The 104,501-nt window shown below is 38.7% G+C and overlaps 1 protein-coding gene and 1 long non-coding RNA gene across 9 annotated transcripts; one reads left to right on the top strand and one right to left on the bottom strand.

The window, feature by feature from the left end:
• The first annotated feature begins 3,586 nt into the window (after positions 1 to 3,586).
• LOC133636346 (liprin-alpha-1-like) lies at positions 3,587 to 98,792 on the top strand. 8 transcript variants are annotated; one of them, XM_062030333.1, is made up of 31 exons: positions 3,587 to 4,571; positions 12,256 to 12,525; positions 46,874 to 46,975; positions 47,312 to 47,476; positions 52,223 to 52,297; positions 52,908 to 53,009; positions 55,886 to 56,119; positions 58,714 to 58,860; positions 59,231 to 59,365; positions 61,844 to 61,927; positions 62,017 to 62,148; positions 70,729 to 70,791; positions 70,898 to 70,977; positions 71,412 to 71,562; positions 73,075 to 73,298; positions 73,384 to 73,615; positions 79,362 to 79,391; positions 81,091 to 81,215; positions 81,332 to 81,504; positions 83,035 to 83,128; positions 84,311 to 84,392; positions 84,490 to 84,690; positions 84,912 to 84,974; positions 85,361 to 85,387; positions 87,216 to 87,391; positions 87,513 to 87,610; positions 87,732 to 87,907; positions 91,378 to 91,446; positions 96,815 to 96,983; positions 97,169 to 97,242; positions 97,486 to 98,792. In XM_062030333.1, the coding sequence occupies exons 2-30, from the start codon at positions 12,256 to 12,258 to the stop codon at positions 97,222 to 97,224; spliced, it is 3,735 nt and encodes a 1,244-aa protein (XP_061886317.1). In that variant the 5' UTR covers positions 3,587 to 4,571; the 3' UTR covers positions 97,225 to 97,242; positions 97,486 to 98,792. The 8 variants fall into 8 exon arrangements, with proteins under 8 accessions (XP_061886317.1, XP_061886311.1, XP_061886303.1 ...); XM_062030327.1 differs by having other exon boundaries at positions 97,464 to 98,792; XM_062030319.1 differs by lacking the exon at positions 97,169 to 97,242.
• Positions 65,687 to 67,410, bottom strand: LOC133663806 (uncharacterized). The gene is made up of 3 exons (XR_009828413.1): positions 67,126 to 67,410; positions 65,851 to 65,928; positions 65,687 to 65,761 (listed from the first exon to the last, which is right to left on the bottom strand). It is a non-coding gene; the product is annotated as an uncharacterized LOC133663806 (long non-coding RNA).
• Positions 98,793 to 104,501: the final 5,709 nt, after the last annotated feature.

The following is a 104,501-nucleotide window of genomic DNA, read 5'->3' as shown; positions in this document are numbered from 1 at the left end:
TTGTTTTGGTATTGTCATATTGTGTCTTCGTTTTGGGTGGAAGTTGAAGAAATGTGTTTAAAGATTGGTTTGTTTATGAAGCTTGATGTGGTTTCTGTTATTTTAGGAGAGTTCATTGACAGTCATGATTTAGTTAATTTAATTATAGTACTCGGTAAAAGGTTTATTTTTAAGGCCAAAAACAGATATTCACTTAGTATTTCTTTCTTTAAAACATTTATTCAGTATTTTTTAACTTTAGAAAGTTACATGGTTGAAAACGACAATGATGCCAAAAAACATAAACAAAGATGGGAAATCCTAAAAGGCTTATTTTGAAAATTTAATTTTGTTTATATATGATATGCAATCTGTTGTTGTATTCCCTATTTTAAGTGTACAAAAATGAAGGTGTGAGTTGCTGAGTCCGACTTGGATGTGATCTGGACTGTACATGGGTGCTTAATTTGAAAATGTATTTTTGTTTGTGGATTGTATGCAACCTGTTGTGTTCCCTGGTTTTCAGTGTACATGGGTGAAGGTGTGTGTTGCTGAGCCCGATCTGGACATAATCTCAACTGGACCTAGTCTTAAGAACCCTTTTGAACAATCTGATTTCATGGACAACCTGATACGGTCCTTTATTTTATTTATTTTTATTTATTTTTATTTTTTAATTTTTTAAATTTTAGATAGAATAGAATAAGATAAATACATTTAAAAAAAATACTTTTTCTTGAATAAAAAAGAAAGTAAAACAATATAAAAACAATTACATAAAAAATATTAATTAATGAAATGTTAGTGGACCAGCAGCACACACAATCAGGTGTACTTTAAGGACTGTAACCCTTGCAGACTATATTATTCTATATTGTAGGAACCAGAAGTTTTTAATAACGGAAAGAGACAACCCTTTTTGTGTAAATGAGTGTGGATGAGTGTGGATGGGGGGAGGGAGCTGTTTTGGGTTGATGCACTAATGGTAAGTGTATATTGTGTTTTTTATGTTGATTAAAATAAATAAAAATTTTAAAAAAGAACAAATACTTTTAGCAAGAAAGATGCTTTACTGATGCACATTATTTCCAGGCTGTCACGGGCCATATGAAATTATGTGGCAGGCCATATCTGGGCCCGGGCCTTGAGTGTGAGTGCTATAATGGGAGAAATGTGCATTTTGAAAATAGTTATTTCCAACTATATTGTGAGGCCTCGTCGGTCTGCTTTACGTGTGGAACGAAATAGCAAACTACAACACAATTTAACATTGAACAGACTGAGGTATTTCCAAGCAAGCGATTATGATCTTCAAAAAAGTAGTTATTTATTTTAAAGGAACGCCCCACATCACAGAGCCGCTGAGTCTTTACGTCTTTATTCGGGCCATGCGGGCATGAACAAAATGATTGGCTGACTCTGTCAATGTGGGCTTATGGGACCTTCCATTTCCGGTTTATGAAAGTGTAATGTTTCGTCATTTGTTAATTTGTTTAAAAAATAAAAGTTGTTTCGTTTTTTGTTATTGTGTTTTCTGAAATTGTAAACTATTTTGTCTTTAATTAATGTGTTTTCTGAAATTGTAAACTGTTTGGTCTTTAATTAATGTGTTTTCTGAAATTGTAAGTTATTTCGGCTTTTGTTGTATTTTCTGTAATTGTAAAATGTTTCATTAAATTATAGTGTTTTGTACTACCGGGCGACCGTATAAAACAGAGCAAAGTGCATGTAAATATTTTAAAAGACACTTTTCTGCATTATTTCAAATTGTAATAGTCTATTTTATAGTGGTAATATTTATATTTGTATCGTGTTGAATTTGTGCACAAACCATGCAGTTTCAATGCAATCTTGAACTGTTGAATCGTAGTTACAATTACATTAAGATCACACAAGATGGCGCTGTTGTTTTATCAGTCAATGAAACACCGACTAGGCCACACATACAAATATATTTTCTATTTTTTATTTAAATCAGTGTTCCAACCATCCATCCATTTACTACCGCTTTCCCTTTTGGGGTCGGGGGGTGCTGGAGCCTATCTCAGCTGCATTCGGGCGGAAGGCAGGGTACACCCTGGACAAGTCGCCACCTCATCGCAGGGCCAACACAGATAGACAGACAACATTCACACTCACATTCACACACTAGGGCAGGGGTCACCAACCTTTTTGAAACCAAGAGCTACTTCTTGGGTACTGATTAATGCGAAGGGCTACCAGTTTGATACACACTTAAATAAATTGCCAGAAATAAGCCAATTTGCTCAATTCACCTTTAACTCTATGTTATTATTAATAATTAATGATATTTACACTTAATTGAACGGTTTAAAAGAGGAGAAAACACGAAAAAAAATGACAATTAAATTTTGAAACATAGTTTATCTTCAATTTCGACTCTTTAAAATTCAAAATTCAACCGAAAAAAAGAAGAGAAAAACTAGCTAATTCGAATCTTTTTGAAAAAATTCCAAAAATAATTTATGGAACATCATTAGTAATTTTTCCTGATTAAGATGAATGTTAGAATTTTGATGACATGTTTTAAATAGGTTAAAATCCAATCTGCACTTTTTTAGAATATATAACAAATTGGATCAAGCTATATTTCTAACAAAGACAAATCATTATTTCTTCTAGATTTTCCAGAACAAAAAAAAGACTTTGAAATAAGATTTAAATTTGATTCTACAGATTTTCTAGATTTGCCAGAATAATGTTTTTGAATTTTAATCATAATAAGTTTGAAGAAATATTTCAGAAATATTCTTTATCGAAAAAACAGAAGCTAAAATGAAGAATTAAATTATAATACATTTATTATTCTTTACAATAAAAAAAAATAATACTTGAACATTGATTTAAATTGTCAAGAAAGAAGAGGAAGGAATTTAAAAGGTAAAAAGGTATATGTGTTTAAAAATCCTAAAATCATTTTTAAGGTTGTATTTTTTCTCTAAAATTGTCTTTCTAAAAGCAAAGTAAAAAAATAAATGAATTTATTTAAACAAGTGAAGACCAAGTCTTTAAAATATTTTCTTGGATTTTCAAATTCTATTTGAGTTTTGTCTCTCTTAGAATTAAAAATGTCGAGCAAAGCGAGACCAGCTTGCTAGTAAATAAATACAATTTAAAAAATAGAGGCAGCTCACTGGTAAGTGCTGCTATTTGAGCTATTTTTAGAACAGGCCAGCGGGCTACTCATCTGGTCCTTACGGGCTACCTGGTGCCCGCGGGCACCGCGTTGGTGACCCCTGCACTAGGGCCAATTTAGTTAATACCAATAAAAGTTTTTTCAGTGTCAATTTACGAATTGATGTACTGTACATCACGTCGGGTAATAATGTCAAAATCAAAATCAGTACATTTGTTGACATTGCATGATGTAATGTTTTAAGATCGGTTACTGGCATATTGTCGACTTAAATCTGGCACAATTAAATAATAATACATTTTTTTAAACTTGGGTAGCCGCTGCATTGTGCAAACATGTACTTGTGTCACATTTAAAAATGCTGACATTTTAGTTATGGAAGTACCATAGAGCAGTCAGATTATTTCTAACTCCTCTTGTCAAGCTTTCCCGCAGAGGACTGTCCTTCAGCAGAGTACCAGGCTAATGAAACGAGCTAGCGACCGGAGCAAACCATTGGCTCTCCCGACTGCCCAAGCTGGCAGGCTGTGGCGTCAGGGAAAGACCGGACTAGCGGACCTTAAATGTGGAAATACCGAAAGATCAAAAGCTAAAAGACAGGAAATTCGACGAATGTGGTATATTCCACAACTGGATTGTCCAACTCGACGAAAACCTAACTAACGGGCAACGCTGTCGGGGAGTAAAAGAGTTGAGCTAGGATGTGGTGACGCGACTCCTCCGAATCGACCGCAAGCTAATGTTAGCTAATGCGCTAACGTTACTTGACAGACTCATCGTTTTGGTCAAGCTTCAAAGTCTTACTTTTAACTTGTGTCTTTTTTTATTTGTTTTCACTTTGGAAAATGTCTGGCAGATGGACTTAAGGCATTTTGACATTTTGTCCACTTTTATACAAAGTGCAGTTCGAGCTAAGTCAACTCGGTGTCGTTAGCAAATTAGCAAGCGTTAGCCACCTAGCTGCTGGCTAGTAGCTAACGCCGGCTAACTGTTGACTCCAAACCGATTTAAAGCAAAAGACTTTTGCTTTAAATTAGCCAAAGGCTAGCAGTCTTATCGCTGTTTCCACGTCGCCGTATCATAGCTAACTACTTATTTTAAGCAATTTAGCCTTTAGAAATATATGTATTCTAAAAGTAGCTGATTTTCTATGAAGTAAAGAAAACACTTTGAAGTCCAGATATGCAACCATCGAATCACAAGTTCACTTGCCTAATGCTAGCTAGCTATCGCTGAGTTAGCCGGCCGAAGCTGGAATCGGTTTACTTTAAGGCCTTGTCTGCAGTTGAATATACATCAAAAGCCTTAATATATTACACTGTCTTAGGGAACTGTAGAGTTGAATGTCTCCGTATATGTGATAATCTGTCGGTGCTCTTATTGGAGAACCTGGACTTCGTTGACCAGCCTGTGGAGAGATAGAAGATTTGTCAAGGTATTTGGAATTACTTCATTATTTACATATACTCCTGTACATAATTGCCACTAAAACAGTAGTTGGCTTCAATAATGTGCCACTAACAATGTATGATAAGTGTGGTTGGCTTGTTACTACATGGGTAAAAAATCCAACATCTATGTCGCTAAATGATGCAGATTTTAAAATATAAATTGTTGCTTTTTGCATTTTAGTCTGCTCGGTGTATAAAAGTTAAGCACTGGTGTTATATTGTTTCCAGTAAATCAAGTTTAGTTTGCTTGTCTGCCTGTTGTGTTTTGATACATGTTAATTGTAGTAAAAATCTGTTTTGTTATGTTTATTTACTTGTCATCCAAAATTACCAGAATATATAGTTAAAGGGGATCTACACTATTTTTTTAAAATGTTGCCTACCATTCACGATACTTAAGTAATACAAGCACACACATGTTTTTTATGCTCTCTAACTATTATAAACTCAAGAAAAATACAGCTTACAATGGAGCCTATGGGAGTCGCTCCTTTCTGCCTATAATGCGCTTCAAATACATCCAAACACTTCCATCAACGTTTTATATACATGCTGTAGGTATATATGTATAGCTTGAGCTACTCAGAAATGTAGTAACCTAAGCTACTAGTTACCCTTAATTAAATGTAGTTAAACTCCATGGGAAGCTGTCCCCAGAGAATTGGAGCAAGCTACATGGCAAAAGTAGCTTGCTACAGATATATATATATATATATATATATATATATATATATATATATATATATATATATATATATATATATATATAATTTCCCCGCGACCCAGAGAAGGACAAGCAACAGAAGATGGATGGATAACTTAAAGGCCTACTGAAATGATTTTTTTTTATTTAAACGGGGATAGCAGATCTATTCTATGTGTCATACTTGATCATTTCGCGATATTGCCATATTTTTGCTGAAAGGATTTAGTATAGAACAACGACGATAAAGATTGCAACTTTTGGTATCTGATAAAAAAAAGGCTTGCACCTACCGGAAGTAGCGTGACGTAGTCAGTTGAACATATACGCAAAGTTCCCTATTGTTTACAATGATGGCCGCATGAAGTGAGAGAGATTCGGACCGAGAAAGCGACAATTTCCCCATTAATTTGAGCGAGGATGAAAGATTGTGGATGAGTAAAGTGCAAGTGAAGGACTAGTGGGGAGTTGAAGCTATTCAGATAGGGAAGATGCTGTGAGAGCCGGGGGTGACCTGATATTCAGCTGGGAATGACTACAACAGTAAATAAACACAAGACATATATATACTCTATTAGCCACAACACAACCAGGCTTATATTTAATATGCCACAAATTAATCCTGCATAAAAACACCTGCGTGTTTGTTATGCTAGCTCCTAGCTCCTCTGCTAGCTCCTAGCTCCATAGAACACGCCAATACAATTCAAATACCTGATCAACACACACAATCACTCAGCCCAAAAGACCGTTTACCTAACCCAAGGTTCATAAAGCTTATATATTTTTAAAAAGTTACGTACGTGACGCGCACATACGGTCAAGTTATCGAATGTTTAGCAGCCAAGGCTGCATACTCACGGTACCTGATATTCAGCTGGGAATGACTACAACAGTAAATAAACACAAGACATATATATACTCTATTAGCCACAACACAACCAGGCTTATATTTAATATGCCACAAATTAATCCTGCATAATAACACCTGCGTGTTTGTTATGCTAGCTCCTAGCTCCTCTGCTAGCTCCTAGCTCCATAGAACACGCCAATACAATTCAAACACCCGATCAACACACACAATCACTCAGCCCAAAAGACCGTTCACCTAACCCAAGGTTCATAAAGCTTATATATTTTTAAAAAGTTACGTACGTGACGCGCACGTACGGTACGGTACGTGTTATGCTAGCTCCTAGCTCCTCTGCTAGCTCCTAGCTCCATAGAACACGCCAATACAATTCAAACACATGATCAACACACACAATCACTCAGCCCAAAAGACCGTTCACCTAACCCAAGGTTCATAAAGCTTATATATTTAAAAAAAGTTACGTACATACGCAAAAAAAAGCCAAAGCTGCATACTCACAGTAGCACGTCTGCGTCTTTGTCATCCAAATCAAAGTAATCCTGGTAAGAGTCTGTGTTGTCCCAGTTCTCTACAGGCGTCTGTGTATCCAAATCAAAAGTCCTCCTGGTTAGAGTCTCTGTTATCCGAGTTCTTCCATCTTGACTGCATCTTTCGGGAATGTAAACAAAGAAGCGCCGGCTGTGTACTGTTGTGGCTGACTACGTTCGAAAAATACGTCCATTTCGCACCGACAACTTTCTTCTTTGCTTGCTCGGCTTCCTTCTCCATAATGCAATGAACATGATTGAAACAGATTCACGAACACAGATGTCCAGAATACTGTGGAATTATGAAATGAAAACAGAGCTTTTTCGTATCGGCTTCAATGTGGAAGGCATACCCGTGTTCGTCGGGCTACGTCACACGCATACGTCATCCTCAGAGGCGTTTCGAACCGGAAGTTTAGCGGCAAATTTAAAATGTCACTTTATAAGTTAACCCGGCCGTATTGGCATGTGTTATAATGTTAAGATTTCATCATTGATATATAAACTATCAGACTGCGTGGTCGGTAGTAGTGGGTTTCAGTAGGCCTTTAAAGGGTCTGTTTGCAACATTTACACAGATGTTTTGAGGGTGTTAACTCTCCAATGTAATATCCCGCCCTCTTACGCCTTCTCGTACATAATGACGTTATTACGTATGTGCGTAAGACATGCACACGCATTAGCTTAAGGTGTTGTTCGCTAATAATAGCAATTTGATAGCTAATGTTAGCTGTCATTTAATGTATATTCTATCATAACAGCATGACTGAAAAATTGTTAGTTGCTTCTCTTGGACTGTTTTTGTATGTGTGTACACGCTCACTGCGCATACGTGTTGACAAGACTAGGTGAGTGACCGCCGTAAACACCAATCATTTTATTCGGGCCGGTAAACATTTTATTACATGAACTTTGTAATTGTGAAAAATATAGACAATTGTCATACACTTGTTCCATTAAACCACTCATGGTGTAAGCTAGCAGGTGGTGTTCTTATATTTCTTATATGTATATTGTATTTTTTGCCTTAGAAAAATGTTACTGCAAGGAAGTTGCAAACAGCACCTTTAATGTACAACTTTCCACCAAACAAGAGAAAAAATGCTCAGTTTATTGTTTATTATAATAAACAAAAACAAGAAACATACCCTCTGTCTGTCTTTTTAACATTTTAACATTTCTTTTAAGTAGAGTACCATGTTCAAAATGAGCGGGAAAACGCAGGAAACAAATAAAAGGCAGTGAAACAATAATAATGATAAAAAAAACATCTTAAAATATATTCAAATGAATACTTTTCAACACAGGATAAATTACTGTTTCAACAGAAACTGCATTGGCAAGATGACAACAACCTGGCCAAAGGAAAAGTGCAAAACATTTCTCTCACAAAAGATAAATTACAAACTACATCTTTACATAAACAAAAATCAATAAAACTAAACATAAAGTAAACATATTTTCCTGACTGTGGGACAGAGTCTTAACAAAATGAAATTCCTCCCCAACTCCTACATTTCAAATTATTATTAAAGGTAATAATGTGAATGTAACTGAGAGTGTACATATTCAGAATCAGAAATAATCAGAATCAGAAATACTTTATTAATCCCCGAGGGGAAATTACAATTTTCAGCACGATCCCATTCAAGATCAGACAAACATTACAGGGAGACAGAAAAGGATCGCTGACAGGTCTGCCAACTTCCGGCGGCCCTTACAAAAAAGGTGAGATACAGGTAAAAAATCGGTCTAAACCTGGGCCCCTGGAGAGGGGGTCCAGACTAAAGGCCAAGGGAAAAAACAACTTATAGCCATAGCACACATCCCTCTTACATGTGGGAAACATCAAAGAACTCAAAGGACATTCAGTGTCCAGTCCGCATGGATGGCAAGGATGCGTCTAAGGAGACTGAGGTGTCCGATACCTGCTCATTCAGCCAAGACACTGTGAAGCCTGTCCATCCCGGCGCTCAGTGCTTCATCTGCATCTTCTCCAGTCTCTCCAAACGGACTCTGGTGTGGCAGAGACCCAGCAGCTGGTCTCCATGGCCAAAAGGCTCCCGGGAGGCAGATCCAGAAGTCCACAAAAAAGCACAGCAGAAGTCACAAAAGTGCCACCCCTTGTCACACAGTCCCAAAGTGTCCCGAACCAAAAGGCAAAACTATATATACCTGTGTGTGTGTATATATATATATATATATATATATATATATATATATATATATATATATATATATATATATATATATATATATATATATATATATATATATATATATATATATATATATATATATATATATATAATAACACATGAAAACAAGAGGGAAACACAAAAAGATGACACAAGAGCACAGAGCTCCTGACAACTACAGCGGCGCCGTCTTGAAAAAAAATATTGAACTAAATGGCCCCAATAAGAGTCAATTACTATTAAAAATATGCCATTTAACTGGGGACACTCTTCAACTCTCTCTGGGGGTCCCCACAACCCACCATATGTATTTATTTTATTTTTCCTTTTCTTTGGCCCACCCCTATAATGGTATTCATTTTCTCTGCCTACTGTAAATAAAAACATCTATCTAGATCTTGACATAAAAAACAATGAATTGTGTGTTGTTTGGGAACAGTTGATAAGTTAATGTGCAGTAAAACTTTTCATGAACTCATCTCACCTTTAACGTGGGTTCTTAAATTAGTATTCGATGTCGAGAGCATTTTTGATTTGGGCTTACAAATAAACACAACTAAAATTAATGTTTTGGGCCTTGCTTTATCCAAAGGGAGATGCATTGTGAGTTTCCTGAATGTTGTCTTCATCATTGAAAGAAACATCATTTTCAATTGTCCGCTTGAACACGGTTCGTGTGTTGTGATTTTCCTTCCTGGTTCAATGACCTGCCCCATCTTGCCTATGAATTGGCCTGTCCGTAATGTTTTGCCCGAACCTCAACCAATATTTTCTCCATATTTTTTATCACTCCCCCCCCCCCCCCCCCCCCAGATTAGCGGTACATTTCTCGCTTTGTAGTAGCTTGTAGCTTTGATGTAAGCTACCTCGCTACATGGGTCTAAAAATAGCTAAGCTACAGGAATCGGTACTCGTTCAAAAAGTAAATAGATAGTTAGTACTTTATTGATTTCTTCAGGAGAGTTCCCTCAGGAAAATAGCCAAGCTACTGGGGAATGCAGTTAAGCTTCATAGCTTGGCTACTGCCCACCACTGGTAATGTAGTAACCGGCACATTTATAAGATTTAATGTTTACAGTATTTTACTAATTTTAAAGGAGCTGTTTGCAACTTGCTCACAATTAAATTTTTCAAAGCAAATAATGTTACAAGAACACCATTTATGTTATCAATAGTGGTTTAGCAAAACATATGTGTTAAAACTGTCTATTTTTCACAATTACTAAGTTTGTGTAAAAAAAAAATTTTTTACCGGCCAAGTAAAATGATTTGTGTTTACGGCAGTCACCCTGTTTGGTCAGCATTTTTGCGCATAGAGCGTGTGCACACATACAAAAAAAGTCTAAGAGAAGTTGCTGTTATGATAGAGTATACATTTTAACCCTAGCTATCAAAATCGCTATCATTAGCTTACAACACCCAAAGCTAATGCGCATGCATGTGTTACGTACGTACTTTTTCCGGAAGAGAAGCCAAAAGAGGTCGGGATATACCGCTTAAAATACACTGGAAAGTTAGCGCCCTCCTGGTATCTGTGTAAATGTTGTAACCAGCCCCTTTAACATACGGCGGTGTGTTAATTTCACAAATGTAACGCTCACTTTTTTCTTCAACTACAACACTGACTACAACTCATTGCAGACATACTGAGAACCAACAAATATAATCAAACATCACTTACTGTACAATGTCTGCTCTCACTGGGATACCCCAACTGTTAGGTTGTTGATATCTTACCGTTTAGCTGAAGAATTAATTTATAATCTTTGCCAAGACAAAAAAAAGGGGGCGGGTAGGAGAAGCGTCTTCGGGGCTTTTTTGCCATTTTGGGGTTTAAGTTGGATGTCCAACTCCAGTTTATGTCCACATCATTTTACTATCAAGGTGAGAGGCATTATTTATCATTGAGAATTAACTTTCACAAGCTCAAAGGCAAGGAAGCAACTCACCAGCTTAAGATGTCAATACAACAGCATAAGGAAGTTACCTCTCTCCAATCAATGCGTTGCTAAATATTAGCGCTTATAATAACACTATCACAAATACTTGGTTAATATTCAGGTCACAAAATGTAAATGGAGTATTGTTGGTGCTTTTATGTGTCTATTCAGACCATAAAACCCAATAGGGTTTATGGTCTGAATAGACACAATGATATAATGGCTCCTGTTGGCTCCATTGTAAGTGGACTTTTATTTACAAAATTTACAAGTTAAAATGCATTAACATCTGTCACAAAATACATTTGTTCTTGTCTCTCATAAGGATTGTGAAATTTAGGCAATATTTCTTAAAGAAAGGTGCAGTTCCCCTTTCAGGGTCTGTTCAAACAACTAACTAAAGCATTCTGTTAATATGTCTGGCAATATAGAACTGACAGTTTTCCTGTTGCCACCTACTTGTTCCTGGTTTAAGTTATCCTAGCAGTTATGCAAAATCCAATTCACATGATTACAGACTTTTGTTGAGCATTCCGTTTGAAGGACCAAGTTGTAGATACAGAGTCCTAGCAACTCTTTTGAATGTCCTTCCTCTGTTGATGGGCTACTTTTTTGAATAAATCTACTAATGTAGCAGGGTTTTACATCGTGTAACTGAGAGATACATTATTTTTTGTACATAACTAAAGCAGACCTGTTTTAGCTGGGCAATGTTTTTTTCTGTAGCATTCACCAGTGAGTAGTTTCAGCTGATATGGCTGTGTTTTGTCAATAGGCTGTTGCAATACTTATTGTTTTGTTGACCTTAGGCTGTGTTGATTAGATCACCTAGCAAATGCATTTTTAACCTTTTAAACTTCTACTGTCACATCTGTCCAGTGATTTTAGAACATGAACAATTGTCAGGATTAATTGTCTAGTTAGCCTTATAATAAAATAATTTGTCTCTAGTTAAAATGCTCACTGATGCAAAATATACTTTGCTTTTATGCTTCTACTTGCATTATTGATTTTCTGCCATACTTTTTCTTAGGAGTGGGAATCTTTTTATAAATTATCTGATCCTCTTTCCTATTAACTTTTTCTGTGGCTGCAGAAAAAAACTAGAGGCGAGAGTCAACTTAATTGTCATTGTGCCAAGTACAGGTTCACAGCATAATATTTGTGGGATGGCAGGAAACGGCTGTAGGAGTATATTGTATTGCCTCATCACATGTGCACTGCAATATGTGTCTATGATTTTACAATGAGGCTTTCTAGTAACCAGCCTGTTATATTCCCCTTGCATTTTAAAAAGCATTTGCTTACACTGGGCATTTCACATATTTAGTATGTTGCCATTAACATTTGAAAGGGAAATAATAAAGCTTATTTTATTGTTTTGCATTTATATTAAAATGTTTGTTCATCCAATCAATGATTCTAGATGATGTGTGAAGTGATGCCCACGATCAGTGAGACAGAAGGGCCGAGTGGGGGAGGTGGCGCTGGCCGTCAAGCCTCCGGCTCCCCACTACAGTCAGACTCTGAAGGTCATTTTGAGTCTCTGATGGTGTCCATGTTGGAGGAGAGGGATCGTCTTCTGGAGACTCTGAGAGAAACTCAAGAAACTCTGGGCTTGGCTCAGGGTAAACTGCATGAAGTCAGTCATGAAAGGGACTCTCTTCAGAGACAACTCAACTCTGCTTTACCTCAAGTAAGTGAAAGTGTAACTGTGTATGTTTACACACAAACACAGTGATGATAATTCAACTTACGAGTAGGCTACTTTAAAAGGGGACTGCACTTTATATGGAATTTTTCCTATCGTTCACAATCATTATAAAGGACATGACGATGGATGTATTTTTTTGCGTTCTAACTATTAGATAAATGCGATCAAAAGTTCGCTTACAATGGAGCCTATTGGAGCCGCTCTATTCTGCCTATAAGCCCTTAAAAACATCCAAACACTTCTATTAAGGTTTTAATATACACGTGCAGTGACGTGCGGTGAGGTTCATGGCTGGTGAGGCACTGACTTCATCACAGTCAGATTTACAAACATGTGAACCCTAAAGAGTATCTTATTCACCATTTGATTGGCAGCAGTTAACGGGTTATGTTTAAAAGCTCATACCAGCATTCTTCCCTGCTTGGCACTCAACATCAAAGGTTGGAATTGGGGGTTAAATCACCAAAAAGGATTCCCGGGCGCGGCGCCGCTGCTGCCCACTGCTCCCCACTGCTCCCCACTGCTCCCCTCACCTCCCAGGGGGTGAGCAAGGGGATGGGTCAAAGGCAGAGGACAAATTTCACCACACCTAGTGTGTGTGACAATCATTGGTACTTTAACTTAACTTTAACTTTACACATACAAACTGTAGCACACAAAAAAGCACATTTAATAAAAAAAACATTATTGTCTTACCTTTACTTATAAATGAAGTCCATGCGCCGCTCCTTTTGAACAAAAGCATCGATAACTTGTTTATAGAAGTCTTCCTTATCTTTCTTCAGTTTTAAAAGTCTCTCTGTCTCGATGGAGATCTTCCTTTAATTATTACCTCCTGCTTCGATTGAAAGTCCCGTTTAGAAAATTGTTTTATTTTAGATATGTAATCCTCAATGTTAAAAGTTCAGACGAGAGGAAAAAAATAAACGACCGCTGCTAACTGTTGCTGCTTTTTGTCACTTCTTCTGCAGCCGAGTAGTCGCAAGAATGATCTCTGGGATCACTACCGCCCTCTACCACCAGGAGGCGGGATTACTGCGAGCCTCACCCAGTGCGTCTTTGCAGCCGTTTTATGATTGCTCAGCACAAGAAATACGTTACACACATACAGTTGTTGACAAAATACACTGTACATTATATACCTCAGCTAACTAAACTATGGAAATGTATAATATAATTCATATAGCAATACGGTCTCAATGCACAGCAGGCCAGCAGTTAGCCGAGTCATTGCGCAATCCATGGTGAGGCTCAACTGGCTGGTGACTCACCGCAAGTCTCTTCTCAGTATTTGAACGGAAAATGTGAAAATTCAGCGATTTTGAATAAAAATAATCAAAAACTGGTGAAGTTAAATGGAAAATAACTTTATAGTATAATCACTGGATACATACAACAATTTAATTAATTTTTTTTCTTTTTACATTTTTTTTCTTTCCATGATGGCACGTGAGGCCCCGCCTCACCTGTCTCCCCTGACTGCACGTCACTGTACACAAGTAATGTCTTAAAGGGCACATTTATAGGTTGATTGGCAACACTAAATTGGCCCTAGTGTGTGAATGTTGACTATCTGTGTTGGCCCTGCGATGAGGTGGCGACTTGTCCAGGGTGTACCCCGCCTTCCGCCCCGCGACCCCGAAAGGGACAAGCAGTAGAAAATGGATGGATAAATCACGACATTCGCATTTTTTTCTTCATCACTGATTATTACTCACTGCAGACTTTATGAGAGTCAACAAACATAACAAAACCTAATTTACTGTAGTCAATATTGTCTGTTGTCATTAAGATGCCAACTGCTATGATTGTCATATAGTCCCATTTAGATAAGGAATGACTCATAATCATCGCAAGGAAACGGGGGGAGGTGAGGGAGGTGACCAAGCATCTTTTCGTGTCGTTCTCGCCATTCCTGAGTCTAAATTGGATGTCAAAGTGTACCGACTCGTCAGAATACACCCTCAATCTTCTTCTGTCCAGTTGAGAGAGATAATTTATGATAGGGCTGGACGATTATGTCAAAAATAATATCCATGATTATTTTGATTGATATTGTAATCACAATTAATTACACAATATTCATTACTTTGAAAACAAGAGTATTAGATAGGCTACAGCACCTCTGCGAACCCGAACGGGACAAGCGGTAGAAAATGGATGGATGGAGTATTTATTATACTAGGAAATTTCAACTTTAATTGTAATTAAAAAAAACCTGGATATAATTTAGTAACAAATAAACCACAAGTTAAGTAATATTTATAATCATAGCAATAATAGTTAAAGCTGCGAGCAGTGTTGAAAGGGCCCTCGTCCCCTTGCACCGCGGGCTTGGCGCAAGTCTGCAGGCACGCATGACGCATGTGGTCACATCCTTCCCGATGCCCAATGAAAACTTTCATCATACACAACAAATATAATCAATGTCAGACGTTGTGGAGCTGAGTTAATCAAGTTTTGTGTTGTTGGGCAAGTCTTAAATGCTCCACCCACATGGCGCCATTGGATGTGATATCAACATGTAGCCATGATCAAACATCAACATTTTTAAGTAAGTAAAGAAAGATAGCTGATCACCTGAAGTAAAGTATTGACAGTTTGATGGCTGATGGGGTGGAACAGTTTTCATCGCTAGGCTCTGCCCACTACGAATAGTGCACTTCACTACCAGTTAGGATCAAGATCTGAGTTTGTGGAGCTGAGTTTTTAACATTTCGTGTAAGGTGGCCAAAAGCCATCAGCGCAATGTTTGGTGCCATGCCACGCCCACATCTTTTGGTATAGGCGCCGTAGGCAAAATGTGTTTTGCAACTTGTCATCCTCTCTTTGTTTGGTATCTGTCATTTTAACGACGACTCATTTGGCCCAAGTCCCAAGGAGGAGTTTGTTCAAGTACGACCCCTTTTTTTCATCGAAAACAGGCCAAAAGATAAAGTTGCTTAGTTCGGTGCCATGCCACACCCACATCTTATGGCATAAAACAAATTAGTTCGCAATTTATCATCAAGTCCATCAGTTTAAGTATCTGTCTTTGATGACCTAAAGTGCAGAAATGACCATTGGTGGTGGCGTGGGGCAGATTCTGCCGCCAGGACCAGCCCACTATGAATAGATATGTAAAGGTACTTACTCATCGGGGACTTCAGGGTGTCGGCATCATCATTTCTACCAGTTAGGATCAAGATCTGAGTTTGTGAAGCTGAGTTTTTAACATTTTGTCTAAAATAGCCAGAAGCCATTGCAGCAAAGTTTGGCGCCAGGCTACGGCCACATTTTATGGCGTAGGCAAAATCTGTTCGCAATTTATCATCATAGCTATGTGTATTGTCTTTAATTCTAACCGCGACTTATTTGATCAAAGTCCTTAGAAGGAGTTTGTTAAAATATGACCCCTTTGTGTTGCCGAAAAATGGCGGACGGAAATCATGATGGCCGACTTCCTGTTTGTTTTCAGACATGGGTTCTTGAGACTTTTACGTGCGTCCTGTCATGAAGGACGTCTTCAGCAATTTTTGTGATTATACTTTATTCTAGGACGAGCTGCTAAATTTTTCCAACTTAAAAGGAGGTGCTATTGGGCCGAATTTTGCAGTTCAGTTTCAAGACCTCTAAAATATCCGATTAGACCCCTACCGGTCTCATCTGTGTAAAATTTGGGGAGTTTTCATGTATGCTGAGGGCCTCAGAAATGCGCCCAAAGTAAGAGAACAATAATAACAATTAAAGCTGCGAGCAGCGTTAAACGGGCCCTCGCCCCCTGTGAACCGTAGTGTTCACACGAGTCGGCCGGCACGCACGATGCTTGCGTGCCACCCGACGCCCCGACCCGCCAACAATACTTTCAGGAAGATCTGATTATGTTTTCATGCAAGGACTGTATTCACTGCTGGACTCTGGAATGAGGTTCCGCAGCCTCTGTAGCAGAACCTCCATGTTCTGTAACAGTTTCTTCTCTCAGGCCATAAGACTCTTGAACGCATCATAATAATCCCCTCAATTCCCCACAAAAACAGATTAACTCGCTGGACAATAAAGACAATATAACATACATTCGTAAACGTAAATGCATATGCAAAAGTGCAATATATTTATCTGTACAGTAAATCTATTTACAAACCCAGTTTCCATATAAGTTGGGAAATTGTGTTGCATGTAAATATAAACATAATACAATGATTTTCAAATCCTTTTTAACCCATATTCAATTGAATGCACTACAAAGACAAGATATTTGATGTTCAAACTCATAAACTTTATTTTCTTTGCAAATAATAATTAACTTAGAATTTCATGGCTGCAACATGTGCCAAAGTAGTTGGGAAAGGGCATGTTCACCACTGTGTTACATGGCCTTTCCTTTTAACAACACTCAGTAAACGTTTGGGAACTGAGGAGACACATTTTTTAAAGGCCTACTGAAAGCCACTACTACCGACCACGCAGTCTGATAGTTTATATATCAATGATGAAATCTTAACATTGCAACACATGCCAATACGGCCGGGTTAACTTATAAAGTGACATTTTAAAGTTCCCGGGAAATATCCGGCTGAAACATCGCGGTATGATGACGTATGCGCGTGACGAAGTCCGAGTAACGGAAGTTATGGTACCCCGTAGAATCCTATACAAAAAGCTCTGTTTTCATTTCATAATTCCACAGTATTCTGGACATCTTTTGCAATTTTTTTAATGAACAATGAAGGCTGCAAAGAAGACAGTTGTAGGTGGGATCAGTGTATTAGCAGCGGACTACAGCAACACAACCAGGAGGACTTTGTTGGAGCGCTAGCCGCGCTAGCCGCGCTAGCCGCGCTAGCCGCCGACTTCACCTTGACTTCCTACGTCTCCGGGCCGCCAAACGCATCGGGTGAAGTCCTTCGTCCTTCTGCCGATCGCTGGAACGCAGGTGAGCACGGGTGTTGATGAGCAAATGAGGGCTGGCTGGCGTAGGTGGAGAGCTAATGTTTTTAGCATAGCTCTGTGCAGTCTGGTTGCTAAGTTAGCTTCAATGGCGTCGTTAGCACAGCATTGTTAACCTTCGCCAGCCTGGAAAGCATTAACCGTGTATTTACATGTCCACGGTTTAATAGTATTGTTGATTTTCTATCTATACTTCCCGTCAGGGGTTTATTTCTTTTGTTTCTATATGCAGTTAAAGCAAGATGCTATCACGTTAGCTCGTAGCTAAAGCATTTCGCCGATGTATTGTCGTGGAGATAAAAGGCACTGAATGTCCATTTCGCGTTCTCGACTCATTTTCAAGAGGATATAGTATCCGAGGTGGTTTAAAATACAAATCTGTGATCTACAATAGAAAAAGGAGAGTGTGGAATCCAATGAGCCAGCTTGTACCTAAGTTACGGTCAGAGCGAAAAAAGATACGTCCATCGCTGCCTCTCAAGTCATTCACTCTAACGTTCCTCATCCACGAATCTTTCATCCTCACTCAAATTAATGGGGTAATCGTCGCTTTCTCGGTCCGAATCTCTCTCGCTCCATTGTAAACAACGGGGAATTGTGAGGAATCCTAGCTCCTGTGACGTCACGCTACTTCCGGTACAGGCAAGGCTTTTTTTTATCAGCGAGCAAAAGTTGCGAACTTTATCGTCGATTTTCTCTACTAAATCCTTTCAGCAAAAATATGGCAATATCGCGAAATGATCAAGTATGACACATAGAATGGATCTGCTATTCCCGTTTAAATAAAAAAAAATCATTTCAGTAGGCCTTTAAGCTTCTCAGGTGGAATTCTTTCCCATTCTTGCTTGATGTACAGCTTAAGTTGTTCAACAGTCCACAGTCCGGGGGTCTCCGTTATGGTATTTTAGGCTTCATAATGCGCCACACATTTTCAATGGGAGACGGGTCTGGACTACAGGCAGGCCAGTCTAGTACCCGCACTCTTTTACTATGAAGCCACGTTGATGTAACACGTGGCTTGGCATTGTCTTGCTGAAATAAGCAGGGGCGTCCATGGTAACGTTGCTTGAATGGCAACATATGTTGCTCCAAAACCTGTATGTACCTTTTAGCATTAATGGCGCCTTCACAGATGTGTAAGTTACCCATGTCTTGGGCACTAATACACCCCCATACCATCACAGATGCTGGCTTTTCAACTTTGCGCCTATAACAATCCGTATGTCTTTTTTCCTCTTTAGTCCAGAGGACACGACGTCCACTGTTTTCAAAAACAATTGGAAATGTGGACTCGTCAGACCACAGAACACTTTTTAACTTTGTATCAGTCCATCTTAGATGAGCTCCGGCCCAGCAAAGCCGACGGCGTTTCTGGGTGTTGTTGATAAACGGTTTTCGCCTTGCATAGGAGAGTTTTAACTTGCACTTACAGATGTAGTGACCAACTGTAGTTACTGACAGTGGGTTTCTGAAGTGTTCCTGAGCCCATGTGGTGATATCCTTTACACACTGATGTCACTTGTTAATGCCGTACAGCCTGAGGGATCGAAGGTCACGGGCTTAGCTGCTTACGTGCGGTAATTTCTCCAGATTCTCTGAACCCTTTGATGATATTACGGAGCGTAGATGGTGAAATCCCTAAATTCCTTGCAATAGCTGGTTGAGAAAGGTTTTTCTTAAAATGTTCAACAATTTGCTCACGCATTTGTTGACAAAGTGGTGACCCTCGCCCCATCCTTGTTTGACTGGACTGAGCATTTCATGGAATCTACTTTTATACCCAATCATGGCACCCACCTGTTCCCAATTTGCCTGTTCACCTGTGGGATGTTCCAAATAAGTGTTTGATGAGCATTCCTCAACTTTATCAGTATTTATTGCCACCTTTCCCAACTTCTTTGTCACGTGTTGCTGGCATCAAATTCTAAAGTTAATGATTATTTGCAAAAAAAAAATGTTTATCAGTTTGAACATCAAATATATTGTCTTTGTAGCATATTCAACTGAATATGGGTTGAAAATTATTTGCAAATCATTGTATTCCGTTTATATTTACATCTAACACAATTTCCCAACTCATATGGAAACAGGGTTTGTATATCTGCACCTTCTTTTGTAAATGCAAACACTCTGCACCTTATTGCTCTTTTATCCTGCACTAAAATGTGCTAATGCAACAAAATGTCGTTATCATTTATTCTTATCTGTACTGTTAAATTCAAATTTGAATGACAATAAAGGAAGTCTAAGTCTAATGTGTAAGGAGGTAATGGCAGTTATTTTTGACCACTAGGGCACAAAATATGCGCTGCAGTATACATAACGTTAGGTCTCACCCAACACCCTGACCAACCATAAAACATTTCGTGAAGATTGGAGCATGTTCACGGAAGTTATGAGAGTTTTGATGTTTCATCACTAGGGGGCGTTAAAAGTGGCGTAGTGGTTATGCGGTTACTTCCACCTAACACGCTCACCCACCATTAACAAGTTCTGGAAAAATGGAGCATGTGGACGGAAGTTATGAGAGTTACAATTTTTTACCACTAAGAGGCGATGAACGCGCTTCAGTAATTAGGCAGTTTCTTCCCACCCAACACGCCAACCCACTTAAACAAATTCAGGAAGATTGGAGCATGTGGAAGGAAGTTGTGACAGTTATACTTTTTCACCTCAAGGGGGCAATAAAGGTGCTGCAGTATTCATGCCATGAGGTCCGACCCAACACCCCGACCCACCATAACAATTTCCAGGAAGATTGGAGCATGTGGACGGAACTTAAGCCTTTTATAGTACTTCACCACCAGGGGGCGTTAATAGCACCACAGTTGTCATGCAGTTAAGTTACCCTACACCAGTGGTCCCCAACCAGCGGGCCGCGGCCCGGTACCGGTCCGTGGATCGCCGCACAAGAAATTAAATCAACATAAAAAACACAAGATACACTTACAATTAGTGCACCAACCCAAAAAAAACTCCCTCCCCCATTTACTCATTCGCACAAAAGAGTTGTTTCTTTCCGTTATTTATATTTATGGTTCCTACATTATATATCAATATAGATCAATACAGTCTGCAGGGATACAGTCCGTAAGCACACATGATTGTATTTTTTTATGACAAAAAAAAAATAAAAAAATACCCCCCTCCCGTCCGTGGGACAAATTTTCAAGCGGTCAGCAGTTACAAAAAGGTTGGGGACCACTGCCCTACACCACAACCCACCATCAGAAAGTTCAGGAAAATCAGATGATGTTGAAGGAAGTTATGGCTTTCATAATTTTCCACCACAAGGGGGGATATTGGCACCACTGCAATAATACAGTTGCAACCCACCCATTACCGTGATCCACCATAAAAAATTCCAGGAAGATCGGCGCAGTTAAGACTGTTATGGTATTTCACCAGAAAGAAGCGATAACTGCTCCACATTTGTCATGCAGTAAAGTTGTACCCTAACCCACAACCCACCATCAAAAATTTCAGGAAAATCGGATCATGTTGGAAGAAGTTATGGCTGTTATAATTTTCCATCACAAGGGGGCGATATTGGCACCACTTTAGTAGTGCAATTGCAACCCACCATTACCGTAATCCACCATCAAAAATTTCGGGAAGATTGGAGCATATGGAAGGAAGTTAAGTTATAGTTTTTCACCAAAAGGGGGCGATGGTAGGGTCGATATTAAAATCTAGGAATGGCTGGACCCAGACCTTAAAGCCTCATGTCAGTTCGGAGGGAGATCTGACCATCTAAAGTGAAGTAATGACACTTTGATTGGTAATGGTGTGGGGTAGGTTTCGCACTCCGGCTCTGCCCATTTTGAATAGCTATGAACAAGCACTGACCCATCGGGCACTTCTGGGTACCATCAACATCTTTTCTACCAGTTATGACGAAGATCTAATCTTGTGGAGCCAAGTTATTAATGTTTCGTGTTTTATGGCGAGCCATCTGATCAAAGTTTGGCGCCATGCCACACCCACATTTTGTCATGAGCAAAAGTAAACTGCAACAATTTACAATCACCCATCAGTTTAGTATCGGTCTTAAATCACCCAATGTGCAGAAATGACAGATTGGTGATGGCATGGGGCAGTTTTTTCCGCCAGGCCCCGCCCACTACGAATAGATTTCAACAGGTACTGACCCATTGGGCACTTCAGGGTGTCAACATCATCATTTCTACCAATAAGGATCAAGGTCTGAGTTTGTGGAGCTTTGTATTTAACCACATGTTTTAGTACACACACACCTATAGTAAATCAGGACCTACAGTATTTGTCCAACTCCAAACTGGAGAAGAGGATTGCATTTGTCTGGCCTCTACCTTTACACCTGTACAACTTGAGTGTTCCACCTGAAGACTAAGCTCCTGCTAGTCGCTCTTAACCACGACAAGGTGGCAATCTTTCAAGGGGGTAAACTAAAAAATATAAGTAAATAAAGTATCCTTCATCCACATTTTATTAGCTATCACAATATTTATCTTAACTTGAAGGCCTGATTCTTAAACTAAATTTAACCTTAAGTAAGACTTCACACACAGTAGTCAATATTTACAAAACTGAAAAGTACAGTAGTCATATGAATAATACAAAAACATTCTTAAACTAGTCTATCGTCAGGTCAGCCGAATTATGCCTCAAAAGTTTCGGTATTCTCCACTCATTTAGACTGAGAAAAATAACAGCCCTTTTTTTCCAAGTTGTATTTTATTGTACCAATGAGTCATCGGTTCACCCTGTTCCTTTAATTATATTTGTTTAATGTGTTCTCTGACCAGTAATCATGTAAACACTTGCAGTGTGAGGAAGTTCCCATTGTATATTAACGGACAGCAAGCAAAGCATGTTAACACTTGCAGTGTGAGGAAGTTCCCATTGTATATTAATGGACAGCAAGCAAAGCATTTAGACTCTTGCAGCACATTGACGCAAATACTGGTAGTCTACATATTCGTGTTCATCCTGGTTTAAACAAGAATGGCAACTTACAGCTCTTTTTGACAGAACACCAGCAGCAAACACACACAGCTTTAAGTTACAGTCTGTAGATGTCCCGATCGATGACTCGCCTGCTAATGGCATCTTATAGCGTTAAAAATAAAATGTGTCCTCTTCACTTTCTCCCAGGTGTTCATACAGTATATTACAATGTAGAATGTGTCAAATCATCGTTTTGTTTTAGGGCCGACGGTGAGAATTTCATCTACCTCATCTAGCATGTGATTGGCCCACCTTCGCCGCTAACCCCCACCTTCTGTCATATTGTACGCTATCAGTCAGTTAGCATGAAGATTATTTCAAATATGCATACTATACATTTACAATGTAATGCATCACGTATTTCCAGCTGTTTCATTACAGCATGTCCAAAAAGTAGTAGGAAGAAGCACAGCTCATTTAATCCTACCCCTGTTCATATCATAGCAGTTTTATCCCATTTCTCTGTTCTCTGTAACAGAACGGTGAATAAATCGGTAGGTTCGCCGAGTCATACCAAAGACAATAAAAATGGGACCCATTACCTCCCTGCTTGGCACTCAGAATCAAGGGTTGGAATTGGGGGTTGAATCTCCAAAAATGATTCCCGGGCGTGGCCACCGCTGCTGCCCGCTGCTCCCCTCACCTCCCAGGGGGTGATCAAGGGTGATGGGTCAAATGTAGAGAATCATTTCGCCACACCTCGTGTGTGTGTGACAATCATTGGTACTTTAACTTTTAACTTAACTTAATAAAATAGTAATAAATTAATAAACAATAAGTAATTAAACAGATATTAAATACATTAATAAATATTAAACATATACACAGTTTTCATAAATAAATAGTTAAGATGAATGAGATTCTTATTTTTTTGAAAGGTTCAAGATGTTTATCATAATTTTTCTTCTTTGTACTTTGTGAACACTTGTAGTTTGAACAGTCTCTTAAACTGAATCATATTAGTGCTTTGTTTTATTTCCTTGCTTAATCCATTCCATAATTTAAGGCCACATACTGATATACTAAAGGTCTGAACGAATTGTGATTGTATATATCCCGAAACTGTTCCACCCATTTACAAGACAATATTAAATATGATTGGATTTTGGTTCTGACAAGTTTTCGTCTCGTTTTTAATTTGTCGACACTGGTTTGCTGAGGGGAGGGGTGCATATGTCTGTGTGCGCGCGTGGAGCCTGACACAGGTGATGGACAGAAAAGAGGGAAGATGACATCATACAAGTGTTGCAGCGTGTCCCCTTTTCATCTGATTTCTCTGCTATCGCGGGTAATTTTGTCAACTTGTAATATATACATTTTGTGGGTATATTAAAATGTACTTTCTTAACATGAAACATTTTGATTTGAGGAGTCAAGACGATGTGGCTGTCTATAACCTTGCATTTTCAATTTAGTTTTTCTTTGTCTTATATTTGAAAAACTGTTGAGGCTGCTTGGAATTAGAGCCATTGTGTTTATTTATTTTTTTGCTAGGATAGCAGACGCTCTTTGCAGAATGTCTTGTGTAAGTACATTTTAAGGTTTTAAGACCGCTAAAGTCATTATCAAGGAGTTAGTAATGGACTCTGATCTAATAGCACAGTCCGACTGTAATTTCAGAAAAAATATTAATGTTTAAGACTATTTAGCAAGATGAACATTTTGGTTGAATTTACATATTGTGCACTGCACATTGTGTATGTATGCAGTGCCCTTTACACTCATTAAGCAACCATTTTGCAACTATTATATTTTGCAACTATTATATTTTAAGCTTGTTGTGTAGTTTCAGTAAGGTCACTGGCTATCAATCATAACTTGAGCCTTGATTCCACCAAGCAGTATGGTCTCAGTGTTTTCCACAAGACCGAAATGTATCTGTGGCGTTGGGTTGCAGGATGTGGGAGGTTTATGGGGATGGGGTTCATCACTTGGCCAATTTGTGTAATTGCCCATGATGCAGTGTCAATGTGTGGGCAGGTAAAACAGAGATTTTTGGTTTGTGTCATAAAAAATGTGTGACATTATCTTGTGCTTTAAATCCCTATTTAACAACATTACAAAGTTGTTGAATTGCGGGTCTTGAAAGAACATTCATAATGATATATAACTGTATTGATGAACAGATACGTTATGATGCCCGACCAAGTCTTTTGTGTTATGTGCTGTAGAGGGCTCCACGGCAGGTCGGCTTTGGTGTAGGTGCTTTAAAAATCAGTTCTATAATGCAATCTACTGTACAGAGTAGGAATGACACGTTACACAGACAGTCACATTATAATGCCGAATCTTAAACTAAAAAAAAACTAAAACTATCCGCCCAATTGTGTGGCGGTCCACTACAAGTAAAATAATGAATGGAAAACACTGGGTTTGGTTTAAAGCAGGGCTATTTAACTACATAATGAAGAGGGCCGCAGTTTTAAGAGCCCAATGGCTTGGGGGCCAGACATCAAAATGTAGATGTTTCATCAGAAAATGCCTCCGCAGGTTATATTTATTTCTTTGAGACTGCGTTTACTTAATTGCAAAGTAAACACATCAGCTTTCACACTGCACTGTCAATAAATTCATTATTCTGCCCCTGCTATTTAATTCCAGTGTATGCAGCTAGTTAACAGTATGAAGAAAAATAAGCTCCAGTTTCTGTTGAGGATCGATGTTCCTTCTTTTGAATTATTTTCCTTTCTTAGTTTTATTGCTGTGCACTTCATTTAGGTTTGTAAGACTGAAAATATAAACATAAAATACACATAACAAAAGTATAACAACATCTGTTGTGTATTTTACATACATAATGTCCATTGTATATTTTACATATAAAATAGAAGGTTTAGTGTTAGGAAGGGGAAGCAGTGCACTGTCAACACCGTGTATGGTGAGGATGGTGTTCTGCTGACCTCAACTGCGGATGTTGTGGATCGCTGGAGGCAATACTTCGAAGACCTCCTCAATCCTACCAACACGTCTTCCTATGAGGAAGCAGTGCCTGGGAATTCTGTGGTGGGCTGTTTCCGGGGCTGAGGTTGCTGAGGTAGTTAAAAAGCTCCTCGGTGGCAAGGCCCCAGGGGTGGATGAGTTCCTTAAGGCTCTGGATGCTGTGGGGCTGTCTTGGTTGACAAGACTCTGCAACATCGCGTGGACATCGGGGGCGGTACCTCTGGATTGCCAGGCGGTGCTGCGCAAGATGGCCCTCAACAGGATCAAATACCCCCGCCAGCAAAGTGCACGGCTCGGCCAAGAAGTACACGGAATATGACGACTGAACTTCTGTGCACTGATGCTTCTAGAAAGTCAGACTTTGGTGGTGCGGTGGTCGTCTTATATTCAGCTGCTCATGTTTTTTTTTAACTTTTCAGTTTAACCACCGGGGTGGTGGGTCCTCTCTTTTAAGAAGGGGAACCAGAGGGTGTGCTCCAACTATCGTGGGATCACACTTCTCAGTCTTCCCGGTAAGGTCTATTCAGGTGTACTGGAGAGGAGGCTACGCCGGATAGTCGAACCTCGGATACAGGAGGAACAGTGTGGTTTTCGTCCTGGTCGTGGAACTGTGGACCAGATCTATACTCTCGGCAGGGTCTTTGAGGATGCATGGGAGTTTGCCCAGCCAGTCTACATGTGCTTTGTGGACTTGGAGAAGGCATTCGACCATGTCCCCCGGGAAGTCCTGTGGAGAGTGCTCAGAGAGTATGGGGTATCGGTCTGATTGTGGCGGTCCGCTCCCTGTATGATCATTGTCAGAGCTTGGTCCGCATTGCCGGCAGTAAGTCGGACCCGTTTCCAGTGAGGGTTGGACTCCGCCAAGGCTGCCCTTTGTCACAGATTATGTTCATAACTTTTATGGACAGAATTTCTAGGCGCAGTCAGGGCGTGGAAGGGATCTGGTTTGGTGGCTGCAAGATTAGGTCTCTGCTTTTTGCAGATGGCCAGGATCTTAAGCTCTCACTGTATTAGGACTGGGCGATGAGGCCTTTTTTTAATATCGCGATATTTTAAGGCCATATTGCGATACACGATATATACAGTATCTCGATATTTTGCCTTAGCCTTGAACACTTGATGTATATAATCACAGCAGTATGATGATTCTATGTGTCTACATTAAAACATTCTTCTTCATACTGCATTAATATATGCTACTTTAAAACTTGCATGCAGAGAAGGAAATCACAACTAAAAAAATCACTTTTTTTCATACGGTGTTGATCTGGAAATGTTTGCCTCTGCATTTTGATGGTGTGGGCGTGTGGCACCAAACGGAGATGTTGACATGTTGAGTAAGCACTCTTCATTCTCTAGCAGGTGACTTTTCAAATAATGCTACATATTAGCAGTAATGCTACTTTTTATAGCAACGCTTTTGCCCCACACTTGACAAATTACGGTTGTCTGTTCGACATATTCCCACTTGAAGCCAAACCACCGCCAGACGATGGACCCCCTGCTGTTTTTGGGGGAGTGAATTATTCCTTCATTTGTTACCAGAGTCGCACCTTCTCTCTCTCGTATTACCACTCGCATGGCTGCGCTAGCATCACAGCTAACGTTACCCATTCTGCTACCTCTTTGCTGCGCGAGGCCGTATACGTATGTGACGTATGTCGTGACTGTATGTGACGTGTGTAAGAAGGTGCGCTTGTCTGTCTGTGAGAAGGAGACACGGGAAAGAGTGAGGAGAGCCTGTAGTGCAGGGGTCACCAACGCGGTGCCCACGGGCACCAGGTCGCCCGTAAGGACCAGATGAGTCGCCCGCTGGCCTGTTATAAAAATCGTATCTTTTATTTTATTTTTATTTTTATTTTTATTTTTATTTATTTGTTTTAATTTTTTTTTTTAAATCAACATAGAAAAAACACAAGATACACTTTCAATCAGTGCATCAACCCAAAAAACCTCCCCCCCATTCACACTCATCCGCACCCACTCACACAAAAGGGGTTATTTCTTTCTGCTACCAATATTCTGGTTCCCACAACATGGACAACACTTCTACAAGGGATACAGTCCCTGAAGCACACATGATTGTATGTGCTGCTGGTCCACTAACATTTTCATTAATTACTATTTTTTATGTACATATTTTTATATTGTTTTACTTAATTTTTTATCCAAGAAAATGTTTTTTATTTATTTATTTTTTTATTTTTTTAAATGACCTTATCTTCACCAGACCAGGTTTTCAATGAAATTAGATTTGTTTAAAGGGTTTTTAAAACCAGGTCCAGTCCAGATAATGTCCAAGTCGGACTCAGCAACACACACCTTCATTCATGTACACAGAAAAAAATTAGGGAACACAACAGATTGCATATAAATTATAAACAAAATTACATTTTCAAAATAAGCATTTATGTACAGTCCAGATTATGTCCAGGTCACTCAAATTAGGGAACAAAACAACAGATAGCATATAATCTATAAACATAATTATACTTTCAAAATAAGCCTTTGAGGACTTCCCATCTTTTTTTGTTTTTTGGCATCATTATCGTTTTCAACCATGTAACTTTCTGAAGTTTAAAAATACTGAATAAATGTTTTAAAGAAAGTAATATTTAGTGAATATCTGTTTTTGGCCTTAAAAATAAACCTTTTACAGAGTACTATAATTAAATTGACTATATCATGATTGTCAATGAACTCCTAAAATAACAGAAACCACATCAAGCTTCATAAACAAACCAATCCTTAAACACATTTTTTCAACTTCCACCCAAAACGAAGACACAATATGACAATACCAAAACAAATGCAGGGTGGATTTAGACTCCTGACAACAAAATCGGCAATCATCTGACTCTGTCATATTCCATAATTTTAACATTTTCCCCGTGGGTTAGAAGTTATAAATAATTTTAATTGGAAAATAACGATTTTGCACATCGATAGTAGTTTTTTAGATTAGTTTGAATATGGCATCCCACGGCAACGGGCAGTCAAAAAAGTCCACCCATTTTCCATATGTGTTATATGGGGCAGCCTTCAAAGATTTCTTTATTAAATAAAAATTATATATTTTTCTATTTATTTTAGTTCCTTTTTGCCAACTACAATTTCTTATTAGAGGTTTACAAACTAATAATTTAGTAGTTCCATAATTAATTATTTGTTTCCATCTTTTCCCAATTACTCCAGTTAGTTGATTGAATGAAAAGCTTGAGCAAGCATCACCATACATGGTTCTAAATTCATCATACTTCATAATTTTACTCATTGATAATATCATTGACAAAAATGATTCCTCTTTCAAACATATTTTTCCAAAAGAAAGGCTTTCCATCTATTACAATATTAGAGTTCATCCATATTATCTGCTGCAAAATATCGTCTCTTTTTTCTGGCACATAAAATTGAAAACACCACCATGAGTGGATTGTTTCCTTTATGAACCCCGCCATGTTTCCCAGCAGACTCTCTACATAAGAAAGATGGGAGGGGATCACTTGTAAAAAAGGATACAATTTCTTTTGATACAGTACATGTTTTTTGTCCAACAGGACACTTGTGTACCACTCAGTGTTTAAATACATCTTTTGAACAATTGATGCTTTTAAAGACAGACACATAGCTTCAAGGTTGAGAAGTTTCAGGCCTCCATTTTCATACTCATTGTACACAACCTTTCTTTTAATCTTTTCTGGTGTGCCGTCCCAGACAAAATCGAAGACCCTCCGCTCATAAATCTTAAAAAAGTTTTGTGATGGAGCTGGTAATGACAAAAACAAATAAATAAATTGAGGAATAATTAACGAGTTGACAATAGATATTTTACCATACAAGGTTAAGGATTTCCCTTTCCATAATTGCATAATTTTGTCCAGCTTTCTTAGTCGATTATCATAATTTACTGAGCCTAGATCTTCCAGATTCTCTGGGACAACAACACCAAGTATGTTAACTGGTCCATCTGTCCACAACACAGGCACTTTGCATTCCATTCAAAAGGACGTTCCCTTGAGATTTCCGATCCTTAACATTTTACATTTATCATAATTAAGCTTAAGGCCAGATTGCTGTGAAAATATGTCCAAAAGATTAAGAAGGTTCCGCAAACAATGAGGAAAAATCTTATCTTTGTGAATCAGCCTTTTCTGACATGAACTTCATCAAGAACAAACACAGAACACGCCTCACTGATGCACATCTGCAAGACTCACTCAGAGTTGCAGTGTCAAGTTACACACCAGAGTACAACACACTAGTTAACAGCACGCAATGCCAGGCTTCCCACTAACTGACAAAGAAACAGATAACGGATTTGGTGTCCAGTTCAAAGTGTGACATGATTTGTTTAAAAAATTTGAGAGTTTACTTTTGTATTTTACATGAGTTATTTGTACAAACATGGTGCAAAGTAATTCATGATTTGTTAAAAAAAAATGTTAGTGGCTATCTAGTTAAAATTGGATATTGTGATTTCACAAGACTGACTTAGAAGTGATCATTTGAAAATGTTCAATTTGAAAAATGTGCACTTACAGAAAATATAAAAATCAAGTGTTGCATATTGATATTTATCTGTTTCTATATATATTTATTGTGAGAAATCATTAAGATGATCAGTGTTTCCACAAAGATAAATATAATTAATTATTAATAATAACATAGAGTTAAAGGTAAATTGAGCAAATTGGCTATTTCTGGCAATTTATTTAAGTGTGTATCAAACTGGTAGCCCTTTGCATTAATCAGTACCCAAGAAGTAGCTCTTGGTTTCAAAAAGGTTGGTGACCCCTGCTGTAGTGTAATGCCCGCAGCTAAAAGCAACTGCGTGAGAACGTATACTCGAATATCACAATATAGTAATTTTCTATATCGCACAGAGACAAACCCGCGATATATCGCCCAGCCCTACACTGTATCGGTTGGCAGCTGAGTGTGAAGCAACTGGGATGGTAATCAGCACCTCCAAGTCCGAGTCCATGGTTCTCGCCCGGAAAAGGGTGGAGTGCCATCTCTGGGTTGGGGAGGAGATCTTGCCCAAAGTGGCGGAGTTCAAGTACCTCGGAGTCTTGTTCACGAGTGAGGGAAGAGTGGATCTTGAGATCGACAGGCGGATCGGTGCGGCGTCTTCAGTAATGCGGACGCTGTATCGATCCGTTGTGGTGAAGAAGGAGCTGAGCCGGAAGGCAAAGCTCTCAATTTACCAATCGATCTACGTTCCCTTCCTCATCTATGGTCATAAGATTTGGGTTATGACCGAAAGGACAAGATCACGGGTACAAGCGGCCAAAATGAGTTTCCTCCGCCGGGTGGCGGGGCTCTCCATTAGAGATAGGGTGAGAATCTCTGTCATTCGGTAGGAGGTCAAAGTAAAGCCGCTGCTCCTCCACATCGAGAGGAGCCTGGTTCGGGCATCTGGTCAGGATGCCACCCAAACGCCTCCCTAGGGAGCTGTTTAGGGCACGTCCAACCGGTAGGAGGCCACGGGGAAGACCCAGGACACGTTGGGAAGAAGATGTCTCCCGGCTGGCCTGGGAATGCCTCAGGATCCCCCGGGAAGAGCTGGACAAAGTGGCTGGGGAGAGAGTGGTTTCCCTGCGACCCGACCTCGGATAAGCTAAAGAAGAAGAAGATGGATGGATGGAGGTTTAATGTTAATATATCCACACAGTAAACAACAAATGTTTACTCTTATAGAAATTACACAACATTCACGCACCAAACATTGTGACATGACTAATAGTGTTGTCGCCCTCTACTGGTAAAATTTAGCACAGCATGTATTAAACTAGGTTTGATCGTTACTCTCAGACAAAAAAACAACACGACCACGAACACAAAAGACATCACAAAGTTAGCAATTTCAATACAAAACATACTAAATATCTTCATGCACAAATTATATCTACTTACAGTTGTTTGACCAAGTTTCGTGATGAAGCTTACACGTTGGGATTTCTACCATTGTTGCTGCTTGTCTGGATCAATGTGTCCGTAAACATTCATTTGAAGTTGGAAGTGCTTTGGAAACGGAAATAAATGCGCCAAGGAATTAGTCCCTCAATGCTTAAAATGACCGAAAATACAGTAATTATAATACATATTACTTATTGATATGAACTTGTCTGTTACTACATTATGTATACACTTGCAGTTGGTATATACAACATTGATGGAGTGTTTTGAAGTTGTTTTAGAGCAGGAGTGCCCATTAGGTCGATCGCGAGCTACCAGTCGATTGCGGAGGGTGTGTCAGCCAGGCATTAAAAAAATAGACCTAAATTTTAGCAATCATCAATCTTCACTATGACGTCACTTGATTGACATTGATGGCATCCGAGGATCTTGTGAAATGACGCTGGTAGCTGCAAACTCGGTATTAAGACAAAAAACTGACCGTCAGGAAGGCGAGAATCACTTTTTATTTCAACCGACTCTCGCAACATACCTGCTGTCAAAAGCTTAAATACCGACCGCCCAGTTCCTGGTTTTACAATAAAAGTACTGCTCCATCCTGCCTGCGCTAACAAAATAAGAGTGTCAGAAACCTAACGCACACAAGCTAGCAAGCTACAGTTTGCCGTCAATGTATTTCTTGTAAAGGGTATAAAACGAGGATGGAATTTGGACGAATAAGACGCCAAAAACCAACCACTTTCATGTGGCATTGGACCGAATGGGGTACTTGTTTTCTCCTCCACAATGTAAATTTGAAAATGTGGAACATATTAACACTACTGTGAAACCTGTCTGATTTCAATCAATGCAAGTCATCAGAATCAGGTAATACACCAACATATATTTTTGTTTTCTTGAAAGAGAGGAATCTGAATGTGTTAAACATGCTTTCATTTTTATTAAACACCTTTAACATGGTAACAAAAAACGTCTGTTCCATAAAAAATGAATAGAAATTATATATAAATACAGTATATGTATATATATATATTTATAAATATGTGTGTGTGTGTGTGTATATGTATGCATATATATATATGTGTGTGTGTGTGTGTATATATATATATATAGATACATACTGTATATATCGTGGTCAAACGTTTACATACACTTGTGAAGGAATAATGTCATGGCTGTCTTGAGTTTCAGATAATTTCTACAACTCTTATTTTTTTGTGATAGAGTGATTGGAGCACATACTTGTTTGTCACAAAAAACATTCATGAAGTTTGGTTCTTTTATGAATTTATTATGGGTCTACTGAAAATGTGCCCAAATCTGCTGGGTCAAAAGTATACATACAGCAACATACATTATCAATTTTGGTGATGTAGAAAAGTTACAATCAAATCAAATTAGCGTCATGGTATGGCCTCTTAACTTCATGTGAGTGATTATGATTGACGGCACCTGTTGACTTCGCTGTGCCCATTTAAATAGGGCTCATGTGATGCAGACATTAGACTCGGTTACAAACGCGACAACGGGAAAGTCAAAGGAAATCAGCACAAATCTGAAAAAACTAATTATTGACTTGAACAAGTCAGGAAAGTCACTTGGAGCCATTTCAAAGCAGCTTAAGGTCCCAAGAGCAACTGTACAGACAATTGTTCGTAAGTATAAAGTGCATGGCACAGTTTTGTCACTGCCACGATCAGGAAGAAAATGCAAGCTACCACCTGCTGCTGAGAGAAAATTGGTCAGGATGATCAAGAGTCAGCCGAGAACCACCAAAAAGATGGTCTGCAATGAATTGGAAGCTGCTGGAACACAGGTGTCAGTGTCCACAGTCAAGCGTGTTTTGCATCGCCATGGACTGAGAGGAGAGGCTACCATGCAAGAAAGAAGCCCTTGCTCCAGAAGCGACACATTAATGCTCGTCTAAAGTTTGCTGCTGATCACATGGACAAAGATAAGACCTTCTGGAGGAAAGTTCTGTGGTCAGATGAAACAAAAACTGAGCTGTTTGGCCACAATACCCAGCAATATGTTTGGAGGAGAAAAGGTGAGGCCTTTAATCCCTGGAACACTATGCCTACCGTCAAGCCTGGTGGTGGCTCTATTATGCTCTGGGCCTGTTTTGCTGCCAATGGAACTGGTGCTTTACAGAGAGTAAATGGGACAATGAAAAAGGAGGATTACCTCCAAATTCTTCAGAACAACCTAAAATCATCAGCCCGAATGTTGGGTCTTGGGCGCAGTTGGGTGTTTCAACCGGACAATGACCCCAAACACACGTCAAAAGTGGTAAAGGATTGGCTAAATCAGGCATAGAATTAAGGTTTTAAAATGGCCTTCCCAAAGTCCTGACTTAAACCCCATTGAGAACATGTGGACAATGCTAAAGAAACAAGTCCATGTCTGAAAACCAACAACTTTAGCTGAATTGCACCAATTTTGTCAAGAGGAGTGTATACTTTTGACCCAGCAGATTTGGTCCCATTTTCAGTAGATCCATAATAAATTTATAAAAGAAACAAACTTCATGAATGTTTTTTGTGACAAACAAGTAAGTGCTCCAATCACTCTATGACAAAAAAATAAGAGTTGTAGAAATGATTGGAAACTCAATACAGCCATGACATTATGTTCTTTACAAGTGTATGTAAACTTTTGACCACAACTGTATCTATATACAGTCGTGCTCATAAGTTTACATACCCTGGGAGAATGTATGATTTCTTGGCCATTCTTTAGAGAATATGAATGATAACACAAAAACCTTTCGTCCACGCATGCTTAATGTTTGTGTGAAGCTATTTATTGGCAAACAACTGTTTACTCTTTTTAAATCAAAATGACAAAAGAAAGTACCCAAATGACCCTCATCAAAAGTTTACATACCCCAGTGACTTTGATCTGATAACATGCACAAAAGTTGACACAAACAGGTTTGAATGGTTAATCAAGGTTTCAATCATCACCTGTGACCTGTTTGTTTGTAATTAATGTGTGTGTATAAAAGGTCAATGAGTTTCTGGGCTTCTGACAGACCATTGCATCTTTCATCCAGTGCTGCACAGATGTTTCTGGATTCTGAGTCATGGGGAAGGCAAAAGAATTGTCAAAAGATCTGCGAGAAAAGGTAATTGAACTGCATAAAACAGGAAAGGGGTATAAAAAGATGTCCAAGGAATTGAGAATGCCAATCAGCAGTGTTCAAACGCTGATTAAGAAGTGGAAAATGAAGGATTCAGGTAGAACAGCAAATATTTCAGCCACAACTGCCAGGAAAATTGTTCGAGATGCAAAGAAAAATCCACAAATACCTTCAGCTGAAATACAGGACTCTCTGAAAAATTGTGGTGTAGCTGTTTCAAGATGCACAATAAGGAGGCACTTGAAGAGAAATGGGCTGCATGGTCGAGTGGCCAGGAGAAAGCTATTTCTGTGCAAATGTCACAAAGTATCCCGCTTACATTACGCCAAACAGCACAGAGACAAGCCACAAAACTTCTGGAACAAAGTAATTTGGAGTGATGGCATTCTTCTGGTGACTCGACCATGCAGCCCATTTCTTTTCTAATGCCTCTTTATTGTTCATCTTGAAACAGCTACACCACAATTTTTCAGATAGTCCTGTATTTCAGCTGAAGTTACTTGTGGATTTTTCTTTGCATCTCGAACAATTTTCCTGGCAGTTGTGGCTGAAATCTTTGCTGGTCTACCTGAATCCCTCATTTTCCACTTCTTAATCAACGTTTGAACACTGCTGATTGGCATTCTCAATTCCTTGGATACCTTTTTATACCCCTTTCCTATTTTATGCAGTTCAAATACCTTTTCTCGCAGATCTTTTGACAATTATTTTGCCTTCCCCATGACTCAGAATCCAGAAACCTCTGTGCAGCACTGGATGAAAGATGCAATGGTCTGTCAGAAGCCCAGAAACTCACTGACCTTTTATACACACACATTAATTACAAACAAACATGTCACAGGTGCGGATTGGAACCTTGATTAGCCATTCAAACCTGTTTGTGTCAACTTTTGTGCATGTTATCAGATCAAAGTCACTGGGGTATGTAAACTTTTGATCAGGGTACTTTGGGTACTTTCTTTTGTCATTTTGATTTAAAAAGAGTAAACACAGTTGTTTGCCAACAAATAGCCTCACACAACCATTAAGCATGAGTGGAAGAAAGGTTTTTGTGTTATCATTCATATTCTCTGAAGAATGGCCAAGAAATCATACATTTTCCAAGGGTATGTAAACTTATGAACACGACTGTGTGTGTGTGTATATATATATATATATATATATATATATATATATATATATATATATATATATATATATATATATATATATGGCCGATAAATGCTTTAAAATGTAATATCGGAAATGATCGGTATCGTTTTTTTTATTATCGGTATCGTTTTTTTGTTTGTTTGTTTGTTTTCAATTCAATTAACATAAAAAACACAAGATACACTTACAATTAGTGCACGAATCCAAAAAACCTCCCTCCCCCATTCACACTCATTCACACAAAAGGGTTGTTTCTTTTTGTTATTAATATTCTGGTTCCTACATTATATATCTATATATATCAATACAGTCTGCAAGGGATACAGTTCGTAAGCACACGTGCTGCTGGTCCACTAATAGTACTAACCTTTAACAGTTAATTTTACTCATTTTCATTAATTACTAGTTTCTATGTAACTGTTTTTATATTGTTTTACTTTCTTTTTTATTCAATAATTTTTTTTAAATTAATTTCTTATTTTATAAAAATTTTTAAAAAGGACCTTATCCTCACCATACCTGGTTGTCCAAATTAGGCATAATAATGTGTTAATTCCACGACTGTATATATCGGTATCGGTTGATATCGGTAATTAAGAGTTGGACAATATCGGATATCTGCAAAAAGCCATTATCGGACATCCCTAATATATATATATATATATATATATATATATATATATATATATATATATATATATATATATATATATATACACTACTGTTCAAAAGTTTGGGGTCACCCAAACAATTTTGTGGAATAGCCTTCATTTCTAAGAACAAGAATAGACTGTCGAGTTTCAGATGAAAGTTCTCTTTTTCTGGCCATTTTGAGCGTTTAATTGACCCCACAAATGTGATGCTCCAGAAACTCAATCTGCTCAAAGGAAGGTCAGTTTTGTAGCTTCTGTAACGAGCTAAACTGTTTTCAGATGTGTGAACATGATTGCACAAGGGTTTTCTAATCATCAATTAGCCTTCTGAGCCAATGAGCAAACACATTGTACCATTAGAACACTGGAGTGATAGTTGCTGGAAATGGGCCTCTATACACCGATTGTAGATCCAAAGCACCAAAAACCAGACATTTGCAGCTAGAATAGTCATTTACCACATTAGCAATGTACAGAGTGTATTTCTTTAAAGTTAAGACTAGTTTAAAGTTATCTTCATTGAAAAGTACAGTGCTTTTCCTTCAAAAATAAGGACATTTCAATGTGACCCCAAACTTTTGAACGGTAGTGTATATATATATATATATATATATATATATATATATATATATATATATATATATACACACAAACCCCGTTTCCATATGAGTTGGGAATTTGTGTTAGATGTAAATATAAACTGAATACAATGATTTGCAAATCCTTTTCAACCCATATTCAATTGAATGCACTACAAAGACAAGATATTTGATGTTCAAACTCATAACATTTTTTTTTTTTGCAAATAATCATTAACTTAGAATTTCATGGCTGCAACGCGTGCCAAAGTAGTTGGGAAAGGGCATGTTCACCACTGTGTTACATGGCCTTTCCTTCTAACAACACTCGGTAAACGTTTGGGAACTGAGGAGACACATTTTTTAAGCTTCTCAGGTGGAATTCTTTCCCATTCTTGCTTGATGTACAGCTTAAGTTGTTCAACAGTCCGGGGGTCTCCGTTTTGGTATTTTAGGCTTCATATTGCGCCACACATTTTCAATGGGAGACAGGTCTGAACTACAGGCAGGCCAGTCTAGTACCCGCACTCTTTTACTATGAAGCCACGTTGATGTAACACGTGGCTTGGCATTGTCTTGCTGAAATAAGCAGGGGCGTCCATGGTAACGTTGCTTGAATGGCAACATATGTTGCTTCAAAACCTGTATGTACCTTTCAGCATTAATGGCGCCTTCACAGATGTGTAAGTTACCCATGTCTTGGGCACTAATACACCCCATACCATCACAGATGCTGGCTTTTCAACTTTGCGCCTATAACAATCCGGATGGTTCTTTTCCTCTTTGGTCCGGAGGACACACAACCACAGTTTACAAAAACAATTTAAAATGTTGACTCGTCAGACCGCAGAACACTTTTCCACTTTGTATCAGTCCATCTTAGATGAGCTCAGGCCCAGCGAAGCCGACGGCGTTTCTGGGTGTTGTTGATAAACGGTTTTCGCCTTGCATAGGAGAGTTTTAACTTGCACTTACAGATGTAGCGACCAACTGTAGTTACTGACAGTGGGTTTCTGAAGTGTTCCTGAGCCCATGTGGTGATATCCTTTACACACTGATGTCGTTTGTTGATGCAGTACAGCCTGAGGGATAGAAGGTCACGGGCTTAGCTGCTTATGTGCAGTGATTTCTCCAGATTCTCTGAACCCTTTGATGATACGGAGCGTAGATGGTGAAATCCCTAAATTCCTTGCAATAGCTGGTTGAGAAAGGTTTTTCTTAAACTGTTCAACAATTTGCTCACGCATTTGTTGACAAAGTGGTGACCCTCGCCCCATCCTTGTTTGTGAATGACTGAGCATTTCATGGAATCTACTTTTATACCCAATCATGGCACCCACCTGTTCCCAATTTGCCTGTTCACCTGTGGGATGTTCCAAATAAGTGTTTGATGAGCATTCCTCAACTTTATCAGTATTTATTGCCACCTTTCCCAACTTCTTTGTCACGTGTTGCTGGCATCAAATTCTAAAGTTAAAGGCCTACTGAAATGAATTTTTATTTATTTAAACGGGGATAGCAGATCTATTCTAGGTGTCATACTTGATCATTTCGCGATATTGCCATATTTTTGCTGAAAGGATTTAGTATAGAACGACGATAAAGATCGCAACTTTTGGTATCTGATAAAAAAAAAAAAGGCTTGCCCCTACCGGAAGTAGCGTGACGTAGTCAATTGAACATATACGCTAAGTTCCCTATTGTTTACAATGATGGCCGCCAGAAGTGAGAGAGATTCGGACCGAGAAAGCGACGATTTCCCCATTAATTTGAGCGAGGATGAAAGATTTGTAGATGAGGAAAGTGCAAGTGAAGGACTAGTGGGGAGTGGAAGCGATTCAGATAGGGAAGATGGTGTGAGAGCTGGGGGTTACCTGATATTCAGCTGAGAATGACTAAAACAGTAAATAAACACAAGACATATATATACTCTATTAGCCACAACACAACCAGGCTTATATTTAATATGCCACAAATTAATCCCGCATAAAAACACCTAGGTGTTTGTTATGCTAGCTCCTAGCTACTATCTCGAGCTAGTTATAGCAAGCGATCAAATGTTTGGAAGCGTACTCACGGTATCGCGTCTGCGTCTGTTAACGAAGTCAAAGTCCTCCTGGTAAGAGTCTCTGTTGTCCGAGTTCTTCGATCTTGACTGCATCTTTCGGGAATGTAAACAATGAAACACCGACTGTGTTGTGTTGCTGACTTCCCTCGCAAAATACTCCGCTTCGCACCGACTTTCTTCTTTGCTTGCTCAGCTTCTTTCTCCAAAATGCAATGAACAAATTGCAACAGATTCACCAACACAGATGTCCAGAATACTGTGGAATAATGAGATGAAAACAGAACTATTTCGTATTGGCTTCAATAGGGAAGCCATACCTCTGTTAAACTGGCTACGTCACGCGCATACGTCATCCTCCAAAGGCGTTTTGAACCGGAAGTTCCCCGGGAAATTTAAAATTGCACTTTATAAGTTAACCCGGCCGTATTGGCATGTGTTGCAATGTTAAGATTTCATCATTGATATATAAACTATCAGACTGCGTGGTCGGTAGTAGTGGGTTTCAGTAGGCCTTCAATGATTATTTGCAACAAAAAAAAAATGTTTATCAGTTTGAACATCAAATATGTTGTCTTTGTAGCATAATCAACAGAATATGGGCTGAAAATTATTTGCAAATCCTTGTATTCCGTTTATATTTACATCTAACACAATTCCCAACTCATATGGAAACGGGGTTTGTATATATATATATATATATATATATATATATATATATATATATATATATATATATATATATATATATATATACCGTATTTTCCGCACTATAAAGCGCAACGGATTATACGGCGCACCTTCAATGAATGGCATATTTCAAAACTTTGTTCATATGTAAGGCGCACCTATGCATCCATTAGAAGGAGCTGCGCTAAAGGGAATGTCATCAAAACAGTCAGATAGGTCAGTCAAACTTTAACTCTGTTCACTCCCAAAATGAATAAACAGCTGTTTTATTATTTTCCCCGAGGTAAAGTCAGTGACTTGGTGTTTTGTTTATCTTTTAACAACAGCAAGGTATAACAGTAGTGCAACATTTATATCACATAGTGGAGGGGAACTTTTCCCTGATTCAATAAACACGTAAAAAACAGTGATACTGTCACGGTAAATTAAACGTTAGTGCAATCACAATATAGTAACACTCAAAATAGTGCAGAGCAATAACAATATATCAATAACTCAACGTTGCTCAAACGTTAATGTCACACAACACACAAAATAAACATGTAAGCTCACTTTATGAAGTTAATCCTCATCCACGAATACCTCGAATTCTTCTTCTTCAGTGTCCGAATTAAACAGTTGGGCGGATACGGCATCCAACATGCCCGGCTCCGTCTCGTCGAAGTCGTCATTAATCGAGTCGGTGTCGCTGCTGCTCTATTCCGTGTTCTACTGCGTGACTGATCATCTTAAGTTTAAACTACGTCGTAAGCGTGTCTCTTAATAGGAGCCATTTTGGGGTCTGTACATAAAAAAACAAATGGAAATCAAAACGGCACGCCTCGCGCAGTCAAATATCTCAGCATGCACCGCGCGCTTCTTCTTCTTCTACGGGGGCGGCTGCTTACTGTAGAAGAAGAACTTCTTCTACGAGGGAAAATGAAGTTGGCGGCTGCTTACCATAGAAGAAGAAGCGCTTCTTCTTCTACGGGGGAAAAATAAGTTGGCGGCTGCTTACCGTAGTTGCGAGACCTAAACTTTATGAAAATGAAGTTTAGGTTTGTTGTGGCTCAATATTGGTCCATATATAAGGCTCACCGGATTATAAGGCGCACTGTCAGCATTTGACAAAATTGGAGGTTTTTAGGTGCGCCTTATAGTGCGGAAAATACGGTGTATATATATATATATATATATATATATATATTATATATATATGTACACACACAGTACAGGCCAAAAGTTTGGACACATCTTCTCATTCAATGGGATTTCTTTATTTTCATGACTATTGTCACTGAAGGCATCAAAACTATGAATGAACACATGTGGAGTTATGTACTTAACAAAACAAGCTGAAATAACTGGAAACATGTTTTATGTTCTAGTTTCTTCAAAACAGCCACCGTTGCTCTTATTACTGTTTTGCACATTTTTGGCATTCTCTCGATGAGCTTCAAAAGGTAGTCACCTGAAAGGGCTTTCACTTCACAGGTGTCATAGTTTTGGTCCCTTCAGTGACAATCTTCAATCTTCAAATAGTCATGAAAATAAACAAAACACATTGAAATGAGAAGGTGTGTCCAAACTTTTGCCCTGTACCCAAACAATTTTGTGGAATAGCCTTAATTTCTAAGAACAAGAATAGACTGTCGAGTTTCAGAGGAAAGTTCTCTTTTTCTGGCCATTTTGAGCGTTTAATTGACCCCACAAATGTGATGCTCCAGAAACTCAATCTGCTCAAAGGGAGGTCAGTTTTGTAGCTTCTGTAACGAGCTAAACTGTTTTCAGATGTGTGAACATGATTGCACAAGGGTTTTCTAATCATCAATTAGCCTTCTGAGCCAATGAGCAAACACATTGTACCATTAGAAAACTGGAGTGATAGTTGCTGGAAATGGGCCTCTATACACCTATGTAGATATTGCACCAAAAACCAGACATTTGCAGCTAGAATAGTCATTTACCACATTAGCAATGTATAGTGTATTTCTTTAAAGTTAAGACTAGTTTAAAGTTATCTTCATTGAAAAGTACAGTGCTTTTCCTTCAAAAATAAGGACATTTTAATGTGACCCCAAACTTTTGAACGGTAATATATATATATATATATATATATATATATATATATATATATATATATATATATATATATATATATATATATATATATATATATATACACGCCCATTTTAGAGAATGCTACAATGGTGACTCTTATTAGCCCCATCTTCCAAATGTTTTTTTATCATCTTTAAAATCTTAAAAACAAAAAAAGACGTTTGTTATTGTCTCTCATAAAGATTGTGAACATTAGGCAACAATTTTAAACAAGTGCTGTTTCCCTTAAAGCTCCAGACTTCTTCTGTTTGTTTGACATTATCATCACTACCACAAGTGCGGGTAATGTATTTTGCAACTGAGTAACCGCTGCGGCCCTTAAAAACACAGCTGAAAAACATATTTTTTGACAGCCCCTCTATATTGCTTTCACAGCTTTATGGTTAAGAAACACTGATATATTATATATGTATATTATACAATATATGCTGCACTTTTAAAGGCCTACTGAAATGATTTTTTTTTATTTAAACGGGAATAGCAGATCCATTCTATGTGTCATACTTGATCATTTCGCGATATTGCCATATTTTTGCTGAAAGGATTTAGTAGAGAAAATCGACGATAAATTTCGCAACTTTTGCTCGCTGATAAAAAAAAGACTTGCCTGTACCGGAAGTAGCGTGACGTCACAGGAGCTAGTATTCCTCACAATTCCCCGTTGTTTACAATGGAGCGAGAGATTCGGAGCGACAAAGCGACCATTACCCCATTAATTTGAGCGAGGATGAAAGATTCGTAGATGAGGAACGTCACAGCGAAGCACTAGAGAGGCAGTGATGGACGTATCTTTTTTCGCTCTGACCGTAACTTAGGTACAAGCTGGCTCATTGGATTCCACACTCTCCTTTTTCTATTGTGGATCACGGATTTGTATTTTAAACCACCTCGGATACTATATCCTCTTGAAAATGAGAGTCGAGCACGCGAAATGGACATTTAAAGTGACTTTTATCTCCACGACAATACATCGGTGACACACTTAGCTACTGAGCTAACGTGATAGCATCGTTCTCAAATGAAGATAGAAACAAAAAAAATAAACCCCTGACTGGAAGGATAGACAGAAGATCAACAATACTATTAAACCATGTACATGTAACTACACGGTTAAAAATTCTCAGCCTGGTAAGGCTTAACAATGCTGTTGCTAACGACGCTAAGGCTAAGTTAGCAACTTAGCAACCGGACCTCACAGAACTATGATAAAAACATTAGCGCTCCACCTACGCCAGCCAGCCCTCATCTTCCCATCAACAGCCGTGCTCACCTGCGTTCCAGCAATCGACGGCGCGACGAAGGACTTCATCCGTGGGTTTGGCGGCAAGCATCGGCTAGGCATAGTAAGTAGTCCTTGTTGTGTTGCTGTAAGTATTGTACTTAGCCGCTAATACACTGATCGATCCCACCTACAACGTTCTTCTTTGCAGCCTCCATTGTTCATTAAACAAAGTGCAAAAGATTCACCAACACAGATGTCCAGAATACTGTGGAATTTTGTCGAAGAAAACAAGAGGTTTTTATATCTGGTCAAATGGGGTACAACCACTTCCGTGGATTTTGTGACGTCACACGCACAAATCATATCCAAAGGAGTTTTTCAACCGGAAGTGTGGCGGGAATTTTAAAATTGCACTTTATAAGTTAACCCGGCCGTATTGGCATGTGTTTCAATGTTAAGATTTCATCATTGATGTATAAACTATCAGACTACGTGTGTCGGTAGTAGTGGGTTTCAGTAGGCCTTTAACATTACATACAACTTTTGTTATTATCTAAACAGTGATTTGTTCTTTCCATTATGCATTCACACATGATTGTTGTCATTGTTAATTTCTCACATCTAAACAGTTTACAAAATGATCAACTACAAAGTATAAAATAATTTAAATCTCAGTCACATATATTAAGCTAAAAATGACTACCAAAGTAATCGAAGTCAAGTCTTCACGTTTTCCTTGTGACATTTCTGTATTATTTTATAATCTTTCAGGGATTATTTTTTCTTTCTTCAGGGTCAGAGCCCTGTCTGTCTTGACTATTATTCGATACAGTTGTTAATGTTTCTGGTACAATTTTTTACACATTCTACCTACATTTGGCAATAGTTTTATTTGGAATATGAGTTTTGTTGTATGACTGGTTCTGGTCACAAATCTTTTATTTCTTTTTGAATGTTTTGCTTTTTTCCCCTCATTAGCCAAGATGGAATGTTCTTAATTGTTCCATACTTTTTGGTTACATGTACATATGAGTTACCTTGAAAGGATAAGGTTGATGGTAGACTGTTAACTGGTTGAAAATAAGAGGCAAGCATAGATAGTTCAGAAGGGAGCTGTACTACCCAGCTTCTGTTCTGGAATGTAGGAAGTAAGCTACTCTGTAATTACTCAAAGGCCTGCCTTCTTTGGCATGTTATTGGTCAGTACAGGGTAGTCCGTGATCATAGCCAATAGTAGTTGCACACTCCGAGTGAATGAGAATTTGGGCCAGATCCTAGTGAGGCACAGTGGTAAGAGTGAAGGCAAAAAGACTACTTATGCTGATTAAAAAAAAAGTATCTTGCATATATATCCACCACACTAAGAAATCTAACAAAAAGCAAGTACATCAACTCATGTCTGCATATGTGGTACAAGGCCAAAAATCAGGATGGCACATTCTCTCAAACCAACAATGCATTTAATCCTGTGGTGTGTGTGTATATGCAAGTATGAGTTTGTGAGGGAGTGTGTGTGAGACAGATGGGGAAAAATGTGCCTGTACGACTTTGTTCATACTTGTATTTCAGCACTCTGTTCTGGACAATAGTAAATAAGAAAAAATGGTACATAATGCACATTTTTTATTGATTCGTTAACGTTCACTTTAAGATGTTTTATCTTTTGATCAAAAGATTTCCAGCAAAAAACGTGAAAACAGTCCGGTCCTGATTAGACCCCAATTGTGGTGCAGTGTGTGGCAGAACTCACATACTGTATTTCAAACAAATAGGCTGTCTGCTGGTTTAAATATGTTCATCCAACCATTTATTTTCTACCGCTTGTCCATTTCGGGGTCGGGCTGCACTCAGGCGGAAGGCAGTGTACACCCTGAACATGCATGCAGCAAGGTAGACAAATTGTAACTAAACAGTCTTTACTCTTATACTTAAAAATATATATATATATATTCATGTTGTTTTATTGCTGGTCTGTATTGTCTGCCTTTGGAGCATTCACACTTCAACTCAAAAAGTCTTTATCTATACATTCAATATGTAAATTTCAGTGATGTTATGGGTCACCACCTTTTTTATTGATTGATTGAAACTTTTATTAGTATATTGCACAGTACAGTACATATTCCGTACAATTGACCACTAAATGGTAACACCCGAATAAGCTTTTCAACTTGTTTAAGTCGGGGTCCACGTTAATCAATTCATGGTAATTCACATACAATTTGAAAGTTGCAGGGGCATGGCACATGTATTCAGATCTGAGTCATTTTTTATTAATTTGATGAGTAGTTTGCTGTAAAATCATAAGTCAAGCAGATATTTAAGTATTTATTTTTATCTAGACAAAAACAATTTTAAAAATATGATCATATACTGTAATATTTGTTGCAATAATGGATACAATTAAAGTTTAAAAGGCATGCAATTTCAAGGAGTTTATATATTTTTTTCTGTCAAAATGAAAAAAATCCATTACATCGAGTGAGAAAATATTAAGTACATTATTGACACATATTTCCTGGTGTTTGCGGGCCAGATAAAATGATGTCGCAGGCAAGAACTGGCCTTGAGTTTGAAACCTGTGGCCTAAGCGCTTGCATAAGAGAATGATGGGCTCATAGCTTGTGTGGGTGGGCCACTTTTGAGTTTGAGTTTATTTCGAACATGCAAGCTTACAACATGATACATCACAATTTCCAGTTTCTCTTTTCAAGTTGAGTTTATTTCGAACATGCAAGCTTACAACATGATACATCACAATTTCCAGTTTCTCTTTCTTTAGCTTGAGACACTCATAGATGATTTTGAAGCAGCCTTAAAGCGCTCTGTGGACAAAAATGTCCACATGTTGTCACCACCATGAATCATTACATTTTAACTGCCTGTTAAGTTAATTTCTCTGCTCTGTTTCACCTGGACTCTTGACTTTCCTCCTCGCGAGATCACGTTTTAAAGTAGTGGCTGATTTTGCCTGCCATATCTGTAATGCTAAAAACATAAACGTTACTCTGACACGAAGGAAACTTTTTTGTGAATAAACACGACATGCTTGTAATGTTTTCTTGGGGTAACTCCTTTTAGTTGACCTTGTACCAGTCAATCTGTACCGTCATAAAACTACCTGATCCTATGCAAACTTGTAATAAATTCTTCAATCAATCGATCTATTATAATTAGTCAGAAAAGGTTGGAAACCAAGCTAACACTACTAGCTGTGTTCACTTACCAGAGAGAGAATGTTCACAGCACAGTCTGGCGTGTTCTGGAGGAGTCCAGTGATCCCTCCGTATCATGCTCTGTATGGCAGAAATCCACTTGTTACGGCAGTCAACGCTATGCACCAAGTTTCGGGAAAAAACATGATTGGATCTGTTTCTTCTTCGGTAGTTGCTTCAGATCTTTCCTGTGCATTGCTGTTGATATAGCACCTCAAAAGTGGCGCAACGCTGCAACTGCAGTTAAAATACATAGCTGCCGCAGAGGGACATCAATCGCTCAATCAACACAGCCGGAGCTTTACGCCGTGTTGAGCGATATCAATCTCTCTGGCTGGGGCCGACACAAAATGAGCTAGAGGCGCCCGCTACGCAATTTTGAATGCAGGAAAAACCCTGTAGTCATAAAAAAGTGTTTTCTTCTGTAAGAATGTTGTTTAAGACCCTTAGGTAAGTAAACTTCCCCATGCCACTGATTTAAAAAAAAAAAAAATGTTTTACTGTTTGTAAGTATCAAACTTGGTATTTGTAAAAGCATCAAGTTTAAGAACTAAATTACACTACCTTTTTTTGCTGACTGCACATATTTATCTTTTTTGTCCATATCTTAAATGTGATTGTACATTTGGTAGTGTGGGACAGTGAGCACAATTTTAAAAGCTTGCACCTAATTCATGATTGGCTTAAAAATAAAGTTTATGTTAAGAAGTTTTGACATTGCTGCATTTTTTTGTCCTAGGAGTTTGCAGCGCTGACAAAGGAGGTGAACATGTGCCGCGAACAACTTCTGGAAAAGGAGGAGGAGATTGCAGAACTTAAAGCGGAGAGAAACAACACACGGGTTAGTTGCAATTCAGTGATGTTTAAGAACACGTGTTATTGAAATTACAACAAATAAGAGATAGTATTTTATTGTCTGCCGCAGTTAAGTTTGTTTGGCTGGTCAATCTCTATTTGGGTAATGTCTTGATGTGTAGTTGTCAATGAAATAACTGTCTTTGCCCTCTGTGTCAAGGACTACAGCTTCATCAAGACTTTATGTAACCATATGCATTAGTTTATTGTCTGCCAACGATGGAAAATAAATGGTTAATTATAGTTTGTAGTTAATCTCAGTGGCAATTTTGTAGCAACAATAACAATTGATTTTTTTTTACATTATTTGTGGTTTGTCTAGCTCCTCTTGGAGCACTTGGAGTGCCTGGTTTCTCGTCATGAGCGTAGTCTGAGGATGACTGTAGTAAAACGACAAGCTCAGTCTCCAGCAGGGGTCTCAAGTGAAGTGGAAGTCCTCAAAGCCCTTAAGTCACTTTTTGAACACCACAAAGCCCTTGATGAGAAGGTACGAATTGTTCAGTATTTACGAGGGGTGTGACAAGATCTCGCGAGATTAAAAAGTGACAATATTTCTATTTTAAGAGCAATCGTGTCGAACACCGTGGCAAACATACATGGTTTCCCCTACATACCATTGATCATGGCGCACCGCCACGGAAAATAAAAACGTACCACACCTTTTTTTTTTTACATTAAAACCCTTTTTTTTTTGCATATTGTATGAATGAATGTAATGTATCTCGTCTTTGATTAGTTTGAAAATATCATAACTGAACTGAACTGCCTCTCAGCTGAGCTACAGCTGGTTGCGCACCTGAACGGAATTGACACTCGACAAAAGTAAGGAGAGAAAGTTCAAAAGAAAGGTATTTCAAGTTATTCAAGGCATTTCTACCTTCATTTTGACATTACTGCCAACAATAACATCTAACTTTACGTGTCTTACAACCTCCATTTGGACATCTGGTGTGCAGAATGTGCATGTTCTCCCGTGTGTGTGGGGTTATCTCCAAGTACTCTGGCTTCCTCCCACATTTTAAAAATATGCATGTTACTAACATGTTGCCTAACAACCTTTGTTACCTATGGAACAATTATTGTAGCAAAATTATTTGCAAAAGCGTATCTCAATCTGTACGTCTAATCCAATTCATGTGTCTGTGAATTAATGTGTGTCTATCTTAGTCTTTGTGTGCGTAATCAGAACCCCACATGTTTTAAGTTGTCTGTCTGTTATATAAGTGTGGGTAACAAAAATAATCTGTATTTTCTCAATTGGCTGTCTTTTTGCACGTGACTTTTTGCTACGTTTCTGCCGTTAAAGAGTTGTCCGTTTTCAAAGATGTGTATGTGTAAAGCAGTCTGTGTCCAAGATTTGTATGTGTGTAAAAAAATTTGCGTGTCTGTACTTAAATTTGTGTGAAGCACGAACCCCTTATGTGCATACAACTCGTAGACACAGATTGCTTTACACATACATTCCTCTGAATACGGACACACAACTTTTTAACAGCAGAAACATATCAAAAGTCAAGTGTAAAAATTGAGGAATTACGGACAGACAGATTATACATACAGTACATAATACAGACAGGCAACATAAAAATACGCACACGCGGCTCACACACATTGAGATACAGACACACACATTTAGGGATGATACTCGAAACCGGTTTTCCCGGTTGTTCGATAAGAAAAGAACCGAGTCCTCAGACTCGCATCCCTTATCGAGACCACTATAGTAAAGAAAAAGAGTTGGTTCTTTATTCGAATCCCTCGGAACGAATCCCGTCCCGTGACGGGACGTCACGTAGCTCAGTCATTAGGTGCAGATCGGGAAAGCATGTATATATGACATCTCCCTTTTTTAACTTTTGTTTTTCTTTCCTTGTAAACAAAACAAAATCACACTTATGTGTTGTCTGTCTAATTATAAATAATGCAGACGAGGCATGTTGGCTGATTTCTTGACGTTTACTTTCACAGCGTGCTCATAACCTCATTCTCAGCTGCCGGTGGTGACATGCAACAACACTTTTCGGGGCTACCGCGCATGCTCGTCACTCCCGTTGCATGCTGGGTAGTGTAGTTGTTATTTTCCCTAGCTCATAACATCACATCTTTTCCCCTATAAAGAAAGATTTTAACTCAATAAAGTGTATTTCTTTTTTTAGCTTGAACTTTTCATTTTTTAGCATTGTAACCACATTTGCAAACAACTTTTCTCTTCATAGAATTTTCTTTCAATAAAGAAATAAAGTGCAAAAATTTCAAAGCATCATAGCAAACAGTTATGTCAAATAGCAGCAGAAGTGCACTTTTTGGAGAGCTTTATTATTTTAAGTTTTGTGCCCAAGGGACTGATTTTATTTAACACTCTATTATTATTTATACACCTATAGTGATCAAAGAGACAGGTTGTTTTTGTGTTAATGTATATATTTGTTTTTCTGAAAAATCCCACTTAATATACTTTGGGTTACAACAGTCAATATTTATTTATTTTATTTTATTTTTTTAGGGGGGTAACAGTCAATATTTATTTATTTATTAGATTTTATTTTTTTCTTATACAATAAAAGTGAGCTTTTGTTAAACCAAATATTGTGTTTTTTTCCATATACAACAACCTATCTGGACTCGATAAGAGAATCGATAAGGAATCGGTTCGATAAGAGGATTCGATAATAGGCTCGAACTCGATAATTTCTTATCAAACATCATCCCTACACACATTAGTTCACAGGCACGTGAATTGGATTACAGACGCCCAGATTGAGATACGCTTTTGCAAATAATTTTGCTACATTAATACTTCCATCGTAACTTAACATTGTTAGGTTCACTGGAGACTCTCAATTATCCATAGGTATGAATGTGAGTGTCAATGATAGTTTTCCCATGTATGTGCCCTGCGATTGGCCATGCTAATTTTGGTTAGCCTGTCAATGAGCTGCTCCATTGTACGTTAGAATTAAGCTAGCACCATTATAGCCAACCTTCATCCTGTATAATATTATTGCTTTTTTCAGTTTATTCCAAACCATATTATAAATGTATCTTGATTCTTACATGTATTTGCACTTATTGTGTATATATAATGTACTTTCCTTAGTGTGCTTAGTTTTACAGTGACTTCCTTGTGACAAACAGCAATAAACCACCTCAAGTTATTTTTTTCACCTCTAATTCAAGACTGTTTACATATTTGGCAAACCAAATTCCAACTTTCAGCGAGGGCAGACTATAGTATAGCCCAGGAGTGCTCATTACGTCGATCGCGATCTACCGGTCGATCGCGATCTACCGGTCGATCGCGGAGGGTGTGTCAGTCGTTCGCCAGCCAGGCATTAAAAAAATAGTCCTAAAAATGAGCGATCATAAATCTTCACTATGACGTCACTTTCGTCACTTGATTGACATTCACGGCACCCGAGGGTCTTCTGAGATGACGCTGGCTGCTGCCAGCTCATTATTAAGAAAAAAATCACCGACAGGAAGGCGAGAAACACTTTTTATTTCAACAGACTCTGGCGCCGTACCTGTCGTCAAAACTCCAAAGACCGAATGCACAGTTTCTGCCTTAACAATAAAAGCTCTGCTTCATCCTGCCTGCGCTAAGAGTCTCAGAAAGCTGGCGTGTACAAGCTAGCAAGCTATGGAGTTTGCCGCCAATGTATTTCTTGTAAAGTGTATACAAAGGAGTATTGAAGCTGGACAAATAAGATGACAAAAACCAACCACTTTCATGTAGTATAGGACAGAAAGGAGGACTTTTTTTCTCCTCCATTTGAAAATGCGGACGTTATCAGCACCACTGTCTGATTCCAATCAAAGCAAGTCATCAGAATCAGGTAATACACCAACTTATATTCTTGTCTTCATGAAAGAAAGGAATCTCTATGTGTTAAACATGCATGTATTATCATTAAACACCTTTAACTTGTTAACAATATTAACTATGTGTTAAACATGCTTGCATTATCTTTAAACACCTTTAACTTGTTAACAATATTAACTATATGTGTTAAACATGCTTGTATTATCTTTAAACACCTTTAACATGTTAACAATATTAACTATATGTATTAAACATTCTTGCATTATCATTAAACACCTTTTAACATGTTAACAATATTAACTATATGTATTAAACATTCTTGTATTATCATTAAACACCTTTAATTTATTAACTATATGTGTTAAACATGCTTGCATTATCATTAAACACCTTAAACTTGTTAACAAAACATATATTTCATAAATAAGTAAATATAAGTTATATACATGAATGAGGTAGATCCCCACGACTTGATCAATTGAAAAGTAGCTCGCCTGCAGAAAAAGTGTGAGCACCCCTGGTATAGCCTGTGTTACCTTTTATAACAAGCAGCAACAATTGGAAAAGTAGAGAAGAACAATATAATATGTTTTTTTTATTTCTAGTAAGTATAAGACAGTTTGTTTTTAAATATACATAAAACATTTGTTTAGTCTTTTTAAAGTAAATATATTCATCATTGCCAATCAAAATGATAATGACGCCATATAATCTTGGGGGAAACACTGATATAGCTGTGTTTTTCAAGCAGTTGTCACTGACTGGTAGCTGAAAAGACCATTGCATTGCTATTGTGACTGATAATACACATAATGACAAGTGGCCATTAGTTAGGCAAGATAGGAACTGCACACACTATAACCTTTAAAAAAAATCACTCATCTGCTCAGGCCCGATAGACGTGTGTCTTTTTTTCATCAGAGTTAAACAGCTACTGCGGTGATAATGTCCAAGCAGAAGCTGCTGCCGTCACACAAGCTAGTCATGTTACCAGCACAGGGATAAAACACCTGAATCATTGATACAGTTGACAGCTGCGATATAAGAGATGCCGAAGACCTTCTGAAGCTGCATCCTTTAAGACAACCACCACAGTGTTGTGTAAGGAGAGAAGTCCCATAAGGTCCTCATTGTGCCACTGAAGAACATGATTCAACAAAGAAAATTAGTTCAGCAGTTTATCAAGATCATCCTTAGGTAATTCATGCAAAGTAATTGTGGGACTTAGTTATATAACAAAAGTCATATATTTTGCCTTATTATTGTCTCCTTGTGAGCTGAGTGTATCGTCACACCCCTAATGTTTACTATAAATTATTAATGTGCTTAAAGTTCAAACTGATTGTGAAGAATAAAATTCCTTCATAACTTTCAACTGTATGGTGGATGTCTATTTTATATGTCTTGTAGGTAAGGGAGAGACTGCGCGTTGCTTTGGAAAGATGCAGTGCTTTGGAGGAACAGCTTACAATGTCGCACAAAGAAGTGAGAGAAGTTTTGTTTTCCTTCAATACGATGTTCACATGGAAGGATATTTTGTTAAAATGTTTACACTCATTTATCAGTTCAATCAACCATTTTTTTTAAAAATATTGCCTTTTCATCTTTAATGTGCACTGTATTCTGCATTCACACATTTGTGACAATGTACAATATATACCCTACGTCTGGATTGTGAAATATTGTTGTACTTTTGTACTATTGTTTGCTTTATCCTGAATCTGAGAAACAAATTTGGTTACTATCGTTGCTCTTCTATATGGGTGTACATCCTTTTAAAGGACAGACCAGTCTTGAATCTTCCCTGTCTTTAATGGGATTAAAATTGACAAAACCCCCAGAGGATGTTGAACTGTTCTAGATTTTTGCTATGCCTCATGATGAAGCACTTAATGCTGCAGTCATCTTTTGTTCATGTATGCCCCAAACAAAGTCTAAGCCCAGGGCGTACACATTTGAGCCTGTAGCTGAAAAGAATTTTTTTTTAAATAATACATGTCAAATTATGAAAATAGATTTAAGTTATTCAGTGTTTATTGATTTCAAATAAATAACTTACTGTACGGTTCTTATGTGTGAAAACCTATCTCTGTAGTTGGCTTACCTCAGGGAGCAGAGCTTCCATAAGAGAGGATTGGCAGATGGAACCAGTGAGGTCAACCACAACTCTGAAAATGCACCAAGCACGAATGGAAAGGTGAGGCTACTCATACCATACGTGAAATAGCATATGGTTGAAATCCGAGATTGAGACAAAACCACATTTGATAGATAATGTCTGACCATCTGTTTTGTTAATTTGATTAAGTTGTTTCGTGTTTAATTATCACAGCACATGTGAGAAAACAGGCAGCACGGTGGCAGAGGGGTTAGTGCGTCTGCCTCACAATACGAAGGTCCTGAGTAGTCGTGGGTTCAATCCCGGCCTCGGGATCTTTCTGTGTGGAGTTTGCATGTTCTCCCCGTGACTGCGTGGGTTCCCTCCGGGTACTCCGGCTTCCTCCCACCTCCAAAAACATGCACCTGGGGATAGGTTGATTGGCAACACTAAAAAAATTGGCCCTAGTGTGTGAATGTGAGTGTGAATGTTGTCTGTCTATCTGTGTTGGCCCTGCGATGAGGTGGCGACTTGTCCAGGGTGTACCCCGCCTTCCGCCCGATTGTAGCTGAGATAGGCTCCAGCGCCCCCGCGACCCCGAAGGGAATAAGCGGTAGAAAATGGATGGATGGATGGATGTGAGAAAACAATCATACGTGATACAGGTGTTTAGATACAGCTAGGACAAGGGTCGGCAACCTTTACCACTCAAAGAGCCATTTTGGCAAGTTTCACAAATTAAAGAAAATAATGGGAGCCACAAAAAAAAAATTTTTTATTTAAAATGAAAAACACCGCATACAAAGTTTAAATGCTTTGTGCTATGTTACCCAGGGGTCTCCGACACACGCACCGGCACGCACTTTAATGTGGAAATTTGATGTTAGTGCGGCCCGCGAGTTTTGAATGAATGGCGCTTGATAGCGTCATACTTGCCAACCCTCTCATTTTTACCGGGAGACTCCCGAATATCAGGGCGAGATGACACTGCTTTTGGCGCCCTCTACAGCCTGCCCAAACAGTGTACCTGCTCGACCACATGTAGAATGCAGTTTCAGCTTGCTCACGTAAGTGACAGCAAGGCGTACTACCTCAGCAGCCACACATCTTACACTGACGGTACCAATACCCAGAATCCCATGCAGCCCTAACTCTTCCGCTCAACCAACGCACGGAGAGGGGGGGGTTGATGTGTGGGTGGATTTGGTGGTAGCCGGGGTGTATAATGTAGACCGGAAGAGTTAGGGCTGCATGGGATTCTGGCAGTGGCGTGCCGTCACTAGAGGCAGGAGAGGCACGGCCTCACCTGCCATCATGGAAAGAAAAAAAAAAGGAAAAAGAAAAAAAAATGAATTACTAATTAATTCCACCTGAGAAGATTAAAAAATGTGTCTCCTCAGTTCCAAAATGTTTACTGAGTGTTGTTAAAAGGAAAGGCCATGTTACACAGTGGTGAACATGCCCTTTCCCAACTACTTTGGCACGTGTTGCAGCCATGGAATTCTAAGTTAATTATTATTTGCAACAACAAAAAAAAAGTTTATGAGTTTGAACATCACATATCTTGTCTTTGTAGTGCATTCAATTGAATATGGGTTAAAGGATTTGCAAATCATTGTATTCCGTTTATATTTACATCTAACACAATTTCCCAACTCATATGGAAACGGGGTTTGTATATATATATATATATATATATATATATTACTGTATGTATATATATGTGTGTGTGTGTGTGTATATATATATATATATATATGTATATATATTAGGGCTGGGCAACTTAATGCGTTAATTTCTATCAATCTATTAACGCCGAATATTATTTTATCGCGCATTTGTGTATGTTGTTTACTTGCTTTTATTTTGTTAACGCCTATTGCTGGCTCCTGCGGAAAAGGAAGGAGAACGCGGAAGAAAACAAAACAAGCATGGAGTAGAAGGGTAACTCAACAGAACTTTTACAGGGTCATTTTCATTATAAAGTACTTCCAGGTGGCGGATTTGACAGAAGCAAAGTCGTTTGTAGCCACTGCCAAGCTGAATTTTCTTATCACAGGAGTACTTCCAGTCTAAAATATCACCTTAACGCGAAGCACACTGTTGATGCGAGCAAACCATTCAACAAAGCAGAAAGTGGAGCCAAGCTTCGGCAGACAACGTTACATGCAGCGTGCGGGAGAAGTATAGATAAACGAGAGCAAGAGAAGCTAACAAATGCCATAGCGAAGTGGATAGTTACAGACTGTAGGCCCATTAGTGTTGTGGAAGACGCCGGCCTGAGAAACATTGTGCGAATTGCAACAAGTGACAGCACGTATGAGCCGCCATCAAGACGCACCATCGCACAAAGAATACACCAGTTGTACGAAAAGGAGAGGACTGTAAAAGTGACAACTTTACAAAGTGCAGCTGTAGTTGCTCTCAGTGGGGGACTACTGGACATCAATCGGTAACCATAATTTCTCCCTGATAAAAGAAAATGTTTCTGCTTTTACTTCAGAAATTGCCTGTTCGGATGTTATGATTGTGGCTCAGGGATTTGTATGTAGCTTATATTTATTTTCCATAACAAACAGGATAACTTAGATACCCTGGCAGTGTCAATAAGCTTGAATGTTTGTATTTACATTTTTGAGTTGATTTTCATAAAATATGCTATTTAACTGCTACTGTTTAACAAGTACTGATTTAAATTGTGTTTGCACAACAAATGTTTTGGCGCTTTTGTTCATATGGGAGAAAATTCCAATAAAGGTGCACTACACACTACTTTTGGATTCAGTATTGGGTTTTGCGTATACAATGCAGTTAATCGTAATTAATCGGAGAAATAGTGCGATTAATTCTGATTGAAATTTGTAATCGTTGCCCAGCCCTATATAGATATATATATATATGTATATATATATATATATATATGTGTATATACATGTGTGTGTGTGTATATATGTATATCATATTTTTACCTACAGCGATCATCAGATGGCTCTCTTAGTCAGGAGGATGAATTGGGCCTTGGTTTCGGCAAGGTTGGGGAACTCCAAGAGGTGGTGGACCGTCAGACAGCTGACCTGGGCCAGATGAAAGAACGCATGGCTTCAATGGCATCCCGAATCAATGAGCTGGAGGAAGATCTGGACACTGCCAGAAAAGACCTCATCAAGTCTGAAGACATGAACACACGACTACAAAGAGACCTAAGAGAAGTAAGAATAATATGAATAGTGTTTATTTTGGACTTGATTAACTCCCGAAGTGGAGGTTTGTTTAGATTAATATTGTTACATTCGTTACACACTCATCACAGTAGACGAGATTTTAACGTTCATTTCCAAGCAAGAGCGCATGGGATGGTAGAGTGGGGATGAAGCCAAAGGCCCCCGATAACTGGCCGGTGTTGTGTGGGGGGGGGAATTCCTGATAGCGCCTCTGCTTGTAGGAAACTTAATCTTACTAAGTGTTTGGCTGGACAAGTAAGCATTTTTATTAATTTGGCTGCATGGACCACAAAACAATACAGGTGCACTTTCAAGTCTCTTATAACTTTGCCTGCATGACCTATGCATGAGCTTTTAACTTTTAAACTTCCATCCATCCATTTTCTACCGCTTGTCCCTTTTGGGGTCCCGGGAGGAGCTGGAGCCTATCTCAGCTGCATTCGGGCGGAAGGCGGGGTACACCCTGGACAAGTCGCCACCTCATCGCAGGGCCAACACAGATAGACAGACAACATTCACACTCACATTCACACACCAGGGCCAATTTAGTGTTGCCAATCAACCCAAGTGCATGTCTTTTGTTTCCACAAAAAAAATCTAACATTCTACAAGTTAAAATTAAGTAAATATAAATAAATAAGTCCTCTGCATCATTGATATTGCAGCTGTCAAGTGAAGCGATGATTTGAATGTATTATAAACCCCGTTTCCATATGAGTTGGGGAATTGTGTTAGATGTAAATATAAACGGAATACAATTATTTGCAAATCCTTTTCCTCCCATATTCAATTGAATGCACTACAAAGACAAGATATTTGATGTTCAAACTCATAAACTTTATTTTTTTTTTGCAAATAATTAACTTAGAATTTCATGGCTGCAACACGTGCCAAAGTAGTTGGGAAAGGGCATGTTCACCACTTTGTTACATGGCCTTTCCTTTTAACAACACTCAGTAAACTCTTGGGAACTGAGGAGACACATTTTTTAAGCTTCTCAGGTGGAATTCTTTCCCATTCTTGCTTGATGTACAGCTTAAGTTGTTCAACAGTCCGGGGGTCTCCGTTGTGGTATTTTAGGCTTCATAATGCGCCACATATTTTCAATGGGAGACAGGTCTGGACTACAGGCAGGCCAGTCTAGTACCCGCACTCTTTTACTATGAAGCCACGTTGATGTAACACGTGGCTTGGCATTGTCTTGCTGAAATAAGCAGGGGCGTCCATGGTAACGTTGCTTGGATGGCAACATATGTTGCTCCAAAACCTGTATGTACCTTTCAGCATTAATGGCGCCTTCACATATGTGTAAGTTACCCATGTCTTGGGCACTAATACACCCCCATACCATCACAGATGCTGGCTTTTCAACTTTGCGCCTTTAACAATCCGTATGGTTCTTTTCCTCTTTGGTCCGAAGGACATGACGTCCACAGTTTCCAAAAACAATTTGAAATGTGGACTCGTCAGACCACAGAACACTTTTCCACTTTGTATCAGTCCATCTTAGATGAGCTCAGGCCCAGCGAAGCCGACGGCGTTTCTGGGTGTTGTTGATAAACGGTTTTTGCCTTGCATAGGAGAGTTTTAACTTGCACTTACAGATGTAGCGACCAACTGTAGTTACTGACAGTGGGTTTCTGAAGTGTTCCTGAGCCCATGTGGTGATATCCTTTACACACTGATGTCGTTTGTTGATGCAGTACAGCCTGAGGGATAGAAGGTCACGGGCTTAGCTGCTTACGTGCAGTGATTTCTCCAGATTCTCTGAACCCTTTGATGATATTACGGACTGTAGATGGTGAAATCCCTAAATTCCTTGCAATAGCTGGTTGGGAAATGTTTTTCTTAAACTGTTCAACAATTTGCTCACGCATTTGTTGACAAAGTGGTGACCCTCGCCCCATCCTTGTTTGTGAATGACTGAGCATTTCATGGAATCTACTTTTATACCCAATCATGGCACCCACCTGTTCCCAATTTGCCTGTTCACCTGTGGGATGTTCCAAATAAGTGTTTGATGAGCATTCCTCAACTTTATCAGTATTTATTGCCACCTTTCCCAACTTCTTTGTCACGTGTTGCTGGCATCAAATTCTAAAGTTAATGATTATTTGCACAAAAAAAAAAAAAGTTTATCAGTTTGAACATCAAATATGTTGTCTTTGTAGCAAATGCAACTGAATATGGGTTGAAAATGATTTGCAAATCGTTGTATTCCGTTTATATTTACATCTAACACAATTTCCCAACTCATATGGAAAAAGGGTTTGTATTTTATGTCTGGTCTGCTTGCAGTCAGGAGTAAGATTCTGTGTTGCATCTTGGCGTCCATGATTAACAGTTAAGCCTGTTTCTGCTTGTGGCTGTGGAACTCAGTGGTACTTCGGTTTTTGTCAATAATCCATTCCAAAAGTTAAAGTAAAGGCTTAATTGTACGAAAACTGAATACAATTTTCTTATAACGCAACTTATAATTGATTACTTGCAGACACCCACAAGAATGAACAAAAACACATTTAATCAGGAATTATTATAGTTTTACCAGACATTTTTAACCAGACATTTTTGTGCTTGTGTAGTCATTGGCTCAGAAGGAGGATATGGAAGAGAGGATCACTACTCTAGAGAAGCGCTACCTGGCAGCTCAGCGGGAGGCTACCTCTGTTCACGACTTGAATGACAAGCTGGAGAATGAAGTAGCTAACAAAGAGTCCCTCTTTAGACAAGTAAGTTAGCTAAGGACACTCATGTATGATATAACACTTTAATGAGTAGGCTTTGTTGGCCTACTTTTTATATAAAATTTTACTTTGTTGGCCTCACAAATTCTCAGAGGACACCGAATATGAATGTTGAAGTTGTTTTCAAACTGTAATCACTTGCTCTCCCAAATGAGCTAATGAAATACATTACTATTGTGCAAGTTATTGCTGTTTTTATAAAAAGGAAATAACACAAATTATGTATTTTTTTGTTATTTGGACAGATTAATGTTTTTATCCTTTTTTGACTTGGTTGATTCAATATGTAGCTAGTAGCCAACATAACATCTAGCACTGAAGTGTCCTCGACGTTATCCTTTTTGTTCCTCTGCAGACTGAAGACCGAAACCGGCAGATGCAAGAGAAACTAGAGCTAGCTGAGCAAAAGCTGCAGCAGACTATCCGCAAAGCAGAGACGCTGCCTGAGGTGGAGGCTGAGCTAGCACAAAGGGTATCTGCCCTCACGAAGGTATTAGCACCGGGTCATTTTCCAAATAAAAATTTTTTCCCTAAGAGTTGTTATACCAACTGTCTTTTGTTATTGTACATCTATGATGGAACAAACATCGGAATAAGTGAGTATAACGAGGAACATATTTTGTAACGTGATGGTGGAGCCACTATTTGTTACTCTAAATATTGGACATATTTTTCTTGGCATTTTTTCCTCCATTAATAGTTACAAAAATGTTTGCATACACGACTGGCATCTTACACGTTAAGTAACTGTTTTGTGGCACAAGTATGTCGCAAGTATTAGTTAAAAAAAATTGCTGTGTAAATGCTACAAAAAAATAATACTGTTATTTATGCTTTATAGTTTTAGTTTATAGACACACCACTTGAGTTTGTGTTTAAAGTGGACCTATCATGCAAAACCAACTTTTTTTACCTATTTGTACCTGGTCTTTACCTATTTGGGATCTGCATAAATCCTGAAAATTTAAAAATCAAACAATGGAGGCGTTGCGGGGATATTTGTGAACGATCTTGCTTTACTTCATATTTTTTCCTCAACGAGCCGTTTGGAAATGTAACAACTTGTGTTTTTTGAACATGTGACTTCAGTGGCGGATATCTCCGTATATGGTAGAGGTTTTCCCAAAGTGCTTTGCGCAAGTCCAACATTATAGTCAGCAAGTTCTTTATTTTTCTCTATCCTCTTGTTGTGGTGCAGACTGGCTCGTACATGCACATGCATCCTACGCTTTTGCTTTTGCTATTACAAATTAGTGTATAGTTGGAACTTATACCTGTCAGTAGACTCAATATGGAAGCACAGAAACCTACAACATGACTAACGGGGAGAAGATGCAGTCAAAGTGGAAGCATGTAAATAAGACTGCCCACAACACGGCGTATCTTGAAAGGATGGTCAGAAAGCGGTTTGAAGATGGTCTGTAAAAAAATATTTATGCAACATTTTGACCAAAACAATCATAATATGATCCCTGCTTGTGCGTAGCCGTACTGTTGCCCTAAACATGAGTTCGGTTTTGCAAAATTTACATGTCACCGACCTTGCTTACTTTTTTATTTTCATTTAAATGTTGCTACACTTTATAGAGTGTTTGGTCTATTTTTCATATTTGGTAACTCCACTTCCCGCTCCTGACTCATCATTTGTCTTGCCCTCACACAATTTCTGCAGTAAAGCCTGGCATTTACTTCCCAGAAGTTCCGGTAGGTTAGCAGTACAACAAAAATTAACTGCACATCAAAATTTTATTAAGTGATGTGTCGACAATAAAAAATATCTTTTGACACTTTGCTACTATTGATTATGTCGACTAATCGTTGCAACGCAAATACATATTTTATTTTCAATAGTTTTATTCTTCCTGTCTCATTTGACTTTGTAATGCTGTTTTATGTGTGGTCTTCATGCTACCTTTTATCACTTCCTTCTCATACCCTTAGTGTGTTCCTTGTGGCTCCAAAGGCACTAAGACTCAAAAGGTAGACCAACTTTTCGCAAAGTAGAAAGTGTTTCAAGTCCTCCTTGGTCCAGGAATCTTATTTTTTTCTGTTACTTAATTTAACCAGGCCAGCATATTGTTTTTATTAAATACCCCTAAAATGTCCTTATTTAAATTTTTAAGTTTTAGTTGCTTTATTTAAATGAAAAGTGCTTGGTTATGTGAGGTACCAGATGAAATGTTATATTGTTATTCTTATTTAGCCTAAGCGCTAACCTTGACTTACTCTCTCTTCGTCTGTAGTTGTGGGTATTTATGTGCTATGTGGCTGGTATCACTGCTTGTTTTCCTCAAACACAGCAACCCTGCTAACACAAACAGGAAGTGCCAGCTGCTTTGCTCAAAGACTTGAAACCACACTCTCAACTGAAATACAGGGAACTTAATAATTAAGTTATAATTTAAAAAATGGTTGGTATTTCCTAAAATAGACAAGAAGATTTACTATGAAGTACTTTCATGATTGCCATCTCATATTACTGTTTGTTTTCGCTTTAGTTGTTGTAGTTTTGCTTTACATGGTTTCCCTAAGTTGGTGCCTCTATACCAGTGGTCCCCAACCACCGGGACCGATTGGTACCGGGCCGCACAAGAAATAAAAATAATAATAATAATATATATATATATATATATTTTTTAAATTAAATCAACATAAAAAACACAATATATACATTATACATCAATACAGATCAATACAGTCTGCAGGGATACAGTCTGTAAGCACACATGATTGTATTTCTTTATGGAAAAAAAAAAGATAAAAATACCACCCAGCCAACACCCCCCTGCTCTATACTGCTTGTGAAAGTTGTCCTGTAGACACATCTGCTAAAGTACTATAAATGGCTCCTTCCTTTATAAAATAGTGAAGCGTTGTCCATGCATCATTCTGATACCGAAAGTCTATACAAGAAAGACCAAAACAGCTTTGAAATAATTTATTCACTTTTTTCTTCCTTTATGCTCAGGCAGAGGAACGTCATGGCAATGTGGAGGAAAGACTGAAGCAGTTAGAGGCCCAGTTGGAGGAGAAAAACCAAGAACTTCTCAGGGTGAAAAAGAGTTGGAAGAAATTGGGCATATCCTTAACACTCAATCAACATTTGCACAACTTAATTAAGTGTCTTTATTTTTCTTTCAGGCGAGGCAGAGGGAGAAGATGAATGAGGAGCACAACAAGCGTCTCTCTGAAACAGTGGACAAGCTCCTGTCTGAGTCTAACGAAAGACTCCAGCTTCATCTCAAAGAGAGGATGTCTGCTCTGGAGGATAAGGTAGTTGTAATGGAACCTCCATAGATTAATATTTTGTTAAACCAACACATTTCAGGGGATATTTTTTGTAATTATGGTTGCTCGTTTAAAAAACTTCTCAACTTGGGCTGAGAATCTCAGGTACCTTACGAAATGATACAAATATTGTTGCAAAAGAAATACAGATCTACAGGTCGGATGTGTTGTTAAATCGTATCGTCAGGTTAAATATCTTGATACCCACACAGCAAAAACACTCCGCGGCGGATCCCCCGCGCAGGTATCGCGCTTTCCGGAACGGAACCGCGAAACGGACCAGCATCGGCGTCCATTTGCACTCAGGAACGTATCCGCCACGGCGGCAGGTAGCGGATCCGCCGTGGCGGCGCGCTGAATGCGCTCCGCACCCATGATCAAAGCCTTATTTCCGCGGCGGGTGCGCCGTGACGGCGCGCTGCATCCACTCCGCACCCAAGATCAAAGCCTAACCTCCCGCCGCGGACCAGCAACGGACTCATAAAAACCCTGGCTCATCTGGCTGTTTTGGACACCTTTATCTTATTTTCAAAATCCCTTCTGTTCTTGCTGTAGGATAAAATAGGAAACTAAAAAATTCACTAAGCCCTACTACAGCAATATAGGCTTACATATGCATTGCCTTGTATTTTTAAACTAACAATATTGTCAATAGGCAGAAACAGAAAATGGTCAATTCACTCTATAAAGTAAATATATATAATATATATTTAAAAAGTAAATATACATATTTAATCTATTAGGCTACAACTTCAAGGAAACGCTGCTCCATGCACAGCTAACATATCAGAAAATGAATAACTGGTGAATGACAAGAAGTCCAATAAAAGGTTGTTTATTTATACATATACATCTTTATTCCTCCTGAGGAGGTGGAAGCGGGACTCGTCTCCTCGTTGCCCGATCCCCCGCCAAGTTGAACCACCAGATGGCGTGTTTGGTGACCTCAGCGTCCGTGGCTGACCTTGTCAACACATTTTTACTCACAGCACCTGTAATCAAACAAGATTACAAGACAGATACGTTTATGTTTATGGTAGGAAGCATCCAAAGCCAAGTATGCTTACACAATACAAAATATGTGATAGGTATTAAGGAGATTACATTTGAAAAAAAAAACATGACTTAAAGTTACTGGAGGTGGTTAAAATAAGGTGCGTAAACTATGAATTTGTGATCAGGGTATAGGTGTGCAAGACATCCAAAATGTTTAAACAGTATCGTTATTTGGTTCCTTGATCAGAGTACTTGTTTGGCTCTGTTGGATGACGGCGGCGGGGGGTTGGGGTTTGGGGGCATAAATAAATATCCATAACCCAACTTTGGGAGGTTGACATTGTTTTCTTATTATATTTGTACTATCATTCTATGTTTGTATTTGTGTAGGCCAGGGGTGTCCAAAGTGCGGCCCGGGGGCCATTTGCGGCCTGCAGGTCATTTTTTAACGGCCCCAGGGCACATTTTTAAAAAATAGGATCGAAATAAATAAAAAACATTAAAAGTGGTATTTAAAGAGCAAACAGGTGAAATGTAACAAGAAAATGTAGCAATGTTTACTCTAATCACACAAAGCTGCCATGTAGGCTGTTTCTTTCTTTAAAAAATAATAATGAATCAAAATCAATGTCATTATGAAATATTGACCTATTCGCTTAAGAAGTTTACCTTCGCAATCAGCTGGTCTTGGTTGTGCTTAATAGTTTCCAGCAGGCTAAGGATGTGGATTACCTCAGGCGCTGTTGACAAACAGCAGTATAAAATTAACATGTTTCAGTGTTTATCCTCATTACTCATAATCCTGACATTAGCTATTGACCTTAGTTAATGACAAAAGTTATTGACAAAGTTTGAAGAAAATATGTGATTGCTTGTGAATTTGAATTTTTTCCAAAATTTGTGGCACAGAATGACCATCCGGTATTTGTCAGTTATTGCTCACCAGAGCAGGAAATGTTGTCGGCCATTCTTCCCCCTCGCCATGTTGGCCTGTAGGCCAGGCTGGATCCAGGCTCCTCTGTCTGCCACATGTTGAGGGCTGCTGGTGAGGGGGGTGGAGGGAGTCGAGGAGGGACTGCCGTTCCTAGTGAGGTGGGCATTGTGAGAGAGCCATCAGTTAACCATGACTGGTAATACCCAAGAACCTATCTATACACTAATATTTCAGAGATCAGTCCCTACCTTGTGTAACTCTCTGCATGTTTAATGCAGGTGCTGGTGAAGGCATATGAATGCGTCCTTCCCCATGGTGAGGTGCTAAGGGAGATAAATTGGTATTAAATGGTTGTGATCTGTTAACCATGGTTACTGGATGCTGAGATATTATTTCAGAGATCAATCTTTACCTATAAAGTTATCTCCAGTTGAGGAGTCGAGTTGACAAGTACTCATGACTCTTGCTGGCACTCGGCGAGACGGTGGAGCTGGGAGAAGGGATACAAGGAGAGGGGAATATCTTTAGCACTAAGAATGTTAACCATATCTTTTGGTGGTTTTGTTGTTTTGGATGTTAAGAGATTATTCCTTACTCTGCCTGTGCAATTGGCTTGCCAACCCCTGAGATGTGAGGTCACTATTTCCCGGGTCTTCTTCGCTATCATCTGAGTCCCCGAGACGATGGCTGTTGGGTAACCATATCATTAGGATTATTGCAATACCAAAATTGCCAAATATACATATAGTACAAGCATCTCTGGTCTATTTTTGAATGCTACCGGAAATAACCTTCCTATTACTATAGAAACATGACAAAAACAAGACGGAACACACTTACACTGGCTTCCTGTTCCTTTTTTCTGACAGCTCCTCGTTCTCTGCCTCAGATTGCAGGTCTGAAGTGTCGCAGCCCTTTCCATATTGTTGCATTATTTTTAATGCGTCTTTGTAGTTGTCTAAAATTGAATATGTTAAAATGAACATGAGTTTCAAATTAGCTGTAGAGCTGAACAGAATATTATTATTATTGATGATGATAAATCAGGTCTCTCTCTTACAAGAGACCTGGTCAGAACATAGACACAATAGGTTATTCCAAGCATAAAGAGAAGCAACTATGACGTTATTTTTAAACAAGAAGATTATGAATTTGCATACCACAAGTTCGGACAACAGAAACGTCAAATCTTGGCCAGTTTGGCTCATGCTGCTCCTCATTTAAAGCTGCCCTTTCAATTCTGTCGGTGTTTTTATAGCTGGGCCAGAAAATCATCCTATCATCATACCATCCACTTGGGACAACCGCAATGTCCCTGTTCATTATAAATTTAATCAGATGAAAAGGCACCCTTAATGTAGAAAGAAAGAAAAGGGGTATTTATTCATCGTCAAAGGAACAACGTGGTCAAAAGCATGCACAGGTGTTAGTGTATACAAATAAGATGAGCTGAGATTTTACCTGAATGGTGGCCCAAGGTGGTAAGAACTATAAGAAAGGTAAAAGTACAGGTCATAATAGTCAGAACTTACGCTCATTCGTAAAGTAGGGTTTGAAATTATGGGTGTAGTGTATACAGAGATCAGTCCCTACCTTGTGTAACTCTCTGCATGTTTAATGCAGGTGCTGGTGAAGGCATATGAATACATCCTTCCCCATGGTGAGGTGCTAAGGGAGATAAATTGGTATTAAATGGTTGTGATCTGTTAACCATGGTTACTGGATGCTGAGATATTATTTTGGAGATCAGTCTTTACCTAGAAAGTTATCTCCAGTTGAGGAGTCGAGTTGACAAGTACTCATGACTCTTGCTGGCACTCGGCGAGACGGTGGAGCTGGGAGAAGGGATACAAGGAGAGGGGAATATCTTTAGCACTAAGAATGTTAACCATATCTTTAATATTAATGTGGTGGTTTCGTCTACAACGCTAAATATATCCTGTGGTGTACCTCAGGGATCAATATAGGACCTAAATTATTCAATGTCTAGATAAATGACATTTGTAAAGTTACAAAATATTTAAAGTTAGTATTATTTGCGGATGATACAACAGCGTTTTGTTCAGGAGAGAACACACAGAAGATAATACAAATAATAACAGAAGAAATTAACAAATTAAAAAGATGGTTTGACAAAAACAGACTATCTTTGAATCTCAGTAAAACTAAAATAATGCTATTTGGTAACAGTAGAAGAGAAAGTCAAACACAAATACAAATAGACGGAATAGAAATTGAAAGTAAATGAAACCAAATTTCTAGGTATAATGATTGATGATAAATTGAACTGGAAATCTCAAGTAAAAAATATACAACATAAAGTAGCAAGAAACACGTCAATAATGAATAAAGCAAAACATGTTCTAGACAAAAAATCACTTCATATTCTCTACTGTTCACTAGTGTTACATATCTGAGTTATTGTGTAGAAATATGGGGAAATAATTACAAAAGTACACTTCATTCATTAACGGTGTTACAAAAAAGATCAGTTAGAATAATATATAATGTTGGATATAGAGAACACACAAATCCTTTATTTATTGAATCAAAGATACTGAAATTCCACAACATAGTGAATTTGCAAACAGCTAAAATTATAAACAAAGCAAACTATAACCTGCTACCCAAGAATATACAGCAATTCTTCTCAAAAAAAAGAGGAGAAAAATCATCTTAGAGAGAAATGTAATTTAAAACATTTGTACGCACGTACAACACTTAAGACCTTCAGTATATCAGTATGTGGAATTAAACTATGGAATGCATTAAGCAAAGCAATCAAACAATGTACTAATATGATCAATTATTTATGCTTACATGTGGAAATAATAATAGTAAATAAAGCATAAAATAGTCTCTAATAAATTAATTAAATAAAAAACAGCATATAAAATATATACATCAGCAAATAACAAAAATATAGATCAAGAAAAAGGATCCTTAATATGTGCAGCAATTTTTCCCACTCACATCACCTCATTTTATATTTTTTTCTACAATTAACTATGCCAAAAAACACATAGACATACCTTTTTTTTTGTAATGGAAACAAAAACAACATGGCGTCACACACAGCTAGTCCACAGTAAACAGGATCTCGAGCTCCACTAAAGAACAAAGAAAGAAATAATACACACTCATATTAATAGCAAAGAACGGCTGTTTCCACTCTGTTAACGTTACGTTGTTATAACGAAGTAATAGCGACCTGGGTCTAAACAACACTGACAATAAAGTAATACGCTTTCGTTTCAACCAGTTGGAAATATGTGGAATATCGTAGCATGTAACCTACACACATTCACAGCGTCTAACAAAAGATAGCCTAAGTTAACTGTATTGAACGTTACTCACCGGCTTCACAAAACACAGATAAAAGACAATTTTACAATAGCACGGCGAAAAAATGACCGTCGTTGTGTGGGTGTTTTGACGAATAACACTCTTTTCCACTTTTCTTCGCTCGGGCCTCACCTCCCGCGTGCAGCCATTTCGAATTTTCTGAATACGTGACGTCAGACGCACGTCCCCATGCAAAGCATTCTGGGAGTCGGCGCTGGAAATAAAAGCCTTTTTTTTTTACAGAATATAAAGTTTTACTGCTAGTCCTAATATCAAACAACGTCATTACAATCATACATAAATGATGATGGAAACACAAAGGCCGATCTTTACTGCGAATGTAGCAATACATCAATAAATCTATACTTGCGTTCGTGTTCTAGCAAAGAAAGTCCAGAGATCTTGGCTCATGCGCGTACACGCTAGTAGGCGCGTCCATGTCTGCGGGTGCAGACATTGGTCGGCTCAGCGCGCGTAGGCGGAGCCTATAACTCTAGGCGGCGCGCGCCGGTTTAGTTTGTCGCGTCCGCGTATGCGAATCAGACACGAGTCCGCTCAGGATCAGCTGTCTGACCGTACAATTTTCAGAGGCAGAGCTGTATCCTCTAGGCGGAGCCAAAACGAATGTGACAGTAACGCGGGTTGGGCGACTTGAAGGCGGATCCGTATAGCAGTCTTCTGCTGTGTGGGTAGGTTGATATATACACACACTTACATGTGGGAATCTTTGGGCACCTTGCGATTTGATTACGATTCAGGAGCTACGGTTCGATTAAAAATCGATTATTGATGGATCTATAATTTATATACCGGTATATTGATGCAGTTTTACATTTCTTTTCGTTTCCCCAAATAAGCGTTTATCACTTGCAACTTAAAAAAAACAGTGCATTTGTAATAAGAAACAGTTCAATTATTTCACACATTTACTAAATTAATGGAAATGGACCATAAGTGCCCTAAAATAAAGGAGCTAGTCGGATCTCTCGGTCAGGTGGCTTGCTGCAGTCAGCCACATTTTAGAACTGTCTGCATTACTTTATTTACAATAAATGAATCGAATATTGATTATTAACATTTACTAATCGATTTTATAATTGTTCATGTCCGAAATTGCGATGCATATAAAAATCGCTTATTTTCCCCACCTATAGTTGCATGGCTAGTGCCAACCACAATTTTGTTTATTTTTAAGCCTTCTAGATAGGGCAAGGGCAAAAATCGAACCTACAATTAATGGAACCTTCATCTTTGAATTCGGCTAATGCCTGATTATCTATCTGTCCATTTTCTACCGCTTGTCCCTTATTCCACACTGAAATCATGTTATTCTTTAAATATTTGTATTATTTTGTAACTACAAAGTAATTGAAAAAAACATGCACAAATGAACAATTAAGGAAGGGGTCCCCATACTACGGTTCGTGGGCCGGATCCACAAGCAGGTCCCCGGGACGTCCTATACACACACACACACACACACGCACACAACTAAATAGCCCGGCACCCTGCCAAATTCTTTTAACTCAATGTGGCCACCGAGTCAAACCACAATTTTGTTTATTTTTAAGCCTTCTAGATAGGGCAAGGGCAAAAATCGAACCTACAATTAATGGAACCTTCATCTTTGAATTCGGCTAATGCCTGATTATCTATCTGTCCATTTTCTACCGCTTGTCCCTTATTCCACACTGAAATCATGTTATTCTTTAAATATTTGTATTATTTTGTAACTACAAAGTAATTGAAAAAAACATGCACAAATGAACAATTAAGGAAGGGGTCCCCATACTACGGTTCGTGGGCCGGATCCACAAGCAGGCCCCCGGGACGTCCTATACACACACACGCACACAACTAAATAGCCCGGCACCCTGCCAAATTCTTTTAACTCAATGTGGCCACCGAGTCAAAAAGGTTTCTGGTTCCCTGAATTAAGTGATTGAGAACACATCAGCGAGAATAAAAATGGTTTGCAAAAAAAATAAATGTATATACACTACCGTTCAAAAGTTTGCGGTCACATTGAAATGTCCTTATTTTTGAAGGAAAAGCACTGTACTTTTCAATGAAGATAACTTTAAACTAGTCTTAACTTTAAAGAAATACACTCTATACATTGCTAATGTGGTAAATGACTATTCTAGCTGCAAATGTCTGGTTTTTGGTGCAATATCTACATAGGTGTATAGAGGCCCATTTCCAGCAACTATCACTCCAGTGTTCTAATGGTACAATGTGTTTGCTCATTGGCTCAGAAGGCTAATTGATGATTAGAAAACCCTTGTGCAATCATGTTCACACATCTGAAAACAGTTTAGCTCGTTACAGAAGCTACAAAACTGACCTTCCTTTGAGCAGATTGAGTTTCTGGAGCATCACATTTGTGGGGTCAATTAAACACTCAAAATGGCCAGAAAAAGAGAACTTTCATCTGAAACTCGACAGTCTATTCTTGTTCTTAGAAATGAAGGCTATTCCACAAAATTGTTTGGGTGACCCCAAACTTTTGAACGGCAGTGTATATTCTCAACCCTTGAATGTACAGCATGCCAATACAAATCAATGCCTTTTTGCAATACACTGGGTTGTTACTTTTCAAAATATTAAACAAGAGTTTTTTCATATTCCAGGTATTCCTCATAAAACATGTTTGTGATATGAGGCCTTTTGTATCACTACCCACTCTTCCACAAGTGTCGTTCCTATGGAATCTTCTATGAGGGGGTGGGGGGAGGGGGCACAATAGTCTGGGTCCTCTACATCTGAGATGTCAGATTCTGAGGCAATGCATCCGATGGGCTCTTCATCCCATTCGTCTTGGATCATTTGTCGTGCAAGGTCCACAGGGATCCTAGCTGGCCTCCTAGCAGCCATGTTACTTTAAATCAAAAAATAAAAACATTATAAAGGACATTGTTTGAAATGCACAGAAAACTATAAATCATATAAAAAACTAGCTCATATAACATTAGCCTACTTTTGAGTTAGCTAGGTCAGGTACAAAGTGTGCGTGCGTGTAGTTACTGTTAGCCAACACAATACTGTGTTACCTACCTAAATACAATACTGTTAGCTAACAGCAAAATAGGCTAATCTGATCACACATTTCACACATATGATCACACATAATCTGTCAATGAAACATAAATTAATAAATGGAGATAATACTTACATGCATGTTGCTGTGTAAAAATGAACTTCTTGGTGGTAAGACTGGTGACATCAGATGTGTAAGTGCACATTGTGTGACTCTGTGTTCTATTACTACTGTTTCTGTTAATCCTCAGAATGGCCTCATAAGGGAACTGGACCACACCAAGAAGCTGATCGAGGAGTCTCACCATGAAAAGGTGAAAATGAGTCTTGTTAAACTTACAAGTTGCCCATGCATTTGGAATAATCTCTGGTAATACATTAGGCAGAGTTTATTTTTCTTAAAATCCCATTAAATTGTAGGAGCAACTCTTGATTCAGATTGAAACAATGAGGGCAGAGAATGAGCAAGGAAGGAGCAGGAGCAACTCTTTATTACACGGGTAAGTTGCTTTGTGTTGAAGAATCGCTATTGCTGACTATTTGTATCTTTAATTTTTACTCTTATTTTCTGTCTTTGTCGAAGACACTAATACTGGAAGCCCCCTGGCCTAACGTCCCAATACGTCATTTTTTATATTGCTGTCCAAATATATTTTGAGAAATAATGCATTTAAAGGGGAACTACACTTTTTTAAAATGTTGCCTATCGTTCACAATCATTATGAAAGACATAAATACATCCGTTGTCATGTTATTCATAATGATTGTGAACCCATCCATCCATCCATCCATTTTCTACTGCCATATACTAGCTGCACTAGCGCAGAAGGTGGGGTACAATAGGCAAAATTCCCCCAAAAAAAGTGCAGTTCCCCTTTAAATAAGATAATCTTTTTATTTTTACTGCCCAATTTTGTGTGGCATGCTTTTGTAGACGATCGCAGCTGGGAAGCACCCCAGACTTCAGGTACCCAGTGTCTGCTTCCTCTATGATGGACAGCAACTCAGACCACTATGGTAGTGCTCTTGTTTTGAGGCGGCCCCAAAAAGGACGTGTGGCAGCACTTCGGGACGAGCCATCCAAGGTGAGTGGTCCTATTTTGGCTTTCCACTAACTATTAAATGCAGAAACAAAAGATGAACACACTAAGTGATATAATATTACCCTAATTAGCTTAGCTAATTTCATACTAAAAAGTCTCCTTTTGTGACTTATGCTTAACATTGTTAACACAAGCAGTTCAACTTTTACAAACATGTTTAACATCCGCAACTGAAAAGTCTTTAAAGATTAGTTTTGTGATCACTTTTGGAGTATTTTTACTGGTAATAGATAATGGTTAACGACCAATTAATGATTTGATCAATTAATGAACTTTTGTCATGTTTTTGTATTATTTAACTATGTGTGGTCTAGTCAATTGAGTTATTTTGAAAATTGTCTTTGTGTTTTTCTGTTTGCTTCCATCTTGGATATCAGCGCCATGTAAGTCACCATAATGAAAGGACAAACTGACTTCTATTTGTCTGTGTTTTATTAATAACTAACTTTTTTGTCTGTAATTTATTGATAAATCAATTAATACTACTGTCAATAAAATGCAACTCTTTTAATCCCAATTATGGGTCTGTTTAAACATCTCACCACATTCCAGCTGAATAGCATCTTGTTTTACAAGGACACACAATTGTTAATCGTGTTTTATTAAGGTAAACTTTGACAGCCCCTTTAACTAAGTACCGGTAGTGTTTCCCGCATATTTAAAGACCCATCTTATTAGTTATTAACTTTTACCTGTTACATTATATTGTATTACTACAACAATGTAACACAGGCTGCACTTTTTACACCCCTGGTTTATTTACATAAATTATTCTGCCCTCTCTGAATGTTGGAATTTGGATTGACAGCTAAGTAAACAGTTCTTTTAAAGTAAAAAAAATTAAAAACTTCCAACTTCAAGTTGTTTTCTGATAGTCTCCGCAATGATTTTATTGTAAAACTCAGAACACAAGAGAAAGTACATTAATATCCGCATGAAGTGCTCATTCAGGTAGGAATTAAGGTACCTAATCAACGATACAGCTTGGTATAAACTGAAAAATAGTAATGCAACCACCATGCAGGTTCCTATGCTGCTAACGTAATGCTAACACATAGCATGGGCTAAAAATTTTGTTAGCCCATTGACAGGCTAACAAAAATTTGCATTGCAATTATTTTAATGTTTATCAAATTCAATTTTAACAGAACAAAATTGACATAAAGCAGCAAAGAGAAAGTCGAATATTCGAAAATGAATATTGACCGATAACTTTTATTATACTACCTGGCCAGTCTGATGCACTCTGTGAGTGTGTGCTGACTAGCTACAGAAGCCTGTTGGTCAAACCTCAAACTCTTGATTTAAAAATAACGTAGTCAATGTATGCGGAACATAATTTCCAGGAGATGGCTTCACATATGCCACCTGAAAGGTGAAATGTTACTATACCTTTTCAAAAACATTTATTTTTTTGTATGGAAAACACTGAAGTATCCAACTTCTGAATCTCCCCAGCTAGTCTTGTTACAAATGTGTTTGTGTTTGATTCAGGTGCAGACACTTAATGAGCAGGAGTGGGAGCGTGTGCAGCAGGCCAATGTGCTTGCTAATGTGGCCCAGGCATTTGAGAGTGACATGGATGCTTCTGACCTAGAAGAGGATAGAGAGACTATCTTCAGCTCAGTTGACCTTCTGTCCCCCGGTGGTCAGGCCGATGCACAGACTCTAGCTCTAATGCTACAGGAGCAGCTTGATGCTATCAATAATGAAATTAGGTAGCAAAGTTACGAAGGCAGAAACAACAATTTGTCTTGTTTCATATTTTAATCTACACACACATTATTTCCTGTATGTTGTCAGAATGATTCAAGAGGAGAAGGAAAACACAGCTATCCGAGCTGAGGAAATCGAGTGTAGAGTGGGCAGCAACGAGAGCCTTGGAGGACGTTTTCGCTCCATGAGCTCCATACCACCTTCACTCTGTGCAGGCTCTTCAATTGGCAGCTCTCCTCCAGGTTCTGGCCACTCAACCCCAAGGCGTATTCCTTGCAGCCCCAACAGAGAATTAGACCGGATGGGTGTCATGACCCTGGTAAGACTATATCTACTGAGATGTTTTTCCAACATTTAACACGGCAATCAGCATTCAAGAGCTATATGTATTAAAGGGGCTGTTTGCAACTTGTGCAAAGTGAAACACTTTAAACCAAAAAATATACCAAGAACACCACCGGTTAGCAGCTTATGTTACCATTAGTGGTTTGACAGAACATATATATTTTTTAAATGTCGTTATTTTTGTAATAATAACTAGTTATATAAATTAAAAATTGCTTGTCTGTCAAAATAATTTGTCTGGCGCTCAGGCTTGTCACTGACCGCTGTCTGGTCCATAAGTACACACAGGAAGCACGTCCACACACACACAAACAGTACAGGAGAAGCAACTAACAGTTTGCAGTCATATTGTTGTTACAGGAGGCTATACATTTAATGATAGCTAACATTAGTAGCTGAACTTTGCTGAATTGCTATCATTAGCTGACCACACATGGTATGTTAATTTTCTTATGTACATGATATATTTTGTTTTATTTAGGTTGATTAATGAGGGATGGGACAAATGCAGAGGACGAATTTCACCACATCTAGTGTGTGTGTGACAATCATTGGTACTTTAATCTTAATCTTAATCTTTATTAGCATCAAACCGTTGCTTTGGAATTAACAGTTCACTCTCTACGGTTTCTGCAAAATGTGCATCAACAAAGTATTGAGCAGAAGCTGTGAATACTAATATACATGTGATTTCTTAGTTATTTATTTTTTATAAATTTGCAAAAAAAAACGATTACACATTGTCATTGTGGGGTATTGTGTGTTGAATTTTAAGGACAAAAATTAATTTGTTCCATCTTGGAAAAAGCCTGTAACATAACAAAATGTGTAAAAAGTGGACACGCTGTGAACTTTTCGCATGCACTGTAAATGTGCGCCTAACATCATTGCTACTTTAAATGAGCATCTTCTTTAAGACCAATACGGATAGTTTCAAGCTAACATATCGGTCCGGTGGTTGCACCGCTAATAGCACATGTGCACTCAACACAGTCCAAATTGTGAGTATGCAGCGATGGACTACCACCCTCAATTACCACCATCTTGTCTATGTACCGTAATTTCCGGACTATAAGCCGCACCTGACTATAAGCCGCACCAGCTAAATTTAGGGGAAAATACAGATTGCGCCATATATAAGCCGCACCCGACTATAAGCCGCAGGGTTTTGATGTGTAATTAGCGTAGTATATAGGGGTTCCTGCTACCACGGAGGGGATCGTCGGGACAGAGATGACTGTTTGGGAACGCAAAGCGTCCCATTTATTAACAATAAATCTTTCAATCATTCAATCAAACTTTCACATCTTTGACATGGCGAACAGCATTTGTGTAGAGTACAAATAATACAACGGTGCAAAGTAACACAAAGTGCTCGCATGTACACTACCGTTCAAAAGTTTGGGGTCACCCAAAACATTTTGTGGAATAGCCTTCATTTCTAAGAACAAGAATATGCTGTCGAGTTTCAGATGAAAGTTCTCTTTTTCTGGCCATTTTGAGCGTTTAATTGACCCCACAAATGTGATGCTCCAGAAACTCAATCTGCTCAAAGGAAGGTCAGTTTTGTAGCTTCTGTAACGAGCTAAACTGTTTACAGATGTGTGAACATGATTGCACAAGGGTTTTCTAATCATCAATTAGCCTTCTGAGCCAATGAGCAAACACATTGTACCATTAGAACACTGGAGTGATAGTTGCTGGAAATGGGCCTCTATACACCTATGTAGATATTGCACCAAAAACCAGACATTTGCAGCTAGAATAGTCATTTACCACATTAGCAATGTATAGAGTGTATTTCTTTAAAGTTAAGACTAGTTTAAAGTTATCTTCATTGAAAAGTACAGTGCTTTTCCTTCAAAAATAAGAACATTTCAATGTGACCCCAAACTTTTGAACGGTAGTGTACGTTATCAAAATAACCAGCCTACTGGTATATGAAAAGTCAGTCTTTAATCATTGTGTCGTCGTCTTCCTCCTGCGTACTAAAACCACCGAAATCCTCTTCTTCGGTGTCGGAGAAGAACAGGCCGTAAATAAGCCGCACCCTTGTATAAGCCGCAGGGACCAGAACGAGGGGAAAAAGTAGCGGCTTATAGTCCGGAAATTACGGTAGTTCAAAGGGACGGACTAACTCGAGTAGTTGCAATTCACAATTAAAAATAAGAGTGAAAAGGAACATTACAGATATTGCAAATGTTATTTACAGTAAGTGCATAAGGACAGCGATCGGTTCAAGACGACACATTATTTTCTAAATCTGAGGCCTTTGGAAGTAAATATGCAGAGTACATCATAGTCATATTGTGACTCATAGTCAAGTGTGGCCCTCCTCGATAGGAGAACACTGATGTTTGTCTATATATTGACAGCATTTTTTGGTTCATAGCTGGGTTGCATATGACGTCACATCCGTTTTTCTTGTTTGCGGCTTAATTCACACGAAGTACAAGCAGCTTGAGTGTAGCATTAAAACAAGTGAGAGTGAGTGTAGAGTTTGATCAAAAAATGCCGTATTGCTGTTCTGTTCTTGGGTGTTCCAGTCATTCAAATAGAGACATTGGAAAGAGCTTTCATAGAGTCCCAAAATAAGTGGTTCTTAAAGTTAATAAAGTCAAGAAAAAAACGAAAGTGCGTCGAAAGAAATGGCTTTTAAAAATATTACTTTCATCATCTTGTGGAATACAATCGGACCGCTTGTGTCTGCAGTCTGAACATTTCATTTGTTTGAGAAGCTTTCTGTGATGCAATCGAGTTCATTCTGTACTATATTAGTAGTTTTTGAGAGCAGAACTAAATGTAAAAAAAAAGGACAAGAGATCGCATTAGTTTGTGTTCTTTTGTGGTTGCTATGCCTAAATATAATGACAAAGACCTGGTTGTACAAATAAACTAACGTCATGTTAAGTCCTAGTAATATATATTATTATTATTGTTGGTCCAATACACCGTATCGTCATTGTGGATTTTCATAACAGAAACTAAAAGTTTATGATGTTGTTGTGCAGGAAAGCCAAGTGCTTTATTCGACACGGTTGACCGCATTATAGCGTCTTTGGTGCTATTCGTTAGCATCAAGAAAATATCTTTAATAGTATTAATAAATTAGATGATTACAAATTTCAAATAGACTCAATAGCATTTACTAAACCTTGATATCGCTAGCAAACATTACTGAACAACAGGGACATTTATAGCTAAATAATGAGACTTATATATGAACTTCACACCATAAAAACAAACTGCAGACACAAATTGTAGATGACAGACTACAGTAATTTTTGTAGCAGGAAATCAATTGCAAATAAACATATCCTTTTTCTCATTAGCGTCACGATCACAGCAGCACGGCACTCGTTTAGTCAATCAAATACGTTACATAGCGATGCACAAATAAGCCCGATTTTCTCTTTCACCACTTATTGTTTGATTTGTGGAACCCTCCAGATGTGAAGAGATGATGTGCCTCCAATATTTTCTTCTCTAAATACAGCGAGTGTCAAATGAAGTGAGGTGTTAGTGGGCAGTATACTCTTGGTGATGATAGATGGTTTAAATATTTAAAAAATAAATTTTTCTTAAGAGTGTAAAAATCCATTGCATCCCATCCCATTTTAAATATTTTTTCCATGATCGCTTATATATTTCAATCAATCAATGTTTGCCTCTATACCTTTCAAAATACGCCCAAATCTGCACTGGTCCATGTAAATAAACAGTCGCCTAATATGGCTATAGACCAGTGGTTCTTAACCTTGTTGGAGGTACCGAACCCCACCCGTTTCATATGCGCATTCACCGAACCCTTCTTTAGTGAAAAATAAAATGTGTTTTTTTCCAATTCAAGACAAAGTTATGTTTTTTTACTGGTGCACAAAATGAACCGTGCATGAACATCACCTTGTGCAAAGAACAAAACCAACACACTGCATAAACTCACAACAAATTACACACCTGCAAATCTGATGGAAAATTAGAGGGAACATTGTTCGGGGGTATCCATAATACACCGATAGGGAGACGTTTTTATTTACACGATGAGTCGGGTAAACAGTGTGTCCAAATCCAGAAATCTTCCACCTTATCTATCTACTAAGTAGGGATGTTACAATTACCTGTGTTAATGATAAATTGCGGTAAACTCCTGACGATTAGTTTAACCGTTTCAATTAGAATTATCCTGAAACCTCGATTGACATCAATAATTTAATTTCCTGTAGAAGCACACTAGAGCGCTAACTGCTAGCTATCTTAAATGCTAACATGAATACAAGACAGGGAAGACACATTGGTTTTCCCATCACAAACACCATACCACAATCCAAACGCATTGCTGTTTGAGCAACTACTGGTAGGCTATTCAATCCTGCACATCGAAACTACAGGCCAGACAGGGTGGTAGCTGTGACAAGGCATACACAGACGTCTGACGTGTCTACAACAGGAAGGGAACCCGCGTGAGATCATTGTTATAAAGAAACCCTCTAAAACTTTTACAAATTAAAATTTTATTTAAACTCTCAAATAATAATAGAATGGCTCTTAAGAAATCAGACAAATGTTTCTTCTGCCAAAATAATTATGTGATTGTCTGTTTATTTATTTAAAAACATTCAACTTTATTAAAATATTTCAGTGTGTATATAAGTACTTTTTGAACTAATTCAACTATATAGTAAGTGACAATAATAGCCATGAAGTTTTTATTCACCATAACCATGATGTGAAATGTTCTTGGTGTTACAGCCCAAAGCTACGATCCTTACCAATAATTTCCCGAGGTACTGTTAAGTACTTAAGTAGCTTTTTGAAAAAATTACATTTTCGGTGCTAAAATACCTACGATTGTACTTTCCCTATAAATGTGATCTGCTGTAGTTATTAGTAAAATAAGTTGCCCCAAATTCCTTTATCCAAAAAGACATTACACTTTGTTCGATTGGATTACTAAATTGCTCACAACTCAATTTTCTTTTCCTGCTTTCTCTTTATCTATTCCTCTTAATTTACTATTTTATTCCATGCTTTGACCTCACAATGTCAGTTGTGACAGATAAAAGATGAATGCTTTAGGATTTAATTACAAAACAAAAAACAAACTACCAAATGTGGTATTCTGATCGTTTATTTGCTTGGCTAATGCCAGGCCTCTGCGGAATGCAGAAGAGGGAATCATCCGCCTATCAAGCCGCACAATGGAAAATATGACAAACTACTCAAAAGTGTTACTAGGCCTTTTTCTGTGTGCAATATCACAAAAAGATGTCCGTCCATGGTAATACTCTTAATTTTTTTAATTTATATTTTGAGTTTGATTCTGCCATAAAATTTACTTTTATTCAAAAGGTGTTTTGTATGTATCAGTTGGACCACTAGAAACAAATATATTTTAACGATTAGTTTTTGCTTGGCTGCACCTATTCAACATTGGGAAGACTTTGTTGAGTTTCCAGCTTGGTTATTTGCGGTGTCCTATCCTTCATTAACTTGTTCTTTGTGGGTGAAGTCTCCAAGAATGATGAATTTTTACTAATAGCAATATCAGTACGTGTGGTTCTCTATTTTGCATGTGTTTGGTCGTCAACAACTTACATGCGTGAATACTCTGTTTCCACTCTTGTTTGTGCATCGCTGGGTTGCATTGCTGCACTGTCATGCTTCTCGCTAACTGCATTTCTTCTCTCTTTTTTTTTCTTTTTTTTTTTACCATGCTTCAGCCTAGTGACCTGCGCAAGCACCGCAGGAAGGTAAATTAGACACCTGCGTGACTGGTTATTCCCTGCCATCATTACCTTCCCTCCCCTAATGCCCTAAATGTTGACCCCTCTGTGCAAACCATTCAATGTTCAGCTTTAGTTTCTGGTATTTTTCAATGATGTGAAATACATTTTGATGATGGTAATATAGTATTTTATAATAGTCATATGAAGTAAATTTTTCCATCAAAGGGAACTTATTATACTCATTTTTGGCCCTTTAATAGATTTTTGGACTCTTATAGAGCAGTTACACATAGAACGTTTTTTTTTTAGATCTTTGTATTTAAATGTTGAATTTACGAACAGAGTTCGTAAATCGAAAAGTTTGAAACAAATTTCTCCATAAAAAAGAATGTAAATATGAATAATGCTGCTGTCATTTATGCGCTGCTCTGCCAACACACAAACACACATAGAAGTCAAGTCCCTTTGGTGTCTTCACAAACGATCACAAAGATCAATCATTTCAACAACGATATTGCTACAATAATAAACTTTAAAAAGAGTAAAATGTACTTATATTAACATGGGCAAAGGAGGTCTGACAAGGAAGGAGCAGACAGAGGGGGAGAAAGGCGGAGGCGATGGGCAGTGTGGGATTGTGCTCTTGGAAGAGGTGCTGCTGTGAAAGAGAGGTAGTCTTCTCCCCTGCTGTGATATAAGTCTGCTTTGGCATCTTTTTCCATAAAATCCGGTCTCATCACAATTAAAACTCGCTGTGGTACGAAGCTTGCTTAATCAATTCTTCAATACTCCCGAGTGCCAGTATTTCTGCATTCCTTTTTTCTTTTCTTTTTTAACTCACAGTGAATCCCTCCTCCTTTCCACGCTGGTCTGTTGTCTTTTTGGGATTTACACTGAGTTAGAAAAATTGACAAAAACCTGTCAAAAGGTGAAAAAATACAGAACAGGCACATGCTGAAATGACTACTAATGTACTGTGCAGCAAGTGACATGGAGGGCTCCACTTTTGAAAAAATGCTGTGCCCTGTAAACAACAACTGTTTTAAATGTCGCCTGGAGCCATTGCTCAAGGTGCTAACACTGTTATTGCTGAGAGCAGAGACAATGCAGCGCAGAGTAATGTAACTAAAGCAGAGTAGTCAAAGAGGCAGGCAAGGAGCATTTACATGGGCATGCTCTTATAATTAGCTCCGTCATGCATTGACGACAATGCAACCTACCATATAAAAAAAAATTGTAAGACAGCCTGCGAGAGATCCAAAACTGCTTGCAAAGTCTCACTTGCAAACGGAGTAACCTTAGTATTTGATGCTTTGGCATCGTTTAACACGAGTATCTGACTTTGTAACAGGAATTACTGTATAGGTCAAAAAAGAGGAAATGTATAATAGGTCCCCTTGAAGGTTATATGTTCTTGTAATTATCTGCCTTGAGTTTGCAGCTGTGAATGGCGCGAAAATAGCAGAGAAGTTAATACCACCCATTTTGACACTTCTTTTTTTTTATATACTATTATATAATATTATTTACTAGGTATACAAGGACCCATACATTCTTGGAAAAATTAAATGACTAGGGTTAGAGAGATTAATATAGGTTATAGTTATTGTTAATTACTAAACAGTCTTTTTAACGACCTCTATGCAAATGTATTTCTTTCATCTGTGGTCTTAGCAGTGACTTATGACTCCTGGATCTAATTAATTTATTCTCTTGTATGTAGTCTGCCCAGGATGACAAAGCCACTATCCAATGTGAGACTTCACCCCCTACCACTCCACGCTCCATGCGACTTAATAGGGAAGCAGGGCATGCTGCCAGCAATGAGGACATAAGAGACATCAGAGGGTAGGCGTTACTGAAGATTATTGTTTTAAAAGCTAGATATATGAATGATTTGGAACTAAATTGCTGAATGTTTGGTGTTTTTTTTTTTCATTACTCCTTTTTTACTTTGTTCATAGTTTGATTGGCTTGCAAGATGGCCAAGGTAGTAACCCCAGCAGCAGCAACAGCAGTCAGGACTCTCTCAACAAAGCAGCCAAGAAGAAGAGCATTAAGTCTTCTATTGGACGCCTATTTGGGAAGAAGGAGAAGGGCCGGCCTAGCATTCCTGGAAAGGACTCTCCCAGCCAAGGTGAGCTGGTGTAGTGTGGACATTTCTCCAAAATGGATTATTTGGTTTATATCAAAGTTTATTTTATTATTGAGAGATTTACGCTGAAATCAAGAGTCATCTGAACTGACTTTCTTTGCCCATTGGCCAATCTTTAGTTGTACACTTTGGATACATTAGAATGACAATCTATTTAGTAGTCCCTGTAAAAATGAAGCCAACTAAAACAAGAAACAAAATTACCACAAGAACTGTATTCAATGTGTTTTATGGTGATGATGAAAAACCAGGGCTATACAATGTACCTATCGTATTCACCCACCTTTGTATGTTTTGTTTCTTTATCACAGCACAGAAAAAGTTATGTTACACTTATTGTGTTATCTATATTGACAGAAGATAATCTTTGACCCAGAGGTGATGTTTTTTGTTTGTAAACAAACACATTGTGAGGTTAGCTAATTTTGTGTTTTGTTTCTAAGTTGATATAAATTCATAAGAAACAATGTCTTTAAATAATGAAACACAATGAAATATACCTGTACTCATTTTCCCCGGCTTCCTGAAAGGTTTCTTGGTGCCGGTCCACAGCCCATAAGAGTACATGATTTAAAGTGCCATTATAATGGAAAAAATATTTTGGCTTTATATGCTGAATTGTTTCCGCAAAATTTTTGAAAATATTGTCTAAACATCCACAAAACGCCACAAATTCTAACTGCCATTTTGGATATTCCGCTCCAAAAGATTTCAGCAATTTCCGTACTTTCGGGGTCTGATGTCGTCATGGTGGTAGCTCCTCTGCTCTCTGCCCATAGACAGCAGACCAGTTAGACTAGAAATAGGCAAAAATTGGAAAGCGATATGCTGTTTATCATTCACAATCTCTATGTAAAACAAGAACACGTATGTTTTTTTGGTTTTTTTATGCATTCTAAATCGGAAATGAAAAAGTCAGCTAACAATGAGGTCAACTGGGGCTATACTCTATTGAGCCCATTAATCACCCTAAATAACCAACCAAAAACCGCCAACAAAACTCCATGTATGTCTTGTGACTTGAAAATTGACCAAGTATTTGCGATATTGTTATAAAAAGCGCTAACACAGACTAACTATTTTCTCGTGCACATTGCCTTTCAGGTTTTATTATGTTCTTAGTTTGTATATTGTTCAGCACTTAGCAATACCCTCTACATGATGCTTTAGTGTTTCACTAAAGCTGCATGTGTTTGTGCACAGCTTCTAAAACTTGTTGCTCATCCTCCTTAAATCAAGCTAACAAATATAATTTTCTGGAGCATCATTTGTCCCAGAGTAATTATTATTGGCTCTCTCCAAATATGCCTGAGTTGTAGTGTGAACTGTGTCCCCACTTCTACGTCACGGCTCACTGACTGCCCATACTCATTATACTTTGGAATCTCCGTGAGATTTACAATATATTGTTTTGATCACACCTGTTTATTTGCAAACTTGATTTGTTTTTCCGTTGTACTGGCACTTAAGGAAAGGTTAATAATGTCTCTTGGCTTTTATTTTTGTTCTTAGCTGGCACTCCTGAGGCAGAGAGCTCACCCAAAGATGGCTTAGGAATGGGGACCCTGGGAAGTCCTGCAGAAAAAAACAGAAAACTGCAGAAGAAGTAGGTCTGATTTAAATATGTTCTTTGTTACTCTTCTGATAGGCTCTATCTTACCCGCTACCTTTTAAAGTGCAGTGTGGTTTTAGGAATGTTAACTTAAAAAGTCCCTTAATGTTTATGCAGTATTACAATCCTGCCACTAAAACACTGCCTGCCCATCTCGCTCATGCTCACTTCCATCATCAGTTCATATTCCTTTGATTGCACACCCACTCTCAGCCATCACCATTTTATGTCCAATTTTTTTTTTATCAGAGTACTTTTAAATAGTTACCAATTCACTTTTTATTTGTTTTGCCAATCTCCCTCTTTTTTTTATCATCCTCTCCTCATCCCCTACGTAGCTCAAATACAGGGTAAGTTGTTGATTCATAATTGCTTTTGCTTTTTCTTCTCACTTGGGCTCCTCATTGACCTGACCAACTCTGACAAGCTTAAATTGTTGTTCCTCTGAATGTCAGATTGTTTCTCCATATTGCTCCTAACTAACATGCTAATTTTGACTGACCTGCCGCATGGTTTTGCACAAACAAAAAATTGTTATGAAAAGTATTATACACATTTTTTTCTTCATGAACAAGCACCAAGTCTATGATCAGGTTGTTTTGGGGGGAATTTTTAACTGTCAATGTGCCATCTGGTGGCTAAGTACATGTTTAACATCAATTTGAATGGGGTGTCCTACCCAGCACACCTTTTCAAAACGATATACTGGGATTCTCCATTAGTGGCATTGCTGCTTCATAATTAACGAAGACTGTGCATGGATTGAATGCAAACGATTTTTCAAATGAGTTCTCCCTGTCATAAATTCTGCATGGTATGTCTTCTATTTATGGGGAATGTATTTTACACTTGATTGAAAGCTAAAAACCTGGTACAGAGGAAAAACACTCCAAAATACACAGTGCCCATCATTTAGCTCTTAGCGACCTGACGCATCTGTTTGAACCTTCATCAAGGAGTTTTGACATACTTCTGTTCTTCTGTGACATAGGTCTTTTGTCAATGAATTTATTCTAGTTTTCGCCTGAACTGCCTTTTTTCTTGCACTTGCACTCTGTCTTTTTTACTGTTGGAGTTAGTTTTTTTCAGATGTGAATATTGTGTTTGTGGGGATATAATTGTGTGGTTATGTTAGAGTTACAGACATTGTTTTAAATAATTATTTGTTTGTATCAGGCATGAACTGTTAGATGAGGCACGCAGGCAGGGCCTGCCATTTGCCCAATGGGATGGACCAACTGTTGTCGTTTGGCTTGAGGTACAGCACTAAAACCGTTCAATCAATCAACTTTTGTTTAAGACTTTATTGTTGTGAATTTTGTGGTTCTGTTTTTTCTCTCATGTCCCTTGGCCAGCTGTGGGTGGGCATGCCAGCTTGGTATGTAGCTGCCTGCCGTGCTAATGTGAAGAGTGGAGCCATTATGTCAGCGCTATCTGACACCGAAATACAGAGGGAGATAGGCATCAGTAACCCGTTACATCGTCTGAAACTTCGTCTTGCTATTCAGGAAATTATGTCCCTCACCAGTCCCTCTGCCCCTCCCACCTCAAGAACGGTATGTGTCTCATAATGCTCCAGTATGTTTCATGAAGTCTAATATATTGCCTGTCTAAAATGTCTTAATCTCACTGAGCATGCTACTGCCAGGGATTAACATTTTAAGCATTTACCTTTTTCTAGCAGAAAATTCTTGCTTATCTTCTCTTTTCTGTATTGCGTCCCTGTCCCTTCTCTGCACACTTCACTCACTTGTGATGGGGGGTGTCACATGATCAGACCACAGCAAACGTTTGGGTCACACATGAAGAAATGGAAAGTTTGGCAGCAACACCTTCTACGGTTAGTCTTTGCTGATTGGCTTGGCAATGGTGTGTTTCTCCCGGCTCATTCCAAGTCAGCCCAAAGACTGCTATATAACAGTAAATGTACAATTATTTATGATCAGGCTTCAACTCACATTAACTGAAAACCTCACACTGTTGCTGATATTTTTGAGCAACTTGGAAAGAGATCTTATTCAGTTTTCTCCAGTAGTGTTTCCCTAGAATTTATTTGTGGCATGAGTTGAGTGGATAGTGTAGTGTGTGTGTCTGCTCCCACAATGAATTGTTGTGGATTTTTACACTTGAACATTTTACATCCTGCTGTTCTAACCCAGCAATACAGTCTCACTAACCCAGCCTTTCTTTTTTCGTCACCATGTTCACTAACCATGCTAACACCAGGAGGAAGACGAAAATATCTGGGCCCAGGTTTGAATACATATCACTCCTGTTTATTATTATCGCCCTTTTGGTTCAATCATGTTGAGCAAACCTTTACTGTGCAAATGTGTAACACAATGGTTTCCTAACATAGCTTTGCTTAGTGTTGAATGTAAAGTATAAATGTTCAATGCGAAGCTTTCAGGAGAAACTGCTGTGAGATTTTAGAAGAAAGAAAGCCTTTGACAGGTTACTTTAATGATGTCCTTTTTTTATTTGCCATCAGCATATGTAACTAATTAATTATTCATTAATAATGAATGATTATTAGATACCAGGACAAGCGGTAGAAAATGAATGGATGGATAACAGTTTACTTTGTCAGCTATAACACAAAGGAAATATGTTGTTTGCTCAGATAGCTTTAGCTCTCACATTGTATTTAGCATCTTGAATGTACAAATATCAAAGTGGCCCCCACACCCCTACATTTTTCTATATTTTGTCCTCCTTGGAAAATATTTAGACCACTTGGTTACTTAAACAAGACATTTGAGTCTCTGACTGCAGACAAAATATGATATGATTTATTAAATATGGGAAGTAATAATAATTGCTTAATAAACACAGTGAAATATTGTAGTCAATGACTGTTATAGACTCTATTTATTTGGCTGTTTTATGCTTAATTGTGTTAGTATTTACTATTTCATAATGTCCTACAGTCATCCCTCGCAACTTAGTGCTTCACATTCATCGCTTTTTTTCAAAATATATTTACCGGTAATAGAAAATAATATTGCGGATCATCACTGTTTTGCGTTTTGACTGTGGCCTATTGGTAAATAATGTGCATATTTTAGCATACTTTGCGTATTTTTAGCCTAAATTAAGTATTTTCAATGAACAAACCTTAAGGTACTTTGTTGTATTGCATAGCAGATCATCATCATTATTGAACAAGTTGTACATACTATTTACATTGGCTTATATATGTCTTAAGTTCTTACGTATTACTGTAGAAGTATATGTCTTATTTTCTTTTGTCTACTATATTTGGTAAAACAAGTGTTCAGGTGATTCTAGGAATGTTATTTCATTTCTAAAAGGCTCTAAGTATTAAGGAGGTTGTAAAAATGTTTTTTATTGTGTTCGAACTATGAAAATGTTTAAATTTAGAATTAAGAATTCCTACTTTGCGTAAATTAAATTAAGAGTGATAATAGGATAGGATAGTATAGACTAGTTTATTCATCCCACAACGGGGATGGCTGCAGTGCAGATACAGCAAGTCCACAAAAAAGTAAAAACACATGAAAGCTATTAGGGAGACATCAAAGAACACAAAGGACATTAAAAGAGTACAGAGCTGGCACTTCAGCAGGACAATTTTTACATAAAGCTTAAAGAATAACAACGAATAAACAAAATATTAGCAATGAATAATACATATTGCGCACATACGATTGCATCAAGCAACCAATACGGGAAAAGGCTTTTTTCATCAAATCAGCCACCTTTGCATGCAGCCTTGCAAATGTTTACAAGCAAAGATTATTGTGCACACTTGAAAATCAAAAGAAGCATAAAAGCTACAACTTCAATTTGATAGTAACATCTAAAAAAAAATAATGTATTATACTAAATCGTATTACTAATATTCACTGGTTATCTTATGACACAAAAGTTATGAAACAAGTCTTACTTTGCATTTGATTATATTGAGGAAGTTAAAATGTGTTGACAATATCCTATAAACTAGTAATTTACGTAATTAAATAAAACAAACGTTTTATGTCTTTTGTTTGTTTTATTTAATTAAAGTTTTTAACCTAGGTTGTAAAGTCGTCTTAATTATTTGTTGTTTTTATTTAAGACATTGGCGTACGGAGACATGAATCATGAATGGATTGGCAATGAATGGCTGCCCAGCTTGGGTTTACCACAGTATCGCTCATATTTCATGGAGTCCCTGGTGGACGCCCGCATGCTGGATCATCTTACAAAGAAAGACCTCCGAGGACAGCTGAAAATGGTTGACAGCTTCCACAGGTAAAAACCACACATTATAAAAATGTGTGTTAAATAAGCTCCAATCTGTGACATATTTGATACAAAGGTATTTGTCAGGCTTGAAATAACTAATAGACTACTCTCTCTGTCTGATTAATAGGAACAGTTTTCAGTGTGGAGTGATGTGTTTAAGGAGACTCAACTATGACAGAAAGGAGCTGGAAAGAAGAAGGGAAGACTCTCAGCAAGAGTTTAATGGTAACAAAAGTATTTGTAGTCTAACTATACCTTATTTTGGCCATTTTTACTTTTGTTTTTAAATTATGCATTATTATGCAATATTAAATTGAATAGTAAATGTCCTGTCTCTGCTTTTCAGATGTGCTGGTGTGGAGCAATGAGCACGTGATAAATTGGGTTCAAGCAATCGGGTTGAAAGAGTATAGTGCAAACCTGTATGAAAGTGGCGTCCATGGCGCACTGCTGTCCCTAGATGACACCTTTGATCACAACTCCCTGGCACTTCTGCTGCAAATTCCTACACAGAACACTCAGGTACACACAATACACCAAATATTAGCCATGCCAGCATTACTGCAAATATGTGACAAAAAAACATTCCTACATTTGTTTGCAAAGAAAAATAAAATATTTTTTTGGGAACTGTTTCAAAAGGTTTTCCCTTTGTCAATGCACAAACATTTTTTGTAGTTTAAGCTAATTTATCAACCATACACATCGGAAATAAATACAAACTGGCTGTGATTATCTCATTTGATGTGGACATAATCACATGCTTTATCGACGGTGGGTGGCAGGGGCAAAACATGCAGCAACGTCCTAACGTCCCAAACACAAAATGATCCAAAACATAAATCACACAAACACCAGAAAACAACTGCAATGGAGATATTTATTATTTGTAGCTGAGATAGGCTCCAGCGCCCCCCGCGACCCCGAAGGGAATAAGCGGTAGAAAATGGATGGATGGATGGATGTATTAAAGATGCTGCAGTTACATGAATGCTGAAGGATTAAACATGTGCGAAAGAAATAGGCTGTAAAGTTAAAAAACTAGGGTTAACCAAGTAAAAACATTTTTTAGTGCCGCTACTTTTTTTGATGCGTGATTGTGTGCGGAATCTGTGTGACCCTCGGCCCTTCCCGTAGCATGGGAAAATACAGCTGAGTTCCAGTTGATGTATTGCCACAAGCGAGAAGAAATAGCGAGCAGAAATTTACAAAGACAAGAAGAAATAGAATAGAATTGAATGGCAAGCCCAGCTCCAAAGCCAGCATGTTGCTCTCTCGACAAGACCAAAGCCATTTCCATTCCAGTTGCTTCACCTGAGCAAATGCCAGCTGCCCGCTGATTCAAAGAGAACCCCTACATCTTGACGAAGGCTGACCATCATGCTGCATTTTTTTTATTCCCCAATAGCATTTGTATCAACTGCTGCTGGAGCGCTTGCATTCACAAGTGTGGAGCTTCACTTGCGTGTTTAGATACCAATTTAGCACAATAACACACAATTGCATTATGATCATGCTTTAATTGTTAAATGTTTGGAACTGATGGAACTGTGATATTTCTACCGAAATAAATGCTAGTATCAGGGCATGTCATTGTGGTTTGTGCATCCCTTCGAGGCACTTATGATTAAGGGCTATATAAACCAACTTTGATTGATGATTAACTGATAGTATATCAATTGAGAAATATAGAGGGGCAACACATGTTCTGGCAGGTGAAAAAAAATTTAATATTCCCCTGTAACATGTTTTGGTTGATAGTCCTCAATTACAAAGTGTTTAGCAAGCTGATCGCTAAGTATTAATACAATTCCTTAGGAAGGTTTGGTTAGAAGCTTAGGACATACCATTCCATGCAGTACAATGAGTGCCAAAAGTTGATGCAACACGTAATGTACAGAATATTAGAAGCATTTATTTGGTAGAAATATCACAGGTTAGATTACCAAACCTCTTTGACAATCAAAGCTGGATCGTAACAATCCATGTTATTTATACGCTAAACGTGCATCTAAATGCGCAGGTGTAGCTGCGCTCCTCTAAATGCAAGCGCTCTAGCAGCACAGGATTCAAAATCTGGTATGACACCAGCCCACTGCAGATAATTTTATTGTCAGTTAAAGAGTGTTTCTGTCCATTTTGTGTTAATATGTTTAGAAAAAAATATATGAATAATGTTCAATGAATGACTAATTTGCATAAATCAAACAAATCCTGGGATTAAAGGCCTCAGCTTTTCTCCTCCAAACATATTGCTGGGTATTGTGGCCAAACAGCTAAATTTTTGTTTCATCTGACCACAGAACTTTCCTCCAGAAGGTCTTATCTTTGTCCATGTGATGTCAGATAAAAAATGTTTTAGCTGTTTGGCCACAATACCCAGCAATATGTTTGGAGGAGAAAAGGTGAGGCCTTTAATCCCTGGAACACCATGCCTACCGTCAAGCATAGTGGTGGTAGTATCATGCTCTGGGCCTGTTTTGCTGCCAATGGAACTGGTGCTTTAAATGGGACAATGAAAAAGGAGGATTACCTCCAAATTCTTCAGGACAACCTAAAATCATCAGCCCGGAGGTTGGGTCTTGGGCGCAGTTGGGTGTTCCAACAGGACAATGACCCCAAACACACATAAAAAGTGGTAAAGGAATGGCTAAATCAGGCTACAATTATGGTTTTAGAATGGCCTTCCCAAAGTCCTGACTTAAACATGTGGACAATGCTGGGGAAACAAGTCCATGTCAGAAAACCAACAAATTTAGCTGAACTGCACCAATTTTGTCAAGAGGAGTGGTCAAAAATTCAAACAGAAGCTTGTGGATGGCTACCAAAAGCGCCTTATTGCAGTGTAACTTGCCAAGGGACATGTTACCAAATATTAACATTGCTGTATGTATACTTTTGACCCAGCAGATTTGGTCACATTTTCAGTAGACTCATAATAAATTCATAAAAGAACCAAACTCCATGAATGTTTTTTGTGACCAACAAGTATGTGCTCCAATCACTCTATCACAAAGAAATAAGAGTTGTAGAAATTATTGGAAACTCAAAGACAGCCATGACATTATGTTCTTTACAAGTGTATGTAAACTTTTGATCGCGACTGTATATACAGTATATATATATACATATTTGTATATAATATATATACATAATGTATATGTATATAATATATACACTACCGTTCAAAAGTTTGGGGTCACATTGAAATGTCCTTATTTTTGAAGGAAAAGCACTGTACTTTTCAATGAAGATAACTTTAAACTAGTCTTAACTTTAAAGAAATACACTCTATACATTGCTAATGTGGTAAATGACTATTCTAGCTGCAAATGTCTGGTTTTTGGTGCAATATCTACATAGGTGTATAGAGGCCGATTTCCAGCAACTATCACTCCAGTGTTCAGTGTTCTAATGGTACAATGTGTTTGCTCATTGGCTCAGAAGGCTAATTGATGATTAGAAAACCCTTGTGCAATCATGTTCACACATCTGAAAACAGTTTAGCTCGTTACAGAAGCTACAAAACTGACCTTCCTTTGAGCAGATTGAGTTTCTGGAGCATCACATTTGTGGGGTCAATTAAACGCTCAAAATGGCAAGAAAAAGAGAACTTTCATCTGAAACTCGACAGTCTATTCTTGTTCTTAGAAATTAAGGCTATTCCACAAAATTGTTTGGGTGACCCCAAACTTTTGAACGGTAGTGTATGTGTGTGTGTATGTATGTGTATATATATATATATATATATATATATATATATATATATATATATATATATATATATATATATATATTTAAAATGTATATATATATGAATATATTTTATATTTATATTTATATGTAGATATACCTTGTAATCTATTTGAAACAGCACAGCTTTGTCAAAATTAGCTTTTTCAGAAAATAAGTGCACAGTGTACTGATGGAAGTATTCCATTTGCAACACACACACTTCAATAATAGATGTCTCCTTCTTGTCTGTCTTTTAGGCCAGAGCAACCCTTGAGCGGGAATACAACAGTCTGCTGGCCATCGGCACAGACAGAAGGATGGAAGAGGTAATGAACAAAATATTTTTATACAGCAGGGCTGTCAACGTTAACTCGTTAAGGCATGTGATTAATAAAAATAAAAAAAATCATTATTCTCATGAATGAATGAAGATTAAACACAATGTTTGTTCTGACTGCCAGAAGGCAGCCATTGCACAGGCAGTGATCACGTCCCACGCCAGTGTGATCATAAGAGGTGTTGTGATCATAAGGTGTTGTGCTCTGCGCCTTTCAAAACAAACTCCAACGTAACTTTTGATAAAACTGAGGTAATTAGTTGGTATTGCAGCGACAACCTTTCTTATCGGCACACATCAAGTTTAAAATAGCCTCTTAAAGCGAAACATTAATGTGAGAATGGCGTTGCTAGCATGAATGCTACATGGACAGCAAACTATGCTGGCTGAGTTTATCTGCTCTTACCATGGATAAGTTAAACAAAGTATTTTCAAAATGGACAGCCACCGCATGCAGAACATTAACATCTGTAAAGACCAAGTGCTGCTAGATGTTGTTCATGTCACCAACTAACGTTGTACAAACGGTAGTTTGTACAAAAAAAAATCAGCGCTGTCATCCGAAAAAGTAAATAAGCTTGTTTGTGTACCTGAAGTTTTGTAATTAGATGAAGCCCAGTAGAAAAGACAGACCATAACAAAGGAATCGAGAGGCACGTTCTTTCTTGACAAATGTCACGTCTCTCGTCAACACACTGGCTTTTCGTCAAGGCACCTTCTTTCACACACACACACAAACACACACAAACATGCTTGAAGGCGTCACAATAATAGGGTGACACGTCACATCCGGTCTAACTGCGCCAACAAATAAAAAATGGCTTACATTTGTTAAAACAACTGGTTAAACTAAGGAAGAGTAAATGCAGATGTGCACTATGTAAAGTTGTTTATGGGTGTCTTTATTACATTATCTATTAATATACTTTACATATGTACCTAGTTTGCTATATTATCGCAGAGACTTTTAAAATGTGCACTTAATTCTTACTATACTTAATGTTACCAGGTTTTAAGCAAATCAATGACTTGCGGTTAAGTAAAACTTAAAAAAAAAACTTTGCTGTATGACATTCTGACTACCAAATTGCATTTGTATCTAAATATTGGGGTATTTTCTTAAGTAAATGTTATTAATGCGAGTAAATAATACCCTGTTATTAATCATGATTAATCACAGTTCAAGAGTGTGAATAATCAGATTTTCTAAATTAGTCACTTGACAAACCTAATATACAGTACCGTATTTTTCGGATTATAAATCGCAGTTTTTTTCATAGTTTGGCCGTGGGTGCGACATATACTCCGGAGCGACTTATGTGTGAAATTATTAACACATTACCGTTAAATATCAAATAATATTATTTATCTCAGTCTCGTAAGAGACGAAGCAAATGGCAGCAATCGTCACACACACGTCAGCAATCATCACTCACACGTCAACCAATAAGAATTCGGCGGGGGAGGGTCATGGCAGAAGTGCATTGTGGGTCATGGGATGCTAACTGCTATGTGCTTAATGCTACTGCCGTAGCTATTAAAATCGACCACGTCAACATTGGCGGTAACTTATAAAAACTGAGAAGGGCTGAACTAAAATGGCACCGAAAAGGAAATCATATACTGCAGATTACAAGCTGGACGTAGTGAAATATGCAGCAGAGAACGGCGATCGAGCAGCAGAAAGAAAGGACATACCAGAGGCGACACCGGGGAGGAAGATTTCATCGGATTTAGCGATCGGGAGTGACAGATTGTTTGGTAAACGTATAGCATGTTCTATATGTTATAGTTATTTGAATGACTCTTGCCATGATGTGTTGCGTTAACATACCAGGCACGTTCTCAGTTGGTTATTTGTGCGTCATATGGCGTACACTTATTCAGCCTGTTTTTCACTATTCTTTATTTGTTTTAAATTGCCTTTCAAATGTCTATTCTTGGTGTTGGATTTTATCAGATAAATTTCTCCCAAAAATGCGACTTATACTCCAGTGCGACGTATATATGTTTTTTTCCTTCTTTATTGTGCATTTTCGGCCGGTGCGACGTATACTCCGGAGCGACTTATAGTCCGAAAAATACGGTATATACAAAACCCAAAACCAGTGAAATTGGCACGTTGTGCAAATCGTAAATAAAATCAGAATACATTGATTTGCAAATCCTTTTCAACCTATATTCAATTAAAAACACTGCAAAGACAAGATACTTCACGTTCAAACTGGTAAACTTTCTTATTTTTTGCAAATATTAGCTCATTTGGAATTTGATAACTGCAACATGTTTTGAAAAAGCTGGCACAAGTGGCAAAAAAGACTGAGGAATTTGAGGAATGCTCATCAAACACTTATTTGCACCTCCTACATGTTAACAGGTTAATTGGGAATAGGTGAGTGCCATGATTGGGTATAAAAGCAGCTTCCATGAAATGCTCAGTCATTCACAAACGAGGATGGGGCGAGGGTCACCATTTTGTCAACAAATGCGTGAGAAAACTGTCCAACAGTTTAAGAAAAACCTTTCTCAACGAGCTATTGCAAGTAATTTGGGGATTTCACCATCTACGGTCCGTAATATCATCAAAAGGTTCAGAGAATCCGGAGAAATGACTGCACGTAAGCGGCAATGCCCGTGATTTTCGATTCCTCAGGTGGTACTGTATCAAAAAGCGACATCAGTGTGTAAAGGATGTCACCACATGGGCTCAGGAACACTTCAGAAAACCACTGTCAGTAACTACAGTTGGTTGCTACATATATAAGTGCAAGTCAAAACTCTACTATACAAAGCGAAACCCATTTATCAACAACACCCAGAAACGCCGCCAGCTTCATCTAAGATGGACTGATGCACAGTGGAAAAGTGTTCTGTGGTCTGACGAGTCCACATTTCAAATAGTTTTTGGAAACTGTGGACGTTGTGTCCTCCGGACCAAAGAGGAAAAGAACCACTGTTATAGAACTGTTATAGGCACAAAGTTCAAAAACCATCATCTGTATGGGGGTGTATTAGTGCCCAAGGCATGGGTAACTTACACATCTGTGAAGGCACCATTAATGCTGAAAGGTACATACAGGTTTTAGAGCAACATATGTTGCCATCCAAACGACATATTTTTCATGGACACCCCTGCTTATTTCAGCAAGACAATGCCAAGCCACATTCTGCAAGTGTTACAACAGCGTGGCTTCATAGTAAAAGAGTGCGGGTACTAGACTGGCCTGCCTGTAGTCCAGACCTGTTTCCCATTGAAAATGTGTGGCGCATTACTGTTGAACAACTTAAGCTGTACATCAAGCAAGAATGGGAAATAATTCCACCTGAAAATCTTAAAAAATTGGTCTCCTCAGTTCCCAAACGTTTACTAGAGTGTTGTTAAAAGGAAAGGCCATGTAACACAGTGGAAAAAATGCCCCTGTGCCAACTTTTTTGCAATGTGTTGCTGCCATTAAATTCTAAGTTACCGTATTTTTCGGACTATAAGTCGATCCGGAGTATAAATCGCACCGGCCGAAAATGCATGATAAAGAAGGAAAAAAACATATATAAGTCGCACTGGAGTATAAGTCGCATTTTTGGGGGAAATTTATTTGATAAAATCCAACACCAAGAATATACATTTGAAAGGCAATTTAAAATAAAGAATAGTGAACAACAGGCTGAATAAGTGTACGTTATATGACGCATAAATAACCAACTGAGAACGTGCCTGGCAACGTTCCCTCTAAGGTGCGCGCCTGTGCAATTGCGCACTGCTCAAGCGTCCTCTGCGCACGGCAAATCTATGCCACGCACAAAATCAAATAAAAAAATAAGCGCATAAAAACAGTTTTCGTCATCATTGTTCAAATATTGTAACGTCTGTCAAGACGCTTTGAGGACAGAATTCCATCCATCACTTTACTGAGCAAAACTTTTTATTGTCGGCCATAAACACATCACCAAAACATTAGTAAAAAAAATATATCTAGCAAAACTGGTAATTTTCTGCAAACCAGACCAAAAGCAACTTTGTTATATCAACAGCAGCCGCTCGCTCTTTCTCACTTGCGCCAACACATGCACACATGGCACTTAGCCAGTGATGCGTTTACAGCCACACAAAAAGTCGGACAACTCCAACACCACCCATAAAGTGTTATTCCAGGTCGTTACACTATGATTTACCAATCAAATGTGTGCTTATTCTAGTGTCATTTATTAGGAATCTTAATTTATAAATATGAATCATGAAATGCTGTTAGTATATTAAATAAATACTAATAAAAAAATATTTTTTACAAACAGGAAGTTGCAGGAATGTACACATGATCCCCTGCTTACATCTCATTGTGCAACATGTGAATGTTTTAATGGGAACTAAATGCAATGTCTGAAAGGGGTACAAATTATTTCCAAAGCAGGACCTCCACCCAGACAAACAATACAAGTACACAGTTCATGAAAAACAATATTTGTTGTCATTGGAAGTGGGCCTAAACACTTATATTAGAAAATCATCTCATGGAAATGACTGCTGTCATTTGATTATAATAATAAGAGAATGTTGTCTGTTTATCTGTGTTGGCCCTGCGATGAGGTGGGGACTTGTCTAGGGTGTACCCCGCCTTCCGCCCGAATGCAGCTGAGATAGGCTCCAGCACCCCCCGCGACCCCGAAAAGGACAAGCGGTAGAAAAAAGGACAAGCGGTAGAAAATGGATGGATGGATGGAGATTGAACTTATTTACTCAGGTTTGGGACAGGTGTGCTGCTGGTGTAGCCACAGTGTGCACGTCTGATGTTGCTCACATGGGCTCCACTGAATGCTCAGGGAGTTTTTGCGTTTGCTCACACACATGAACAATTAGAGGGAACATTTGTGCCTGGTATTTTACCGTAACATGGTAAGAATCATTCAAATAACTATAACATATAGAACATGCTATACGTTTACCAAACAATCTGTCACTCCTAATCGCTAAATCCGATGAAATCTTATACGTCTAGTCTCTTACGTGAATGAACTAAATAATATTATTTGATATTTTACGGTAATGTGTTAATAATTTCACACACAAGTCGCTCCTGAGTATAGTCGCACCCCAGCCAAACTATGAAAAAAACTGCGACTTATAGTCCGAAAAATACGGTACTGATTATTTGCACAAAAAAATAAGTTTCTCAGTTAGAACAAAAATATCTTGTTTTTGCAGTGTATTCAATTGAGTTGAAAAGATTTAGAAAATCATTGTATTCTTTTTTAATTTACGATTTACACAACATGCCAACTTCACTGGTTTTGGGTTTTGTAGATAATGCATAATAGATATTAATGCACCATCTTTTTTTTTCTTCCCCTTGTATTTGTACCAGGATGATGACAAGAATTTTCGACGTGCTCCCTCATGGAGAAAAAAATTCCGGCCCAAGGACATGAGGGGGATGTCTTTGGGTGCGTCGGATACCCTGCCTGCCAACTTCAGGGTGACCAGCAGCAATGCTTCATCTCCCTCCACACAGCCAAAGAGGAGCCCAATAGATGGTAAGTAAGACTTGTGCGTGCATATCTGTGCTTGCAATGGGCTGTTATTGCTGCTACTTGAAGTGAGAATTTATTTTTTCTTGTTTTGCTTTTGCTTTCCATTTTGAATGGCTTTGCGGTTCATGATGCTGTGATTAACTGCATGCAATTTGCATGTGATTTTTTTTGCCAACATGCCAACACAGGGAGTCAGTCTATACAGAGGCTGGATACTGCAACAGTCAGGACCTACTCTTGTTAACATAAACCTCACACAACGGTAAGATCCCATGCAGATGTACAATTGATGGTTACAATATATTTTTTACCTCTCAACTCCTACTTTAGCAGCACAGCAGAAAACAGCTTCCTTGAACTGTTTAGCTTTAATAACGCACGTTTCACGCATCTTCTCTCTCTTTTCCTTTCTACCCATCTATCCCCGGCCTCTGTTCTGCTTCCCCTCTCATGTCTGTACTTTTCCCTTTTTCCCCATCTCAGTTTATCCTCATTATTTCTATAGGTAACCGCTGGTCTGAGGATGAAGGGGAGTTCCCTGTTTTCAAGACCAGGATGATGAACTAAACTGATTTTTAAGGACACTAAAAAAAAATTCATCACAGATAATGTTCATACTCAACAATCTCAGTATCCCTAGAGGACACTGAGTAGATTTTTCCACATTTCTTATATGTAGACTATGTATACCAGTGAGACTTTTAAAATGATTACCATAATACTATGTGATTTTTTTTTTTTATCTATCCCTTTAATCAACACGCTTTTTAAAATTACATTTCCCCACTGTGCTCTCAAATGTATGTAACAGAATATTTCTGGAGTTTGTATATTTCTACCAACAGACATTTTCTAATCTTTTTTTATAATCTTGACTGACCAGATGTATGTGTTTTTCCTACGTTGATTTGAAATATAATTAATGAGTAAGTGACTTGTGATATAATTTAATTTTATATCGTTACGCGTTTTTAACTTGTATTTTTGTAGCTTATTACTGGCGATCTTCATGTAAATATAGCTCTAAATATAGGTCAGTGGATGTGTGAATATCAGATAAATTACTGTAGACTGTTTCACAACCTGCTCAAAACTGTGAGTGCGCATCACCATTAAAATAACTTTTGGCAAGCCAGGGGATGTTGACAGATATCTTGTGAAACACAGTATATTTTCCACATATATGTGTGTATATGTGATACCAAATGTAAAGTCTAGAATTTAAGAACTAAAGCCATATATCTGTAGCAGAAAAACACTACTTTCAAATGAAAGCAAAAGTCCAGGTTCTCCCTTGCTGACCATGCATGGAGCAAGGCTCTACAACACAGGTATACACTATTTGTTTTGATGGACCAATTTCACTTCAGTTACTGCAACTACTCTCAAAGAGGTTCGGTTCACCCAAAAAACTTTTTTTAAACTTTATAATACGCCTTTGTTTCTTAACCCCATACTCTCTTGTGTTCTTATTTATTACATGTTTATGTTGTCTCCTCACCATCATATCTTAATATAATAGCTCTATATTTTCTCCCTGTCGGTCTTGTCTGCTCTTACAACACAGGTTCCAATTTAAGGATTAAGGAACCGAAGCGTTTTCTTTAACCCGTCTGTAGTCAAATGCTAGATAGAAATGATGTCATCATGTATGTAATTTTGTCCTTATGCACAGTGCAAGTCATGTTGCTATTTTGTTTCCTGTTCTTTGAATTATTTCATCTTGTAACAATGATGTACAGTCTGAGTACTTATAAACTATTTTTATCACAGTATTTATTGCCTATGTTGAATAAAATCATGAAACGTAATTTCTTTTACAGATGAAGACTAAAGCTTTGTCTTTTCAAATTGTGTATGGTCTTGGTATTAGCTTTTACAGAAAGCACAGACGTCCGCCAGTCCCTATATCCCAACAGTAAAACATGGAAAATTGGTTATACTTGTATGGCACTTTTCTACCTTCAAGGTACCGTAATTTCCGGACTATAAGCCGCACCAGCTAAATTTAGGGGAAAATACAGATTGCTCCATATATAAGCCGCACCCGACTATAAGCCGCAGGGTTTTGATGTGTAATTACCGTAGTATATAGGGGTTCCTGCTACCACGGAGAGGATTGTCGGGACAGAGATGACTGTTTGGGAACGCAAAGCGTCCCATTTATTAACAATAAATCTTTCAATCATTCAATCAAACTTTCACATCTTTGACATGGCGAACAGCATTCGTGCAGAGTACAAATAATACAACGGTGCAAAGTAATACAAAGTGCTCGCATGTACGTTATCAAAATAACCAGCCTACCGGTATATGAAAAGTCAGTCTTTAATCATTGTGTCATCGTCTTCCTCCTGCGTACTAAAACCACCGAAATCCTCTTCGTCGGTGTCGGAGAAGAACAGGCCGTAAATAAGCCGCACCCTTGTATAAGCCGCAGGGACCAGAACAAGGGGAAAAAGTAGCGGCTTATAGTCCGGAAATTACGGTACTCAAAATGCTTTGACACTATAGGCCCCCCCAGGCGACCCGAGCGGGACAAGCGGTAGGAAATGGATGGATGGATGGACTATATCCACATTCACTCATTCACATCCGTGACCAATCAGGAGCAAGGGTGAAGTGTGTCTTGCTCAAGGACACCACGGTCGTAACTAGGATGGCGGAAGCTGGGGATCTATTTATTGTGTGTGTGTGTGTGTTGTATTTATAGTAGTACACCCTGTTCCAGCTCAAGGATAAATTCAAGACCTCCTGGCAACATCCTCGCTCCAAACATTGGCACCTCCTCGACTATATTATCACCCGTCGTAGAGACAGGAAGGAGGTCCTAATCTCCAGAGCGATGCGTGGAGCGGACTGCTGGACTGACCATCGAATGATCAGAGCCAAATTTCAGATGGAAGTCTGCCCCCAACTGAAGAAAACATTACGAAACAAGAGACTCAACTGTGAAGCACTCAAATCCAAGCACTCTGTAGACCAGCTCAGAGCACAGCTTGCAGAACATTTGTCTGCAATCCCTGATACCCACCTGGACCCTGACATCAACACCTCTTGGAACTCCCTAAGAACTGCCATCCATCAGGCAGCAGAGGAGTCCCTTGGGTACACCAGGCGTAAACATCAGGACTGGTTTGACAACAGTGCACCGGATATCCATAAACTTCTCCAGGCAAAACACAAAGCCCATCCTGCTTACCTGGCCAACCCACAATCCATCACACTAAAGACTCGACTCTCCTCCATAAGAGCCGAAGTCCAGCGTACCCTCAGAGCCATGGAAAATGACTGGTGGATCAAGAAAGCCAGCGAGATCCAACTTTATGCTGACACAAACAATTCCCGTGGATTTTATGATGCCGTCAAATCCATATATGGTCCGCAGAGAAAAAACATAACCCCAGTCAGATCGGCAGACGGAGTCACCCTCTATAAGGACACACCCCAGATCCTAAATAGATGGGCTGAACATTTCAACACTCTCCTTAACTCCGAAAATCCCTCTGACCAGGACATTTTCACCAATTTCCCAACCACTCCCCCTGTCGACCACCTGGACTCCCCGCCTACCTTTGCTGAGGTCCTAAAAGCCATCAAGGGCCTAAAAAACAACAAAAGCCCAGGCCCTGACGGTATCCCAGCTGAGGTGCTGAAGTTTGGTGGCTATCTCCTCACCTGCCGGCTTCACCAATTGATTGATTCCATCTGGTCCTCTGAAGCCATCCCCCAGGAATGGAAAGATGCTGTTATAATAACCATCTTTAAGAGGAAAGGTGACAAAGCCGACTGTTGAAACAGCAGAGGAATTTCCCTGCTCTCGGTTGCTGGGAAAGTTCTTGCCCGGGTCATGCTCTCTCGTTTAGTTACTCACATCTCTGAGAACATCCTGCCTGAATCACAGTGTGGATTCAGAAGAGATCGCAGTACTACTGACATGATCTTTGTAGCCAGGCAGGTACAAGAAAAGTGCCGGGAACACCACCAGGATCTGTACATCGCCTTCATCGACCTGTCCAAGGCATTTGACACTGTAAACCGGAATCTCCTCTGGGACTTACTGGGAAGGCTGGGGATTCCGCCAAAGTTCCTCAACATCCTGAGACAACTACACGATGGAATGCGAGCCTGTGTCCGCATTGGAGGCCAGCAATCCCCCTCTTTTAATGTGAAAGTCGGGGTCAGGCAGGGATGTGTCCTAGCCCCTGTCATATTCAACCTCTTTCTCTCAGCAGTCACCCTCCTCACACACAAAGCTCTGGGAACCACAGATGGCATCCACATACAGTTCCGGCTGGACGGCAGTCTCTTCAACATCCGGCGCCTCCAGGCCTACACTAAAATTACAAAACAACAGATCCTAGAACTTCAGTATGCTGACGATTGTGCTCTCCTTGCCCACACGCCAGAATCTCTACAACGTGCACTTAACGTGGTCTCATCCACATACAGTGCCCTAGGACTCAAGGTCAACATTTCAAAAACACAGATCATTTGCGCAACACTCTACCCACCAGTCAGAAGTGCCTGTCTTCAACATTGATGGTCAGCAGCTCACCATCGTTCCACATTTCACCTACCTCGGAAGTGTCCTGTCCCCCACCTGTAACATCGATAATGACATCCAGGTCCGTGTTGGTTTAGCATCTGCTGCCTTCGGTAGGCTCAAAACCAGGGTCTTCCTGAACAGAAACCTGATAGTTTCCACCAAAGCAGCTGTTTACAAAGCAGTTTGTCTGTCCACACTGCTATACGGCTCGGAAGCCTGGACCCCTTACCAAAGGCACGTCAGAATCCTGGAGAGATACCACATCCACTGCCTGCAACGGATCCTGGGTCTGACCTGGGAGGACAGAGTCCCACATGTGGATATTTATGACCAGACCCAAACACCTAGCATCCAAGTGTTCCTTGCGCAAAGACATCTGCGCTGGGTAGGGCATGTAATCCGCATGCCCGCCCAGAGGCTCCCCCGACAGATCCTCTACGGCCAACTCCAGGAAGGCTGTAGGTCTCCTGGGGGTCAGCGGAAACGCTACAAGGACCACATAAAAAACCTCCTGAAGCGCTGTGCTATCCAGCCTTCCGCACTGGAAGTCTTGGCTGCTGATCGCCACACCTGGCGCAACTGCAGTCACGCCGGCATTGCTCATCTCTAGGAGCAGACCACTGAGAGGAGAAAACAACAATGTTTACAGCGACATCATCGCGCTGCAGGGGCCCCCCTCTCAAGCATGGACTGCATCTGCCCCACATGTGGCAAACCATGCGGGTCGCGCATTGGCCTGCACAGCCACATGCAATGGCATATACGAAACCCCCCTCAATAACCCATTACTGGAGCAACGTCATCATCATAATCGATGGACAACCAAAGAGAGAAGAGATTTATAGTAGTGTAAGAAAGTGTGTGCGTGCATGCGCGTGCTGTATTTATAGAAGTGTAAGAAAGTGTGTGCGTGCGTGCGTGCTGTATTTATAGGAGTGTAAGAAAGAGACAAATAGACTACAGGTTCATCTCAAGCCTGTTTTGTGGTTACCCACTCATCAGGAGATTTAATGAGAATGTGCTTTACCATCGCTTATATAGTGAGTAGTTTACATAATGGTAATGGCTTAATCTACGTAACTATTCTAATTTTTGCAGTTCGGACTTTAACAACAGTTTTAAGTGTTGCACAAAAGGGCTTTGTTTCTGTGGCTGTACTGCATCAACAAGCGACATCAGTTTTTAAAGGATATCACCACATGGGCTCAGGAACACTTCAGAAACCGACTGTCAGTAACTACAGTTGGTCGCTACATCTGTAAGTGCAAGTTAAAACTCCTATGCAAGGCGAAAACCGTTTATCAACAACACCCAGAAACGCTGTCAGCTTCGCTGGGCCTGAGCTCATCTAAGATGGACTGATACAAAGTGGAAAAGTGTTCTGTGGCCTGACGAGTCCACATTTCCAATTGTTTTTGGAAACTGTGAACTTTGTGTCCTCCGGACCAAAGATGAAAAGAACCATCCGGATTGTTAATAGGCGCAAAGTTGAAAAGCCAGCATCTGTGATGGTATGGGGGTGTATTAGTGCCCAAGACATGGGTAACTTACACATCTGTGAAGGCGCCATTAATGCTGAAAGGTACATACAGGTTTTGGAGCAACATATGTTGCCATCCAAGCAACGTTACCATGGACGCCCCTGCTTATTTCAGCAAGACAATGCCAAGCCACGTGTTACATCAACGTGGCTTCATAGTAAAAGAGTGCGGGTACTAGACTGGCCTGCCTGTAGTCCAGACCTGTCTCCCATTGAAAATGTGTGGCGCGTTATGAAGCCTAAAATACCACAACGGTGACCCCCGGACTGTTGAATAACTTAAGCTGTACATCAGCAAGAATGGGAAATAATTCCACTTCAGAAGCTTAAAAAATGTGTCTCCTCAGTTCCCAAACGTTTACTGAGTGTTGTTAAAAGGAAAAGTCATGTAACACAGTGGTGAACATGCTCTTTTCCAACTACTTTGGGACGTGTTGCAGCCATGAAATTCTAAGTTAATTATTATTTGCAAAAAAAAATAAGCTTATGAGTTTGAACATCAAATATCTTGTCTTTGTAGTGCATTCAATTGAATATGGGTTGAAAAGGATTTGCAAATCATTACAGTATATATATATATATATATATATGTATATATAATATATGTGTATATAAAATAAAATACAAACGAAGGACCCAGATTTCCCTCGCCCGGACGCGGGTCACCGTGGCCCCCCTCTGGAGCCAGGCCCAGAGGTGGGGCACGATGGCGAGCCCCTGAAGAGGCAACATGGGTCCCTCCTCCAATGGGCTCATAACGGGGGCCATAAAGGGTGCAATGTCAGCTGGGTGGCAGCCGTAGGCAAGGCACTTGAAGGTCCGATCCTCGGCTACATAAGCTAGCTCTTGGGACGTGGAACGTCACCTCGTTGGGGGAGAAGGAGTTTGAGCTAGTGCGCAAGGTGGAGAAGTTCCGGCCAGATATAGTCGGACTCACTTCGACGCACAGCAAGGGATCTGGAACCAGTTCTCTCGAGAGGGGCTGGACTCTCTTCCACTCTGGCGTTGCCGGCAGTGGACCCCAGCAATGGACCTCCACCCCAGCCCGTCGCTGGGGTGGCAATTCTTGTTGCCCCCCGGCTCAAAGCCTGCACGTTGGAGTTCAACCCGGTGGACGAGAGGTTAGTTTCCCTCCGTCTTCAGGTAGGGGGACATGTCCTGACTGTTGTTTGTGCTTACGCGCCAAGCGGCAGCTCAGAGTACCCACCCTTCTTGGATTCACTCGAGGGAGTATTGGAGAGTGCTCCAACCGGGTGATTCCCTCATTCTACTGGGGGACTTCAACGCTCATATTGGCAACGACAGTGAAACCTGGAGAGGCGTGATTGGGAAGAATGACCGCCCGGATCTGAACCCGAGTTGTGTTTTCTTATTGGACTTTAGTGCTCGTCACAGATTGTCCATAACAAACACCATGTTCAAACATAAGGGT

This window comes from Entelurus aequoreus, linkage group LG02, assembly GCF_033978785.1.
Source record: "Entelurus aequoreus isolate RoL-2023_Sb linkage group LG02, RoL_Eaeq_v1.1, whole genome shotgun sequence".
NCBI lineage: Eukaryota > Metazoa > Chordata > Actinopteri > Syngnathiformes > Syngnathidae > Entelurus > Entelurus aequoreus.
This window is presented reverse-complemented; position numbering and strand designations above follow the sequence as displayed.

Coding starts and splice junctions, on each gene's coding strand:
- LOC133636346 (XM_062030319.1), top strand. CDS start 12,256: ATGATGTGTGAAGTGATGCCCACGATCAGTGAGACAGAAGGGCCGAGT. Junction 12,526..46,873: donor TCAACTCTGCTTTACCTCAA/GTAAGTGAAAGT, acceptor TTTTTGTCCTAG/GAGTTTGCAGCGCTGACAAA. Junction 91,447..96,814: donor CAGACAGAAGGATGGAAGAG/GTAATGAACAAA, acceptor TATTTGTACCAG/GATGATGACAAGAATTTTCG.